A 114,541-nucleotide genomic window follows, 5' to 3' on the forward strand; every position below is an offset into this window, starting at 1 on the left:
GTGAAATATGATTCCTTCTTTCACAACAGGTTATATATTTCTTGGTATATGGATTAAAATTAGGATATTATTCTTTATAAGGAAGTGGATTTCAATATGTTATTGAGGAAAAATATTGATGTAAAATAGTCCGTACATAAAGACCTTTAGAAAACCGACACTCTATGGATGACATTTCAACAATTTTTCCTTCTTTATTTGAATTCTGCATTGTTTTAATTTCTTACAATAAATATGCAATGTTTTACAAAAACAACAAATTATTTCAATAGGTGAAATAGCAAATCATCTGGACTGTCAAAATTTGATGCCTAAATATCTATCTTGATTGTGAATGTGTCCAAGTGGGAAAACACACTGCAACATTACCCATCCTGCAACACATAAACCCATGTAACCAGGATATTATTTGAATTTTTAAATATTTATTTTGAAAAGGTTTAGTTGTAATCAGTTGATACCCAAATATTTTCTAGTTTGCTGGTATAAGTATTTTTATTTTTGTCTGCAACCTTAGAACTATCAGATAATAACAGCCAAGACACCCTTGCTGCAAAACCTTCCATTTTGCTAGAAAATCTTTAGCCTACACCAAAAAAACCACACAGTGTATTTTCTCAACAACTATTTCCTGAGAATCCACCTTGTGCATTGGGCCTGAGACTCGGTACCCACATATTTTCAGACTGCCCTGGGGCAGATGGGCATAGACCAGGCAAGCACAGCAGGGACTGGCCATTTCTGTGGGAGGGAAAAGTAGAGTCTGCCCCAGACGGGTGAAGCACCTCATCTGGTCTGCAGGTGGAGGTGAGCGGGTAACAGGCAGCAGCAGCCCCATGCGCACAGCCCAGTGCAGACGGCGTGTCCCCAGATGACATTCTTGGGCCCAGATACAGTCCTGGTGGGGAGCAGAAACAGCGGAGGCAGGAGTGATGGCTGGTGACCAAGGAGTCACCGGCCACGTGGGGAAGGATATGTGGATTTCTTCTGAGGACATTTGTGGTCCACCTGGAGAAGGGCAGGGACACCAGGCATGAGGACACGAGGAAAGAGGCTCATGCCCAGCGAGGACAGGTGGGGGTCTGAGCAGGTGGGGAGGCAGGAGGTAGGGGGACAGGACTCAGGTCCCAGAGTCCAGGTATCCCAGTTGGAGGCTCAAGAGGGAGGGGTGGCTGTTCTCCGGGTAGGCAGTTGACGGAGAGCCCGGCAGAGTTATCCAAAAGCCCACCAAGGTAGAAATTAATTAAAGGCACCAGGAAAGAGAATAAGACAGGAGGAGTAAAAATGATAAATTCACTGATTTATACACTAACTTACTCCAAGACGATAGCAACTTTGCCGCGTTGGTCCACAGCTAGAGGAGGAAGTTATCTAACCCAATTACTCTCACATGCTGTGACCTTGACCACAGGGAAAGTGACAAGAATTCTGGCTTGCGGACTGACTTGAACAGAGGAAGTGGCTCCTCAGCTGCCTTGGAAGCATGCAGGGACCTCTGGCTGCCCTAAGCCTGGACACGGAGAATGCTGCTGCTGTGGGCAGAGAGCTGGTCTCACCTTGCTGGCTGGGACCATCGTGACTGGTTGAAGGCCTTTGCAGTAGGACTTGTCACCCGGTGGGGGGCAAAGGAATCCAGTGTCTCCAGACCCATAAGGCAAGAGAAGAGCCAAGGACATGCACACCAACTGCAGCCCCCTGCCCACTGGGGCCTGCGAGAGGAGAGGCAACAGGGGCCACTTGCTCCTGGCAGAATCCTCCCACCGCACAGGTGCTCTGTGTCTTGAGAAGAACTGGACACTCTGCCTTCCTTCATTGTGATAGTGTTGCTGCAAAGTCCACAGGACTAAAGCATGTGCTTGTGGCTTAGGGGTTCCACAGTCTAAACAAGGTCCTTGTCTTTTTGACCTGGAATCAAAAATTTACTGACAGAACACATCACACAGACCTCCTTTTGAAGAGCTGTGGTATATTAGTTTCCTATTGCTGTAAGACATATTACTACAAATTTAGCTGCTTAAAACAACCCACATTTATTATCTCACAGGTTCCATGGGTCAAGAGTCTGGGCAAGACTTCGCTGAGTCCTCTGCTCAGGGTCTCACTGGCTGCATCAAGGTGTCAGCTGGGGCTGTGATCCCATCTGAGGTTCTTTCCCAGGCTCACTGGTTGTTGGCAGAATTTATTTCCTGGCAGATGATACAGGAACAAGGTCAAAATAGTGTCCCAGCCTAATCTGTAGTCTCACAAAATCAGATTTATTTGATTCATTGCAACGAGGATTCCACCCACTGGCAAAACAAAGGAAAAGATTTAGTAATTATTGGACTCTGGGGAAGGGGGACATTTAGGTAGAATTTAAATATAGCAGGTGTTTGATGGGCTCCAAGTAAAACAGAGCTATGAGTAAAAGGTCACTACTGGATCTGGACTGGAAAGTAGACACAGAGTCCTATATTCTTGGAAACTACAGAGTTAAGATAGATGTAAAAAGCTATGTCTATAAACTTCTATTCTGAAGATCTGCAGCAGGGTTGAAAATTGAGGCTGCTTTTCTGTGTCAAAATCACTTAGATCCCTGGGGCAAAAGTGGGATATTTCATTCATACTGATTTAATTTCAAACAGCAAAGCTCCTGGCAGTCTGTAATTTTAGAGAACAGAGTTCATCAGTGAGTATGAAAACAGTGGTCACTCAAAGAGCCGGTTGTTATGACTTGTTACGGTAGTGGCTTGTCCATGGGAGAATATTATTTCCAGCTAAATTTGCTGCTTGCTTTGTCTGTGCCAGTTATCCCTGCTTGACAAATGTCCAGACCATTTTTACTTTCTTTCTTTTTTTTAAAGATGACCAGTAATGGGATCTTAACCCTTGACTTGGTGTTGTCAGCACCACACTCTCCCAAGAGAGCAAACCAGCCGTCCCTCTGTAGGGATCCGAACCTGTGGCCTTGGTGTTATCAGCATCACACTCTCCCAAGTGAGCCATGGGCCGGCCCCGTTTTTACTTTCTCTGGCTGAGTTAATTTTTACTTTCTCAGCAATTATAAAACTCTAGAAAAATGTTAGCACAAAAAACGTTTTCAGAAAGAAGCCAGATGAGAAAATATATTCTAAACTCGATAGTTTTCCTGTAGACCTGCAATATCCTAGCAGAAAATATCATTATTAAGGGAGATGCTATTTAAAACAAAAAGAAACATTAAGAACCTAACAATTAACTGAAGAAAGAAAGAAAGAAAGAAAGAAAGAAAGAAAGAAAGAAAGAAGAAAGGAAGGAAGGAAGGAAGGAAGGAAGGAAGGAAGGAAGGAAGGAAGGAAGGAAGGAAGGAAGGAAGGAAGGAAGGAAGGAAGGAAGGAAGGAAGGAAGAAAGAAAGAAAGAAAGAAAGATTTACAGGAAGAAAATTAAATTTTTACTATCAAAGAAGTCAAGAATAAATGAAAGGATTACAATGGTTTTCGATGAAGTGACCTCAGTTCTCCTACAAATATATATCTAAATTCCATGATATTCCAAAAATCCAAAAAAGAATTTTAAGAGTTGTCATAGACTGATTCTAGTTTGTGGGGAAGAGAAAATCTTCCATGAATAGTAAAAAATCTTTTGAAACAGGACAATACAAGTGACTCTAAATATATTTTCAGAATATTTTACAATAATTAAGCCAGGCCTTTGTAGATAGGAGGATTTAGTGTATGCTGTAGGTGATTTTTCAACCAGTGTGGAAAAGATGAATAATTCAAAAACTGTTGTGGCACAAGGGATAATTGCCTACTTGGGAAAAGATAAAATTCAGTCTCTCTACCATTTAGAAAAATAAATTCCAAATAAGCTAAAAGCTAAATAAAGTGGATAAGTATTTATATATTAGAAGAAAATATAAGGAGAAAATGTTTTAATTTTGCAGTAGTTAAGACCTTCTTCAGCAAGTCAAAAATCTCAGAAGTCCTAAAAGAAAATACTAACAGATTTGACAAAATAAACCTATAAGTCATTTAGTAGACAATAGACAATATACACAAAGAAAAGGCAAATACGACAAAATAATCTGCAAATTTTATAACAGAGGATTATTATCCAGGATATGTAATCTGGCATTATGATAATGAAAAATAAATTATCCAATAGAAGAATGGGCAAAGCACATGGATGGGCAATTCATGAATGTACCCACCACACTTACCCTAGGAAGAAATGCTTGTCCCAGCTAGAAATCAGGAACAGGCTAAATAAATAAATAGCAATGTCACGTGTTCAATTTGCTGGACTGGGGAGGTGTGGAAAAAGGCTTTACCACATGCTCTTGTGGGACTGTCAACTCTCCTTTTTGAAAGAATTTTTGGCAACACCTTTCAAAACTCAAATTATGCATACTCTTCTGTCCAGTAATTTTTTTTTTTTTTTAAATAAGGCTGCATTCTAAACAACTGAGCTAACTGGCCAGCCCCCTTAAATCCAGTAATTTTACTTTGTATCTGTCTTCACAAAATATTGACACATGACTAGGAATGTTGAATAGCTCTATTAAATTTGTTAAAACAGTGACGGTGTATGTCCATGCTTCGTAATATTTTTAAAAAAATACTTAAAAAGAGGGCCGGCCCGTGGCTCACTTGGGAGAGTGCGGTGCTGACAACACCAAGGCCATGGGCTCAGATCCCTATATAGGGATGGCTGGTTAGCTCACTGGGAAGAGCGTGGTGCTGACAACACCAAGTCAAGGGTTAAGATCCCCTTACCGGTCATCTTTAAAAAACAAAAACCAAAAAACTTAAAAAGGACTAAATTTATTTACAGATAATGGAAAGCTCCCCAAGATGTGTGAGTATAAATAAATAATAATATGTAGGATTCATTTTTTAAGAAAACTATATTTTATACTGATATAAATTGCAAAGAAATAGAAAAGTTTTCAAAGGTTATGCATACAATGTTAACAGTGGTTATCACTAAGGATTTATAGGAGCCACAGGAAAGGGATTTCCCTTTTTTGCATGATTCAAAATGTCCTTCATTTTTGCTATAACAATTTTATTCCAGTATTGTGCATAAAATACTTAAAAATAACTAGCGCATATTTACATTTATGTTTATAATTACAACATTCTATTAAAACTAGGGAATTTATATCCTTACTAATAGAAATACAGCAAGTAAGATTCATGTAGTCTAAGTAAACAAAAAATGTCATTATTTCATTAAGAGTAGGTTCTACTGAAAATGAAAGGGAAAATTTGAGTCAATTAATTTAGGTAAATAGTATCATGCGCTGTGGTCCCTCCCCAAGAGAGACAGGAAGGCCAAGAGAAGGTGTGGACGGGAAGGCAGGGCCCAGGGAGGGCTGCGGGGGGCAGGGGGTTTGGGGTCTGGAAAGGGTTTGGGGAAAGTGGGTGGAAAAAGCAGCTGAGGGGGAGAGGATGAAGGGGATGGGGGAAGAGAGAGGGAAGAGTGAGAGAAGGAACTGGGTTTTACTGGGAGTTAAATAAGAAACTGATGCATTTCAGCGTTCCCGAGGAATGTCCAAGTATTTTGCTTTCCAGAAGCAGGTGCTGATATCCTTAGGGAACTCTGTGAACATAGTTAGCAGGCAAAATCTGTATTCCAGGTTGAATTCCCGTCCTCGGTTCACCCCAGATCTGGGTCTCTTTCAGCAGAGGGACCAGATGCAGCCGTGAGGGGAAGGCAGGGGACAGGAGCGGCCCGGGCGGAAGGGAGCAGCAGCCCAGGCCCACGCTCCTCCTGCATGGCCGGGCTGCACAGCGGCTCTACACTCCCAGGCCCCTCTCCTTTCCCAGAGAGAACACCCTGCAGCGGACAGCGTCTGCAGGTGCATCCAGGAAAACCCAAGGGCTATGTGGCCCTCAGGCTCTGTTTTGGGGGATCTACCTGAGAGAGGAGGCTTGGAGGGCACTTTACCGCACATGCCCTATGTCCCCACAAGGCCACGCCCTTAGAAAATCTCAAAGAAGCTATGTTTGAATTTACTTGAGGAATTAGAAAGCGGATGAGAATCCAAGAGACACTCTTAATTTCTTATTTGGCCAGGAAAAAAGCAAAAACCTGGCTCTGAAGCAGTCAGAAATAGAAGCTGGAAAGTAGGCAAGGTAAGTTCTAGTGGCTCTGCGGAGCAATTGATGACCCTGTGGATTTTCTTCAGGTTGGAGCCTAGGAGCTGAGGCCCTGCACGGGTTATGGGCAGGAACTCTCTCTGGATTACAGATGTGGCAAACCCACCAACCACAGCGAGGCAGGCTTCAAGTGGGCATATCTATGCTCCTAGCATCCAAGTGGGGTGGGACTCAGAATGCAGTGACCTCCAGGTATGTTATTACACAGTTAGGAGGTCCTAGAACTGTGCTGTAGCCACCACCCTCAAGCAGCTAGTGAACACTTAAAATGTGGTGAGTCTGAATTAAGATGTGCTGTAAATGTAAAATACACACCAGACGTCAAAGATTGTGTGAAAAAAGTGTAAACTATATAAAATACTGTATTCATAATTTGAGATTGATTACAAGTTGACAATAATACTTCAGCTATACTGGGATAAATAAGTTAAAATTAATTTCACCTGTTTCTTTGTACTTTTTAAAATGTGGCTACTAGAAAATTTACAATTAGCTTTATATTTCTGTGGGACAACACTGGTCTAGACTCTAGAAGATATTCTGATTCTAGAGGATGTAAAGAACTTCTCGAAATCAATAAGAAAAATATAAGGAACCCAACTGTCCAATAGACACATGGTAAGGAGGGAATGGCAAACTCCAATCCACTGTGGGGACATGGGACAAGGCCATGAAGCACGGCAGCCCCTTCAAGAAGAGCAGCTTGGGAGGGGATGGCAGTAGGTTCAGATCCAGGGAGGACCATTGGCCCACCAACCACTGGACAATCAGCTGATTGTCACCTCCATAGGGCCCAGGCCATTGTCACTAAAAATGGCAGAGCCACTCAGCACCCTGAACCCTGACCACAGGGCGTGAGCTGAGCCAGGCTTGTAGCTCCACCTGCTTCCTGTCATCTCCTCCTTCAGTTCCCCACAGCCTGGACCAGGCACCTGTGCACTCCACGGGGGATAAAGAGATGCACCACTGTGTCCCCCTCCAGGCAGGGCTCGCTGCCTGCTGTAGGGAGTGTAGGCGGTGGACCTCTCCAGCCATCAGCGACTTCAGAGAGCTTCCTGGGGCAGCTTGCTGGTGACTGGTGGAGAGGCGCCACAGAGGCACAGTGGGACTCCGTGACGGGCAAGTCTGGAGCGCCCCACCTGGTGGCTGAGGCTCTGTCGTCCTGCACTGCAGGTGACTTCTCCCTCTGCACCATTCTGCTTCATCCTTTCACACGTTGCTCCCAATAAACCCACAGCCTCTTCCATCCCAAACTCTCTCTGCATCTGCTTCTGGAGAGCCCAGCCTGTGACAAGCTCCATGGTGAAGGATGCCAGCATCTCCTGCATGACACCTGTGACCAGGAGGATGGAGGCGGGAGGCGTGTCCCGGGGGTTCCGGTTTGTCCTGCTGGCCCCCTCTTCACGCACACCTTTGTTTCGGGACTGTGGCCTGCCAAGCCACGATGACTTCAGGCCAGTCAGGCTCACGAGCTCAAACTCTGCAGAGGCTCTAATTCCTTTAATAAATTCCTTATTCCATTTTACTCATAGTGGCTCTGGTCTCCTCAAGTCCTGATGTCATTAGGACTGTCAAGTCCTCAGTGTCATTAGGGAAAAAAAAAAAAAAGAAAGCTTCATGAAGGACAAAGACATAACATGATTTTTGAAACTGGGAAGTCCCTGCCCTAAAACATGTTTTGTTTTAACTTTCCTGAAAACACCCAGTTCAATATTTATGGAATGTTTTATATGACCCTGAAGAATTTTTCAGTGTGTTCTTGCATCTTAAACATTAAGCTACCTTTTCACTTTTTAGTCCCATTTATTAAATAAAATTTGTGGGAGGCCATTAATTTGGACTAGGCTCCTGCACTAAGCCTAACGGACCAAACTAATATGGAGTTAAACGACAGTAATTGAGTTTACAGTAGTTTGGTTAATTGTAGGAGGGTCTGTAACCAATTAAGCTGAAACCGATGAAGTCGTCTCTACTGCACTGCTGTTTCCTGTAAATGCCGTCAGATTACATGACTGGCTGGAGTTCTCTGAACCTGCTCTGATTCCAAGGGCTGCCCGATGCGTGAATTGTTTTTGTTTTGTTTGCTTTGCTCTGTTTGGCTTTTTCTTTGCTCAAATAAAGTCAGTAAAATTTAAACTTGTCCATTTAATATGTTTTAAAGGAGGTTTGATTCTGAAGGAGTGAAATTCAAGAGTGACGCGTGCAGGCTGTGGGCTTTAGAAACAGGAAAGATCCGGAGCATGAGATGTCAAGTGTGTGCTTTAAGGATTTCTGATCTAGACAGCCAGCACTGGGAAGTCCTCTCAGGTACAAAGGACCCTCCAAGAGGAAATGTGGAAACCCCAAGGAACGTTGAAGACACGTTTTCTGCATTCAGGGCATGAAAGTTCCCCCCAAGATCCCCAAGGGGATTGTTTCTGGAACCCATGGTCCATGGAGCCCTCTCTGCTCCCTGAGGTCTGGGGAAAATGGCCTTGAACTCCATACCCTCCCCCGACCCTCTAGTCCAGAGCCTGTGAGATGTGGGCTGCAGTGACGTCTGGAGTCCTACGCCCGCCTTCTGAGTGCGGTGGCTGCTGCCTCTCTGCCACCTTCTGAATCTTGTGCTGCTTCACTTGGGGCCAACCCTGAAAGGTAGTCCCAGCTAAGCTAAGTTGTCACAGGGAAAACCACGACAGACACCAAACCAGATCATCACACTCCCCTGCCCCTCTGGACACTGGTCACCCTTTATGCAGACTGCCAAGGGGCTGACTGGGCGGAAGCCAGTGCTGGCACCTGCCCAGCCAACGGGGACTTGTATTCCAGTGCTCTGCCCCAACTGTCCTCCCTATAGACGGTCATCCAATCTGGGGAAATAAAGTGCAGGTAGTTATCAGAGTAACTGCCTCAACAAAGCCTGTTATTTACTGTGCTGAATTAATTACTCTAAGTTAATAAATATTGCTTACACACATTAACAGAAACAATTCAGGGACTTCACAACTGCAGTGTTACCACTCAAAGACTGAAATAATGACCTGAAGAAAGGAATGAGTCAAAATTACACATTCCTGAAAATGGTTTATTCAAAGCTGATTAGTCGATCAAGAAACAAACCATAATAATAGGAATATTGATCAGTTCAACATTAAAAAACTTAAATAAGCTCAATCTTTACATACTAATTTGGAGCCACCTACAAGATGTATTAAGCAAAGATAACATGATGCAGAACAGTGTGTGGTTTGCTAGTGTTTGTGTTAAAAGAGGGAAAGTATATATATATGTTCTATATATTTATATTTTATGTATACCCTGTATGTACATGGACATACATCCTATGTATGTGCTTACCTAATCCTGTGCTACCCCTGGAAAGACACAGTTAACATTGGTGTCACTGGTGCCTCAGAGAAGGGAAGTGGTGGCTGTGAGACAGGGAGGGAGGGACACTTCACTACGTAATATTTTATACCTTCTAGCTTTCAATCATGCACAATTATTATCTACTGAAAAATAAAAATCAAAAGCCAAACTACTCCCCCAAAAGCAGCAATAAACCATTAATAAACACACACTAATTTCATCACAATCAATGGTACACTGAGAGCTGCCTATGTGGTATTAGTGGCTTATAATGTCATATCACTTAAGGAAAAGAAAAGAATCTTATGAGTTCCTCTCAATCTCAATTCCTAACCTCACATATACATTTCAGAAAGAAATGAACAGCCAGCCAGAGCTCTATGGTTTCTTTAAATGAAGCCCCACGGAGGCGCTGGGTCTAGCAATTCTCCAGGCTGAGGTTCCTGGGTTGGGTGAGCTGGTCCTTGAGCCCTGGCCCAAACTTAGCAGCAAAGAGCGAGCAGATGAGATCATCCCCACTTTTCAGAGCCAGGTCATATGCTGTGTGGCCTCTTGTATTCTTCTTTTGGATGCTTGCATTGCATCTGCAAAGGAAATGGAGAGATGGAAGTGTATGGAAGGACTCGAGCACAGGACCCTGAGGGCCTGACTCTTCCCTGCCATGGAGGCCAGTCTGGGCATCTCCTGGTCCCACCTTCCCAAGCCTGTCCCCAAGAGGCCATTGTGACTTCAGCTCTTAAGGGGCTCTGTTATTTCAAAATATTCAACTGCCAATCCTGGGCATTGGTTTCCATTACATCAAAGCCCTATAAACAATTGTGTTTAATGGGGGCAACCTATTCCTTGTGCTTTCAAAAGCCCTTAGTGCCCTGCGAGCCATGGTGGGATGGTGGCCCCATTCACAGGGACAGTGGTTCAGGCACCAGAGCGCCTCTAAAATCATCATAGGTCAGTAGTGGGATCACTGTGGCCCTCAGAAGTGTCCACCAAGGCCAGGGAACCTACCCCAGTAAAGTGGCGATGCTCTCCCTTCCTGGCAGGCCAAGCAGAGTTGCTTCATGAAGAGCTGTATTTCTGAGCCTGTGTGAGGAAAAAAAAATAATGAAAATTCCTGGATAAATTCTTAGCACCGTCAGTAAATTGGAGAGGGCGCATGTGATCAAAGGGGCCTTGCTTTTACTCAGTGACCTATTTAACTAACCTGGGAAAATCTCTTATATCTCTTCTCTGCCCCTTCCCCTGGAGGAATACTGTGAGGGTGGGTAAGCTTTGATATTGGATAGAAGACAAAAAGTCTATAAATGTCCATTTTTTAATGTGAGAGACTGGCAAGAATGTGCTTTGTAGTTGATTTAATAAATGGTCATAAATACTCTTTTAGAAAACTTCCTGTAAGAGTTTATGGAACATATTGGACAGTCTCAACTTTGGCTTGGACCTCTCGGGCATGGTCTGTATGGTAGTAACATTTCAGGGCTGAGGTTCCTATTTTATTGTGGGAAAATGACGTTGGCTTCAGTGAGTTTAGCTGGCGTGATACAAAAAGACACCAGTCTTAGAACCCAGCAGGCAAGCCTGAGAGGTCATAGCAAGCTGCAATGTTATTTATTTTGTGGCAATACCAGGCTGTCTCTCTCTCTCTTCTGGTCAGGTTTGACCTAGTGAGGGAGGAGTCGATGGCTGAAATGGAGGTTGGGGTGGTATCTGAATGCCTGAAAGGCTCCTGACTCAGAGGTGGTAGGAATGGAGAAAGGCGGGAGTCATGATTGTACATAGAAATGAGATAAGCAATTGGAGGTCTGCACGCTCCCAGCCCCTGCTCCTTCCCTTGACAAGACCATCTTCGTTCCCCACGCCTGCAGCCATAGGGTTATCCCAACTGAGAAAAAGTATGTGGCCTCTTCTCTGAAGATAAAGTGAGCCTCTGGTGAGAGGCGGGCCAGTCACGGCTGTGCCCAGACGGAAGCCTTCCACTGTCTGGCATCCAAGGATCCCAGCCTGGGAGCAGCTCCATCTACCCACAAAGCCCCTTGGTTGACAAGCTCCACTTATGCGCAGAGTCCTCATTCATCCAGCCCACCCCCCATTCTCCAATATGGATGGACAACAAAGACACGGTGACATCTGAGAAAAACCTGCAGCATCAAAGAGAAAAACCAAGATACACAGACACAAGAAACTTAAAACAAGACGAAAACCTAACTGGTATCCTCAGCATAATTCAGGACAATATTGCACAAAAATATGAGGCTATGGAAAAGAAACAATCAGAGCAAAAAGCATCCCTCAGAAAGTAAAAATATGACTGTTGAAATAAAAATTATTCAGTAGAAGGGATGGACAATAAAGTTTAGAAAATCTCTTAAAACAGAGAAAAAGATTTTTAAAAAAATGGAAAAAAGAAAAAGACAGACATAGGGGATCAATTCAAAAGGTCCACCATCCCACTAATAGTTCTACAGAAAAAATTAAAAAAAAAAAAAAAAAAACGGGGGTGGGGGGGGGAGAAAATACTAAAGGGATAACAGAAGAAATTTTTCCCGAGCTGGAAAAAGACATGACTTTTTAGACTGAAAGGGCTAATTGGGTGAATGAAAAACAACACATCTAACAATATCCTTGTGAGGTTTCAGAACACTAAGGATTCATGCTTCCAAAAAGAATAAACGAATGGGTCACAAACAAGAATTTGCTATCGTATTTTTACGAGCTATAATGATGATAATACAATAGTGTGGGATAAATGAAGATAACACAGTATGATGGATGTAAACCCTAAGAAAACTTGAGAAAGTAAATTCCAGCCATCAAAGTTTTACACCAACATACCAAACATTCTGCTATAAAATAAAACTAAAAACAGGGTAGTGTCTACTGATAGAGCTGTCCTATTAAGCAGAAACTTATAAAAATGCATATAAAAAAATCAACAAGAATATATTCTGAATAATAACACTAGGGAATATTTTGGAGCAGAGAACAGTAGCAGCAAAGATATTGAGATTTTGGCCCCTGTGGTGGCTTGACACACACAGTAGCATGTGTCACTGGCCCGGGCCTCAATCTTGTCTCAGTAGTTCAGGAGGTGGTAGAGTTAGATACCACTGATTTCCCCAGAAACGTCTATTTCAACAACTTGGTCAGCAGGACGTAAGCAGTTATTTAACTTAAACCTGAATGACTCATACTCAAGAACTTTCCACCCCACATTTCCAAAGTAATTTACATGAGAAGAACAGAATCCTAAGGCTGGGAGAGAAGGTCATGGGGCAGGACTGGACCAAGCCTGGGACAGTGAGTAACGTGGCTGGTACCTTTCTGGCCTGTTTCACAGGTGGGGAAACCAAGGCACCAGGAGATCATGCGGTGAGCTCAGAGGCACCAGCCTCCTGCCCAGTGGTGCCAGCACCAGGAGACAACCGTGTAACATTTTCCTTCTGCATCCACTTCAGGGGTATATTTCCACAGAGAATACACTGGGGCCTCCGTTCCTGCAGTGTTCATCTTAACATTGAGATCACGATGAAAACGTGGCTCAAACACTCCAAGGGCTAAAGACTTGCGGGCCCACACAGTCTACATTTGTGAGTTAACAACATAAATCATCATTTATAAAAGCTACTAAGCTAGGCAGCCCAACAGTCCATTTAAAAAATTTGTTTTACCAGCTTTGGAAAACAGAAGTCGTTAGCCTCTTTTTAAGGCTGAAATAGGTAAAGTGGCTGTTAAAGGTTCGGAGCGCACGGGGCGCTGCAGACGGGGCAGCCGCACGAGCTGCTGGGCTCCGCTTACGCTCCGGGCTGCCGGTCCACGTCTGCTCCTCTCTGCACGAGAACCGGAATCGCCTCGTGGCGCTTATTCACCACAGCCACGGTGAGAACGGGGCGGCCTTCGCTGTCACTGCAGTTGGGGTCTGCTCCCTGCAGCACACGGAAAAGGACAAACTCGCCACAAAACCCTGCACCCGACAGCGTCCGGCTGCCTTCCTGTCAAGTGGAACAAATGTCCTGTTAAAGACATGATGGGACTAAGCGCTTTTAGGTCACAGGAGAGGAGAATTGGGAACTTCAGGACCCAACCCGTAATGCACAGAGCTGCCGAGTCACCCAGGGGACAGAATCTGTTCCCCACATCTGGAGGGGCAGGCACCCTGACCACCTGGCTTCTTCAGGAAACCCAAGCTCAAGTTCGCACGGGGGCACGGACCAGGGATTCTGCCAGCGTCATGCGAGTTACCTGGGCTTAGTTGTGCTTGTCTGCCTATTTTCTTTGCTATAAAAACTGGCAACAGGTAACAATTAATGTAAAGCTTTCGACTAGCCACCTACTCCATCCCCAAACACTTTTTAATTAGCGGGCAGTATAATTTTCACAGTAGTGAACAGAACTTGCATCTGAAAGGGACAGAGGTGGAACGCCAGCCCGAGCTTCTCAGCAAACTTCTTCCTCCGGCCACACTTACTTCATCCAGCAATTGTTCAATCACAGAGATTCTTCCTGCCCCCGTCGGACCGACTTCCTTCAGCAGGAGTCTGTCTTCAGGCTGCAGGATTACAGAACGCCGACCGTCATTCCTGCTGCCTCAACACTCCAGGCAAACGCTTCCTCTCCTAGGTTAGAGGTCATGTTCTCGGTTGAATTCTAAGCTACAGGGACAGGTGAGTGTGAGTGTGTGCACAGGTGAGGCTGTGTGCGTGCGTGGACTTCAACAGCCAGCAGCACAAACATCCACATCTGATGTCACCCTTGCTGGTCTCTGGTACCCTGCCTTGGGCAAGGATAGCCCAAGTTGTTTTATATTATTAAGGACAGGGATGTAATGAGAAACCTCACAAAACCCCAGAAGTTCCACACTAGTTTTATTATGAATATTTCTAGGAAAATCAACCAGGTGAATCCTAAAATATACTTTGCGAGCTTTATAAAGTATTCAAGATCAGCCTAAGTATGACAGTTCAGAAAGTGAACCAAGAAAGTCGACCCCTTGTTTAGGAAAAAAGCTCTCATTTATCATCAGAGATCTGAAAACTTATCTTTCATATTTTAAAATGCTGTGAAATTTATCTTTATATGTAATATTTATATATAACGGGTTTCAAATGCTGGGAGACTGAAGGAAGCAGTTTAGAAAGCAGGAGACGTTACATCTTGTATGTTTCTGCCACTGCAGCCCAGGAATGACTATGGGGTGGTCACGGGACCACCATTTCTCTGTTTGTAAAGTGGAAATAACAGCCCCTCCGTGGCTCCCCAGAAGCCATGAGGATGAGGACATTGATTAAGACTTCTGAGCCTTTCAGAAGAAAATGGCTGGTCAAGGCTGTGTCCCCCAGCCCTTGCTGCCCCCATCTCTCTGGTAAGTAGTTTGGAACAAGGTACTCTAATCAGTTAACCTCCAGGAGGGGTCTTGCGGGGCACTTGTTTACACTGAATTCCATTCCTTATGGAAAGATGTATTAGAATGCACTAGAATGTCAGCTTCATGAAGTTTGAGACCTTTATGTCTTTTGTTCATGTCTTATTTTCAACACCTATAACCATGCCAGGCACATGTGTGCTCAAAAATAATCACTGAATGAATGAACGAATGTTATAACTTCTGACACTTATCCCCTAAATGTAAATGAGAAAATAAAAGCATATAGCAATGGGAGATTCAGGACACATGCACAGTAAGTAGAGATTCCAAAATCATAAATTATCAAGCTTATGGAACTTCTTTTTATACTCATTAACAATATTTCAAACTGGGAGGTGGAGAGTAAAAGAAATCATAAGGAATAAACATTAAAACAATTCTAAGGTCTTCTTTCCAAATTGATTGGTGTTTATTGCATGCGAAGCATGTGGTGGGAAAAACACAGTCCCTGCCTGCAGAGGAATCACGATGCAAGCTGGGCGGCTGGTTGCCTGCACCACTGAGGAAGCCTCGGGAGCCTGGCAGAGCTGAAGGTGGAAGGAAGGCACCGACATCGTGCCGTCCCTATCGTGGGGACTGGAGCCCAGGCTGGGGGCTTGCTGCTGATCACATCCGTTCTTCCTACTGCAGCCAAAGAGGACCCATTAAAAGCCAAGGTGGGGAACAAGGGCATTTGCCATCCCTTTCTCCAAAGCTCCTTTTGGAATTCTTCATGGTATATATTTTTGCAAAACAAAACTCTAACAGGTGTGGGAAACTGAAAGTGTACCTGCCATCAGCGGACCCAGTTATTTTGAGGGATTCCAAGAAGACTGAAAGTAGATGAAATCTGACTGACAGGGAAATCAAAGCAAAGAACAACCAGCTGAAGACTCCGGAAGTGTGAGTGTTTTCTCTCAGGGGAGCCCTGCAGAGCTCACAGTGAGTAACTGAGGAGGGAGGTGTTGGGTGCAGGCTGCATGCATGGGTGTTATTAAAGGCCTCTGCTGTGAGCAGCTGCGACAGCTGGGGCCCTTCCCCTTCTCTCCCAAGGATGAAGGGCAGGAGGCTTGTGCTCTCTGCTTAAACCCTGGTAACTATTTTCCAGAAAGTACATGGCTTGCCCAACAAAGGCTTCTACTGGGAGAACTAGGGCCCAAGAAGGGAGAAGGGCAGAGCCCAGACCTCCACGACAGACAGGGGAGGGTTAGGAGGGCAAGGAGGGCAAGACAGTTCCCTCCAGGACTGAAACATGCTGGAGCACTTCACACCCCCAGCACCCACACCACCAGAGGGAAGACCTACACTGCAATGCATAAAGGCGTCCCCTGCACCCTGCACACACACACTCTGGAAGTCTGCCCCACAACATGCCCATCCACCCACACAGGGACTTTGGGCCCACATGCCCGTGCTGGGCACCCATGCCAGGTGCCTGTGCTAATCCTTCATTTGTCAAATGACCAGACAATGGAGAATCATCACATATTTGAAGCCAAGCAAAAACAAGAGCGAGAGGTGAGAAGATAGACCCGAGAGGAAACAGAGATGATTCAGAAAACTGATGAGAACTTTTAAGTAATTCTAACTCATAATCTTGAGATATTTTAAAGGATTCTGCTTCCATAAAATAAAAATATGCTGTTATTTAAAAAAGGAATAGAAAATGAGAAATTATTCTTCCATTTTAAAAATGTCAAAATAAAACATTAAAATGACAGGCTGAAGAAGACAGCTGCAAGGACCAAGGGGTACACATACTGTAAGCTGCTCCTTTTCCTGAAATCTTTTGGTTTTGAAATTCCTGATCCTCTTGGCTTTTTCATTGGTATCTGTGGTACTCTGGCTGCAGTCACTCACTGCAATGACAAAGAGAACAAAGAGTTGAAGAGCACAGTGCTGTCCCCTGCCCCACTCCCCACAGGCAAAGAGCTGCTTCTACTGCTATGCCCAAGAAATCAGAGGGACAGAACGGCTTTATAGAAATTCCTATTTGATTAAACCTGGCAGGAGGGACTCCTGGAGCCACTCCCCTGTCCAGGAGCCAGAGGATGGGCGGAAAGGAGGGGGATGGAAGGGACTTCAGTTTTGGGGTCCAAAAGAGCACCTTCCAAATGAATCTGACCAAACCCTGGAGAGGACTTCAAAAGTCTCATGCCTCATGTCAGAGAAGCCAGAGAAATAAAATGGCTAGAACACCAAACTAAGGTGTGTGATTGGGCTGTCAAATTTTAAGTGATTCTCTGCCATCCTTGCCAAGTCAGTGTGTTTCTGGTCAATTGTTTTAAAATCCCCAGAAGGGTACAACTCACCCAAGCTGGACCTGCTGCTGAACAGGCCATTACCACCCTCGGTGACGCCGCTCAGAAAGTGCTTGCTGAAATCCACCGCCTTGTTGAGGTAAAGGTTCTGGCCAGTGAAAGAGTCAAGCACCGCGCACAGTGAGGCTGCTGTGTCCCCACGGAGAGAATGATCCCTGCTAACCTTCCCCTCCTCGTAAATGACAGCTCTGCCCACCCAGACAGTCGAGCCTGAGTCTCCCTCAGCTCCCCAGCATGCTCAGTCCATCACGCCTCCTCCTCAGCTCCCCAGTCTGGCCCTCCTCTCTGTCACTACAGCCACGGCCCCCTCGCACACTGCGACCATCTCAACAGCTTCCCAACGGGTTTCTGCCAGCCCACCTTCCATGTGGCTACCCCAGTAATCGTGTCCTTCCCTGGCTTAAATCAATTCTGTGTCTTGGAATTAGGGTGACATGCTGGAGAGGCTTCAGGCTGCAAAGGTTGAATCCTGGTTCTGTCACTTACTAGCTTAGTGGCCTTAGAAGAAGGAGGTTCCTTAACTGAGCCTCAGTTTTCTCACCTATAAAGTGCAAATATGACCTACTGCAAAGGGGTGTTGTGGAAGTAAAATAAGGTTAAAAAAAAAAAAAGGTGTCTATAAAGTGAGGGGAGAAACATAGGCCACACATGGACCTCCGTGCCCACCTGGACCAATTGCACAGCGCAGCACCCCGCCCCACGCCCTGGGCCGCCCGCTCCTGAGCACTACAGCACACGTGCTAAGAAAAAAGACATGGGAAACCTGGGGATGATTACTCCACTTCTACCTGACAGACAGCTCGTTGTAGATGATGCTGGCGGCCTGCCCAGCTCCCGCTAAACAGCCAGACTACCTATCCCAGCTGCTGGGTCGGCTGCTGACAGCTCACAGCTGACCGTCTTCGGTAGAGAGAACTGCCCTCAGTAGACACGCACTGCCTTGACCTAGAGGTTATGCCGCTCCTTCCCTGCCCCCACTGGGGACAACTCTGTGGTGGGATTCATGCCCCAGAGCTCCCCATGGGTCATGCTAAAGCTAGACTTTACCTCTGCCTACCTGCTCACTCCGCCCCTTCCCCTGCCTTGATCTGCTCCCTGCCTCCCCTTCTCCTGAAGTACCTCCCTGACCAAGCTTGCTCCAGCCACACAACCACAAGCATATAGCCCTTCGTGTTTACCTGGTTTCAAAGCGCTTCCGTGTGCATTAGCCCATTTGATACTCCCAGCCTCCCCTTGAGTTAGGCAGGGCCCATGTATCTATCCTAGTTTTAATGACACCGTGAGCACCTTGCCGGGCAGATAGCCAGTGTCTAAGAAATGTTAGTTGCCTTCTTTTTCCTGGCCTTCTTTATCCATTTCTTAATCCACTAATTATCCTTTTATATATTCTGACTTGTCCAATAAAACTAAAGCCACTAATATTGATCAATTAATGTTTGTCATACACTTACAGGCTCTGTGGCAACACCCCAGTCACCATGTACGAGGGAAGATATGGTGAGTCATGGCCACAAAGTTTGGTTTATTTTATACATGAAAATAGGTCAAAGTGCATATCAGTAAACATTTTTGTCAGTCTTTCCCCAAATCAGGTGTATCACAGACATACCGTCAGACTTCAGTGAGAAAGAAAGCAATACTGAGAACTACAGGGCTGAAGGTGGGTAATCATTTCGGTACTTTTTATAGCTTTATGTGCCTGAAAGCTAGCTTCTCTGAGGTTTAGTTCAATTATTTACCTAATTCTATGAAAGTGCTTGCCTACAGTTAAGTTGCTTCATATTTCAAACTTTTCCTTTCTATGGATTACACAGAAGCATTTCTATAAACTATAAGCTGCAATTTACTAGAGTTCAGTCAATTCTCAAGTGAATAACTTCTGAAGGTTTGCTTACCTTGTTTGAGACTTGAATATAATTCAGTCTGATGCTAACTTCACAGCCATCTTCCTGGACAGTAGCTGAGATAAGCTTTTAAAAGAGTTTGAGAGAAATCACAACTATGGGTGTGGGACTCACTACCTTGAGCAACAGCCTAGAAACTCTGAGGTGCTGAACTCTAAATTTAATCAAATATTTAACACAAAAGAAGGCAGGAAAAGAAAAAGTAACAGTTAGATAGGGAGAATAAGTTCTGGTGCCTTAGGGTGACGATAGCTGATAATATTGTATTGTGTATTTCAAGACAGCCAGAAAAGAGGATCTTTAATGTTAGAACCACAAAGAAATGATAAACGTTTAGGTGACAGAGATGCTAACTATTCTGATTAGATCGTTATACTATATATGCATGTACTGAAACAACAAACTGTACCCCGTAAACATGTACAATAAAAAATGTTTTTAAAAAAAGAAAAACAGAGGAACAAAAATGAGATGAGAAATATAAAACAAAGAGCAACATGGCAGACCCAAATCCAGCCATATCTATAATTCCACTAATTATAAAAAAATATTTAGTCAAAAGACAGAGACTGCCACACTGAATCAGAAAGCAAGATCCAAATTTGTACTTTGTTCAAGAGACCCACTTTAATTAAACCACATGACTATCCAGTCATCACCCTGGAAAAGGTATCCTAATTGTGGGGCGGGGGCAGGGAGGGGGAGGCCTTGGCAATTAAGGGACAAATTTCACAGTTGAGCAGCTTTCTCTGTAAGTAGCAGGAGGAATTTGGATTCAACCAGCAAGCAGCAAATGTTTTCAGGAAGTGTGTCAGATAGTAAATATTTTAGGTCTTGTGGGGGCCATATGATATCTATCACAAATAACTTAACATTGCTGTTGCAGCACAAAGCGGCCAGACAGCAAGTAAATGAATGGGTGTAGCTGTGATCCAATAAAACTTTACTTATACAACTGGACAGCAGGCCATATTTGTCCACAGGCCATAGTTTGCAGACCTTCAGATTAGGCCAAAGAATTTCTAAACTACCAACATAGTTTGTCAATGGAAATTGAGCAATACTTGAAAATGAGACAGTTTCAGTGTTGGTCTATTTGGTGGCAGAAGAGCGGATGGTCTAATTTGAAAAGGTTCCTTCTAGTCTTGCAATAAACAGAGGAAAGGGCCTCTCACAGAGCTGTCTCTTTATAATGGCGGTACAGTGCCAAAGAAAGGGCATGGGGCTTGGGCTCTGACAGACCTGCTTCAAATTCTGAATCCTCCAAGACCAAGCAGTGTAGTCTTGGGCAGGTTACCAGACATCTCTGAGCCTGTTTTTCTGGATGTCAAATAAGGCTTGTTCTGACTATCTATTGCAGTGTAAAAAACCACCCCAATCAAAGCACCACTAAACAAGCACCACTGTGCTATGTTCATGGATTCAGACAGGGGACAGCAGAGACAGCTTGTCTTTGCTCCACAGGTCTGAGGCCTCAGCTGAGAAGACTCAAATGCCTAGAGGTGGCTGGAATCATCCAGAGTGTGGTCATTCATCCACCTGGCTCCTGAGCTGGGATGACTCGAGGACCAGGTCCAGTGGGGGCTTAGATGGGTGCACCTACATGTGTCTTGGGCTTGTCATAGCAGGGTGGCTGGCTCCACGAAGGAGTGTTGGAGACGAGTGTGCCAAGCAAGAGGAAGCTGTGTGGCCTTGTGTGAGCAAGCCTTGGAAGTCCCATAGCATCACTTCCACCATACTCTTATTAGTCAGAATGTCACAGACCCACCCAGATTCAAAGGGAGGGGACATAGATTCTACCACTGGAGAAGACTATCAAGGAATTTCTGGCCATTTTTAAAAACTGCCACAAAGGTGATACTCCTCCGTTGCAGGTTTGTTATGAGGACTAGAATGAGGAACGTGATGCTGATACTGAGTGCACTGTAAAACGGCAACTCTTAGGATTCCTACTGCAGTCACAGATTAACAGTGTATGATTTAAGTGCACAATTTAGGTGCACTAAACTCGTCCTAGGTCTTTAGCTCTGACCATCTGAGTTTCCACAGTGTGTGGCATCTAAGCATGAGATGTTCAGAACCTTCTTTCTTTGTCTTTTTTAATAGGGAAGTATGTTTATTTATTTTATTTTTGGCCACAAAACAAGTCTTTTTTTTTTTTTTCCTTTTAAGAATAAAATCACTTTAGTGTGCAACTTTTCATTTGGAAAGGTCATTACAGTATCACTGGCAAAATTCAACAAGGAGAGATGCCGCTGTCTGGCTGTATCCTGGAAGTCACTGAGGAACACCAATCTTGTATGCAGGAAAGGGGGTGGGTGAAGGGCAGGGTCCATAAGCCGGCCTTTCTTCCTGCTGTCACCAACCTGATCTGCAGCTGAGACAAGCCCGAGTAGTTGGGGGGAGGTTTGGAGGGAACCGGTCTTGTCATTGATGACCCCTGGCTGGGCTGGGAGGTGGGTGGTGCAGAGAATACCTGGCCCCAGTTTCAGGTCAGCGAGCACCCAGAGGAGGGTTGATGGGTCCCTGCATTTCCACATACTTAAAAGTGACATGTGAACTGTTTCCTTGAAAAGCTTTCTTCCACCATGCCCTGGAAGAGTCCCATGAGCTTCCTTCCAGTTTCATGCAGACCGTGGGAGGGAGGAGTGAGGGACACAGCCCAACTGCGGCTGCTCCCACTCCCTCAAGTGCAAGTCTGGGTGAGGGCCTGGGGGAAATGCTAACCATAAAGTGCGGCTCCTTTTCCTGTCCCTACCCAGGCTCCCATCCAATCCCTAAGAAACTAGGGGTGCATAACGCCCCTGGGAGGCCAGCCAGGTCCAACAAGGAGAAGGTCCTTTTGGCGAAGTTAGTTTCTCTATCCCTGAGTTCAGAACTGGCATGCTGCGGGACTGCTTTCCCAGGGCCAACTCACCACTGCAGTTGTTGGTTCCTACTTCTTTCTGTCTCGATGCTTCCAGAAAAGCAACCAGGTTATTCAAAGTGTAGTGAATACAGAGCTGACCCCAAGTTCCAGGCCAGCTGAGGTGCAAGCTCCTTGGGGTCAGTTGTCCCTTGGCCAGCCATCTGTCCAGGAAGCTGCGTTGGTAAACACAGAGCCCCTCCGGGCCTTCAGCTGCAGGCTCACAGCAAAGCCTCCATTGCTGGGGAGGGAGCCTCATTTCAGGAAGTGGTCTTAAACTTCCGTCCTGGGCTGGGTCAGTGCAGATGTCTTATCCTTTCTCTCTTTCTCATCACCAAATCTACCTTTTTGGTGTCAATGGAGGGGCTCAAACATTAACCCGTTACATTTTCACAAGCCCTGTAAAGCAGAAGGGTTCAGGCACATGTGATCTTTCTGCATCCCTCTAGACTGATGGGGAAGTCCCCAAACCATGTGTACTGTGACTGCACACATCTGGTTGGTCTTGGCCTGGGGGTGGGGTGGGGAATAAAGCCATTCTTGACAAGTCTTTTCTTCTCCCTTCTGACTGCTGCTGGCAGTGGAGATGCAGGCATCTTGGGTTGGGGTAGAAGGTGGGTGCCCTGCCAAGCGAGGCTGCAGAGGTCCAGAAGGGCCATGATTGGCACAGCTGGAGAATAGGCCTGGGGGCTGGAGGCGAGTTGCACGGGAGAGAGGGCGCTCAGCTCGGGCTTATTGGCCAGGACCCCTCCAAGTCAGGAGAAGAGCTCTTCACAGAGCCTGCACGTATCCTTGGGCACTGCCACAGTGTAGCCCACGGTTCTTGGGTCTGTGAAGATCTCATGGTCATTGCCACCTGGCATGGTTTTGTCTCAAAATAAATAAATGGTCTTATAACAGTCATTTTGCATGTGTTGCAGGCAATAACTTTTGTCTCATCCATCAGGAAAGACATCAAAGCTGATCTGACCTCTTGTGGAAAACATGAGGCCTTTTCCTGCAAACTCTACAGATCTGCTACAAATTTTTGACTTATGTTTTCTTTCTTATCAAGTTCGTAGAACTCAATGTGTTCTTCTTGGCTGCAGCTTCTTCCAGTAAGGGACACATTTAACATCCCATTTCGGAATTCAATGAAAATACCCCTCTTCTTTGGGAGTTTTATTTTCGAAGTGTAGCTCAGACAGTAGTTGATTAAATCTTGGATTAGGGCCTCACTCAGGTGACCCTGAATATTCTATTTATACAAGAGTTTCCCATCTTTGTATGCTAACAAGCCATTTTCTGGAAAAACATAATTGTACTTTCAACCACATCATTTCCCAGTTGTTCCCGCACTTTCTCAAAGCCTGACCTGCCTACCACTCAAATTTTGATGTTCTGTCTCAATTTTTGTAGAAAGCCATCCATTTCTTTGGTAATTTTCTGCCGCAGGGCCATCAGGGTCCCATCCACGTCAAAGAGGCAGAGCACTGGGCCAGGCACCGCCATGTCCCCAGGGTCCATCCACAACTCCAAATCAAGTCTTAATAAAATTTTAAAAACTAAGATCATAGAATATATGTTCTCTGACCAAAATAACAGGAGGAAATCTAGAAAATTTACAAATGTGTGGAAATTAAACAACACTTGCCTAAATAAACAATGAGTAAATAGAAAAATCACAGGGAAATTAGAGAGTACTTTGAGATTAAGATCAAAGCACAACATATCAAAATTTATAGGATGCAGGGCTCATGCAGTGCTTAGAGGAAAATTTATTTTTGTAAGCACCTATATTAAAAATAAGAAAAACCCCATATCAGTAATGTAAAAAACTTCTACCTTAAGAAGAAAGAAAAAGAACAGCAAACTAAACCAAGAGCAAATATAAGTAGGAAATAACAAAGATTACAACAGAAATACATGAAACAGGGAATTAAAAAACAATAGAGAACATCAACAAAACCAAAAGTTGATTCTTTAAAAAGATCAACAAAATTTGCAAACCTTTATCTAAACTGACCAAGAAAAAAGCGAGAAGACCAAAATTACTAAAATCAGAAAGAAAGCAGGGGCATGGTAGAGCAGTTGCTTCTTCTATTACTCTGGAGTGGGCTTCGAGGAGAGAGACGTCTTTTCTTTTTCCGGTCACTACTGGTAATTCTCCTTGTGTCACTGCAGTCGAGTGTCTGGTGGACCGCCTGCACGGTGGCTGTGGCTACGGCTGTGGCACTGAGCCACTTGTGCAGCAGCCATGGCTGAGGTGGTGGCTGTGGTGGGCCACCAGTGTGGAAGGGGTGTTTTCGGCATGCTTCTTGCCTGCTTCCAGGCAGGGGATGCTGCCTTTGGCTCCCGCCTAGGACCCCAGGCGAGCTCTGCTCAATGTTCAGAACCTCACTGTCTTTGGTCGGGTGCCCCAGAAGCAGACCCTGGGACAATCCTCATGTGCAAGTGATTTATTATGACAGAGCTCACAAGGGAGAGGTGTGGAAAGCAGAGCAGAAAAGGGAAAGGAGCCAAACGAGGGGCGACTTCAGGCAAAGTGCATGCAGGGTACCCTCAGCCTAATCCCCTGGATGCTCTGGAGTGGAAATTTCACCTCACCCACCTTTCCCATCCTGGGCTCTGCAATCAAGGCCCGGAATTCAGGGTTGTTCTGAGCATAAGACCTGAGGTGAGCAGAGATGTGATCCAATTGTTTTCTCCAATATCCTAAAAAAGAAGAGAAACCCAACCATATGGATAATTCTCCTGAGGTGAAGAAAAATGCTAGTGTGGGACACATGTTCTCAGAGAGGTTATTTTCCTTTGCCAAACTTTGTGATGGTTTTTCCTTATTGGACCTTAACTAGACACTGGAATAAGTTCCATTTTTTTCCCCTAGCTTCTTGTTACACATGCTAAATCATAGAATATTATAGAATCTCAAAATAACACAGTTTGATTGCTATGCATAGGTTCATTTCTTTTTTCTATTATTCTATCCCACGTGTAACTTATATAATATTTTAAATAGACAAGTTTGAGTTTTGGCAAATTTATACATCCCAACCAATATACAGAAGATTTCCATTATTCCAAAAAGTTCCCTTACGTCCCTTCCCACACATTTGAATTAATTAAACACACTTAACACACATGAAACATTTGAATTAGCTGCCACCATTTAAAACCTGGGAGGTTTCACAGGAGTCTGGATGTCTGGTTTCTCCCGTGCAGGTAAAAGACGCAGCAGCACTGGGCCTGCCTTCCAGCACAGGCTCAGTGCCTGGGGCGGAGGAATGGCCGACGGCTTTTGTCAGGGCATGGGCCCTCCAGCCAGCCACAGCCCCTGCAGCATCACCTGCCTTTACTTCCCTGCTCTGCCCTGTGGCCACAAACCCACATCACATTCCACTTCATCTTTTTACCAGTGAGGACACTGAAGCTGAGGGCAATCAGTGGTTTTTTCCAAGGTCACCCAGCATGGTTTAGTGGAAAGAACACATGATTTGGAGTTCAGACAAGCCTGCATTCAAATCCTAAATCTATCATTTACTAGCTTATTAGTGAACTTGAGCCTGACACTTAAATCTTGCTTAGCTTTACTTTCCTTATTTGTAAAATGGGACCAATACCTCCTACCTCATACATTATTATGACATTAAATAAGAGAACTTAAGTGTCTTGGTTTGGGTCCTCCTGAAAGCAGAGCCTGAGACAAAGACTTAGGACAGGTATTTTCCTAGGAAGGTATCCTGGGAAGCACAAATGATGGAGTAGAAACAGCAAGACAGGGAAGGGAGGGAAGAAAGAATGTGTTAAAAACTGGTTAATACTATGGGCGGCTGGGGTGGATCCTACTGCGTACCTATGAGGAACCATGAAGAACATACCTCAGAGTTGTCCATTAAAGGACAGAGAAACTGGGGCATTTGCTGTCCAGCTCCCTCCCCTACATGGAGAGTAACATTAACTACTAGTAGTGTTAACTCCCTAGGACTTCTGGGTTGCACCTGCCCATGGATAAGCAGCCCTCTGCTGTTCTGGAGAAAGTCAGAGGAAGCCAAGCCAAGAGAATATGTGGGACATTTGATGACATATGGCTAGCAACGATGCATGGAACTGTCCACTGCACTGAAATCACGTGGGCTGAGGAGATCTGGTGTGGGACATCACAAGGGTCCACTACGAGTAACTGGGATAACACTAAAGATCACACTGAGCCTAGCACAGTGTGTAGCACAAAGGAGTCATTCATTCCACAAACATTTGAGCATCTACTATGTGTCATGCACTTTCCTAGGGCTGGAATATAGGAGTGAACCGAGTAACATACATTCTAGGGATCACAGGTAATATGCAAATAAATCTATATAAATGTAGGAGCATGTTGGGAAAATAGAATAATTTAATCAAGCTCCTCTTGCCTCAGGGCCGGTTTGGGGTGGTCAGTAAGCAATTGTGTGTGTAGGTGGAGTTGATGCGCATGCGTGTCGCCCCGGCTTTGGCTGACACCAACTGCCTCGGGCGGATGCCCCTCTGTGCAGCCATGCTTTCCAACCGACGGCTTCCAAGGACCTGTTTGCTGGTTGCCTAGCTCATAGACCTGCGTGTGAGGGGTCTGGCGACGCAGCCTGGTGTGTGAGGGGTCTGAAGACCCAGCCTGGCATGTGAAGGGTTTGTGACCCAGTCTGTGAACGGGCTTGAGGGGTCTGTGAGCTCCAGACCCAGCCCTAGCTCAACAATTGGTGCTGTGAGCAGGATTCCGACATTAGCCTTAGTGCTACAAAGTATGTTAAAAATTTCTGCCTGATAATCTACAATATAATAGACATACTATTCCAAGATAAAATCTCAGTTCTCAAAAAGCATTGAGAGGACTTTGTGAGGGGGTCCTTCGGAAAGGGTCATTGTGAGACTGTGAGTCCTCCTTTGAGAGGTGAGGTCTGCTCCCTTCCAGCTCAGGCTGAAGAGGGGATTGCCTGCCACTATAGGAAACTGAAGACCTGTTTCTATTATCTATTGCTGCCAAACAAAACACCCAGAACTTAGTGGTTTAAAGCATCAACCACTTTATCATTCACACTTCTGCGGGTCGAGAACGTGGTCAGTGCTCTGTAGGGATGGCTCATCTGCTCCACATGGTGTCAGCTGAGCCATCTCAGCTGGGGCTGGGGGACCTAAGATGGTCATATCCATAAGGCTGAGGCACAAGCTGCTGGCATCGGACTGGGATGGCTGGGCCTCTCTCTTCTCATGGTTGCTGTCTGCACTCATTCTAATGCCTGGAGTCTTTGTGTTGGCTTTTGGCTGGGGTGCCTCTGTTCTCCTCCATGTGGCACCTCTCCTCATTTAGGAATCTATACTGAACTTCTTTACATAGTGTTGGCTTCCTAGAGAGTAAGTAGAAGCTTTCAGTCCTCTTCAGGCCAAGAACTAGAACTGTCATGGTGTCTCTTCTACCATTTTCTATTGGTCAAAGTAAGTCATAAAGCCAGTCCAGATGAAACTGGTGATTTTAATTAAGAAATTAAAATTTTATTTTTTATTTAGCTTGCTCTTTGTCTTGCCAATAAAATTCACTGACAAACTTTCTGTGAGACTACTGACATATGCATAACTAAAATAGATGAGCCAAGACCATAAGATTTTTCTTCTTGCTTTCTGTTTTTTAAGACAACATCTCTGATGCAAAAGTCACACACTGTTTGGCTAAGATGTTTTTCAGGACCCTCAGAGTCAGCTTCATCCAGCACAAACCTGTCTGAACTGGATGTGCCCACAGACCTCCCTTCTGAGCCTGTATGAGTGTCCTCTGGGTGATCTTTTGACATCTGAGGGCCCAAAACTCCACCTCCAGTCATGCTAACGCTGCCATTTTTTGAACATGCGATGTATGAAGCAGCATGCAGACAGCCTGAGCTTGTGTAGATTGCTGGAGAACTTCCTCAAACCCTTTATCCAATCACTGTCCTATAGGACCCTCACTACTCCCAATTCATTCCCCATAAATGTTCCTAACTCCCCGCCATGGAGAAGGTGGATCTGAGACTCCTCCATTTCTTTGCTTGGCTGTCTTGCAAGTAAACATTTTTTTCTGCTGCAAAGATCGGTGTCTCAGTGTTGGACTTGCTGCACATCAGGTAATGAACTTTTATTCAGTTACACAGGCTCCAAAGGAAGAAAAACAGACTCTTCCTCTTGTGGACCAGAAGGATGTGAGGAATCATTCTAGCCATCTGCTGTAGAAGGGATGCCCACCCTCCCAATCTCACTGAGGCTTAATCCCCACTGTAAACTGTTGAGGGTGGGAAACCCTATTCTGGTAACTGAAAGGTGGGACATGGAAGAGGTGATTAGATTGTAGGACCATGCTGTAATGAATGGATTAATAATGGTGGTCAAGGGTGTGGTTTGGAGGGCTTTAAAAGGAGAGTGAATGAGGTTACTCTCTCTGCTTTCTTTGTTCCACCTTTTTCACAATGTGATACTCTGCCGTCATGGTCGCAACCATGAAGGCTCTCATCAGATGTGTTCTCTGGGCTTCAGCCTCAGAAACTGTAAGCAGTAAATTCCATTTTTTTAATAAATCACTCAGTTCCAAGTATTTAGTTATAAGCAACAGAAATGCTCAAAAACACCATCTCTACAGATAATCTATCATAGGACTGATACCACACTCATGCCCAGAAGTTGCCAACCAGACTGTGGACTGGGTTCTGACTCCAAGTAGGGAAATCCAGAGGGCAAGAGAGGAGCTGGGAATGATCAGCTTCTGGCATGGCAGACTGGGGAGTTTAGTGAACCCAATACCCAGTGAAACTGTATAAAACAACAACCACCACAATAACTACTTAAAGACACAGCTAACAACACAGGACTCCCTCCCCTCCCAGCTCCCAGTTGGAGAGCTGAAGTATCTTCTCAGGAGTGACAGGACTTCAGTATTTCTCATCCTGCCTAACTGCCTGTTGCACACGCTAAGTTCTGGGCAAGTGTAATTCAGAGGTGGAGGCTCCCATTTTCTTCCCTGTCACCTCTCATGGGATGGAGGTTCTACCTTGGGTCTGGTGCACTGAAAATGCTGGGTTCAGATAACCTATTCATGGCTCATTCAGCACAAGTACCATGTTGAGAGGCAAGTCAAGAAAACCAGAGGCTACAGCTACGACCCCCTCTGCTGGGTGCCCAGCCCCTAAGGTAAGGGCATCCCTCTGAGAGGGATAAGCCATTGTCTCCACCCCCTGATCCAGAGCACAGGCTCAGAGAGTTTGCCCAGGGGAAGAGGCAGGCCATCAAACGGCAGAGTTCAAATCTCTCCCTAAAGGAACTGACTTCACTTGCAACAAAGCGTGGGAAAGTTGAAGCCTAAGACTACTCTCAAAACGATGGAGGGTATGGTAAAAAGCAATTAAAAGAAGACTGGTAGATTCATTAGAAATATGGGCTAAATCATTAGCTGGTCAATTTATCAGGAGAACCAGGGAAATAAACAGCTAAGACATCAGAAAAACATTCAAACACTGACCTAAAAAAACTCTCCCTGTAAAGGATTCCAAATTTAATTAGATCAGTCTGTGGAGCAATTTATACCCCAGAGACAGTTGAAAACAATAGAGCAATCAGGCAGCAATAAGTGGAGCTTAATGGCTGGGTGTGGTCAGGGAAAGAGATAGTCAAGAAAGCCTTGCTAAAACCAGCCTCATCCCAGGGTGACAGGGTACATGCCAAGACTACATACACTTTTCAAGAGCAACACCAGAAGCTTCACACCATGGGGGTGAAATAGAGTTCACTAAAATGACCAGCTGGTCACTAAACAAAGAGACAAGCAAATAACAATAACAAACCTGGAGGGGAGGTCAGCACCCAGAGCTGATACAATATATTATCTAAAATGTCCACAGTTTCAAACAAAAATTCACCAGATAGGCAAAGAAACAAGGAAACTCTGACCCAAACACAGGGGCAAAAAGGAGGCATCAGAGATTGCCTGTGACAGCAACCAGATGTTGGAGATTTAACAAAGACTTCAAAGTAGCTATTATAAATATGTCCAAGCAACTAAAGGCAATCATTTTTAAACAAAAATTATAGAAGGCCATTGTTTTGGACTAAGCTCCTGCAATAGGCCCCAAAAGACCAGACTAAAAATCAAAATGGAGTCACTCATACTACAGTTCCAAGTAACCAATGCAAAACTAAGTTGTTATCTCACCTTCTGAGAAATCAGAAGAAGGAGATGATATTCATGTTTCCCAAATAGGCCAGTTGCAGTCTGCATGACAATAAAGTTCCCTCTGATTTTAATCCTTACAATAAAAAGTATCGTGAAGTAACCTAATGTTAATTAATCAGTTATTTATTTCTTGTTGTTTCCCTGTTCCTGACTTACAAGGAAAATAACTTTGAAATGACTAATTTTGTTCTTCATTTCTGCTTTCTTCAGTCTGTCTCAGTCTATAAAACCAACAACCTCTGCTCAGCTCATTGGAACACTCATTCTATTTTATGGAATAAAGTGTTGCCCAATTCTAGAATCACAAATAAAGCCAATTAAGATCTTTAGACTAAGTCTTGTAATTTTATCTTTTGATACCATGCTTTAAAAAGTAAAAGAAGGTATGAAGACAATGCTTCATGAAATAGAGAATATAAACAAACAGAAATTACATAAAAGGAGAACCAAACAGAAATTGTGTAGCAGAAAGGTACAACAACAAATACAAAATTCACCAGAGGAACTCAACAGTAGATTTGAACTGGCATACAATATAATTAGCAAACTAAAAGATTGATAGATATTCTGCAATGGAAAGAACAGAGAGAAAAAAGAATGAAGAAAATAAGCAGAGCCTAATACACCTGTGGGAAACTATCAAGCATACCAACATATGCATAATGAGAATCCCAAAAGGAGAGGAGACAGAGCTAGGGGCAGAAAACATATTTGAAAAGATAATGGGCAAACACCTTCCAAATTTGATTAAAGACATGAATTTACACATCTAAGAAGCACAACAAACTCCAAGTAGAATAAACTCAAAGAGATCCACAGTAAGACACATAATCAAATTGTTGAAAGACAAAGAGAGAATCTTGAAAGCAGTGAGAGAAGTGACTCATCACATACAAGGGATCCTCAATGTACCAGTAGCAGACCTCTTATGAGAAATAATGGAGGCCAGAAGACAGTGGGATAACATATTCAAAGTGCTCAAAGAAAAAACTGTCAACCAAGCTTCCTATACCCAGAAAAAATATCTTTCAAAAATGAAGGCAAAATCAAGACATTCCCAGATAAACAAAAATAGAGAATTCATTGCTAGCAGACCCACCTTATAAGAAATACAAAATGAAATACTTCAGGCTGAAAGCAAATGACCCCAGACAGTAATGTGAATCCACACAAAAAACATAAAGAGTACTGATAAAGGTAATTATGTAACTATAAAAGACATTATAAACGCATATTTCCTTTTTTTTTTTGCTTGACAGAATCCGAGTGGTTCTTCCCTCTCAAGCCAGCTGTAAATGCATATTTCTTTTCTTCTCTTAACACATTTTAAAAACAATTATATAAAACAGTATGTATACAATCATTGGCCTATGACAAATAGAAATGTAACATATATTGACCAGTAACAACCTAAAGGAGGTGGGTGAGAACAAAGCTTTATTGGACTAAGGAAATGGCTCCAGATGGTAACCTGAATCCAAAGGAAAAAACAAGTGAAATAGAAATGAGAAAAACAAAATGCTAATGTAACAAAAGCCATAAATTTATAATAGTTCTTTCTTCTTTCATCATCTTTAAGAGATAGAAGCTAATAAATTAATGGTTATAACAGTGCTTTGGAGATTTCTAGCATATATATAAACATAACACTATATAAAACATACCACAAAAACTGGAAAGAGGGAATTGAGCTACAGGAGTAGCATTTCTATATCTCACTGGAATTAAGTTGGTATAGTCATGTGTTGCTTAACAAAGGGGATACGTTCTCGGAAATGCATTGTGAAGCAATTTCATCACTGTGTGAACATCATAGAGTAAACTTCTAAAAACTTAGAAGTTATAGACTACTACACACTTAGGTTATATGGTATAGCTATTATAATCTAATGGGACCACCATCGTATATGGGGTCCATTGTTGACTGAAATGTCATTATGTGGAGCATCACTGTATAAACCCAGAGCATATTCTGATAAGATGTATAAAGTAAGCCTAGAGCAACTACTAAGGAAATAATTCAAAATATATTGAGAAAAAATCATCAAAGAAATAAAAATGTTATATTAGAAAATATGCAATGCAAAAGAAAACTGTAAAGGAGAAATAGAGGAACAAAAAAAGGCATTTAGAAAACAAAAAGTAAAATGAAAGGCATGAATCCAACTTTATCAATATTAACATTAAAATGAATGGATTAAACAATCCAATGAAAAAATAGAGATTGTCAAACAATAAAAATACAAGCCAACTATATACTGTCTATAGAAGATACATTTTACATTCAAAGACACACATAGATTGAAAGGTAAAAGATAGAAAAAGATATATAATGGAAACAGCAAGCATAAGAAAGCTGAAGTGGCTATATTAGTACCAGACAAAATAGAGTTTGAAACAAAAAAATTACTAGATAAAAATGAGACATTTTTAGTGATAAAAAGGGTTATCAGGAAGGTATAACAATTATAAATATATATGCATGCACCTAACAACAGAGAACCAAAACTGACAGAAATGATGGGAAAAATAGACCGTTTAATAACAATAGTTGGATACTTTAATACCCCATTTTCAATAATATATAGGACAATTAGGTAGAAATCAACAAGAAACAGAATACTCAAACAACACTAAAAAAAAATGAGACCTAACAGACATTTATAGAACACTTCACCCCAAAATGGCAGAACATATATTCTTCTGAAGTACACTTGGAACACTCTCCAGGATAGACCATATATTAGACCATATTAAGTCTCAATTGATTTAAAAAGATACCATACTTAGCATTTTCTTCTACCACAACAATATGAAGTTAGAAACCAATCACAGAAGGAAAACTGAAAAATTCACAATTAGTTGGAAATTAAATAGCACGCTCTTAAACAATCATTGGGTAAAAAAATAAATCACAAGGGAAACTGGAAGTACTTTGTTGAAAGAAAATGAAGATACACAAAATTTACGGGACGCAGTGAAAGCAATGCGCAAAGAAATGTATAGCTGTAAATGCCCACATTAAGAAGACAGATCTCAAAAATAACACCCTAACCTTTGACCTTAAGAAACTAGAAAAAGAAAAGTAAACCCAACCTAAAGCAAGAATAAAGAAGATTAGAAATAATGAAGATTAGAGTGGAACTTAATGAAATACAGAATAGAAAAACAATAGAAAATTGAAAAAACCAAAAGTTGATTCTTGGAAAATATCAACAAAATTGACAAACCTTTAGCTAGAGTGACCAAGAAAAAGAGAGATATCTTAAATTACTGGAGAGTAGAATTACTAGAGGCAAAGAAAGGCAGGGGAAAGAGGAGATAGGAAGAAGTTGGTTAAAGGATACAGAATTACATCTAGATAGAAAGAATAAGTTCTAGTATTTGATAGTAGTGCTAGGTATCTATAATTAGCAATTATTGTATATTTTCAAGTGGATAGATGAGAGAAGTTCAAATGTTCTCATCACAAAGAAATAATAAATGTTTGCAGTGATGAGTTTGCTAATTAGCCTTATCTGATCATCGTACAGTATAAACATGCATAAAAATATTCCTCTGTACCCCACAAATATGTACAATTATTACGTTAATTAAAAAATTAAAAAGTAAATATGTATATAAAATAGGAACTAAAATCTCAAAAGAAAAAAAAAAAAGAAATGAAATAGAGAAAATCACTACCAACTAAAATAAAAAGGATTATAAAGGAATATTACAAATAATTGTATGCTAACAAATAAATCAAATCAAATGGATAAATATCTAAAAATACACAAACTATCAAAACTGATTCAACAAAAAACAGAAAATTTCTATAAGAAATAGATTCGTTACCAAAATTATCCATTAGACAAAGCTCAGGCCCAAATGGTTTCACAGATGAATTTTACTATACATTGAAAGAAGAGTTAATACCAATTCTTCATAAACACTTCCAAAAAAAGAAGAGGAGAGAAGAGTTCCTAACTCATTCTTTAAGGTCAGTATTAGCCTGATACCAAAATCAAAGACATCGCAAGGAAAGGAAACTGCAGACAAATATTTCTTATAGACACAAAAATCTTCAATAAAATACTAGCAAACTGTTTTAGTGTATTTGAGACTGGGTAATTTATAAAAAACAAATTATTTCTCACAGTTCTGGAGGCTGGAAGTCCAAGATCAAGGTGCCAGCAGTTCAGTGTCTGATGACGGTCTGATCTCTCTGCTTCCATAGTGGTGCTTTGCTGTTGTGTCCTCCAGAGTAGAAAAACCCTGTGTCCTCACATGGTGGAACAGTGGACGGGCAAAAAAGGGCCTAAACTAGTTCCCTCCAGCCCTTTTGTAAGGGACTAATCCATTTATAAGGGCTCTGCCCTCATGACTTAATCACCCTCCAAAAGGCCCCACCTCTTAATACCACCACAATGGGGTTTAAGCTTCAACATGAATTTTAAAGGGGACATATTCAAACCATACCACAAACTATATACAGATCTCCCCCTTATCCACAGCTTCACTTTCTGTGGCTTTAGTTACCCGGCTGTCAACCATGGCCCAGATATATTAAACGGAAAATTCCAGAAATAATTCATAAGTTTTCAATTGTGTGCTTTTCTGAGTAATGTGATGAAACCTTTTGCCATCCAGCTCCATCCCATCTGGGATATGAATCATCCCTTTGTCCTGTGTGTCCATGCCATATATGCTACCCACAGGGTAATCGCTTAGCAGCTATCTTGGTAATTAGATTGACTGTCACAGTATTATAGTTCTTGTGTTCGAGTAACCCTTATTTTACTTAATTGTTATGTTTTATTATTAGTTATTGTTGTTAATATCTTACTGTGCCCAATTTATAAATTGAACTTTATCATAGGTACGGATGTACACAGAAAAAGAATATATATATAATCGGTACTATTAGGTTTCAGGCATCCAGTGGGGATCTTGGAACATAAACCCCTTGGATAAGGGGGCCTTACTGTACAAAAACTATGAAAAGAATTACATATCACAATAAAGCGGGATTTATCTTAGGAATGAAAGGTTGGTTTAACATCTGAAAATCAATTAATGTAAAACACCGTATCAATGGAATAAGAAACAATAACCACATGATCATCTAAATAGATGCAGAGAAAGCATTTGACAATATCTAATACCCTTTCATGATAAAAACACACAACAAATTAGGGATAGGAAGTGAAATCCTCAATCTGACAAAGGGCATCTATGAAAAACCCACAACTAACATCATATTTAATGGTTAAAAACTGTATGCTTTCACCTAAAATCAAGAACAAGACAAAGATTCCTGCTCTCACCACTTCTATTCAACATTATACTGGAGGTTCTAACCAGGCCAATTAGGTAAGACAATGAAATAAAAGGCATTGAGATTGGAAAGTAAGAAAACAGTACCTATCTGCAGATGGCATGATGTTGTACATAGAAAATCCTAGGAAATCCACTAAAAAACTATTAGAACTAATAAAAAAGTTCAGCAAGGTTGTAGATACAAACAAGATCAATATACGAAAATCGATGGTATTTCTATTCACTTGCACAACAAACAATCCAAAAATGAAATTAAGAAAATTCCATTTACAATAGCATCAAAATCAATGAAATTCTTAGGAATAAAGTTAACAAAAGAGGTACAAAACTTTTACTCTGAAACCTACAAAACACAACTGAAGAAAATTAAAGAACATCTTAAAGGGAAAGACGCCCCACGTTCATGAATCAGAAGACATAATACTGTAGAAATGGCAATAGTCCCCAGACTAATCTACAGATTCAGTGTAATCCCTGTCAGAATCTCCGCTGGCTTCTTTGTAGAAACTGGCAGGCTGATTCTAAAATTCGTACAGAAACTCAAGGACCCAGAACAGCCAAAACAATCTTAAAGAAGAAAGAGCAAAGTTGGAGAACTCACACTTCCTGATTTCAAAACTTATTATGGAGCAAAGTAGTCAACAGTGTGGTTTTGGTATAAGGACAGACACATAGATCAATGCAAAAGAAATGAAGGCCAGAAATAAAACCATGTTATCTACGGTCAACTGATTTTTCACTAGGGTGCCAAGACCATTCAATGGGGGAAAATCATCTCTTCAACAAATAGTGCTGGGGCAACTGCAAAAGAACAAATTTGGGTCCTTACTTCACACTATAACAAAAACTAAATAAAAATGAATCAAAGACCTAAATGTAAGAGCTAAAACTATGAAAAGAAAAGATGGGGGTAAATATTTGTGACCTGGATTTGGTAATGGATTCTTAGATAAAACACTAAAAATAGGAGGAACAAAATAAAAAACAAATTGGACTTAATCAAAATTTAAAAATTTTTTGCTTCATAGGACATATCAAGAAACTTAAAAGACAATTCACAGAATACTAGAAAATAGTTGCAAATCATATATCTGATAAGAGTCTAGCGTCCAGAATATATAAAGCACCCTTACATCTCAATAACAAAAAGACAACCAGCCAAATTAAAAAATGGGCAAAGCATCTGAACAGACATTTCTCCAAAGAAAATATACAAATGGCCACTAAGTCCGTAAAAAGATGCTCAACATCATTAGTCATCAGGGAAATGCTAACCAAAATTATTAATGAGATACAGCTATACACCCACTAGGATGGCTATAATGAAAGAATCATATAATAACAACTGTTGGCAAAGATGTGGAGAAATAGAACCCTCAAACACTGTTGGTCAGAGGATAAAATAGTGTAGCCACACTGGAAAGCAGCCTGGCAACTAATAAAAAAGTTAAACAGATGTTACCATGGGACCCAGCAATTGCACTTCTATGTATAAACCCAAGAGAGCTGGCTGCTTAGCTCAGGTGGTTAGAGTGTAGTGTTATAACACCAAGGTCAAGGGTTCAGATTCCCATAACTGCCAGCCACAAAAAAAAAAAAAAGAAAGAAAGAAAACACCCATCCACAGAAAAACAAATGTTCACAGCAACAATATTCATAATAGCCAAAAGGTGGACAACAACTCAAATGGCCATCAACTGATGAATGGATAAAGAAAACGTCATATAACCATACGACATAATATTATTCAGCCGTAAAAAAAAGAATGAAGTACTGAAACATGCTATGTCACAAATGAACCTTGAAAACATTTTACTAAGTGAAAGAAGCCAGTCACAAAAGACCATATACACATATCATATGCTTCCATTTATATGAAATACCCAGAACAGGCAAATCCATAAGGTCAGATGGTTGATTAGTGGTTACCAGGCATTTGGGAGAGGGGATGTGAGGAGTGATTGCAAAGAGTACAGGGTTTACTTCTGGCGTGATAAAAATGTTCTGGAAATAGACAAGGGTAATGGCTGTATAACATCGTTAATGTACTAAATGTCACTGATTTGTATGCTTTAAAATGGTTGATAGGCTGGCCAGTTGCTCAGTTGGTTAGAGTATGGTGCTGATAACACCAAGGTCCAGGGTTGCATTCCTGTACTGGACAGCCTCAAAAAAAAAAAAAAGATAAAATGGTTAAAATATGTGACTTTTACCACAATAAAAAAAAAAGACAATGGCAGGTGGCAAGGATGATGCAGACTAACAACATGTCTACCGGAACAGAAGAAATCCACATGTGCTGATTGACAAACTTGACAATAGGGCCATGAGTTAAAATATCAGAGTACTAAAGGTTTAAGGAAGAGCTATTATTCATAAAAATAAAATTATTTGAAAAAAGAAAAGGAACTACTTCTTATACATAAAAATAAATCTAAAAGGAAAAAAAGTGAAATGTTCTTTCAGAGAAAGAGTGAGTTTCCTCCCGACCAGAAGAAAGTGTGTCTTCCCCCTCACCTCTTCCTGGGCTGATGGCTGTGAGGAGAGGTTTGTGGTCACTCATTTTCTCCTGCCTCTGCTCTTGAGAAGCCATTTCCAGTTTCTTTTTTGCTAGCAGCTTGCCGGATGGGAAGAACAGGCCAACGGTCTGTGTGCCTATGTCCTTCTTAGTCCCAGCATCAGATTTGGGCAAAGAAGCACTTAAGGACTGCCAGGCAGATCGGCACTACGAGCAAGGTGAAATCATGAAAAATTAGAATATAGTTTACTTAACCCTCCATTTTACGCATAGAAAACAATTCTAGTCAGAATGAAAAGTATCTCCAAAAAACTGTACTTGGAGCTAAAAGAGGGTTTCTAGCCCTTGCTTCTGTCTTTCCCAGCAACTCCCAGCCTGATCCATAAGGTCTGCCAAATACCCTTGGCCATTTATTGTCTCAAATTCAACAGATATTTCCTGTTCTGCCCAAAGTCTGGAAGATATCTATCCCCTCAGCTCTGCAATCACATAGATTTCACTACTAATCTATACTCAACTACTGGTACCAACATTTTCTCTGACACACTCTCCTGCATGTAGACATGGGAACCTGAGAAGACTACCATGTAAGGTTGTATAGGTTGTATACTACACAATGTCACTGCATCTAAGGCAGCACCATTCACATGGTGCACATTGTATATTTGCATATTTATTAGGATAATTTTTCTGGTAGAGGGAAGAAAATGTCTTACAAAATTAGTATATTATAATCAATTTCCAACAGATGGCAGTCAAGTATCCTGAGAAAAGAACAGCTTTGTTTCATTGTACAAAGATATCATATGGGCTAGTGGCAGTCCCAGGATCTATAATCTTTTAATCTGGGCTAAGAAGGCCATGAGCTCCCTAAAACTGTAGGCAAACTGCTGGGGACATGTGCCTTCTCTCTAATAATTATCAATTTATAATGAAGAGATAAGAAGAAACCTGGAAAGTCTTTATCTAGCTTAGGAAAATTCATAAAAAGCTAACATGAAGCTGTTAGAGCTTAAATGCTTCTGAAAATAACTGCAAGATTTTCCTCAAACTATGCCCAGATGTTATAAATGACCAAAGCAATCTTATATACCTGATATAAGTTTTCTAAAATATAAAAGAGACCAGCCCAAATGTCCATCATCAGATGAGTGGATAAGGGAACTGTGGTATATCTACACAATGGAATACTACTCTGCTATAAAAAAGAATAAATACTACCATTTGCAACAACATGGATGGACTTAGAGAAAATTATATTAAGCGAAACAAGTCAGGCACAGAAAGAGAAATACCACATGTTCTCACTTATTTGTGGGAGCTAAAAATAAATAAATAAATAAATAAATAAATAAACATACAAACAAATAAAGGGTAGTGGGGGGAAGAAGACACAACAATCACAACAATTCCTTGAACTTGTTAAGAGAAGTGAACAGATATGATGTAGTGGGGGGTGGAGGCGGGGGAAAGAGGAACAGGTAAAGGGACACGAAAATCAACTACAATGTATATTGAGATGTTAAAATAAAAAAAATAAAAGAGTAGTAGGAAAAGTTCAAGGAATGCCACATAAAAAATTCAAGACAACAGAAGTACATTCTATCTTGTGTATTTTAAATTCACTTCTCCCCAGTGGCACTGTGTCCATTGCCTTGCAAATGCAATTAGACCTCAATCTACTATAGAAAATGCACATTTAGATCTTTGATTTCTGAATAAATCATTCAAGTGCTTAACACGTAAACTGAATTTCTCTGAAAGTCCATGTGAAAGGTCTAAATGTTCTGGTTCTCTTTCCCTATGTTTTACTCATAGGGTAGAGTACACAAATTCAGAGTTACATCCTCTTCCCAGGCACCAGTTCTTACTAGAGTGGAGGCCTCACCTCAGAAAAAGGGCGAGGATCCCCAGCAAAAGCAGCCAGGGTGCTGTCCAAGCTAAGTCTTGCCAAGGACTTCACATAAATACCACAGGAGCCACAGAATCGGGCAGATAGGTGATTGCTTGCCCCACATTTAGGGCAAACAGAGTAGCCAGCAGGAATGCCAAGCTGGAGGATAGAAAATATTTTTATGAATATTAGAGTTACAATTTTCCCATATAAATTATCCTCACATCGTACAACATCTAGTCATCAAAACAACATATGCCCAACCCTCTGACTCAGCAATTCTACCTCCCAGAATTTATCCTACGGGTGGACAAGTACATAAAGAAGTATATTCCAGGCCACTCCCTGCAGCACTGTGGTTTTAGTGGAAATAACTGGAAACGACCTAAGTGTCCAGCAATAGGGGATACCATAAATATATCATAGTACATACATAGAGACAACAGACTATTATGAAGCCACTGAAAAGAATGAGGAGGTTACTAACAAGATATATTGCTAGGGGAAAAGAACAGGATCAAGGTTTACAGTAAGCACCAGTTTACTTACAAAGGCATTGAACAGCTGAAAGAACACCTCAGAAATGGGCAATGGTGATTGCTTCTGGGGAGGACTGTGGGACTGAGATGAGAAGGGAGACCACCCTGCACTCTAAACCTTTTTTATTATTTACATTCAATAGTGACTTAGAGAAATAAAATACATGAGTGACTTTGAATGTTTTATTAAAAAGGTAGGCAAACACAATTCATAAAAGAAGAAATGACGATAGTTAATAAATGAGTGAAAAGATTTAACCTTAAGGAAATGCAAATCAAAACAGCAATGAGAGATGGTTCTCAGTGTTAGAGAATGAATTATCTCTATCTCCAGATTCTTGGGTAAACAGAAATCACAAGAAGTAATTTCTGCAAGGCCATGGAAGAGCTTGGCTCTCTCTAGGCTAGTAGTGAGATGCTCAGGACAGAGAAGTTCAGTTTTAAAATACCCACCGTGGCTCCACACCAGTCGCAGAAGGACATCTCCCCGAGATTCTGGCGACCACACTGACAGCAGGAAATGTTCTCCCCTTTCTGAATGGGCAGGGGAGGGGCTTTATCTCCACCATGCATTGACTGGTAAACAGAACACCATTTATAGGCAGGATCACAACTATACTCTCCAGCCCCCTCCCAATCCAAAAGAGATTTTTTAAAAAGCCCCCAAACAATGCAATCCCTGGAAATACAGTATTTTTTGCCCCTCAAAATAATACTATGATGGGCTTTACCAATTCATAAATTAGTACGAAGAGCACAGATTCCTTCACAGAGATCACAGAAAGTCGATGAAACTGGTGCCTCAGACATCTTGATGTTCCTCTTTATCTTTTTTTAAATTAATTTATTAATATTCTTATTTTTTACATTCTAAGATGTTGTGGAGCAGTTGTGGGGGAGGGGGTGAGCAAATGGGGAAGGAAATAGGTGGGAGGAGGAAGGAGGGGGTCATGGTTGAGGCATGTGGCACCCCCTCATTCCTGCAGGGGAGACTAGGGGGCTTCCAGCGGTGGCTTAGTCATTGCCTCATTATCTTTAATATCGACAGTAGCAAGCCCACTGTTGATTTAATAAAACAATATTAATAAATAAAGGATGTAAATAGAGATGAGCTGCCTAAGGTGTCATGACTGAGGTTTATCTTCTATCCTTTGGAATTCTGGTTTCCATATGGAAATGTGAATTTATGTTCTACTCCTGACACATTAAAATAATTATTTTATTTGAGGTAGGGAGATGAAATCGTTTCATGAGAATTCTGGAGACTTTGTTAGGAAGCCCTAGATTAGAATCTTTGCTCAATCCCACCAGTCCACATCATGGACCTGAGAGGTGGGTGTCATCATCATTCCCATTTTACAGACAGGGGAAACTGGGGCACAGAGAGGGTAAGACTCAAGCTTTGAACCCAGGTCTTCTGTCTCCGATGCCTGACTTTTCTCCATGACTCCACACGGCCCTTTCACCACCACAGCTTCTTCAGAGGTCTGCAAATGTGTAGGGACCCGCAGCACAGGGGCAAGCTGCCTTCCCTGCCCATCTGGCTTTCCACTAGATCCTGATTTCTTTAGGGAAAGGACTGTAGTTACACATTTTTTCTCCACTAGCAAAGAACCTGGTACCTTGGCACATGGGAGTTATTCAAATAGTTACTGAATCAATGACTAACTGATTCAATTGATAATCGAATACATGTACTGCCACATATTCCACATATAATACTAAGACTGTGCAAACTAGGGAAAATGTTTTCTAAAGACAATTTTCCCTCAAGGAAAATTCTGCTGTAAATCTTGCCTACCTGGGTTTCTAAATAAAAGCCTTCAGACCTTTCATTGACATACATGTACTGTTTAAGTGGATTTTTAATATAACATTGTTTTAAAGAAAGGAAGTTATCTTACCCCATCATATTCATGTTGCTAAACAAAGAAAAGACATAAGGCTGTCAGAATGAACATGCGTTCTTACTTATGCGGCACTTTGATGATAAATACTCTCATTGTGATATTTAAACTCTGATACACCATTCAGATGGAAATGCAGTTTTTAAAACAAATCCAATTTTGGGATTGTTCCTGAAACAATATTGTTGATAGATAAGATGCAGAAATAATTACCTCACTGACAGTTAATAAAATCAATTTAAATTATTTTACTATTTATATAGGAATTACAGAATTCTTAAGGAAAGGATGTCTGAGAAAATAAATCTCTTTCCTGGCAATTTACTTAAATCTACCAGCAAGATAATTCAAAGAATTCCAGAAATTCCACTGTTTTCTATTTTTTATGCTTTCCCAATCTCACTATTACTCTATCTGGTGCCTTGTTAAATTATACAGTATAATTTCATCATGGGGGAGTGATATAAAGTCCAAAACCATATTACCAGACAGACAAATAACTATCAACAAAAGACTACCCTAAAATTATGTCAGATTTGGTTTGAGAATATACGTTTTCTGACTAAATTTGCCAGCTCATTAGTATGTTTTTAGTCTCAGTTCTGAAAAAGAAACACACATGTAACAGAAATATCTTTTTAAAAAACCACAGATTTCTCCTTCTGGTAATGATGGAGTGAGACCATATCAAATGACTCCCGCACAAAAAAAATCTGCTCATAATACATGAAGGGACTGGTGAATGAACAGAAGCAGGTAGAGTCTTTTAGCAAGTACACACAAGGAGGAGGGAGTTATACAAAGCTAGTTCCCATCTGCATGGCTTTTAGCCTGGGACTAATGAAAGTCCACATAATGCATGTAAAGTGGTGGGCATTAGGCAGTACAGCTGACCCCTGAACAACGTGGAGTTAGGGGAGCTGACCACCTACACAGCTGAAAATCCATGTATAACTTTTGACTCTTCCCCAAAACTTAACTACTAATAGCCTTACTGTTGACTGGAAGCCTTACTGATAACATAGTCAACTAACACATATTTTGTATGTTATATGTATTATATATGAGAGTACTTCAAAAAGTTCATGGAAAAATAGAATTAAAAGATTATATGAATCTTTCCATTAACTTTTTGAAGAACTCCCATACTATATTCTTACGATAAAGCTAGAGAAAAGAAAATGTTATTAAGAAAATCATAAGTAAGACAAAATTTATAGTATTTATTGAAAAATATCTACGTATAAGTGGACCCACACAGTTCAAACCTGTGTTGTTCGAGGGTCAACTGTATTTCTGGTTAGAAGAACCAGAAAACTGAAGGTGGGGAATATTTGACTGCTGAAGAGGTGGGGAGCTCCCAGAAAGAAAAGAGACAGAGACTGTGTACTCACATCTCTTACTGACCCCTGAACAACATATGTACAGAACAAACTCAAAGCCGCTCAGCTAAAGACAAAATATCTGAATGGAGACAAGACTTTCTATTCCAACTCCCCCCCCAATATTTTTCTTGGCTTTTAGTATACTGAGGAATTTTAGATTGTATCTGAGCACTATGAATGTTAGGCTGCAGTGCTTCTGGATTGCTACTATTCTCTGATAAGTGCTGAGTTTTTGTTGTCGTTGTTGTTTGTTTTATCAGGCAATAATATATATATGCCTGATTTGGGGAATGCACCACCTGGAAGGAACTAGAACTTACACCTCTCAAAAAAAAAAAAAAAAAAAAAAAATACTGAATCAGACCACAAGATGAACCAGACGTTGGAACTAGCAAACCAGAATTTTAAAGCATATATTCTGTTCACAATTCATAAAAAGACAGGAAATCTCAGTAGAGAAATAAAAACAATAAAAAGAAAAACAAAAATTCTGGAAACAGAAAAAGATAGTATTTGAAATAAAACATTTCAAAACCAGATGGACTACTTAATAGCTAAAAGGTGATGGTAAAGTAAAAAAGTGAACTTGAAGATAAATCAACAGAAATTATACAAATGTGAAGAGAGAAAAAAAGACTTAAAGAACGAACAGAACCTCAGGGACCTATTAGATAATATCAAATAACTCAACAGATGTATCCATGGACTCACAGAAGGAGAGTAGAAAGTGAGTGGAATAGAAAAATACTTAAAGAAAGCATAGCTAAATTACTCCCAAATTTGATGAAAGACAGAAATTTACAGTTACAAGATTCTCAATGAACACCAACCATAATAACTGCAGACGAACTCACACTGAAGCACATTACAATAAAACTGTTAAAAACAAAAGATAAAGAGCAAATCTTAAAAGTAGCAAGAGAAAAATGACACATCACTTATACAGAAATGTCAATCTGATTTATATCTGACTTCTAAGCAGAAACCATGAAGGACAAAAGAGAATAGAACCTCTTTAAAATTCTGAAAGAAAATAACTGTCAACCAGAATTATACAACTAGACTTCAAAAAGTTCATGGAAAATGCAATGAAAAGATAAAAATAAAAAATATAAACTACTTCTCAACATAAGCTCCATCAAGTTCAAGACACTTTTGTAAGCAACGATACCAGCCATTTAGTTCATCCCTAAAGAACTGAGGATCTTGACAATTTAACCATATCTATACAGTCTTTTTTACATTATTAACTGAAGAAAAATAGATGCCCTTTAAAGATTGTTTAAGATAAGATTAGGAAACAAAAAGTCAGAAGGAGACAAATCAAGACGGTAAAGTGGATGCCTAATGATTCCCCAACAAAACTCACAAAATTGCCCTTATCTGATGAAAGGAATGAACAGAAACATTGTCGTGGTGGAGAAGGACTCTCTGGTAAAGCTTTCCTAGGCATTTTTCTGCTAAAGCTTTGGCTAACTTTCTCAAAACACTCTCATAATAAGCAGAAGTTATTGTTGTCTGGCCCTCCAGCAAGTCAACAAGCAAGATGCCTTGAGCATCCCTCCAAAATTGTTGCCATAACCTTTGATCTTGACCCATCCACTTTTGCTTTGACTGGACCACTTCCACCTCTTAGTAGCCATTGCTTTGATTGTGCTTTGTATTCAGGATTGTACTGGTAAAGCCACGTTTCATCTTGTTACAATTATTCAAAATAGTGCTTCAGAATCTTGATCTCACTTGTTTAAAATTTCCATTGAAAGCTCTGCTCTTGTCTGTAGCTGACCTGGGTGCAAATGTTTTGGCACTCACTGAGTAGAAAGTTTGCTTAGCTTTAATTTTAGGTCAGAATTGTGTAAGCTGAGGCCGGCCCGTGGCTCACTCGGTAGAGTGCGGTGCTGATAACACCAAGGCCACGGGTTCGGATCCTATATAGGGATGGCCGGTTTGCTCACTGGCTGAGCGTGGTGCTGACAACACCAAGCCAAGGGTTGAGATCCCCTTACCGGTCATCTTTTTAATAAAAAAAAAAAAAAAAGAATTGTGTAAGCTGAACTGAGATGTCTATGGTGTTGCCTATTGTTTCTGCTGTCAATCTTCTTCAATTATGGCATGAATAAGATTAAGTTTTTCCTTGCAAACGGATGTAGATGGTCTACCACTATGGGCTTCATCACCAACATCCTCTCATCCCTTCTTAGAAAGGGGAGGGAGAGAGGGGTGGGGAGAGTTTGAGTAAGGGGCATAAAGAATAATTACTATTTGTAATAATGAATGTGCTAATAATATTGATTTGATCAACACATGTTGTACACAGGTGATGGTAGTCAATGTTGTACCCCCAAAATATGTATAATCAATCATGCTTAAATAAAATAACGCCTTTAAAAAAAACCCAAAATGAGTTATCTATTTGTAAATTGCTGATTTCTTCGGGGCACTGTCCCCACAAACTTTTCATCAAGCATCAATAATTTCACCATTCTTCTACCCAAGCTTTACCATAAATCTGATGTTTGTACTTGCTTCAATGTTAGCAGAATTCATTTTGCTCTGACAGGGGCTCTTTTCAAACGGATGTCTTATCCTTCTTAGTGCCTCAAACTAGATCCCCGTTTGGATATGTTATAATAAGTTAGTAATAGTTTATTTTGGTGAAAAAAGAATTACAGTCCATTCATAGTTTTTTCCTAATACACAGTTTCATGAACATTTTGAAGACCCCCTTTATATATCCACCAAAAATACCCTTTGAGAATGAAAGTAAAATAAGGACATTTTCCGATAAAAGAAAACTAAGAGAATTCACTGCCAGCAGACTTGCACTATAAGAAGTGATAAAGGGAGTCCTTCTGTTTAAAAGGAAATAATACTGGAGAAAAACTATGATCCTCAGAAAAGAGTAGAGAACATCAGAAATGGTAAATATCAGTGTAAGTGCAAAAAACTAGTTTCCATCTTTTTACTTTTTTCCCCTCTTGATTTCTTCATAAACCATATAATTGTTCAAAGCAGACATTACAACATTCTCATAGGGCTTATAATGTATGTATAACTATAACATAAAGGATGAGAAGAGAACCAACGTGGTTGCAAGATGTCTGTATTTTACCTGATTTGCTACAGTAATAACCAACTAGACTAAAAAGTTAAAGATGTACATTGTACTTCTTAGGATAACTACTAAATAATGCCAAGAAATACAGTTAAAAGGCTAATAAAAAATAAAATGGAATTCTAATAAGTATTCAAATAACCAAACAAAAAACAAACAAACAAACAAAAAGTCAGGAACGTAGGAACAGAGAACACAAAACAGAAGGGGAAAGTAGAAATCAAATAATAAAACGGTAGCTCAAAATCCAATCATATCAAGAATTACACTAAACTTTGATTAACTAAACATTCATGCAAAAGGCAGATTGTCACAGTGGATTTTAAGAAAGAAAAAAATACCTATAGGCAAGCCACAGACAAGACCCAACTATATAAGCTAAAAGGAGATATATAGAAAGAAATATTCCATGTAAACAGTAAAAACGAAAAGGTTAGAGTGGCTATCTCCATAGAGGATAAAATAGATTTTAAGAAAAAATGTATTGCCAGATAAAGACACATTTCATAACAATAAAAGTTAGATTCATCAGTGTGAAATAACAATCAAGAATGTTTATGTCTCTAACAAAATACACAATGTAAAAGTTGATAGATTAAAGGTAGAAATAAACAGTTCCAGAGTCATAGATGGAAGGTTTTTTCCCCTTCTGTGGGAGCTTTTTAAAATTTTTTATTTTTAATTGAAAAGCAAAAATTACAGCCAGCCACACACAAAAAAGCAAAAATTATATATATTTATGGTGCACAACATGGTATCTTGATATATATATAGTGGAATGGCCAAATCAAGCCAGTTAACATATGCATTACCTCACAAACATATTCTTTTTGTGGTGAGAACACTTAAAATTTATTCTCTTAGTAATTTTCAAATATGCAATATATTGTTATTAACTGTAGTTACCATGATGTGCAATAGACCTCTTGAACTTTTTTCTCCTAACTGAAATTTTTTGTTCTTTGACCAACATCTCCCCAATTTCCCCAACTCCCAGCCTCTGGCAACCATCATTCTACTCTCTACTTCTATGAGTTCAATGTTTTTCTACCCTACATATAAGTGAGATCATGCTGTATATAACGTCTTCCTGTGTCTGGCTTATTTCACTTACATAATGTCCTTCAGGTTCATCCATGTTGTCACAAATGGCAGGATTTCCTTCTTTTTTTAAGGCTGAATAGTATTCCATTGTGTATATATACCACATTTTTCTTCTTTTTTCTTTTATTTTGCTGAACAAATTACCCCAAAATACATTTTCTTTATCCATTCATCTGTTGATGAACACAGGTTGATTCCCTATCTTGGCTTTGTGAATAGTGCTGCAGTGAACATGGCAGTGCTGATATCTCTTTGACATAATGATTGTATTTCCTTTGGGGTATATAACCAGTAGTGGGATTGCTGGATCATATGGCAGTTCTGTTTTTAATATTTTAAGGAACCTCCACACTGTTTTCCATAATAGCTGTACTAATTTCCATTTCTACCAACAGTGTGCAAGGGTTCCCTTTTCTTCATATCCTCACCAACATTTGTTTTTTGTCTAACAGGTGTGAGGTGATATCTCCTTGTGGTTTTAATTTGCACTTTGATAATGATTAGTGATGTGGAGCATTTTTCCATATACCTGTTGGCCATCTTTATGCCTGCTTTTGAGAAATGTCTATTGAGTTCCTTTGACCATTATTTAATCAGGTTATTTATTTTCTTACTATTGAGTTCCTTATATATTTTGAGTATTAAACTTTATCAGACGTATGATTTACAAGTACTTTTTCCCACTCTGTAGATTGTCTCTTCACTCTGCTGATTGTTTCTTTTGCTATGAAGAAGCTTTTTAGTTTAATGTAATCCCATTCGTCTAGTTTTGCTTTGACTGCCTGTGCTTTGGGGGTCATATCCCCAAACAATTATTGCCCAGATTAATGTTATGTAGCTCTTCCCCTACGTTTCCTTCTAGTAGACCACATTTAAATCTTTAATCCATTTTGAGTTGATTTTTTAATATGGTGTAAGATAAGGCTCTAATTTCATTTTTCTACATATGGACATCCAGTTTTCCCAACACTATTTATTGAAGAGATTGTCCCTTCTCCATTGTGTGTTCTTGGCATCTTTGTCAAAAAATCAATTCACAGTAAATGCACAGATTTATCTCTGGGTTCTCTATTCTGTTCCATTGGTCTGTGTGTCTGTTTTTATGAATACCATGCGGCTTTGGTTAGTTACGATAGCTTTATAGTAAGTAGATCAGGAAGTTTGATGCCTCCAGCTTTATTCCTTTTGCTCAAGATTGCTTTGGCTATTTGGGGTCATTTGTGGTTCCATACAAATTTTAGGATTTTCTCTATTTCTGTAAAAAATGTCATTGGAATTTTGATAGGGATTGCGTTGAATCTGTAGATGGCTTTAGGTAGTATAAACATTTAAACAACATTTATTCTTCCGATCCACGAACATGAGCTATCTTTTCATTTATTTGTGTCTTCCTCAATTTCTTTCATCAATATTTTATAGCTTTCAGTGTATAGGTCTTTCACCTCCTATAGTTGGAGGTTTTAATATCCTCTTGTCAGCATTTGCTAGAACAACTAGAAAAAAATCAGCAAAGATATACAAGATCTGTGCAACATCCCACTTTAACTTAATTAATATGAGGGTACTTCAAAAAGTTTGTGGAAAAATAGAATTAAAAAGGTAATATGAATCTTTCCATGAACATTTTGAAGACCTCTTGTATTTACAGAATACTACACCCAATATTCTTTTCAAGGGCACCTGATATGTTTTCCAAGTTAGACCATATGCTGGGCCATAAAATAAATATCATTAATTTAAAATAACTGAAATCAGGGCCGGCCCCGTGGCTCACTCAGGAGAGTGCAGTGCTGCTGGTGCCAAGGCCGCGGGTTCGGATCCTATATAGGGATGGTCGGTGCGCTCACTGGCTGAGCGTGGTGTGGACCACACCGTGCCGAGGGTTGCCACCCCCTTACCGGCCAAAAATAAAATAAAATAAAATAAAATAACTGAAATCATATAGGGTATGTTCTCTGATCATAATGGAGTTAAATTTCAGATCAATTACTGTAAGACAACTAGGGAAAGCTCATATATTTTAGAACTAAACAACCAACTTATAAAGAAGTCATAGGTCAAAGAAGAAATCATAGAAAAATTAGAAAGTGTTTTGAACTAGATTATAATGAAAATACAATATATATAAATTTGTGGGATACTGCTAAAGAAGTTCTTAGAGAGAAATTTATAGTTCGTGTTAGAAAAGAAGAAAAATTTAGGGCCGGCCTGTGGATCACTCAGGAGAGTGCGGTGCTGATAACACCAAGGCCATGGGTTTGGATCCTATATAGGGATGGCTGGTTCGCTCACTGGCTGAGCGTGGTGCTGACAACACCAAGCCAAGGGTTACGATCCCCTTACTGGTCATCTTTAAAAAAAAAAAAAAAAAAGAAAAGAAGAAAAATTTGAACTCCATGATCTGAGTTCTCACCTTAAGAACTTAGAAAAAGAAGATAAAATTAAACCCAAAGCAAAAGCAAAGAGAAGGAAATAAAGAACAAAATAGAAATACAGGACACACACACACACACACACACACACACACACAAATAGAGAAAAATCAATGAAACAGAAACTGGTTCTATGAAAAGATCAAAATTTATCTTTAAATTTAATTTAAATTTCCTTTAGCTGGACAGAGAATGTAAGATAATGAGAGAGAGAGAACACACATGTTACAAGTATCAGGCATGAAAGGGCGGATATCGTTATATATTCTACAGACATTAAAATGGTGAAAAGAGTATCATGAATAAAATGTCTTATAATACCAAGTATTGGTGACACTGCAGAGAAACTGGAACCTTCATGTATTGCTGACAGGAATGCACAACAGTGCAGCCATCTTGGATAACAGTATGGCAGTATCTCATAAAATTAAACATGAACTTAGATAGGTCCCAGAAATCCTACTCCTTGTTATTTACCCAAGAGAAATGAAAATTATGTCCACACAAAGACTTGTATATTAATGCAGCATTATTTATAACATTCCCAAAATGGAAACAGTACAATACCCACAAATAAATCAATCAGTAGTGGTATATCTATACTGAAGAATACTGCTCAACAATCAAAATGAAACAAACAAACAAACAACTTAATGGATGGACCTCAAAAACATTGAATGCAACAACATGAATGGACCTCAAAAACATTCTGCTAAGTGAAGGATATCAAATGCAAAAAAAATTGCACACTTCTACATAAGGCAAAACCATAGTGTCAAAAGAGATCAGTATTTTCCAGGACTAGAAACCAGACCAAAGAGGCAAGAGAAAACTTTTTAGACTAAATGAAACTGTTCAACATCTTTATTGTGGTGGTGGTTAAAATGACTTCATATAATTACCAATATTCATCAAACTGTACAATTAAAATAGGTGAATTTTTATTGCATATAAATTATACCTCAATAAAGCTGCGAACAAAATGGTTCCTTCAAATGGGCAAAAGCCATAAAGAAATATCACGATTTGTAAAAATGAATTGCTAATAATAACACAAATTTAAAATAAAATTAACTAGTCTTAGATAGTCAGTGATTAAGATATCTTGCTCAATTCCCGTTATGAGTTGAATTTCATCTCCCCAGAAAAAGATGTTGTAGTCCTAACCCCCAGTATCTCAGAATGTGACCTTACTTGGAAATAAGGTCTTTACAGAGGTAATCAAGTTAAAATGTGATCATTTGGGTGGGCCCTGCTATGGGTTAAATAAATCCCCCAAAAGTTCATGTAATGGAAACTTGACCCCCATTGTAAGAGTGTTAAGAGGGTGGGAAATCCAATTATGGTATTTGAAACATAGAGCCTTTAGGAGGGATTAGACTGTGAGGACTGTGGCCTCATCAAGAGATTGATCCATTCATGGAGTAATGGGCATGGTTCTGATGGCTTCAAAAGGAGAGCAAGTGAGAATGCTAGCTCTCTTGCTCAGATCATTCTTGCCAAGTGACATGACACCCTGCATCGCTGTAGACGAAGACCCTCACCAGATGTGTTCCCTGGACCTTGGAACTCCCAGCCTCTGAAACTATACGAAATAAATTTCATTTCCTTATAAATTAACCAGTTTCAGGTATTCTGTTATAGGCAACAGAAATGAACAAATACAGGCCCTAATCCAGCATGACTGGTGTCCTTATAAAAAAGGGAAATGTGGACACAGAGGCAGATACACACAGAAGAAGAAAATGTGGAGAGATGCAGGGAGAATATCATGTGACAGCAAAGGCAGAGATTGGAGTGATGCATCTAGAAGCCAAGGGAAGCTTGAGGCTACCAGAAGCTAGGGTAGAGGCATGGAACATTCCTTCCCTAGAGCCTTCAGAGGGAACTCAGCCCTGCCAACACTTTGATTTCTGACTTCTGGCATCCAGAACTATGAGATGATAAATTTTTGTTGTTTTTAGCCACCCAGTTTGTGGTACTTTGTTTCAGCAGCCCCAGGAAACTAATACATTCCCATTTGATACTAACAATGTTGACTACACTAATCACACATTGCCCAGTTTCCTGAGGAATCTCTGGGAGATGAGAACTCCATAGTCAAAAATATATACAATAGCCCAAAGGAAGCAAGTTTTTTCTTCTGAGTTGGCTAGTAAATGACAACTTCTTCTTGGTACTGTTAGACCAGGGTAAGAGTCACCTGGAAGTAATTTTCAATTGCATCAAAAACATTTTATGAACATAAAACAGATCATCTAAACTGAACCATTCACTATATATAAATTGCAAACTCCTATTCCTGCATTTCAACACTCAAAATATGCTGGCAGAAAACCTAAGAAATGGGTGGCTATGATGTTCTCAATTTCAGAAAGCAGCATGGAAACACAGTCAACAAAGACAAAAATGTCTGTAAATAAAATGTGAATGGGTCCACTTCTCTACAGGCTACTGCCAGCCTTCCATGCAAAGGTATTAAACAAAACTGTAAGGAAGCATCGATATGACTGTATCCTCTTAAAGACTTTTTTATTGATGGATATACAAAGTCCTCTCCACATCCAGCAATGCTGCTTCCACAGTTTGCCATGAGAAGCTTTTTTGGTCTCTCTCCCCCCACTGCAGATTATATTTCAATATTATCATTAACACTGAACATTTAACAGCCACTAAATACAGGAGTGGCACATGCAGTCAACCTACCTCTTGTGATGGAGGCAGGACCCCCTCACAGGTGACACAGTATCTCAAGTGAGCAGGATTCCCCGTGCCACAGGCCTGGCAGATTACTTTCTCCTTGACAACAGAGAACAAGAAATACATGTTCCTATGAGCAAACACCTGGGCACAGACATCACCAAGCAGTCTTTTCAGTCAATTGGCCAGCCGTAGACCCCATAACAACACCCAGGCCCTGAATATTGGACCGATTCAGGAATTATTACAATATAAATAGTGTCAGATAAGTGAATGGAGTTTTAAAAGAAACAAACCCCCAAACAAACAAACTGAAAAGAGTATTTATTTGATCTTGGGAAGGCAAATTGAAAATTTTGCACTGATTCTGTATAAGGCTTTTTATCCCAGTGTGGAAAATGTGATAGTCAGTAGGCTGTCCATTTCATGGCTTAAACATTAGACAGAAAGACTGAAGACTAGCAAAAGCTTATCTGTATGTTTACGAGTAATCTGGTTCTCAGACTGGGGTTTAACCTGGGGCTTTACGTTAAATATGAATTTAGGTTTGCTTGGTAGTGTCCCACTTAGAAATGGAAAGACTGCCTTAGAAAGGGCACGGTAAGAACAACTTTCTGAGTCAGGACCCTGAGTTAAGCTGCACACAGAAGAAAACACAAAAAGGAAATGACAGTTAAAGTAACGCAACTAGAGTTCAGCTATCAGAGGTTTGCTAACCTCCATTTAGTCACTGGACCATTGTGTACTCAACTGTCCATGGCCAGTGGTGCTCAGATGTTTCTTTCTACTCCAGGACTGTGGTCCCTATATCAGTGTCCCAAAACTGATATAGTGTGTTCTGAAGCTGGTACACATAAAGAAGATGATCAAGAAAAAGAAAGGCAGGGTTTAATTTCCAACACCACTAGGTAGCTCTGTGAAGTCCTGGCCTTTCAAAGTCTGCTGGACTCCATCTTAGTAGAAGACTCCAAAGTCTTCCTAGGAACCTGAGCCAACTCAGGAAACCGCAGTTCCCAGTCTAGACAACTCCTAAAGGGCAGAGGCTGACTGACGGCTATTCAAAGTGTCAGAGCATCACAGTATTGCTCTCAATGGTTCCTGGCACTCCCTAAGTCTGACATTCTTCAAAGTTACTTGAAGTTGCCATAGCATAATCCATGATTGCCAGCACTTTTCTGTGAGATTTGGGGCTGCAAACTTCCTGAAAGATGTTGCCTCAGAAAAGATCTGGTGAAACCCACTGAGAAGTGAGATGAATTTCCTGTCTTTATATTAAAAATCACTGAGATCAAACAAAAATAATTTCGCTATTTGCTGCAGAAAATACTTCCTGTAGGAAGAGAAGACTGTAGACTAACTAAAATTGCTAACTTATTAGTGCAGCAGCAAGACTTTTGCCTTTCAGGGCCCACCATCCAAAACTTGATGTCATAATTTTACCCAGTCCAAATTCTGCCCAATTCCAGCCCTGCCTTGCAAACCCCCCTATTTTTAATTTTAATTAATAAACTTTATTTTTTAGAGCAGTTTTAGGTTCACAGCAAATTATAGAAGGTTCCCGTATACCTCTGTCCCCACACATACAGAATCTCGCCCACTACTGACATCCCACAACAGAGTGGTACATTTGTTTACAACTGATGAACCTACATTGACACATCATCATCACCCACAATAAACAGATTAGAGTTCACTCTTGCAAAACCCTCTTTAAATCATTCAATCCCTGTGAAATACCTTTCCCTATCTTCTCCCTTTTGAGATCCTACTAGGAACCTGTCAAAGTGTCTACCTTACTGCATGAGGTCTACTAAACACAGTTAACTTGGTCAATAGATCTTTCTGTGGTGTTTGTGGTGGCTTTTGACACCAAGCCATTGCTCATTTCTTCTAGAGTAGTGACCATGACCCACAGTTAAAAATCATTTTATATCACAACCTCACCTCACCCATAGATTCATAGTAATTTGCAGGGATGATGGGGGACTTAGGCCACCATCAGATGGTCTTAACAAGGATGCTAAACATCTATGATGAAAAATATTTTTTAAAAAATCAATACCCTTATCTGCCATCTCATCTACAACATTTGCAACATATTATTTAGCTGACTGGTTCTAAGCAATTTAGTAGACCCAACTAAGTCACTGAGATAGAACTTCTCCTCATACGGCATTTGGAAGATGAGAACAGTTTTCAGACTCCCAAATGATTGACTCAATAAAATGAGGAAGAATGTTGGAAACAAACTAGTAGGTCACTGCAAACTTAATCTCAAAGTTGATTTTGTAAGATTCCAAGCTAAAGATCTGCTTGACGTGGAGCTGTTCTTATAGTGGCCTTCACCCAGATCACTGTGTGAGAGGCTGGGTCGCAGAGGAGGTAACTGTGTCCCAGTCCTGTGAGTCATCAGATCTTTTCAGAGTAATGACTTCAAGAGGATCCTATCCCTAAGCCTCACAGATTCTAGGAATCCCAAATGTGACTGAAATCCTGGAGGTATACTGCATGTTGCTAGTTAAAGCCCAAAGGAAACAAGTATCTCCTCTTTCTAAAGTAGAGTTAATGTCTTCTGGTGAAAGGGGATGCTAAATTAGTTTTCAACTTTAGAAAATGGTCAATGGATGCACTTGTTAAGTGAAATAATCAAGTTGCAACAAAATGTATTTACCATGATTCTATTTTTGTTTCAAAAAATGAAACCAAATCTAAACGTGTAAATACATATGAGTATGTTCTTGTGCATCTAGAAAAACACACAGAAGAACACTCACTAAGCTGCTAACGTTGGTTATTTCAGGAATAGAAACGGAGGTGGGGTGAGGTAATTAGGCACTTTTTGTATGTCTTTGTATTGTTTCACTTGTTACAAAATGTTAGATGTTAATTTCTTAAGAATTAAATTGTAAAATCCTCTTATTCTGAAATAGGTACATTTGCCAGAGGGCAAAAGGAGAAACTTCTACTACTACATCTTCTAATCCTGGCAGTAAAAAAATATCTGGTAGAGCAAAACTCTTCAGCGTTGACAAAGCCTTTAACTCAACCCAAGATACAAGCGCAGCAGCAGCTGAGTCTGTCTTCATCACGGCAGGAAGAGGACAGATGGCATTCATGCACTACGTGGAGTTAGCTGGAGACCAACACACAAAGGGGAGGGGACTGTCAACAGGGGGAGGTAAGGCTTGTTGGCTTCTGTGAGCAGTTTACACAGGTATTCCCACCAACCTCAGAGGTGGCTGTCTGGGTGAGAATGTTATCTAAAAACCTGTTGCCCTTGTAACATCTGGGAAATCTCTGGGAGGAAGACTGTCAGGCCAGGGTTTACAAATAGGTGTCCTCTGTGAGTAGAAGCAGCAATACTTATTGTCTGGCCATAAAAAAGAGGCATTTTCTTCCAAGATCAGAGGTTATGGTGATAGGAATCTCTCTACAAATAAAATCTGATTAAAATCTGTCCCTGCTTTCAACACTTCAGGGCCCGCAGGGAAAAATCTGAACTACTAAGTATGGTAGAGAATGCACCATCTCCCACAATCCACAGAACCCCCGGCATTGCTGCAGTTCAGCAAAACCAAACTGCTTGCAAAGTTTTGAGGCATACTCTGCAGATTCCAGTCTCTACGTATCTGCCTGTAACAACCTGTCCCCCCAGATCTCCCATAAACATATACACATCAGCCACTTCTTGACCCACCCCTTTTTCAACTGACAAATGCTTTTGCCTCCCTCGGTGTCTGTTCAGATGACACCTCCTCTTTGAAGCCGTCCCTATGAATTCCTCCTCTGTGCACCACCACTGCCACCACCACCAAGGCAAGCAGGGGCCCAGGTCACTGGATCCAGGCGAGGGGCAGTGAGTCCAGGGGTAAGAGCCTGTGGAATGCGGTGCACAGAGCCTTCCAGAGTGGCCCAGGAATCAACATTCTGGGGAAAAGTCAAATCAAAACACATCCCAAGGAAGCCCCTAAGCAACTGAGGGCTTACAGTAGACGTGCAGGGCAGAACCCGGAGAAACTAGGTGAATCTAAGGGAAGATTCATCGCCACACCATGGTGACAGATGTCAGGTGTCTGGGGCAGGGCCCGAGAGCCATGTGACCACTGGACGTCTGGCCTAGAGACCTCACTCCTTCCTCAGATCCCTTCCCCTAATCTTCCCTGTTCAAGGAACCCTAAAGCAGGTGTCCAAGCGACTTCCTCAGGCTCACACCACTTCCTATGCCATCTTGGCATTGCTGGGAGTTTAGACTTCTTCCAAAAATTCTTAAGTGCAGAATATACTGTGTATATGGTTGTTTCCAACCAAAAAAGAGAAGAAGGGGGCATGCCGAGAGTGATTCAAATGTTTTGGTGAAAGAGACACAATTAAGTGCTTTATAAGACATACATTTGTTGAAGGTATGTCTTTTAGTAAATCATAAAAATGCAATGCTAAAACAAACAAAACATTAGGGAAAAACATAGGGCCAATAGAAATAATCATGAGATTCTCACTTCTGGAAAAAATAGTAAAGATGATACCCCCAAATCATTATTTCCTATTATCTTGGGGAAATTAATGCTTAAGAGCCCTTTATGGAAGCTGTACCAAATTCCAGGAATACTTAGCTAATGTGAAGCTTGTTTATAATTACAATAATTTCAAAGTCCATATCTTCCTTTGAAAACAACATCAGCGGTCAAGCAGGGCTTTGGTTAGAGCACAGTGTTGGTAACACCAAGTCAAGGGTTCAGATCTCCATACTGGCCAGCCAGAGGGGGAAAAAAAAGGAAGTCGAGTGGGCTTAATTTTCTAAATTTCATCTTTGAATTCTTAGTTGGTTTCCTCATTATAGGTATTTGGTCTAACCTTGGCCCATCAATGGAGTAGAAATTAGTTGCAAGTGACCATTCTTCTCTCATAAAAATTGCCCTTTGAAAAAGGGGACAGTCCTAGTGTTAAAGCTAATAATCACTACAGAAGTTTATCCTCAATATAGGATTTACAACAGGGCTGTCCAGTTAGCTCAGTTGGTTTGGGCGTGGTGTTGGTAACACCAAGGAAGGTCTAGGGTTCAGTCCCTGTACTGGCCAGCTGCAAATAAATAAATAAATAGATATATATACACTCACACACACACACGTGTGTGTGTGTGTGATAGGTAACAAACTGAAAAGAAAAATTACTTACTTATATCTTTGTATCTCTCTGCCTTCCTACAAAATGGGAAAAACTCTAGGTTTCAAATACAAAAGATGACATGATAGATCTTGAATTTCAGTCATAACTAACACCCCTATTCCTTCTGTTCTGTATAGTCCAAAGAGTTCAAAATGATATTATCTTCAAACACCCAGAGAAAATGTATTAATAATGGGCCGGCCCATGGCTCACTTGGGAGAGTGCGGTGCTGATAACACCAAGGCCACGGGTTCGGATCCCACATAGGGATGGCCGGTTGCTCACTTGGGAGAGCGTGGTGCTGATGACACCAAGTCAAGGGTTAAGATCCCCTTACTGGTCATCTTTAAAAAAAAAGATGTATTAATAAGAATAGGTTCTGTTGTGATTGATGGAACAACCAAAATAACAGTGGCTTAAACAAGAGAGAAGTTGATTTCTCTGTCTCTCAGAATAAGAAGTCTGGAGAGAGGCTTCCAGGGCTGTATGGTGGCTTTCTATGGTAGCTTTTAAAGTTTCTTAAGATTGAAAATAGTCATCTAACAGAAAGATTAGCAAATTTTCATCTACCTGATTTTGGCCCAGCCAGTTCTTCAAAAATCTCATTTCTGAAGGCTTACAACAACCTGGGACACTTTTGAACTTTTCACAGGGAAGGGAGCTTGCAGGTGGAAGAAAAAGTGGAGTTATCTTTTCTCTCAACACATTTTGCCCACATAGAATCCACAAGGCCATTTTAGGAATGTTACAGTTTGAATTGTACATTAAATCCATGCATTTCCCTTATTGCTAAAAATTCTTGCTTTTTTATCCCCAATATTTCCTTTATTAAATTTTTTTTATCCTCTAGTGACCTTTATTTGGGATTAAAGAGGTCAATGGGACTGTAAATTGAAAAATGGAGAAAACATACAGTTAGTTGTATGTTCAATGACTCTACCAAAAATTTCTTCACAGTATGATATCATTTGTCTAGCAAACTTTTTGGAATGTATGCAATGATACATAACTTTTCTTACACGTGTTCTAATCATTCTTTTTCTACATAATAGGGATCCATAATCAAATAAGGCAAACAAAACCATGAAGCCACTTTAACGACAAGATTATAAGTCAGTATTAATTGCAATATTGAAGTTGAAATATATGAAGTAAAAAAAATTGTCTAAGTTAGCTGTAGTGCAATTTATCCTCCAAATCCAAGTTCAGGTAATACATTCCTGCATATTTCTCTTAACTTTACAGATCCTGTTGGCAAGTTAAACTCTTGGGCAGCACGCCGTCCCAAAAAGTAGAATGGATTTTGTTCACAAATGTTAGCTTATCAATTGTTAGCCTCTTCGATCAGCTGAAGAAATACATAGGAAGTAATGTTTGAATAACTATGTGTCTTTCTTTAGTTGGTGGGAAAAAACAGAATGAAGTACATAGGAAGTAATGTTTGAACATTACACATCTTTCATTTATGTTTTTACAGAATCACATCTCATTACCTTCAAGTGGAGGCTGGCCTGCGGCTGCAGCTGTGGAGCGAGAGGAGCCTCACACACCACACAGATGGGAGTGTTCATGGGTACCATGCTTCCACATTCTGCACACAAGCCCATCTGCACAAAGGAAAAGGCCACATCTATCTTAGAACGTGAAAACGGAAGGTATGAGTGGATCTTAGAATATAAGGCTCACTTTGCTTGTGTAAAACAACTTTTAAGATAATTACCTTTATTATCACTTTATTCCTGTTAAGAGTAAAAATATATTTATTGTAGGAAAAAGAGGTGTTAAATAAAGAGAAAACTATCCATAGGAAGTTCACTTACTGCATGATGAAGTGAGGAGGTCAGTAAATCGACTCCCCAAAAAGCAATTATAAAGTCAGATAAAGATGTCAAAAATCAACCTCTTCAGCACTCTGCAAGTCGACCAAAGGCAGACAACAAATGACTGAACTTCAGGGAAGAGCACTAAGAGTCCATGGGGTTCTTGCAGAGGCTGTTCCCCACTCCACCAGCTCTATCTGTGTGGTAGCTCCACCAGGGCCAGGCAGGCTGCGAAAATCAGCAGTTTTGTGGCTGCTGATGGACAGGGCTCACTTGACTTGGAGCACTGTTAAAGTGTTGAACTTAGCAGGAAGCAAACAGGGAGGACTGGTGGCTCAACTAGCCTAAGATTATGCTCTTGTTTGGAGTAATCAATGGACCAGCAAACTGGCCAAAGATTTAACAGGGAGTTCTAGGAGGTAATTCAAATAAAGGAACTTGATAAGCTCATCACATTTGCTTATTGACTGGAAGCTATGTATATGTGCAACATAAACCAGGGTGGGCCCAAGCCACCCACATATCCCTGGTTGATGGAGGCAGCACATGGAGATGCAAGAGAGCTCAGCACAGAGTAAAAGCTGGGGCAGACTTAAAAACAGCCTGCAGTTTAAATGTGCTACCCAGCCCATACATAGATCCACCAGAGAAGTGGAAGCCTTACTGGCTCGAGATGCTGATATGTATAATTTTGGGCCAATTTTCAGTTGAACACTAAGATATGCAGACCCAGGGGTAACTCCAGGCTTAAAAATAAAAGCAAACCGAGGGACAACAATAGCCACAAAACCCTGACATCAGTGCCCACACATGGCAAGGGAAATATACATTAAAGATTTAATCCAAATAAACAAAAAAACCAAAATAACAACCCTGAGGAGAAAAAGTTAGAATCCAGAGTTACAACAACATACAAGTGGTCTTCAAAAAATTCATGGAAAGATTTGCATTATCTTTTAATATTGTTTTTCCACAAACTTTTTGAAGTACTTCATGTTATCTAAAATGCCCAGCATTCGAGAAAAAAATTATGAAACATGCAAAAAAAAAAAAACAAGAAATTGTGACCCAAACGTGGGGGTGGGGGGGGGAAATCAACAGAAATTGTCTCCAAGTGTCTTCATATGTTGAATTTAGCAGACAAAGATTTCAAAAGAGCTCTTATAAAAATGTTCAATGACCTAAAGGAAATAATGTTTTAAAAAATTAAAAAGTATGACAACAGTGAGCTGACAAATAGGGAATCTCAACAAAGAGACAGAAATCATAAAAGAACTAAATAAAAATCTGCAGTTGAAAAGCAAAATAACTGAAATTAAAAGAATCTCCAGAGGGATTCAACAGCCAATCATAGATGACAGAAGAACTGGTGAACTTGAATACAGTTCAATAGAAACTATCCAATCTGAAGAACAGAGAGAAAAAGATTGCAGAAAATAAACAGATCATCAAAGACCTATGGGGCAACATCAAGCATACCAATATCTATGTAGTGGGAGTTCCAGAAGGAGAAAAGAGAAAGAAAGAGGCAGAAAAAGAATCTGAAGAAATAATGACTGAAAACTTCACACACTGGAAGAAAAACATTAACCTACAGATCCAACAAGATCAAACAATCCCAAGAAAGATATACACAAAGAGATGCAGACTTAAACACCTTATAATCAAACTGTCAAATATCTAAGACAAAGAGAAAATCTTGAAAGTAGCGAGAGAAAAAACTACTTATCATGTACATCAAAAAACAATGGAGGCCAGAAGGTGGTAGAATGACATATTTAAAGGGCTAAAAGAAAAAATAATTGCCAAACAAGAATTCTATATCCAGCAAAACTATCTTTCAAAAATGGAGGTAGACTTCCAATCAATATGGTGGAATAGATGGTACCCAGCATCACCCTTTCCCACAATCAACCAATTTACACCTATTAAAAAGCAACGACTGCCAACTTGGGCCACAAGAGCTCAGGGAAAGAGGAGGAGAGACCTACGGAGCTCATGAAGGCAGGAGAAGCCATGATGAGAGAGAGAAAGGACCATTTCCACTGTTTCCAGCCCCAGCCACTTCAAGACTGGATCTGGTGAGCACATGAATCAAAAGCTGGAAAAAGCCACAGCTGTGCCCTTCGTATGAAGTTGCTTGGAGGCAGCAGGGGAGAAAAGGGCCTTGGTGGCCCCCAGGCCAGCAAGGCCACTAACAGGGTTCCCGTGGACCCCTATAGGAGTGAGGGGCCACAGACAACTGAAAAAAGGAGCCACCCAAAGGCCAGTGAGTCATTGCAAAGGACCAGCACATGGCCCATCCCATGGGAAGTGTCTGGAGTATAGGCGATGGGGGAGACAAACCCACTGGGGGAACAATGGAGCACAGCATGGACAGCTGATCTACCCTCCAATCAGCACAGGACCACTCAGTGGAGACTGGTCAGGAGTACAGATCTGCAGGGGGTGCAGTTTGATGAAAAGACTCAAGCCCAGACCAGAGTTTCCACACAATCCAGGTGTACCAGACCTCACAAGACCCAGAAGTGCTCACAAGGTCAATAATTAAAACCTGCGCTGCATAAAAAGCCTTCCCCAGAGAATTGCAGCAAAGCAGCAATTTAGCACAACCTCAGGGCTCAGGTGCTGGTCCCCACAGGAAGTTCCCCCATTTTAGAAGTAAGCAAAGAACAAGAAATTAGTTCCAGTGCAGAGTTCAAGTGGTAGGAATGGCAAATAATCCAACACAGAACTGAAAGAAAAAACAAAAAACCCACAGATCGGAGACAAACTTCTGATATTAACCAATAAAGGCCTAATACCACCAAAGAACACTTATAAAACCTAGAAGGACTGGAAGCCCCCCAGGCTCCGAAGAAGGGGTTAGGAGAGGGCCGACAGCTTCAGCCACACACCCCCAACATCTGCATCCATCCCAGCAATGACTACCAAGAAGCTACCACAAGTGCTCCAGGGTCCCAAGCTGTGTTGGGAGGTGGCCCAGTGCCTCAGCCACGCCCTCCTGACGTCTGCATCCAGCCCAGCGATGACCATCAGGCCACTGCTGGAAGCATCCTGGGCTCCTGAACCGGAGATGGGGATGCTGAGGGCCTTAGCCCTCCCACCCTGACATCCGCATTCAGTCCAGCCATGACTGAGCTGCCACCAGAAGCTCTCCGGACTCCTCTGCCAATATGAGGGGGGTGCCATGGGCCTCAACCACGCTCCCCTCCCCCCTTCCTCGTCCTCCCGCCCTATCCCTCTCCTCCTTTCCCTCTCTGCCTCCACTCCGACTGCTCTACAACATCTTAGAATGTGAAAAAAAAATCATAATAAATAAATAAAATTTGTTCTCTGTAGAGTGCTGCTCTTAAATAGAGTAGCCATTAGGCATATGGGGCTATTTAAATTCAAATTTCAATTAATAAAATAAAAATTTTTAAAAATTCTCAGATATACAAAGACAGAGAAAATGCTAGCAGACACGTCTTATGAAAAATGCTAAAGGAAGTCCTTCAGGCTGAAAGGAAGTAACACTAGATGATAACCTAAGTTCACAGGAATAGATAACAAATATGTGGATAAACATGATTCCACAGACATTTTTTCTCATCTTTTAAAAATGACATAAGATTATATAATGCATTTTTCAGTGTATAACAAACATACATGTATTATATATGGTAATATACATTACATAAAAGTAGTACATATTACATAAAAGATAAAGAAAGGGAGAAGAAAAAGAGATACATTGGAGCAAAATTTCTGTATTTTACTAGAATTAAGTTAAATTATTCTGAAATAGACTATGATAAATGAAGGTCCATACTGTAATCCCTAGAGCACCAGATAACTTTAAGTATAAAAAAATAAACAGAAGAAATAAGATGGCACACTAAAAATAACTCAGCACACACAAAAAAGCAGTAAAGGAGGAACAGAAACAAAAAAGATATGATACAAATAGAAAACAAACAGCAAAATAGCATATGTAAATCTAAACACATCAATAATGACGTTAAATGGGAACAGACTAAACACCACACTCAAAAGGCAAAGATTGTCAGAATGGATAAAAAAACCTAGACCAATCATGCTGCCTACTGCAAACACACCTTAGATTAAAAGACACAAATAGGTTGAAAGTAAAAGTACTGAAAAAGATATACGGTGTAAAGTAACCATAGGGAGCTGAGTGGCTATATAAATAAATATCAGAGAATAAAGGACTTAAGATAAGCAATATTACTAGAGACAAAGAGAGATGTTCTGTGATGATAAAAAGGTCAATATATCAGGAATATATAGCAATTATAAATGCACATAAACTCTTTTTGTCCATTCAGTCTGCTAAAACAAAAATAAACTGGGTAGCTTAGGAACAACAGAAATTTGTTTCTCACAGTTTTAGAGGCTGGGAAGTCCAAGATTAGGGTGCCAGCAAATTTGGTGTCTAGTGAGGGTTCATTCTCTGCACCTTCTTGCAGTGTCCTCCCATGGTGGAAGGGCAAACAAGCTCCCTTGGGCCTCTTTTGTAAGGGCACTAATCCCATTCATAAGGGGTCTACCATCATGACCTAATTACCTCCCAAAAGCCCCACCTCCTAACACTATCAACCTTGGGGGTTATTATTTTAACATATGAATTTTGTGGGGAGAGAAACATTTATACCATAGCATAAACGTAACAAACCTCCCAAAATACATGAAGCAAAAACTAGGAGTCAGACTTGAGGTAAGAAGACTCCACATGAACACCTAAAGTCCCAGCTTTTACTGGGTGACCACAGTGGTGTTTCGGATCTCCAAAAATTAGCATGGATTCAGATCCCTATCTAGCAATCTCCCAAAGGTTTGGGCATTTCCCTTTCTCCAATGCACAGTCACTCTACTGAAAGCAACAGGTCCCTTTGGGAAAGGCTTTGAGGAATATTTATGATAGGTACTTGCAAAGCTAAGGGTCCTTCCCTAAGGAGACCAGTCTCCCCTTCAATCAAGCGACTCGGGATTTGTAAATTGACTTATGTCTGGAAACTGGGTGAGAAACTTGGGTGCTCCAAAATAATGACTCAAGTCAGTTTTTAGTTATAAGATTTAGTGTTTTTTCAGTTACACAAACCAAGCAATACACTAGTAGGCTGCCCATCTATTTCATTCCTAGGAACACCATGATCAGATTCTAATTACTAAAACATCACTGCTGTCCTTGTCTTTGGCAGTTAAGTGCTGCCACTTGACTTCAGCTACTCTGGGATCCCATTAGCCCCACTGAGATCAGGAGCCCATCTAAATGGCAGCATCCCACATGATCATATCTGGCCTACAACAAAGGAAAGCAACCACAGAATATTTTAAGGATGCAGGTGCTCTTCTCACTAACTCATTCCTCAATACCTTACTGAAGGAAGTGTCTTCTCGTCCTTTTTGTGAAACAGGTGAGATTGGGGGGTACAAGACACACATGATAAACCCACTCCAAAATTCATATTTTCCTAAGTCTTTGGATTCCCTCCTCCACATGATGCTGATGTTATGGACTGAACTGTGTCTCCCCCCACCCCCAAATTCCTATGTTGAAGCCCTAACTCCCATAACTCCTAATATAACTAACTCTATTTGGAAATAGAGCCTTTAAAGAAGTAACTAAGTTTAAATGAGGTCTTAAGGGTGGGGCCCTGATCCAATATGCCTGGTGTCCTTATAAGGAGAGGGAGAGACACCAGGGATGTGTGTACACAGAGAAAAGGCTATGTGAGGACACAGTGGGAAGGTGGCTGTCTGCAAGCTAAGGAGAGAGGCCTCAGGAAAAACCAATCATACTGGCAGCTTGATCTTGAACTTGCAGCCTGCAGAACTGTGAGAAAATAAATTTCTGTTAAACCACCTGTGTTACTTTGTTATGGCAGCCCTAGCAAACTAATACCGCAGGGGAAGTTCTGGTATCTCAATGTCATTAAACATAGGCCACTATTGAGTCCAAGTTTTAGTCAGCCAAACAAGCAAGCTGCTAGAGCCACTTCAGCTGCATTAACCAACACATTAGATCCAGAATCTCTAGAAGCTGTACACATGAGTTTGGCCTAATTTAGTGTTATATTGTCATTTAAAATCTACTCCCACACCTACTCCCCAATATTTTGCCAATATATATTAGCAAAATCTTATTCTTTTTGTGTGTATGCTATTTCTTCCCGGATCATAGTGTGCACCTGTCATCCTACAGCATGCTGGGATGGGACCCTAGCACTGGTTGTGATAGGTTTTGAGGAGAATAAACATCCCCTTTAAAGGCAACAGCCCAGGTGAAGTTATAAAGATTTTAAGCAAAGTAAGGCTAGTATCTTCAGACAGGAGGGCAAGATACATCCATTGGCAAGGAGGCTCAAAGTGACAAGTGTTCAAGGTTGTCAGTTTCATCTGGGTCCAACCTGACATCTCCATCCACCTTTCAGGATCCCATTCTTCCCCCAATTAATTCCCTAACTTTCACAAGAGATTTCGTGATAAGGTAAATTCAGCTGATGTTGTAACTCATCAACAAAAAAAATCAAATTTTTTGTTTGATCTTCATCAATATAACCCTGGAGCTACAAGAAATAGATTCTTTTAGGGCCGTCATGGGAGCTCTCCAGTTCCCTGACTATGACTTAAAGGTCCTAAGCTTGTCATTTTCTTTCTGCAAATGCTCCCATGGACCCAGAAGAATACATCCCCCACCACAGTCCTTGTAGTCATCATTACTGCCATAGCAGTCAAGTGCAGAGCTATTTGGCCATCTGGCTACTTGCTTCAGGTGGCACTTCCTCACAAACAGCCACAGGTGATAGCTTGATTAATTGCGATGCCAGTTCAGGCTATGGATTACCAGATTCCCAATTCCCACTAGCCTAGTACCAATTCTGTATCAGTCAGAGTCCAGTCCAGAGACAGAAACCACACAGTAATTTGAATTAAATTAAATTAAATTTGAATTAAATGGAAAGTTTAATGTAATTGTTAACTGGTAACAGGGGATTACCTAACAGGTAAAGCAGACTCTACATAGTGCAGGAATACCAAACGCAGGGAGGAGCCACTACCCCTGTGGCCGAGGCAGAGAACCTAAGGAGGATCAAATTTGGAAGAAGCACTTATTTCGCCCTAACCCCAAGGCTGAAATCAGACTTCTTTGAGTTGGGTGTGGCTGTCACCCAATGGACAGTGGAGAAGTTCACTGAGGTGACACACATTGCAGCTGGCAAGCAAAAAGCTGTCCACTGGGGTCCAGTGAAACTCATTAGGATCTCTCCCTCTGGGAAGCTGGCAGAACATGCTAGGAAGCTACATACAGGCACACTGCTGAAACTTGCTGTGAAGTTGCCCACTAGGCTGCCTGGGTGACTATCTGGGAAGCTGGCTAGGGTACCAGTGGAACTCACTAAGAAGTTGTCCATGGGATACCACTGAAATTCACAGACTTCAGCACAACTGGGTGTCCTGCAGGTTAGCTGAGCAAAAAGGAGCAAAAAGAGAGTAAAGCATATCAGAACCAGGATAAGGGAAGCCCATTCTCTTCAGTGTCCCTCCAACAGCAGTGTCCCTCTGCTAACAAAAATTAACTTCAAGCCAGCTGGCAAAAGAGAAATGCTTAAAGGGAGCAGCTCTGTTACCACAAGGCAGGGCAATGAAGGATGAATTTGGAACTGAGAGGCACACCTCTGCATCTCTCTACTGACACTCTTAGTGTCTTGGGTCTAGAAGTAGGATCCTGCCCCTTTGAACCCAGAAGCCCAGCTGAGAGTAGGACACAGTAAGTATTCAATAAATGGTGGTTAGTTTAAAATACAAAGCTACTTATACCATATAGCCTATTATTGTACTAATATAAATACAATTTGGGAGACAATATAAATGTTTTAAAGTTCATCATTTTAAATATTTATAATCTCTGATAACATTTTCTCCCGGTAAAAACAAAATAAGTTCTGAAAATCTGATTCCAGGTAAGCAGAAAATATTCTGACATTGCATGAACTAACACAAACAGGGAAAATTCAAACCAATGGGACTTGTTCATATTTTACTTTCTGCACTGTATTCTTCAAGGAGTTCAAAATATATCATAGAAGCAAATTAAATTAATTTCTACAACAATCTTGAGTAATAAATATGAAGAAGACTTAAAAAGACATCCATATAGTACCTGACCTCTTGCTTGAGGGCATAACCCAATTCTAAAACTCTGGACTTTGAACGACTATATTTTTAAAGATGGTCATTTTTCACTCAAGAACACAGATCCCTTTATTTCATTTTGTAAACCCTAATCTAAAAAAAATCCAAAATATCAAGTGTTTAAAAGGCAAACACATTTTGGTGAAGTTTTTGATTTTTAGCAAGCGAAGTATGTCTTCTAATTAACTACAAAATTAGTGATAGGACAGTATCAATTAACCAAAGCTTTTAAATTTAAATATACTGATCAATCTATAGCTTCTTTGGACAGAAGGATGTATCTTATGGATATATATAGATATACATATATATAAAGTAATTCGTACTTCTCCATTTATTTCTAGAATATATTTCCTTATTATGCCCAGGTTATGAGCGAAAATATCAAGTAGGTAGGAAACATTTATTTATCCATGCATGCCTCATTAAAACAATAAGAACTCAACCTCTTTCTGATCCTGTGCTTCTGCAAGGCCACTCAAAAGAAACAACACTACAAAGAGTTTTTCCTATTCTTAAGTACAAATCTGGATAATAAGAGACTAATCAGCCAGTTATTCTTTCAACAAGAATTTGTTTGTGGTTCACTGTGTTACTGCTGCAAATAAAGGTCAGATAAACCAAATGAAAGATGTTTTTAAGAGTTCTGCTGCTCACCTGAGCTCCTTCCGGGGGTGGGAGACGACAGCCAAGTATAGGTGGGACAGGAGAGCCACATTCTTGACAGAAGCGAGCAAAGGGATCAGATGGGCGGCGGGCAAGGCAGTGGGCACACCTACAACAAAACAGGTGTCTGGTCGGCTATGTTCTGATAGTCCACATTAAAAAGACTGGTAAAAATCTAAAAGTGTTCCAGTGGTTTTCAAAACAAAACAAAACACAAGCAGACCACTCTCAATGGCTAGTTCAAGATAGGAGCTGCTTCTCTAGGTCATGTGATTACAAAGTGACCTCACAGCTGGAACCTCTGGAGCTCTTTACCTGAAGGCCAGGTCCATCTCACTTCCTGACAGTGGCAGGAAGTTTATCAGTAGCCTTGGCCCCTTTTTAGTGCGGCTCTGGCTTGTCCTATCATACTGGATTTGGCATGTATGAGGGTAAGCCCTGGTAATTCCAGTAATATTTACATTGCACTTTTCTGACTTCCTACCTGACCACTGAGACCAGTCTGAGTGACTGGTCTGCTTGCTTGGCACTTTGGAGGGTCACTGTGAGTCAAGACCTGCCTTTCTCTTTGCCCATCTTATTAGAGTCCTGAGGCCCTGGCCCAGAAATCGCTGACTCCTTTTCTTGGGCAGCTGGATCCCATCTTTCAGTGAAAGGATTCTTGGAATTAGGCTGCCCTGTGAATACACTACTTCTGCTATGTGTTTCCAGGAAGGGTCCCTCATCCTGTCACCTACTGATCTGAACTGCTCCTCAGCAACTATGATGCTTGGATACCGTGCAGAGGGATTGCCTGGTTGCCTGCACCAGTCTCCACCATGGCGTCCCAACAATTACCAGCCATTACAGTTGAGTTCACTTCCCACATTCTTTATCCTATTCAGTCCTTTCTCATTGGTCCATGCTACCAAGGTTTCACCATGTCTCCTGTCTGGGCCCACCCCCAGAGCAACTGGTTTCCTCCTTTCTAGTCCCAAAGCTCATGAAGTTTGCTCAACAGTCCACGGAGTAACCTGTCTCACTGCTCTTATCTGAACTGAAAGTATAGAGCTGGGAGTCTGAGAAGGTCTAGGCAACTAGAGTTTTTAGGAGAGAATACTGGAGAAGAGCTATAGAGAGAGCTTAAGAACTTTGAAGAGGGTCATCCTCAAGTCTTCAAACATATACTACTGATCAGTGCATGTAATGGAAGAAACTACTCAAGGTCAAAGGGGATCAGAAGAAACAATCCTCAGGACTCACACAGGGCTTGGAAGTTCATGCTCACACCAGCCAAGGTGGAAACATTCATATGTAATGTAGGATCATTTAGAATGCTCTTTATATACTCTAACTACTGCAGTTAAAATGCAGAGATTATCAGATATAATTTTTTAAAAAGCAAGACCTAACTCTATGCTGCTTTAAAAAAAACTTAAGTTTAATAGAGACAAAAATAAATTAAAAGTAAAGGGATGTAAAATAAATAAATAAATAATATATATGTATGTGTGTGTATATATACACACACCTCATACAAACACTAATCAATAGAGAAGACTTAAACAATACTATCAACTAACTTAACCTAATTGAGATTCTCATCCTAGCAGAATGAAAATGAAAACACTACATATAAAAAATTTTGGGCTGCAAGTAAAGCATTATTCAGGGGGAAAGGAAATAGTTCTAAATGCCTATATTAGAAAAAAAGAAAGGTTTCAAATCAATGACTTCATCTTTCACATTAAAGAAACTAAAAGAAGAAGAGCAAATGAAACCCAGAATTTACTCCCAAAGATATAGATAAATCTGAAATAACATATCTATTCAAGAAATTGAATGTGTAGTTAAAAATCTTCCTGAAAGAAAACTCCAGATTCCAATGATTTCACTGGTGAATTCTACCAAAACATGTAAGGAAGAAATAATACCAATTTTATAAAAATTCTTTCAGAAAATTGAAGGAGAGAGAATACTTTCCAACTGATTCTGTGAAGCCAAAGTTATCCTGATACTAAAGCCAGACAAAGACATTCACAAGGAAAGAAAATCCCCCAATATCCCTGATGTACATGCATGTTAAAAAAAAAAAATCTCAAAAACCTTTTAATAGGGCTGTCTAGTGAGTTCGGTTGGTTAGAGCATGGTGTTTATAACACCAAGGTCAAGGATTCAGATCCCCATACCAGCCAGTTGCCAAAACAAAACCAAAACCAAAAACCTCCTAGCAAACCAAACTTAGAAATGCATAAAATAGATAATACTTCAAGTGGGTATATCTCAGGAATGCAAGGTTGGTTTAACATTTGAAAATCAATCATTGTCATTTACCCCATGAACAGAAAAAGAAAAACTATATGATCCTCTCAATAGATAAGAAAATTTGGGGGCAAAATCCAACATCTATTCCTGATTTTTAAAAAGAAAACTCTCAGCTAATGAGGAATAGGAGAAAATTTCTTCAACCTGATAAAGATCATTGAGAAAAAACCTACAAAGACAAACGCTCTCCCTCTAGGTTCAAGAATAAGACAACTCATCACCACTCTTACTACTTCTTACCACTTCTGTTCAAAATTATGCTAGAGGTGCAACAAGTTAAGAAAAAAAATGAAAAGGGATCCATATTGGAAAGGAAATAAAACAATTGTCTTTATTTGCAGGCAACCTGATCACCTACGTAGACAATCCTTTGGAATCTATAAAAATGCTAATAGAATAAGTGAATTTAGTAAGGCTGCAGGATATAAAACCACTATACAAAAATCAATTGTATTTTATATTCTAGTAATAAATAATCAGAAATTGAAAATTTTTATTGTGGCAAATATATATATATAACATAAATTTATCCTCTTAGTAATAAGTGTGCATTACAGTATTGTTAACTATATGCACACTGTTGTAGAAAGATCTCTAGAACTTTTTCATCTTGCATGGCTGAAACTCTGTAACCAATGAACAACAACTCCCTGTTTACCCCTCCCCCCAGCACCTGGCAACTAACATTCTACTTTCTGTTTCTGAGTTTGATTACTTTAGACACTTCATATATGTGAAATCATGTATATCTGCCTTTTTTGTGAGAAATTGAAATTTTAGAAGCAATACAATTTACAACAGGATAAATTTGACAAAGGATTTGAAAACTACACAATATTGATGAAATTAAAGAACATGTAAATAAATGGTGAGATATAGCATTTTAATGGATTTTCAGGACCCAATATTGTTAGTACTCCCCTAATTGATATACAAATTAAATGCAATCCCAATCATACCCCATAGACATTTAGCAAAAGTTCACAAGCTGATTTCAAAATTTATTTGAAAATATAAAGGGCCTAGAATAGCCAAAACATCCTTAATAAGAAGAATAAAGCTGAAGAGTTTACAGTACTTGGTTTTAAAACATATTATAAAGCTACAGTAATCAAGCCAGTGTGGTAGTGAATAAACAGAGAAACATCAGTGGAGTAGAATAGAGTCCAGGGTTAGACCCACGCAAATATCATCAGTTGATTTTCAAATATTCCAATACTAATCAACAATGAAAGATGTTTTCAAGAAATTTCATGGAGTTTGGATGTATTATCCCCTCCAAAACTCACGTGGAAATTTCATCTCCAATGTGGCAGTGTTGGAAACTGATTGAGTCATGGGGGCGGATCCCTCATGAATGGATTAATGCTCTTCCTGGGGGAGGGGGGATTAATGAGTGAGTTCTCACTCTATTAGTTCCCATGAGAGCTCGTTGCTTAAAAAGACCCTGGCACCTTCTCTCTCTCTCTTGCTTCCTCTCTCTTGCTTTCCTCTCGCCATGTGATCTGCTTGTACCCGCTGGCTGCCTGCCACTTTCCACTATGAGTAGAAGCAGTCTGAGGCTCGTGCCAGAAGCAGCTGTCCCAGAATCATAAGCCAAATAAACCTCTTTTCCTTATAAATTACCCAGTCTCAGGTGTTTCTGTTATAGCAACACAAAACAGACTAAAACAAAATTGCACTGGAATAACTGACTATCCATAGGCAAAAATATGACCCTCAACCCTTACTTCACACCATATACAAAAGTTAACTAAAAACAGATCATAGACCTAAATATGAGAGATAACTTCTAGAAGAGAACATAGGACAAAATCTTAGTGAGTGGAATATATCTTGGGTTTGGGGAAGATTTCTTAAATATGACAAACTAAGAATGAAATTTGAAAGAGAAATAAATCGGACTTCATCAAAAATAAAAAACTTTAGCTGGTTAGCTCAGTTGGTTAGAGTGCAATGTTATAACACCAAGGTCACGGGTTCACATCACTCCACTGGCCAGCCACCAAAAAAACCCAAACAAACAAACAAACAAAAAAACAAGAATAAAAAACTTCAGCACTTCAAAAATTACTGTTAAGAAAATAAAAAGTCAAAGACTGGAAGAAAATATTTGCAGAACATATATTTGACAAAGGAGGACATCTTCTATAAGGAGATACATAACTCAATTTCTTTAAAAGGGCAAAAAGTTTGAACAGACACTTTACCAAAGAAGATGCAACATCATTAGTCACTAGGGAAATGCAAATTAAAACCACAATGAGATATCACTACAATCTCACTAGAATGAGCAAAAATAAAAGTAAAAGCATGGGTGAGGATGTAGAGAAATTGGAATTCTCATACACTGCTGGTGAGAATATAAAATGGCACAATCTCTTTGGAAAACAGTTTGAAAGTTTCTTAAAAAGCTATACATCTACCTGTCATATGACCCAGTCATTCCACTTCAAGGTATTTTTACCCCAAGGGAAATGAAAGCATATATGCGTACAACGACTTATGTACAAATGTTCATAGCAACTTTACCTTTAATAGCCCAAAACTGGAAATAACACCAATGCCCAATAATGAATGGATAGACAAAACTGTGGTGTATCCATACAATGGAATGCTACTCAGCAATAAAAAGAAATAGATGTTTAATACAAGCAGCAACATGGATGAATCTCAAAATAATTATGCTGAGTGAAAGAAGCTTGACAAAAAGAATACATGCTGAATTATTCCATTTACATGTGCAGTCGAATGCAAACTAAGCTATTGTGACAAGAAACAGGTCACCAGTTCCCTGGGGATGGGAAGGAGTGAAAGGGAAGGGTTACAAGAGGGTACAATGTAGGAAACGTCCGGAGGGAATACATTTGTTCATTTTTGTGACCGTGGTGATAATTTCATGGTTATATACACATATCAGCTGAATTCTTCAAATATATGCAGTTTATTGTACATTACTTATACATTTTAAAAAGCTGTCAAAATTTAATTTAAAAAGTTGGGAAGGGCAAAACCATTGTTATGTCCCACCTTTAAATTCTCTTTGACCACAATGTATCTTGGTAGGATTTAAGACAGAGTAAAGAGAATGTGACACTTACTTGAGGAAGTCTGTCTCCCTTTGAATTCTCGTGATCTCTGTGCTTGTTAAACTCTTTTGGCCAGTTATACGTGCAAAACCAGGGGACTAAAATTAAGAATATAGATATATAGAGACATACACAGTCAATATAACATGGTAAAGGCTATGATATAGTAAAATTCTATGAAAAATTAATTTTAATGTTTGTTGTATAATATCCAGCATTCGTCTTTTTAAAACCATGATGGGGAAGGTCATAAGTAATTATTACTCTAGTATCCAACATTAAAAAATTACATAAGTGCTATTCATAATCATTAAAAACAAGAGTTTGCTATAAAAGATATCTGAACTCACTATCCTACAGACCAGATTTTTAGAATTTAAAAATGTAATTTAGCATCTATTTTTCTCAAATTTTTTATCTCTAGGAAACTTAAAAGGATCCACCCGTAAGAACATGTGTAGCAACTCCCTGCTATTATATTATCCAGAAACATTTAACTCACTTCAATACATTTTTATTTGAGCTTCCACTTTGTACCAGACACTGTGCTTGATGCAGGGAAGAGGACAAAGATAAATATTACATGGTCCCTGCCCTCAAGGTGCTGAACTAGTGTACATACAAAACAACTGAAACAGTGTTATATCATCAAGGTCAAGGATTCAGATCCCCATACCAGCCAGCCACCAAAAAATAAATAAATAAATAAAACACTATGGGTTCAGTATGGTAACACATTTGTGTTGAGTTCTGATAGAGTTTGGATGTGGTGTTCTCCAAAACTCATGTCAAAATCTGATCCCCAACTTGACAATGTTGGGAGAGGTTTGGGTTACGGGGGTGGATCTCTCTTGAATAGATTAATGCCCTAAGGAAGAGGGGTAGTGAGTGAGTTCTCACTCTATTCCTGCAAGAGCTGGTTGTTTAAAGGACCCTAGTACCTCCCCTCTCTCTTTCTCTTGCTTCCTCTCTCCATGTGATCTGCTTGTACCCCTGCGCTGGACTGCCGTTTTCTGCCTTGAGTACAAGCAGCCTGAGGTCGATGCCAGATGCAGCTGTCCCAGAATCGTAAGCCAAATAAACCTCTGTTCTTATAAATTACCCAGGTGCAGGTATTCTGTTATAAGCAACAAAAAATGAACTAATACAAGTCCCATGGGAATCTAGAGGAGGGAATAATCACATTCACTAGTTCCAGGGGAGAAGGGTTTCTCAGAGGTGGTAACATCTGAGATGGGCCTGGGACAGAAGGACAAAGGGAATTCCAAGTAGAGGAAACCCACTGGCAAAGGCACAGTGGCGGGGCAGTGCATGGCCTATCCTGGGACCCAGGGGGCTTGATGTTGTCTACAGGTCCAAGGGGCAGGAGAATGGATAGAAAGAAAGGCTGGAGAGGGAATGTGAAGGGGAGAAAATAATGCTTACGGGCAGGTCTGACAGCAGTAAAATTGCCTGGCATTTCGTAGCCAATATCTCCTTGACATTTTACAACGACCCTATGAGGTGGGTTATATTATCTCCATTTTACTTTATTTTTGTAACACTTTATTTTGACATAATTTCAAATGTACAGAAAAGTTGCAAAGATAGTACAAATAACTCCTGTACATCCAGCTTGACCAACTGTTTATGTTAACATTCAGTCTCATTTGCCTTCATTCTCTCTCTCTGAATCAAGTGAGAGAATAAGCTGCATTCACGATACCCCTTTGCCCCTGAATAATTGAGTGTGCATGTCCTAAGAACAAGGATGTCCTCTTATTCAACAGTGTATCAAAATCAGAAAAGATAAAAGTGATCCAATATTATTATCTAACCCACAGATCTTTATTTAGACTTCGTCAGCTGTGCCAACAATGTCCTTTACAGCTATAATTTTTTTCCCAGTCTAGGATCCAGTCCGTATCATACTTTGCATTTAATTGTCATGTCCCTTTTGTTACCTCTAATCTGGAGTAGTTCTTCAGTCTTTATTTTTCATGATCTTGACATTTTTGAAGAGTAACAGGCCAGTTAATTCATAAAATCTCCTTCAATTTGGTTTTATCCTATGTTTCCTCATGATTGGATTGAGTTGTGCATTTTGGTACAAATTCCAGAGAAATAATATTGTGTCCATCTCAGTGTATCACATCAAGATGCATATATAATCCCCATGTTTGAGATGAGGATGCTAAGGCTCAGAAAAGTTTGAGTCACTTGCCTGACTTCACGTTAAAAGCACATGACCTGAACTCAGGCCTACCTGACCCTGTAGATTCTTCGTCTACCACAATGCCTGTGTGCTGAGCTTAGGATTTAGGACTTCACTCTGTAGGAAATGGAGAGCACCCAGAGGTTTTTCATCACTTTTGTGTCACATCTAACGTGGCCTAGACCAGAAGTTGCAAAGTGGAAGTCTATTGGCCAAATCTGGCCTGCCATTGAGCTTCATTTGGCCCATATATGCTGTTCTTCCTCCATAGCCATTCTCTATCCCACGGGCTCTCAAACTTGAGTATACATCAGAAGGAAAGCTAATTAACATGCTGATTACTGGACCCACGACCAGAGTCTCTGATTCAACAGGTGTAGTGTGGGGCCCGAGAACGTGCATTTCCAATAAGCTTCTATGTGATGCTGATGCTATGGGTCTAGGAACGACATGTTGAGAGCCTCTGTTCTATCTCACTATCCAGTTTATCTTTTTCATGACACTTAAATGGCTTTTAAATTTTTATTTGATTATTTACTTATTATCTGTATACCCCCAACTCCAATGAAATGTAAGTCCCCTGAATACAGGGACTTTGCTTGTCCAACACAGTATGCCCAGCACTGGAACTGTGCCTGGCACATGGTCAAAAGACTGGGAGACGTTGCCTTAAAGTATTTCATGGAAAGCATTAAAAATATGGGAAGTATTTTGGCGCCCTAAAGATTTTCCTTAGAAGTTACCTGAGACTGGCGGGTAGGTGGTCTAGAACTTGTTCCTTCACGGTAAGCTGGAATTTCCAGTGGACTCTCTGAGAAGCGAAGGTCTTTCAAAGTTTTAGGGTCAGTTCTTTCACCTACATCAAGGTCTACAATATTAAAAACATTGTTCTGTGAGCATCTGTAATTATATATAATCATGCAAAGATGTCTTGATAGTTGGAAACCTTTTAACAAGGGGCCACTGTCATCACATTTTTTCCCTAGAAGTAACAATTATATAAAGAGACCCCCACTTGTTCAATTAGAACTGAGAAAAAAAATAAGCCTAGACTGAACAAATAATTTTCTCTGCTACATTCTAGAACATTCCACATCAGCCTGGGAAAACAGATAGATCAATCCAATGGCAAGGTTAAATTAGCAGGAAACATATTTCTCCCAATGACACACTGCAGGGGTCAAATGTCATAATAGCCCCCCCCCTCTTTGAGTGACTACTGCTTTTTACTCACTGGGAAACCATGTTCTCTAAAACCATAGATTATCAGAAACTTTGCTGTTTGATATTAGGTTAGTAAGAATGGAACATCTAACTATTGCCTAGAGGATCTAAGTCATTTTGACATAGAGAAGAAGCCTCAATTTCCAACCCTGGGGCAGAGCTTCAGATATGGGTTTCTGAACACAACATCTCACATGTATCTTTGTAGTTGTTTATGTAACAGAACTCTGGGTCCCCTCCGCAGTGCACACCTGATGTTGACCCCTTCAAACACAGCCCAGCTTTGCTTTGGGCCTATCGAAACTCTGCTTTCATTTAAATTCCACCCAAACTCCACCCTTCCTCTAAACCCTACAATTCCATATTTTCCTTTGTTTATTGAGACACCCCATGGCTCCCCAGTGTGTGGTCTCAACTTGTCACAATGAGTCAATAAATCTGACTTTGCTGGACCACTTGGTAATCCCTCATGGTCTTAAGCTATTAATTAGGACAACATTAAAATTCAAATTACCGCCTAGTTTCCTGTTCCAGGATTTCTTATTCCAACACTTTTGCAGATAAGAAAATATGTAGTGAACCTGTTTTGTAGGTTTAGAATACTAAACCCTATGTTTGATAACATCTTACCTGGAAACTTTCTAAGGTTAACATTCCAACTAGGTTTATTTTCAGCTTTTTTATATTTCTTCCTTAGTTTCAATCCAACAAGTCCATTTTTTAATTCCTAGGAATAAAGAGATTGCATATCAATCATTTGATTGTGCCCATTTGGAATGTGAAAATTAAGTTACATAACAGAGATGGCATGCATGTCTTACTCAAAAGTGTTTACAGTAGTTTTTACAATGTGATCCCTATTTCACTTTACTTTGGAAACACCTAGCTTTGTATCTGGGCTGCTTGGTTAGCAGCATGTCTGGCTGGTAGGCCCCACCAGATCAAGTAGCCAAGACAGGAGGCAGCACATGTAGGCAGGATGTCACAATCAGAGGAGTCTCAGTAATAACAGAGGGGCCACCAGATCCAGGGGACAAAGAGAGGGTGGGGTCAGACCAAGATAGAAGTTATGTACATGACTTGCCCACATACAGTTCTTAAATACTCTTCTCTCTGGACTTTCTTCTCCGTGGACTTCATCTCTTACACCTGAGTAAAGCCTGAGCACCTGCTGACACTCACAGCCTCAGCCTCTGCTAGCTGCCTCAGCCCAGTACAGATCCTTGCACTGATCACACTTGAGCCCCACCCCATGCCTGCATCCAGTGCTTTGGTCCCCCAGCTTCCTCTCTGGCCTCAGGGCCACGGCTGGGCTTAAAGGACACCCCCACAAATTTCCTCTGTTGCTCCCAACAAGACCCGCATGACTGAGACCTCTTGGTTGGTTACCTTACCACAGGCTTAGCCCATCCTCTGGCCCTCCTCCGTGAATCTATCTCACTGATGCCCACAAACCAGCGAATGAAGATCCTAACATCTTTCTTAGATAGGACTAGTTGAGTCTCCAAAGAGGTGAGACTTGGCAGATATTTTGGGATGATGACTTCAAATAATAGAAGTCTATGCCCTCTAAGGGCTTTTACTAGCCTAATGCATCTATTCAACATACATACACTCACCACCTTTTCCTGCCTGCCTCTGTGAAGGCAATGTGTATGGCAGCCATGCCCTCTGCCACCTTGGAGCTTACAGCAAGACAGACAAGGAACAATGCAATCACACATTCAAAGCATTTTATACAAGGGCCTGGGAGCTAGGGCAGCAGTGATAGAGCACAGCACACACAGTTTAGTTTGGCTGGAGTATATGTAACGGGGGTCACAGACAAAGCAAGAGAGGCTGACCAAGGACAGAAACTGATTACTTGGATGGCAAGCTGAAGGTTTCTGCATTCTGCAGTAGGTAAGAGAGAATCACTAAAGACATTAGAGCATGGGCGCGCATGCTGAATAGGAATTCCAATCTTCAGCACAGAGGAGGGACTGACAAAGGCTTGGAAATCAGGGAAGATGCTTTGCAGGGGTTGATAATGACTTCAATTATAAGGACCTGACTGTGAGTAGAGGTGATGTAATGAAAGGGAACACGTGTCCACTGAGAAGGAGTCAAGAACACAGTGACATTCTGAAGGTATTACAGTTTCATTACTTGCCTGCTTTGAAGAAACTTTGAGAACATTTTCAACATTGTCTTCAGAAGAGACTGTATTTGGTGGTTCATAGTCTACCTGAAACACCTTTGTTACAATCCCACTCTGTCTACTGTCTCTGAAAATTATTTAAAAAAAGAAATAGTCTGTTACACAAAGAATAAAAGGTGATTAGCAGTTAAGATGACTCTATTGAAGTCCCTTAGTCTAGGTACAAAATTTGTTATATTTTAAATTGGAGAAATCAAAATATAATTTCTATAGTCTTTCCTTATCTCATTCACATTTGGGTTATCTATTGCCACGCACCAAACCACCCCAAAATGTAATGCCTTAAAACACAAATGTGTAGCTTAACTGTGCTCAACTGGGCAGCTCTCCTGTGAGCTCTTTCATGTGGTTGCAGTCAAATGTCAGCAGGGGCTGGAATCAACTGTGGGCTCAACTAGGCTGATGTCCAAAATGGCTTCTTCCCTCATATATGCAGAACCTGGGGTGGGATAACTGGAACAGCTGGGGGCTCGCCAGTCATCTCTGTCACTCTTTCAGGCTCTGTCTCTCTCTCTGTCCCTCCCTGCACTGAGTGGAAGGAACCTGGTTCTCATCCACTGGTTCTACCCCTTTAAGGTACAGGTTATCTACCCCTGGCCATTTCCTTGGGCACTCAGCCAGGGCATTCACCCACAGACTCTGTCCCAGCCAAGATCAGCCCAACACTCACTTAAACTGCCTGCTAAATAGAAGAATTTAACCCCTATTATAATCCCAAAAAAGGATAAGTTTTGGGATTGGAATTATAAATCCTACTCAGAGCCCAAATCACAATTGAAACACATATAAACTTTTGTTAAGGCTGGAGTTAGAGACCTTAAATATGTATCTTTAGGAACACCAATATAAAGTACAGCTGACATTTAAAAAATTATGTGTAGGCCAGGCCCACATGCCCCAAGATAGCCATGCTAGAACAGGCAGGTGCCGCAGGAAGCCCAGCCCAGGCCTGCGCCCGCCACCCAGAAAGACCTGAGAGCGGCCAGGCCCACACGCCCCAAGTCAGCCACGCCAGAACATGCAGGTGCTGTGGGACCCCCGGCCCAGGCTAGTCCCCACTGCCCAGAATTGGCAGTCCCTTCAGGATCCAGGCCAGACATCAAGGTGGAACGAGTGGACCATGATACCTCCTGCCACAATGACTAAACACCAAAGGAAAGATGCAAGAAATATGAAAAATCAGGAAAGTACATCACCACTAAAGGAAAATAATAACTCACAAGCTCTAGATCCTACAGATCAGGAAGTCCTTGAAATGACTGACATGGAATTTTGAGCAACAATTCTAAGGAAACTAAATGAGATACAAGAAAACTCAGAATACACAGTGAAATGAGAAAAAATATACAGGACCTAAAAGAAGAAATGTATAAAGAAATCAATGCCCTGAAAAAGAAGAGCTTGTGAGCTGAAGGATTCATTCAACGAAATAAAAAACACAAGACAGTCTAACCAGCAGACTAGAACAAGCAGAAGAGAGAATTTCTGACCGTGAATACAGGCTGTTTCAATTAACCCAGACAGGCCAGAAAAAAGAAAAAAGAATTTAAAAAACTGAAGAAAATCTAAGAGAGATAAAAGACAACCTTAAAGGCTCAAATACCCAAATCATGGGTATTCCAGAAAGGGAAGAAAAAGGAAATGACATTGAAAACATATTCAATGAAATAATAGCAGAAAACTTCCCAGGTATAGGGAAAGTAACAGATCTTCAGACTCAAGAAACCCAAAGATCCCCAAACATATTCAACCCAAAAAGGTCCTCTACAAGACATGTTATAGTCAAACTGGCAAAACTCAAAGACAAAGAGAGAATCTTAAAAGCTGCAAGAGAGAAGCAGCAAGTCACCTATAAGGGAGCCCCAGTCAGACTAACATCAGACTTGATGGAAACCCTAAAAGCCAGAAAAGAATGGGATGATATATTCAAAATATTAAAGGACAAAAATTGCCAGCCAAGAATACTTTACCCAGCAAGGCTATCCTTCTGAAATGAAGGACAAATAGTATATTTCTCAAACAAAAACTGTAGGAGTTCACTCCCGCATGACCAGCCTTACAAGAAATTCTCAAGGGAGTACTGGGTTTGATACCTGAAAAACAACCATCACTGCCATGAATACTCAAGAAAGAACAAAACCTACCAGTAAAACAAAAATGCTAACAATAAAGAGAAAAAATAGTTTATCTACCACCCCAAGAAACCAACAGACACAGAAGACAAACAGAAAATCAGAAAGAAAGGAACAAAAGATACTTAAGACATCTAAACAAAAATCAATAAAATGCTAGGAGTAAATCAACACCTTTCAATAATAACCCTAAATGTAAAAGGATTAAATTCCCCACTCAAAAGACACAGACTGACTGACTGGATTAAAAAGACAGACCCAACAATATGCTGCCTTCAAGAGACTCACCTCACCTGTAAAGTCACACATAAACTAAGAGTGAAAGGATGGAAAAAGATATACCATGCAAACAGAAATGAAAAACAAGCTGGAGTAGCTATTCTTATATAAGATAAAATAGACTTTAAACCAAAAACCATAAAAAGAGATAAAGAAGGCCACTATATAATGATAAAAGGATCTATCCATCAAGAAGACATAACAAGCATAAATATATACGCACCCAATGTCGGAGCAGCCAGATTTATAAAGAAAACACTATTAGATCTAAAGCATGAGATGAACACCCCACTCTCAACATTGGACAGATCATCTAGACAAAAAATCAATAGAGAAACACAAGATCAAAACAACACTTTAAACCAATTGGACTTGGCAGATATCTACAGAACATTCCATCCAACAACCTCAGAATATTCATTCTTCTCATCAGCACATGCAACATTCTCCAGGATAGACCACATGTTCAGTCACAAAGAAAGTCTCAACAAATTCAAAAAAATTGGAATTATTCCATGTAGTTTTTCAGATCACAATGGATTAAAATTAGAAATCAATAACAAATGAAACTCTGGAAACTATACAAACACATGGAAGTTAAACAACATTCTACTTAATGAAATATGGGTCCAAGAAGAAATTAAACAGGAAATCAAAAAACTTATTGAAGCTAATGAAAGTAATGAAACATCATAACAAAACCTCTGGGATACTGCAAAAGCAGTACTAAAAGGGAAATTTATTTCATTAAATGCTTACTTCAGAAGAATGGAAAGATGTCAAATAAACAACCTAACACTTCACCTTAAAGAACTAGAAAAACAAGAACAATCCAAACCCAAAATTAGTAGACAGAAAGAAATAATTAAGATCAGAGCAGAACTAAATGAAATAGAAACCTGAAAAATGACACAAAAGATCAATGAAACAAAAAGTTGGTATTTTGAAAAGATAAATAAAATTGAAAAACCTTTAGCAAGGCTAACTAAGAAGAGAGAAGACCCAAATAACAGAAATTAGAAATGAAAAAGGTGATATTACAACTGACACCTCAGAAATACAAGGAATCATTAGAGACTACTCTACACAACTATATGCCAACAAATTTGAAAATCTGGAGGAAATGGATAAATTTCTGGACACATACAAACTACCAAAACTAAGCCAAGAAGAAATAGAAAATCTGAAAAGACCAATAACAATAAAAGAGATTGAAGCTGTTATCAGAAAGCTCCCAGCAAAGAAAAGACCAGGACCAGACAGGTTCACTGCACAGTTCTACCAAACCTTCAAAGAGGAATTGATACCAATTCTCTACAAGCTATTCCAAAAGATTGAAACAGAGGCCATTCTCCCAAACTTATTCTATGAGGCAAACATCACCCTGATAACAAAACCAGACAAAGTTACATCAAAAATAGAAAACTACAGGCCAATATCCTTGATGAATATAGACACAAAAATCCTCAATAAAACACTATCTAACTGCATACAGAAACACACACAAAATTATACACCATGATCAAGTGGGAGTCATCCCAGGGATGCAAGGTTTGTTCAACATATGCAAATCAATTAATGTGATACACCACATCAATAAAAGCAAAGACGAAAACTATATGATCATCTCTATAGACACTGAAAAAGCATTTGACAAAATTCAACATTCATTCATGATAAAGACTCTCTACAGGGGCTGGCCATGGCGCACTTGGCAGAGTGTGTTGCTGATAACACCAAGGCTGCGGGTTTGGATCCCTATATAGGGATGGCCAGTTTGCTCACTTGGGAGAGTGTGGTGCTGACAACACCAAGTCAAGGGTTAAGATCCCCTTACCAGTCATCTTTAAAAAAAAATTAAAAAAAAAAAAAAAAAAAAGACTCTCTACAATTTAGGTATAGATGGAAAGTATCTCAACACAATTAAAGCCATGTATGATAAGCCCACTGCCAATATCATCCTTAAGAACAGGAACTAGACAAGGATGCCCACTCTCACCATTCCTATTCAAAATAGTGTTGGAAGTATTAGCCAGAGCAATCAGAGAAGAGAAGGAAATAAAGGGCATCCAGATTGGAAAAGATGAAGTCAAACTGTGCCTGTGTGCGGATGATATAATCCTATATACTGAACAGCCTAAAACCTCTACAAAAAAACTCTTGGAGTTGATAAACGATTTCAGCAAAGTTGCAGGATACAAAATCAACACACAAAAATCAGTAGCATTTTTATACTCCAACAGTGAACATGCAGAAAAAGAAATCAAGAAAACTAGCACATTTATAATAGCCACCAAAAAATAAAATACTTAGGAATAAAGTTAACCAAGGATGTGAAAAATCTCTACAATGAGAACTACAAACCACCGTTGAGAGAAATTAAAGAGGACACAAGAAGATGGAAAGACATCCCATGCTCTTGGATCAGAAGAATTAACATTGTGAAAATGTCCATATTACCCAAAGTGATCTACAGATTCAATGCAATCCCCACCAAAATTTCAATGACATTTATCTCAGAAATAGAATAAACTATCCAGACATTTATATGTAATAACAAAAGACCACGCATAGCCAAAGCAATCCTGATAAAAAAAAAATGAAGCTGGAGGCATAACACTTCCTGATTTCAAAGTATACTACAAAGCTATAATAACCAAAGCAGCATGGTACTGGCATTAAATCAGACCCATGGATCAAAGGAATAGAATAGAGAACCCAGAAATCAACCATACACCTACAGCATCTGATCTTTGACAAAGGCACCAAGTCTACACACTGGGGAAGAGACTGCCTCTTCAGCAAATAGTGCTGGGAAAACTGGATATTCTTATGTAGGAGAATGGAACTAGACCCATACCTCTCACTATATAACAAAATCAACTCAAAATGGATTAAAGAATTAAATATACATCCTGAAACAATAAAACTCCTTCAAGAAAACATAGGGGATACACTCCAGGAAGTAGGAGTGGGTACAGACTTCATGAATAAGATCCCCAAAGCACAGGCAACCAAAGGAAAAATAAACAAATGTGATTATATCAAATTAAAGAGCTTCTGCACAGCAAAAGCAACAATCAACAGAGTGAAAAGACAACCAACAGAGTGGGAGAAAATATTCGCAAAACATATATCTGACAAAGGATTAATATCCAGAATATACAAGGAACTCAAACAACTTTACAGCAAAAAACCAAATAACCCAATTAAGAAATGGGCAAAGGAGCTGAATAGGCATTTCTCAAAGGAAGATATACAAATGGCCAACAGACACATGAAAAAAATGCAAATCAAAACTACTTTGAGATACCATCTCACTCCAGTTAGGATGGCTAATATCCAAAAGACTGAAAATGATAAATGCTGGCGAGGTTGCAGAGAAAAAGGAACTTTCATACACTGTTGGTGGGACTGCAAAATGGTTCAGCCTTTATGGAAAATGGTATGGAGTTTCCTCAAACAATTTCAGATAGATCTACCATATGACCCAGCTATTCCACTGCTAGGAGTATACCCAGAGGAATGGAAATCATCATGCTGAAGGGATACCTGTACTCCCATGTTTATTGCAGCACTGTTTACAATAGTCAAGAGTTGGAACCAGCCCAAATGTCCATCATCAGATGAGTAGATAAGGAAACTGTGGTATATCTACACAATTGAATACTACTCTGCTATAAAAAAGAATGAAATACCACCATTCATAACAACATGGATGGACTTAGAGAAAATCATATTAAGTGAAACAAGTCAGGCACAGAAAGAGAAATACCATGTTCTCACTTATTTGTGGGAGCTATAAATAAATAAATATACAGACAAATAAAGGATGCAGGGGGGAAGAAGACACAACAATCACAACAATTCCTTGAACTTGTTAAGACAAGTGAACAGATATGATGTAGTGGCGGGGAGGGGAGAGAGGGAAGAGGGAAAGAGGAACGGGTAAAGGGACATGAAAATCAACTACAATGTATATTGAGGAGTTAAAATAAAAAATAAATAAATAAGGGGCTGGCCCATGGCTCACTTGGGAGAGTGTGGTGTTGATAGCACCAAGGCCACGGGTTTGGATCCATATATAGGGATGGCTGGTTGGCTCACTTGGAGGGCATGGTGCTGACAATACCAAGTCAAGGGTTAAGGTCCCTTACCGGTCATCTTTAAAAATAAATAAATAAATAAATAAATAAAATAAATAAACACATAAATAATTAAATACATACATAAATAAATAATTTTAGCTCTATTCCCACAAAGATGACTATCTCCTCAATAAAATATCAGAATTATTTGAATGACTGCAAGGGAATAATGAAGCTGGATCTGTACGAATTCTGCAACCTGGTCTAGGTCAGGCTTTTTTTTTTTTTGGGCAGCTGTACCATAAGGGGATCTGAACCCTTGACCCTGATGTTATCAGCACTGTGCTCTAACTGAGTGAGCTAACTGCCTAGTCCTAGGTCAGGTTTTCTCAACCTATTGAAAGCTACAGATATTTAGGGATATATAATTATTTGTCTTGGGGCCTTTCTTGTGCATTATAAAATTTTTAGCAGCATTCCTAGCCTCTATCCCCTAGATGCTGATAGTACACTACCACTTCCAGTTATGAAAACCAAAAATGTTTCCACACATTACCAAATGTGCTCTGGGAGGGTGTAAAATTATGCCCAGTTGAGAACCTCTGGTTTAGAAGCATGAAAGGGTTTAGTGAAAACCACTTATTCACCCAGGCGTAAACTTTTCATATGAGCAGACCTTTTGAGTTGAGTCTAACAAAAACAATCTTTTAACCCTTTGTTAAGAATTTGAAGGCTGGCCAGTTAGCTCAATTGGTTAGTGTACGGTGCTGATAACACCAATGTCCAGGGTTTGGTTCCTATACTGGCCAGCCACCAAAATAATAATAATAATAATAATAATAACAACAACAACAACAACAACAACAACAACAACAACAACAACAGCTATCACATGTTTGATGTCAAATCTTGTATTAGGTGTATTATCTCTGATCTTCAGCTTGGCTGTCAAGTAAGTTCTATTAACCTCATTTAACAAACAAGGAAACAGAATCAAAAGGCCTCCTAATTTAATCAAGGTCATACAAAGAGTAAGCAATGAAACTGGGATTAAAATCCAGATCTGCAGGTCTCTAAGCCCTGTCCTCTTTCCACACTCCAAGCTACCTCTCTCAAATCAGTTTTCTTGCCTTTGTTGCTGCCTATGAAGATGACATCTGGATTTTCTCCTCGACACAAACAGAATGTACTGCACCTCCTCTTGAAATTTAAGCTGTACAACAAGCTTGAATAAAAATAACCTCCTTCAGTCGATTAGAGCGCAGTCTTATAACACCAAGGTCACAGGTTTGGATCTCTGTATTGGCCAGCGGCCAAAAATTAAAAAATAACCTCCAGAAAGTTAATATTTTAGGGCACATTACACATTCCAAGGTGCCGCAAAAGGATGCCTGTGATATGCCCTTGTAACCCACTAATAAGTTAGCTTTATCAACCATTGTTGCAAAACTGGAGAGTCTCTCATGGTTCTGCTGAAGAAGACATTTGTTCTCAGAGAACTGAGTCCTCCTCAGGTCAAGGCAGCTTTGCCCCTCTGCCCAGCTTTAGTTTCTTGTGATGCTAAATAAGGTCAGTGATAGAGAAGGGAGAACCACTCAAGTCCATTGCCAAAACACTACAAAATATTATCCTGAGACAGGAAGTTCCTGATCATAAGGAAGCTTTTAAAGAAACAAGGCAGATTTCAGAAAATTTATAGACCCTAGACTGGATCATCAACATGGACCATCAACATCTAGCAACCCACTCCCTCTCCTAAGATGTTCCCGAGTTCCTGGCCCCTCCTGTCCACCTGTGTTTTTTACTGACCATTCTCTGATGTGACGTGCAGCAATAGCTGACTAATTCAGCAGCCAAGGTTGAGAAACACTGGTTATATGATAATTTCAGAGATCCTTTACTTATTATCACAAAAGTAATGCTCACTGTTAAATTCTGGAAGCTGCAAAAATTATCAAGAAGAAACAGTTCAGATCCCCATAACAGCCAGCCACCAAAAAAAAAACCCCCAGAAAAAACAAAGAATGTGCAGTCAGTGTGGAAGGGGATTCTACAAGGGCATGAATACAGGGAGGCATGGTGCATCAAGGCCTGTTACCCACAGGTGCACATTAGAATCACCCAGGGAGCTTTGCAGAAGCCCCATGCCCAGCCCACACCCCAGACTAATTAAATAACAATCTTTTGGGGTGGGAAAGTGTGACTGATTCCAGGACCCCCCACAAATACCAAATTCTATGGATGTTCAATTCCCTTATATAAAATGGCATATTTGCATATAACTTACACACATCCTCCCATATTCTTTAAATAATCTCTAGATGACTTAATAATACCTAATACAATGTGAATGTTATGTAAATAGTTGCTATACTGTATTTTAAAATTTGTATTACTTTTTATTGTTGTATTGTTATTTTTTATTGGTTTTGCTTCAATTTCTTTCTTTTGGCAGCTGGCCTGTACGGGGATCTGAATCCTTGACCTTGATGGTACCATCACCATGCCCTAACCAACTAAATAGGCCAGCCCTGTTTTCATATATTTTTGATCCACAGTTGGTTGAATCTGTGTATGCAGAACCTGCAGATCCAGAGGGCCAACTGTAGTATAATCTTGTATCCTAATTTTTTCACTTATTATATCATAAGTATTTTCCTATGTTATTCAAAGCTTTATGACCATAATTTTTCCTCTTAATATATTAATGACCTCCAATTGTGAATGGTCTCATTTAGTCATTCATCTCCTTATAAGGAAACTAATTATCTTAAGTACCTAGAAACAGACTTGAATGAAGCACTATAAATTCCATAAAAATTATTTTATCACAAATCTATACAAGCATTCATTTTTTTGAGGTGAAAATTCAAAAGTTCTTTGTATAAATACTTTAAGTTGAGCACAACTGAAATACTAACAGTGCTTTTCAGAATAGACACTTAGAGGGCACACAGCAGGATGGTGAGAAGCATAAAGAATGACCTTATTTTTTAGACTCTTTTGGAAGATTTATTAACTCCTTTGAACCATACAGTTAGTCATTAAATTGCTTCATTCTGCTACTACCTGTAGATTCTGAAGGGGCCTGCTTTACAGCACAGGGCAACAGTATTTAGCTTCTTAATTTTTAATGATAATTGAGATGACTTGTTTGGCAAGTGAGAAAGGCCACAATTCCACTATTTAATAAATAATAATAACATGTATTGAGGGATTGTTTTCTTTTTATTTTATTATTTGTTTTAATTTTCAGATGCCAAAGCCATTGTCTTTGATGAAGAATTTGCAATTTTCCTCAAAAAGTCGTGGAGTAGTTCAGCCAGCAGGGGGAGATTGGAGAGTCTTTAATACCTGAGCCAGCCAGGTATTTGGTTTTGGGATTAAAAGTGTTCCTAAAATGTGGTCAAACCTGTCTTGCTGCACAAAATTATTCCTGTACCATAGCCACACAGACTTACCAAGTATCTGAGTTTTTTTTTTCTCATTTTCAAATATGGAAACACTATTTAGATTGGAAACCTTCGCAACATATTGTAAAGGTTTCTAAGTTAAGTGGTATTTCTATATGTGAAAATGGGAAAAAGTCATTGAGTAAGAAAGAGAGGATAAAGAAAAAAATAAAGTAGTTAATGTCCAGTAAGTTGAAAGGACAGTGCTTTGAAGGCCAATTAAGTCGACACAAAATGAAATAGAGAATGATCGCAGTGGTTATAGGTTGCATCTTGGGAAATAAAAGAACCATCCTCTAAACACAATATTTTCTTCAGAGCCAGATGAAGCTCTTTTGAGGTCCCCAACCCTGGAAAGGCTCTTCCTTCCCAAAACTCCAATGTGGAATTCAAAATAAAAACAGTAGTAATATACTTAACATTTCACTGAGCTATACACTAATGATCTGTGCAGTTTACAGTATACCTCAATAAAAAGCAAATAAAACACAGAAGTTACATATATGTGCTGAAGTTAAAATAACTTTTTTGTTAGTGCCCTTCTAATGCAGCACTGATTCTCATAGAAAGAAAGAAATAAAATTAGAACATAACATTATTATATTATAAATAGTTTCATCACCATGCTCGTAACTTACTTAGAGACTGCAATAGCTTTAACTTGTATTTTTCCATCAGGCAGAGTAATAGGTTTTGTATACTTAAAGGTATTATTTTCACCATAACCAATTCTCTTTAGAAATTCAGGTTTGCTGCCATCCAGAGTATAATATATGTTGACATCTGGGGTATCTGAAAAGTCCAAAACAGGATAACTATAATTACCATTAAAGGAGCAAGTCCCTGAGTAACATGTATCGGTCAGTTACTTATTTAAAAAAATGTTTTGGTGGCTGGCCAGTCCAGAGATCTGAAACCTTGATCCTGGTGTTAACAGCACCACACTCTAACCAAGTGAGCTCTAACCAAGGCCAACCCTGGTCAGTTATTTATAGGGATTGTATATATATTATAGAAATGAATAATAATAATAAACAATAATACAATTCTTTCACTGTGCTTTGCATGAGTAAGCTCATTTCACTGAATAAGCTCATTTCATCTGTACAACCCTAAGAGGTAGGTTCTATTTTATACCCATATTATACATGAGGTAACTGAGTTCCAGAGAGACTGAGAAACTTGCTAAATAATAGAGAAGTCATGGTTTGACTTCTGTTAGGTTGGATCCATAGCCCATGCTTTTGAATCACTGTGGTCTTTTACCTTTCCAGCAGGGCACTGATACAAATAGAACATGGGTCACTTTTAGGATAACAGCACCCATATAGAAAACAGAAGCTAATTTTTAATTTTTTCTTAAGAAATGCTTTATTATATTTTATTTGGACTTGGTAAATGATTCTTACAGTTCTTGGAAAAAATTTAAAGGTAATAAATTCATATGATTCAAGATTCAAAATGTTAAGGGATATACAATGAAAACTCTCCCTCCCATCCCTGACACTGGCTGCCCAGAGGCAACCAATGGTATCTTGAGTCTCTTCCATAGAATATTTTATATCCATACAAGTATATATGTACACCATACCCCTTTCCACACATTTCTTTTTTCATTCAACAATATGTCTTGGATATTGTCCTATATTGGTATATAAAGAGCTTCCTCACTCTATTATGGCTGCATCATATTCTCTTATACAGATGCACAATAATCAATTCACTACAGATGGACACAGGCTGTTTTTTTCCTTTTTTTTTTCTTTTGCAATTATAGACATTGCAATGAATAACCTCATAGAGAATTCTTTTTGTAAGTATATCTGTTAACAAATATGTAGAACTAGTACTGCTGAGTCAAAAGAAATGTGCATTAGTATTTTGATTAATATTGCCAGGCTGCCCTCTGTGAACGGTTTAGCAATTAACACTGCCACCAGCAATGTGTGAAAGCACCTGTTTAACACAATCTCCCCCATATAGTGTGTTACCCATTTTTCTCTTATTTTTGCTAATATCAAAGTAAAAAAAAAACACTCATAGATTTAACTCACCTTTTTTGCATTTTGAGTAAGATTCATTCATTTATTCAACAAACATTTACTGAGTACTTATTGTGTGCCAGACATTGTTCTAGGCACTGGGGATATACCAGTGCCCAAAGTCCCTGCTCTCATGGAGATTACATTTTAGAAAGGACACAGAAACAGCAAACAAACAAGTAAATACATTGTGTCAGGTAGTGATTCAGTGCTGTGGAGTAAGTTATGCAGGGGATAAGGTCTGCTTTGTGAGTAGATGAAAGGCTGGGTAGAAGAATGAGAATCATATTTTCACATGTTTAGAGACACATATTTCTTTTCCTATAAAATGTCTTTTCACATCCTTTGCCCATTTTTCTATTGGGTTATTGTTCTTTTTGTTACCGAATATTATGGAACCTCTTTTATTTATTTGACATTTAAATACAGTATTAGAGAATGTGGATACCATTCATTTCACCCTACTTAATAATCACCCAACTTCTCAATAATCACCCAACTTCTAAAAGTTATGGCCACATATATTAAAATTTTTATTTTGGTTTGAGAATTTCAAAAAAATCATATTAGCTTTTAAGATAAAGGAGGACATAGTATAATGTAACATATTCTTAGAACTCTTAGTCTAGGAACACAGGAGCCATACCACAAACGCAAAGAAGCAGTTTGAATACATTTCACTTATTAAAATATATCAGTAGAACCTCAACATCTTTTTATACAAATACTTGTCCATATGTTTTATCTATACAACTTTCCTATGTTAATTATATATTTATGTGTGTATGTCTGTGTGTGTACACATACACACACATACAAACACATTTAACAGTTTGAAGAATAAATATTACCAGGAAATACATTCACTGCTTTATTTCTGTAATAATAGTTAAGATTTATTTTGGCATTATTACATGTCAGACCTTGCATACCTCACATATACACGAACTCATCTAATCCTCACAGTGCCTCTAAGTGGCAGATATTATTATCCCTATTTTACAATAGGAGACTAAGACTCAGAAAGGCTAAATAATGTACCCAAGGTCACAAGAAGTTGTCAGACCCAGGATTAACTCTCTAACCTGTCTGACTGGGAAGCCTGTGTTAGTAGGTCAAATTTAATATCCCAGCAAAATAATGAGCCTCCTGAGAAAGTTTGGGGAAGCACCAGGACATCTTACCTTGGCTAAGGTGAATCAAGGCATTGCTGCAACTACACACCTACACAAATGAAAGGTTGTTCAAAGCTAATCGTTTTAATTAAATATATACCAGTCTATAAACCATCAAAGTACAACATTATTTCAAATTTTGGAAGTTATTACTAACTTCCCAAAGTCCTGATTGCAGAAAGCATGCAGAATAAATCGGCAACCAGATGAACACAAACATTATTTTAAACAATTTCAAATACATGTGATTCCTACCTGATTTCATTTCTAAAAGTGTATTGTTATCAATTTCATGGTTAGCTTTTCCAGGCTGTGGAACTCGCAGTGGTATAATCTGAGGGACACATATTGAACCAGCAGTCATTTTCTCTCCTTAAATAAAAAAAAAAAAATAGATAAAAATAAATTCCAATGTGCACCTATATCTGAACACAAAAGCTGAAGAGCCAACATCTCATTTAAATGCAGCAAAACTAATAAAAACTGGAAAGAATATTGATACACCACCTACAAATATTATTTAATTTTTAATTGGAATAACTATTATATTTCAGCTGTATTTTTGCTGTTGAGCTCTTGCATGTGGTTTTGATCACCTAAATACCTCATTTCTGAAAAAAGAGCATGAATGAATGAAATGGGGGAATGGAGTTACTTTAAACGGGCAAATTAAACGAATGAGGCAGAACAGAGATCATCACTAATGCTCTGACCTGAGTTCCCTCTGGTTGTTATCACCTTTTCTACCTCTTAGTGTGCCACCTCTCTTGGCTTCAGTGCAAGTCATCACACAAGGGGAATAGAAGTAACTCTGTACATAGCACGAAATGTTAATTTAGAGCCAACTTCTTTGGGAAAGCTCCAGGTCCACGGCTCTACAATCGTCACCACAGTGGTTCTTATATAGGAAAGCTGCAAAGACAATCTAGGACTGTAGAATATCACTTCTCAGCACAAAGGAAGTTGGCACAGTTACCAACAAACACAAGTCTCCCACTCCATCTACTGTACTTATAAATAATTAACTACCAATATGGAGGCCCTACTGGTCTTTTTTGGGGGGGAGAGGTGCCATAATTTTTAATGCATACAAGGTTTCTGGGGAAAAAAAAAAAACCCTCGCTTTAACACAACAACCATTTAAATCTCTGTATTGTCTTTTCAAATTTCAATTATTGTGAGTACGTTTTATTCAGTTATAATCTACACTATCCATTTTTATACTGTACTTTTTGCACCTTCCTTTTATTATTTGCAGTTTTCATGTACTTATGTAATCTTTTTTGTCAATTCGTGGCTGAGCGTTTAGGCTATTTCTAATTTCTTTTTAGTTTTGCAATTCTAATAATGCTGCTTCGAACATCTTTGCAATTTGAGTTTTGTAACAGACAAAAGTGGAATAACTAAATTTAGGGGGTGAATTTAATGCCTTGTTGGATAGTTCCAGATCGAGGGCCAAGAATATAAACTGCAGATACTGATAGCATAGCAAAAGCCCCTACAGGAAGTGGCTGGACTGGCGGGGGACTTGCCCGTACTCACATTTCCATTCAAGCGAAAGGCAGTTAAAATAAAAACAGTTGAAAAATGAGTTCTAAATAAATATAGTTGAGGAGGAAGTAATTTGCGCAGCGGCAACTAGTTCTTGGGAGGCTGGGGAGGCCAGTGGCCCTGGGGAGGCCAGTGGGCCCCACGCACACACCCCTGCCGACTCCCTCCAGCCGGCCAGCCCCTTCGCCGCCCGGATCCGGAACTCCGTCCGGTCTTCCAACCCGCCCATCGGGACAGCCATGGATGCCTGCAACTTTTTAGCTGAAGTGAAGGAGGTCTTCCTCCTCCTCCAATCGCGGGGACCGGGAACAGGACCCCCAAGGTACCTCTTCCGCCCGCAACGCGGTCGCAGGCCTCTCACTGCCTCTTGCCTCCTCCTCCGCAGCCTTCCGGGTTACCACAGACGCTGTGAGCCGCGCCCCGCCCACTAGGAGCTGGGCAGCTGATTGGCGGAAACTCGGCTTCCTAGCAACTAGCCCCGCCCCTGCCGCTTGGCAGGAAGACTGGTACCCGCCTGGAGCTCCTCGCCCAAGGCTTTACTGTAGACATCCAAGAATATGCCTTCACAGAGGTTGGAAAGTGCTAAGAGGTGGCGTCCCACTCAGAATGAGGGAACCAGCCTTGCTCGTACGACAGGCATAGACATTCTGGAAAACAAGAATAAAGGGCTGTAGCAGCGTCGGCGAGCGGGGCGGAGCAGGCACGGCTTGGTCGCCTGAAACCGACAGGCAAGGAAGGGCCGGCTGCGACACGAGGAAGAAGGCCCCTCGCCTCCTGACGGGCACTGTCGTCTGCCGGTTCCTGGCGTTCCCCGGTTCTCTGTCCCGCGACTCTGTGGGTCTCTTCCCTCAGGTTCGGGAACTGCGCCGTCATGGCTGAGGTGAAGGTGAAGGTGCAGCCGCCCGATGCGGGTCCGGTTGAAATAGAAAACAGGTAAACCAGTGAGGCTCCGTTTCCGTTGGGGCGCCCTCTGCCCGCCCCCGCCCCACTCCCCCCACCCCCAACTCCCCGCAGGCGGCGGGTCATTTGGGCAGACGGACCCCTTCTCCGGGAGCCCACAGGAGAGGCCAGAGCAGGTAGGGTGAACACTTGAGAAAGTGATTGCGGAGTTCTGGGCCACCCCAGCCCTCGGAGAGCAGAGCTCTTAAATTCAAGAAGGATTTTACAGCTTGCAGCTTTGTGTAGCTGGCTTTGCCCAGTGCTGGTTAGGAAGTTGTGATGATATGCTTCCTATCTACATTGAGGTGATCAGTGCTCTGGGAGAAGACCCTCGGCTTTTTCCCGTGGTATTTGTGGATACATGTTCTAATCCGGGATTGCTCTTCTCACTAAGGAAGAACTCCCACAACAAATGTTTGGGCGAAGTCAGGGTGCAGTATGTGATTACGAAGCAACATTAAGCCAAGTGGTTTCAGTACAGTATTGAGCTCAAGACTTTTAGGGCACGTAAATCTTCTCCCAATTTTATATTTTCTACCAGTGCACTGATACACTTAGGTTAGTAATAGTTGTAAAAGACTCCAACTTTCTCAAACTGTTATGAATAATACCGTTAGGTTTGGCGAGACGGAGAAAAGGGAGAGAGAGACCTGAGCCATTCGCTGTTTCAGCCAAAAAGCTTTATTCCACTAATGTGGAGGGGAGACTGAGCCAGATCAGTTCCCCTGAACAGAGGAAAGCAGGGGTTTATAAGCCTTTGAGGGTTCTGGCAGAGTAACGGGCAACTTCAAAATCAGTGGTATGTAGGTGTCACAGGACTTGTAGTCTGCTAACATCTGGTCGGTTAGGGCATAGGCTTCTAATTAGTGTCCCTACTATATCAGTGCAAAGTGCTCCAGCCTGAAGCCAGCTACCACAGCCCACAAGACGTTCCTTTGATGATAACAGTCATGTTTACCCCTTCCCAGGAGACGAATTTCACTGCTCAGTTCCCAGAGCAGAAAAGGGAAAAGGGAGAAGTTGCTTAACCTGGCTGTGTTGATGTTAAGTTAGCCGTGAGTCTTAATAAATACGTATATTAATTATATGACAAGGTGAAGATTTAGACTTTTGTTTGGTAGGGATATTATGGTGAATTGGCAAAACAAATTTTGGCTTCCCACCAAAAAGTTGTCTGCATTTGCCTCTTCCTTACAGACTTGTGGCTTAACCTTGTCATACTTATTCCATCTGAGAAAATTGAAGTCACAACTTTAATATTTTTTCTGTTTTCATTAGACTTTTGCTCTACTATAAAATTCGTATTAGCGAGGAAAAGAAATACTCCTCTTAAATAACAATAATAATGTAAACATATATTTAGAAGTCACCTTCCTCAATTTCTAACATACTTTGTTTCAAAACCATTATAAAACCCAGATTAATGTGAAAAAGCACAATTTCAAACTGTTCTGCTTGTATTCTCTCTGCCCCACCCCCCATGGCCTCTTGAAACAGATAAACATGAAGAATAACATTAATGCCTTTGTTTCTAGGATTATAGAATTATGTCACCAGTTCCCTCATGGAATCACAGACCAAGTAATTCAGAATGAAATGCCTCATATAGAAGCCCAGCAACGGGCAGTGGCCATCAATAGATTGTTGTCCATGGTAAGGTGAATCCAGCTAATTCATGTAATTACTTATATGTTGTGACTGTCATTGCATCCTATTCCATAGTTGTGATGGTTAATTTTATGTGTCAGCTTGACTGTGGCAAGGGATTCCCAGATATCCAGTTAAACTATTTCTGGGAGTGTCTATGAGAGTATTTCTGGAAGCGATTAGCATTTGAATTGGTGAACTGAGTAAAGCAGATGGCCCTCCCCAACGTTGGCACTCCTGGTTTTTGGACTTTCAGACTCACACTGGAATCTGTACCATCAGCTCTCTGGCTCTCAGGCCTTTGATCTATACCACCAACTTTCCTGGGTCTCTAGCTTGTAGAGGACAGATTGTGGGACTCCTCAGCCTCCATAATCATGAGTGAATTCCTTATAATCTTTTTCTGGACAGAGAAAGAAAGAGAGACCTATCCTATTGGTTCTGTTTCTCTGGGCCTTTGGGAGGAAGTACAGCTTCTGCCCCCAGTGACATTACAGTGGGGTTTGTTGAAGAAGCCCCATCTCCTCATACCTCTCTTCTTTCCTCAAGAACCTGGGGCCCTAATGCCATTCTCCTCCAACTGTCCAAAGACTCCCCATCTAGTGGTACCCCATGCTCCAAATCTACCTATTTTTCCTTCCTTTCCCCCATCATCAAAACTCACTTTTCCTGAGAGAATTTCAGTGTGGTTTTGGTAGCAATTAGATAAAAGAGTTCAATGCTAAGGCTTCATCTGAAGGACTGATTTACTTTTTAAAATCCACCAGCCTTTTTGGATTTCTAAGGGCTCTGGATTTGAGATTTGGGGACAGGAGAACCTTTTGTTAAATCATTCCCTTCAACATTCCAGCTCAGGAGTTAGCAAACTTTTTCTATAAAGTGCCAGATAGTATATGTTTTAGGCTTTGCGGGCCATATGGTCTCTGTCACAACCACTCAACTCTGTCATTTTAGCAAGAAACAGCCATGGACAGTGATACATAAACAAATGGGCATAGCAGTGTTCCAATAAAATTTTATTTATAAAAATAAGCAGTGGGCCAGATTGCTTACCCCTGTTCTAGCCAAAGGAATGTTGATTTCTATTCATTCACCATAGTCTGCATGGTCTTCAGCTACAGGAAGGATAGAGGAAGGGGTTCTCGGAGATTGTGGCAGTGGAAAATTTCCTTTTTGTCCTTTGACCTCCCTCTCAACGCTTTCCTTTCTGACTGAAAATCATCCTCAGCACCACCTCTGTAACCGACTGCCTGCTGTCAGTCCTAGTAGCTATGGGCTGTAGGCAGTGGCAAAGCTAGTGAAGGTTTTTAAGCAAGGGGGTGATTATAGGTTAAGTATCTCTTATCCGAAATGCTTGAGATCAGAAGTGTTTCGAATTTTAGATTTTTTTTTAGATTTTGGAATATTTACATCATACTTACTGGTTGAACATCTCTAATCCAAAAACCTGAAATCCGAAATGTTCCAATGAGCATTTTCTTTGAGTGTGAAGTCATCACTCAAAAAGTTTCAAATTTTGGAGCATTTCAGATTTCTGACTTTCAGACTAGGGATGCTCAACCTAGATTAATAAATCATGATGTGTTACTGGTTTTCGCTCTTAAACAGTTCTCAAATTTGTCCCCCCCCCCAATTCCATTCCTACTACTCCTGCATGTGTTCAGGCTCTTGGCTTTTACCTGGATTATTGCAGTAGTATCCTAACTGGCATCCCTAACTCCATCTGCCACAGAGAAGCCAGCCTGATCTGCCATAAATGCAGGTATGACCAAGTCACTCTCCCACCTTAAATCTGTCAATACTAGAGATTCAAGTTCAAACTCCTTGGTTTACCACACTGAGCCACTGCCTTCCTCACCAACCTTATCTCCCCACCTTATCTCCATGCTGCCTCAATAATTAGGCCTCAGAGGGAACAGATCATTTTTGGTTTACTACCACATCGTGCTTTTTCATGTCTCAAGGGCCTTTGCTCATGCTGTACTCCCTGCTTGGAAGGCTTCTTTCCCTTTCTTCACAGACTAACTCCTTGTTACGCTATAGGACTCAGCTCTGCCATTGTCTCCAGGAAGACACCCTGCACCCCCAGATTGGGCCACAGCCTTTTCTCTGAGGGCCCATCATCCTTTTCTCACCCCTATCTTAATGCCAACCAGACAGTATTGAAGTAAGCTGTGTTTCCCTTTTAGAATTCATGTTTGTCACCCCAAACACTTATAACAACTGGCACAAGACAGGTGTTCGGTAAATGTTCATAGGTCGAATAAATAACTGAATGGAGCCTCCAAACTGTGTTTTATGGTCCCACTTTGCCACTTAGTGGGTTCGGGGAAGGAAAGGAGGGTGCTGTTGTTCATCCAATATGTAAATCCATCTTCAAATCAAGAGTCTATCCAGTCTTAACACATGGGAATGGGGCCAGAAGCCTAATGGTACAGCCATCAGGGTTCTCCTAAGTTCAGACCCGAAGAAATTCAGAAGCAGGACAGAACATGCCTTAATTTATTTTTGATTTGTTATGTAAAAACAATATTACTACAGGCCTTTTATTCATTGGTTGACCTTTTTGCCTAATTTTCGTGTAAATTGTATTTAGTCGTGCTATAGAATATTTATGCATGTTTAGCATTTATTTGAACTTTTTACTTATACAGATATTATTTTATTCTTAAATTTATTTATATTTTATATATATAACTTGGACTTATTTGGATTAGAGTATAGATATTTACTTAATATTTTAAAGCTGATTTTTTAAAATTCCTTATGCAGTGATCATATAACCAAGCCAGGATGTGGACATAGGAAATTATTAGTATTGATATTTTGAAAAATTTTGAGATAAAGAGCTAAATTTTGAAAAATACATTGTATGTGATGTGTAGGCAAAAATTTAAGTCTCTTGTGATGGGGGGTAGCTGGCAGGTACAGGGATCAAACCCTGGGCCTTGTTGTTATCAGCACCACGCTCTAACCAACCGAGCTGACCAGCCAGCCCAACTTAAATCTCATTTGAGGAACTGACAAATAACTGTGGGAGGTAGAATATTTTAGTCTGTAAAATAAAATATTAGACTGTCATTAAATTTAATGTATCTCTAAAATAATTGACTCCTATTATCTATTTTAAAAACTTTAGGGTCAGTTGGATCTCTTAAGGAGTAATACAGGCCTTTTATACAGAATAAAGGACTCTCAGAATGCTGGGTAAGCACCTATGTTTTTAATTTTAAGAAAATTTTAATTATTACAAAAGTAACACGTGTTGGAAAAAAACTAATACAAAATTGCATAATATAAGCCTATCCTACATATATCATTCCCACCTCCTACCATAGGTTTCACTTCCCAGAGATAACCACTTTTAATAATTTGGCATATATCCTTTCTTCTAGATATATATAAATACACATAGATGATTATATATTTATATACTATGTATTTATATATAATCTCTTTTCTTTTCTTTTTTTTTTTTTTTAAACAAAAATGGGATCATGCTATCCATACTGTTTTGCAACTTGTTTTTTTCACTTACTGTATCTTGGACATCTTTTCATGTTGGTACATACAGCTCTGTCTCATTCTTTTTAAGGTAAGCCCTTCATTTTGGTAAATAAGTCACAGTGATGACCTTGTTTGCTAATTCATTTAAGTAGTTTTGTAGATTAGATTATCCTGTACCTTTTGCCTTTTAAATTTTACTTTATTCCCCTGCAGTAAAATGAAGGGATCGGATAACCAAGAAAAACTAGTGTATCAAATCATAGAGGATGCAGGAAATAAAGGTAAGCATGAGAAGAATGAAGCAGAAAAAACATTGTCTTTGGGACTAAATATAGGGCCTTGGATCGTGGCTTCCCAGGGTATACCTCAGTGTGTAGAGTATGCTGCCACTTGTATAAAAAGGGGAGGAAGTGAATAGAACATACATGTGCTTGAAGCACACCCAAGAGTGGTGCCACTGTTGCTTTGAGGGAGACAGGAATTAGACGGCCGTGGCCAGGGATGGAAAAAGACTTCTGAATTCTGATCCACATGAATGTATTATCTATTCAAAATAAATAAATTAAAATTTAAGCTTTTTTTGTTTTTTAATCTTCATTGTCTAGGTATATGACTTTTGACAAGTTACTTAAACTTTGTGATCCTCAGTTTCTTCATCTTACTTGCAAATTGTGGATAATAGTACCTTTGGTTTTGCAAGGGCCACACAGATGCCTAGTGAGGTGTGGTAGTGTCTTGAGGGGAATTTCAAGTGAAAATATCAGAAAACAGAGATTAGGGTGCAGGAGGAGATGGAAGAGATGATATAAGTTAATTCACTAATATTCATGATTTTTTCTTCCATTATGAAAATGTCCTTTTTAAAAATGTTTTTCAAAAGGTGCTGCATTGGGATTCCAAGAAATTTCCAGTTACAATATAAAACATATGACTTATTTATTGTTTTGCATACTTTTGTTAATTTATCCAAGGTTCTTACCTCTTAGTCACTTAATTTTTCCTACAAATAATTACATGTAATCTTTTGTTAAAACTTTATTTTGCTAGTTTTGGAATGAGATGTAAGCTGTAAGAATAGAAACAAAAATCCATGAACGCCATAGTTCAACTTATTTTACTTTACCGTCTTATAGGAATATGGAGCAGAGATATCCGATATAAAAGTAACTTGCCATTGACAGAAATCAACAAAATTTTAAAGAATTTGGAAAGTAAAAAGCTTATCAAAGCTGTTAAATCAGTAGCAGTGAGTAGTTTTGTCTTTTCTTCCCCTAAATATTCACTTACATATATTGCTCCAACTATATTTCAAGTTTTTATTCTTTAAGCTATGTCATGATTTTAAAAAGACTTAAAAATTTAGTTTTTTTTTTTTTTTTTTTTTTTTTTAAAAAGATGACCGGTAAGGGGATCTTAACCCTTGACTTGGTGTTGTGAGCACCACGCTCAGCCAGTGAGCGAACCGGCCATCCATATATGGGATCCAAACCCGGGGCCTTGGTGTTATCAGCACCGTACTCTCCCGAGTGAGCCACGGGCCAGCCCCCCCAAAAGAAATTTAGGTCTTAATGGATTGGTTTGGAGATGCTGCTTAGATTTGTCACTACCTAATTAACTCTTGGTGTCTTACCTACTTGAAAATCTGAAACTTAACTATCTTCAGTGAAGAATTTTGGAATCATGAACATTTTTCCTAGATTTTGTGGTATGTAAGATAATTTACTTTATCCTGGCATATTAGTGTATTCATTCAACAAATATCTATTGTTTGATATGTACCAGGCACTGTTCCAGGTGCTTGGGATAAACTAATGAACAAGTAAGACAATGATTCCTGCCTTAGTGAAGTGTCTCTCACAGTACACTGGTGAGTTTCCTCCTCCTTATGCCTTCTCATGCCTGCTACATTCTGGAGCTTCATGCTCTAGAGCCAGTTCATCAGGGATATCTGCTGCTGATCTCACTGATTGAGAAAAGAAACTGAGATTCCCCTGGAGTAAAGCTTGCTTGAATAAAGATTTCAGCATATAAGAATTTGATGTTCATTAGTGGTTTTGTTTATCAAATGATATTTGTCATACCACTTCCCTATCACATTTTTAGTGGATAATTCCAAATATATACAAAAGCAAAGAAAATAATATAATGAATCTCCATGTATCATAACCTAGTCTCATGTTGCCAATTTTCCTCCTACTTCTTTATTTTTAATAACAACATTATTGAGATATAATTCACATACCACAAAATTTAGGGATTTTAGTTAATAATAATGTATCAATATTGGTTCATTAATTGTGACAAGTGTACCACACTTATACAAGATGTTTATAATAGGGGAAACTGGGTGTAGAGTATACAGGAACTCTCTATACCATTTTTGCAATAATTCTGTATATATGAAACTGTTCTAAACTATAAATTTTTTTTGTTTTGTTTTTGGAAACTGTTATAAATACTTGAACTGTGTGCATTCTTTCCTAGGCCTCCAAAAAGAAGGTGTATATGCTCTATAACCTGCAGCCGGACCGGTCTGTGACTGGTGGAGCTTGGTATAGTGACCAGGATTTTGAATCTGAATTTGTAGAGGTGCTTAACCAGCAGTGTTTTAAATTCCTGCAAACCAAGGTGAGGCATAATTGAGGAAAATCACTGCAAATCTTTAAAAAAGTTTCTTCATAAAGGATTTTAATTTTGTATATAATATTTTAGGGGAATTGAAAATCTGAGATTGGTAGTTTTCACTAAACAAAATATGTTCTGTTGTTAGTTTGACTCAGTATAAGTTGTATTTAGAGAACACTCACCAATATTCTTGCTTACATCTCTTTATGTTTCAACGCTTATAGGCAGAAACAGCACGAGAAAGCAAACAGAATCCGATGATACAAAGAAATAGTTCATTTGCTTCATCACATGAAGTGTGGAAATATATCTGTGAATTGGGAATCAGTAAGGTCAGAACTCAGTTTCAAACCTTTTCATATAATTTATATCTTATTTTTAAAAACTTCTTTATCATAAGGATACAGTTTACAATGTATCTCAAACATTTGACGCAGACCCTTTTCTCAGATGATAGCTATGAACAGTCTGCAGAGCCCACTTTGGGAAAGTACTGTCCTAAGCCTTAGGCAAAGGCTGTCATTGTCATTGTCTTAACTGTTCTTGAGCTTAGGACATAGAGCAGGCTTGTTAGCAAATTTCACTACCCAAATTCAGAAGTCTGTTTGACAAGTTCTTGACTTTCTCAAGGATATTTCAGCATATATGTAAAATATCAGTCATGACATCAGTTGTCATTTATTGGTATTTTCTTACTTATGAGATATAAGTGTTTTCTTACTTTATGAGGTGTCTTCAGCAAATTCTTTTGAAGACCAATACTTAAGGACTGATGCTTTTTCACAATCAGCGAAGCAGTTGAAGTGGCCAGTTGGACAAACCATTTTCATTTCCTGGGCCCCAGATTTCTCATTTATAAAGAACTAAGAACTTGGACTATTTGATGTCTAAAGTACCTTTTTGCTCAAGCATTTTATAAATCTCCATCAAACTCTTGCCAAAGAAATGTTATTTTATAAGACTTCTATATTTTACTTAAGAGGGAAAGATGTCAGAAAGTGTCAAACTCACCATGAGTTGAGTTCTGTCCCTAGCATTTCAGTGGTTTGTATGCTAACTTGACTGTCGTTCCCCCTCTTTGTGCTTTTGATTACCCCTCTCCAGCATAATGCTTCCCCATTTCACTGAAGAATTGCGACCCTTTATAACACTCTCCAAACGGATGTCTCCTTGACCTTTTTGTGTCCATTCTAACGTATCCCTTTTTTAGGTAGAGTTGTCCATGGAGGACATTGAAACCATCTTGAATACACTTATTTATGATGGGAAAGTGGAGATGACTATCATTGCTGCAAAAGAAGGCACAGTTGGCAGTGTGGATGGACACATGAAGTTGTATAGGGCAGTCAATCCAATCATTCCCCCCACGGGTTTGGTCCGGGCACCCTGTGGACTCTGCCCAGTAAGTTAAAGTGACTTCACTTTACCCTTAACTGCCACCAGATACAAATAGCACATAAAAAAGCAGAGCAGAGCAAGCACACCCCAGTTTTCTCAGACTCTTGGGTTGACTAAGACCTACTCAAACCTCTACATTACGTTGATGAACAGACTCTTAATGAACAAATCATTGCCTTATGTTCTTTTTTGGAATAACCAGGTTAAGGACATATGCATTTTCTGCTCTTGGCCCTGAAATGGACATTTTTTGATGAGGGCTAATCATTTAACCTAAGTAGGAGAGGAAGTGAGATTTGTTGAGAACCTGTCATGGGTCAGGTGTGTTCTTAATGATTCTCATATGTGGTCTCATTAAATTCTCCTTATGTCCTTGGAACTAGCAGTGGTATTTCCCCGTTAAAAGTGAGGGAACTTAGGCTTTGGAAGACTAAGAGCATAAGGCTTAGAAGTAATAACCAGGATTTGAACCCAGAAATAATGTCTTTCCTCTAAAGCCTGCCCCAGCACTCTTCTTTCATTCTTTCCCAGATAGTATATGGGTGCCATCTGTGTGCTGTAGGCACTGAGAATAAAACAGAGAGCAAAACACTGTCCCAGTCTTCATGGCATTTATATTCTTGAGCTGCTAGTCAGTGCTTTATTTCATTATACTGGCCCTGCCTATATGCCTAAGCTCTCTCTGCTCTGGTTTCAGCTCCTAGACAAAAGGCTAATATATTGGGGATTCTACTTAATACCCTTGGGCTATCTGGTTAGGCCAGTTGGTTAGAGCACAGACTTGTAACACCAAGGCCAAGGGTTTGGATCCCTGTACCCACCCGCCGTCCAAAAAAAAAATCAACACCCTTCACAGAAAGGAAGATAACTAAACATGAAACATTCTGTAAGTCAAAATTAAGTTGTTCATATATGTATATGTGTCTCCCTTCTGTATTCCTGTGTTACCTGCTGATAGTCTTTTGTCCAGTGGGCAGGTGAACATGGTAATTTTAATGCTACAGTAAAAAGCCTCATTAACTAATGTAATGATCACAAACTGTAGTATGTTCTTAGGTACAGATCTAATTCCTTTCACTTTGAAAGTTTTGTTTTTAAAATAGCTTTAATGATTGGGTCCTGGATATTTTTAAATTTCAATTTTAATATAAACCGTTTTTTTTTTTTTTAAGGTTTTTGATGACTGCCATGAAGGTGGTGAGATTTCACCATCTAACTGTATTTACATGACAGAGTGGCTCGAATTTTAAGAGGGCTGTGGACTTTACTGACATTTTGCAAGTGAAGTTATTTTGGGAGCAAATAACTTAATTCATGATGGAACATCAAATTTCCTTAAAAGCAAACTTCACAATAATGGATACAGACTTGCTGCTATGAAAACATTTTTTTTATTTATGAAGACTAAATTTATATTGGTAGAGTAGCCAACAGAAAATGAAACAGGTAAGGTTAGCAGTGAAATCCATTCTTCAGTAAATAAAATTCCTTGATGCTTTGGAGAACCATGTCTTTTGAAGCTTTTAAGAGTTTTGATGGTTCAAGGAAAAAGAAGCCAACAAACTCATATTTACCAAGTATTATGATAATGGCTAGAGTGTAAAAATGCTCATTTCAAAGTTATTTATTAAGGTTGTGGGAACTTTTTACATCTGGTTCATTATCACCATTTCTGTTTTCTATTTTTTCAGTGGTTTCATTGAGAAGAAATTAAAATGGCAAAGGCAGGAATAGTAGGGGAGTGTATACAACTAGGGGCATGAGTTGAGGAGAGAGTGGACCATCCCTTTTGTACACACTATTAATTGCTTTTTACTTCAGAAATATTCTTTCAGAGGATTATGCTACCATACTTACCTCAAACCAAAATGATTACTGTTGTCAAGGATATGTTTTCAGTGCATAAATATTAACATTTTCATCCTAAAGAGAATATTTTCACTGTTTCTTCCTTGATTTTCTTCCTCTTTCTTCCTTGAGCCACTATGTGGCTCAACTGTATTATTTGCTAGAATTTTCCCTAGAGTTTTATTTAATATCTGCAACAGACTGAATGTGTCTTCCCAAAATTCAAATGTTGAAATCTAATCCCAAAGTGATAGTGTTTAGAGGTGAGGCCTTTGGGAAGTGACAGGTCATGAGGGTGGAGGCCTCATGAATAGGATTAGTGCCCTTGTAAAAGAAACCCAGAGACTCCCTCACCCCCTCTGCCATGTGAGAACACAGGGAAAAGATAGCCATCTGTGAACCAGGAAGTGGGCCTCAGCAGATACCAAATCCATCAGCTCCTTGATCTTGGACTTTTCAGCCTCTAGAATTGTGAGAAATTAATTTCTGTTGCTGATAAATGACCACTCTATAGTATTTTATTATAGCAGACAGAATGGACTAAGATGATGTATAATCATTTAACTAAAATTAAAACTAAAAATAGTACGTTGCCCTCCATTCACACTTTATTTGGGGGGTGGAGAGGGGAGATACCATTCTTTCCTTATTCTGTTTTAGATTTGATTCCTTATTCTGTTCTAGATTTGTTTCCTTATTCTGTTTTAAAATTCATGGTGTGATATGTCTAAGCAGAAAGCCATTATAATTGTCCTCAACTGTAATAGCACTTTTCAGTTCCAATTGTCAGCCACATAGAAAATACTAGGTTATTGGATGTATTGTTGCACAGATATTAAGTATAGGGCTTTTTAGGATCTCAGCTGTTGTACTTTCACTTTGTAGCTCCACTTTAAAGTTTCTGTATCCTGGGATGACCCATGGCTCACTCGGGAGAGTGTGGTGCTGATAACACCAAGGCTATGAGTTTGGATCCCATATAGGGATGGCCAGTTAGCTCACTGGGTGAACATGGTGCTGACAACACCAAGTCAAGGGTTAAGATCCCCTTACTGGTCATCTTTAAAAAAGAAAAAAAAAAAAAACTTCCACATCCAGGCCAAAAACATAAAGCCAACCAAAGGGAATTCAAGCTCAGCTACTACTGAGGCCTGAGTTCTAACACAAGTCTGGAAATGCTCTGAGTGGACAGCATCAGAAGTTATTTTGAGATAAACGGGATCAGTAAAATAAAATTCAGCTCAGTAACCAATTTTTATCAGATAAATTCTGTGGCCAGCTCTATAAGCATTTGATGACACTAGCTCTTTGTAAGAAAGATCATTTCAAGTATTGGACATATATGTGTTGGAAAAATATAGCAAAATGGTCAGGGCCCCTCAGATGTTCAGAATCTTGCTGAACATTTGATGTAAGTAGGCACATGTGCTCAGGTGTTCCTTGGTTATTGTTTAGTGTAATTGCGCATGTGCACCCAGGTGTCCTGGGTTATGGACTTAAGTATAAGGATGAGTGGCTCTGATCCACAGTGCCTCCCACCCCCAGGATGCCGGGGGGGTGGGGGTGGGGGGGGGTGGGCACAGGGAGGCCACTACTGCTGCTGGAGGCTGCTGCTGCTGCTAGTGCCCCCGGGACCTGGAAGCTGCTGCCACTGAAGAAGCTAAAGACTGAGCTCATGTCCCCTGCCAACAGCTCCCAGAATCTTTCCCAATTACCTAGCATGGACCTTCATCTGAGGGGCCTGGGGACACAGCCTGTACAATGAGTTTGAAGGGTCTGAGCCCTAGCTCTGACAACATAATTAGAAACTTAGTATAACTAAAATACTAAGTTAATGAAACATTTTGGCTTTAGTTATGATTTGCCTTACTTTGCAATAAGATACAGGAGGATCTGGGGGCCTGAAACTATAGGTTTCTCTTGCACCCCCATGAGAGCTGGAATATAAGAACTAAGAACAATGTCTGTCCTTCCTGGTACCTGGTCTAGGCTTATTTAATAAGAAAACTGAACTTGGAAGAAAGGTAGAAATGGGGAAAGGAACCAGTTTGTGTTTTAAATACAGACTTTACATTATGTCTTGGTGGCCAGAGATTGATTTTTAAAGCTTATAATCAACTAAAATAAAAGTATTCCTTGTCTCACCAGAATGAAGACTCTAAGTTTTTTTTTTTCCATAGCACATTTTTCATTCTGAATATTAACTGAAGGAAAAAAAGACAATAATTTAAAAATATATCACCTCGGGGGAGGTGCTGTGGAGCTGAGGCCGTGGCCAGCTCGATGCCGGGACTGTCCAGCGAGCGCAGCGCGGCGGGAGCCAGCAGCCACAGCAACCCCGGACCAGAAGCAGCAGCAGCAGCAGCAGCAGCAGCAGCAGCCGCCGCTGCCGCCGCCGCCGCCGCCATCCACGGAGCACAGCCGAGCCGGCCATGGTGTTGTTGATGCCGCTGAATGGACTGAAGGAGGAGGACAAAGAGCCCCTCATCGAGCTCTTCATCAAGGCATTCATTTTAAGTTTTGTGTAGAGCTCGGACGCCCGGCGGCTGCGCTTGTGGCGGCCTCAGAAACTAGGCGAGTATCGCGGCCGCACCTGGTGCAGCAACAGCAATAGCAGCCGCCGCAGCAGCCGCCCCAGCAGCCGCCCCAGCAGCGGCCGCTACCGCCACCACCGCCGCCTCTGCCACTGTCTCAGGAGCGGAACAATGCCGGCAAGCGGGATGACCAGCAGGCCATCTGAAGGAAGCGAGCTTTTTCAATAGTGTCAAACCTGTGGACTGTGAAACCCCCTGCCACAATGAATAAACATCCAAGAAAAGATATCAGAAATATGAAAAATCAAGAAAGTACACCACCAAAAGATAAATCTCAAGCTCTAGATCCTATAGAACAAGAAGCCCTTGAAATGACTGACAAGGAATTTCGAGTGATAATTCTAAGGAAACTGAATGAGATACAATAAAACTCAGCTAGACATCATGATGAAATAAGGAAAAGTATACAGGACCTGAAAGAGGAAATGTACAAGGAAATCAATGCCCTGAAAAAAAATGTAGCAGAACTTGCTGAACTGAAGAAGTTATTCAGCAAAATACGAAACAACGGAGAGTTTAACCAGCAGGCTTGTGGAAGTTGAAGAGAGAACCTCTGAACTTGAAGATGGGCTGTTTGAAATAACACAAGCAGACAAAAAAAAAGAAAAAAGAATCAAAGGCATTGAAGAAAATCTGAGAGAGATATCAGACAACTTTAAGCACTCAAATATCCGAGTCATGGGTATTCCAGAAGGGGAGGAAAATGGAGATTCCATTGAAAACATATTCAACAAAATAGTGGCAGAAAACTTCCCAGGTATAGGAAAAATCACAGATCTTCAGATCCAGGAAGCTCAACGATCTCCAAACGTATTCAACCCAAAAAGACCTTCTCCAAGACACGTTATAGTCAAACTGGCAAAACTCAAAGACAAAGAGAGAATCTTAAAAGCTGCAAGAGAGAAGCGTCAAATCACCTATAAGGGAGCCCCAATCAGACTAACATCAGACTTTTCATCACAAACCCTAAAAGCCAGAAAGGAATGGGATGATATTTTCAAAATACTAAAAGACAGAGATTGTCAGACAAGAATACTCTACCCTGCAAGGCTGTCCTTCTGAAATGAAGGGCAAATAGTATATTTCTTGGACAAACAAAAACTGCGGGAGTTCACCACCACACGACCACCCTTACAAGAAATCCTCAAGGGAGTACTGGGTTTGGTTCCTGAAAAATAACTACCACTGCCATAAAAACCCAAGAAAAATCTAAAACCACTAGTATAATAAAAATGGCATTCATGAAGAGAAAACAAACAAACAAAAAGGCTATCTACAACCTAAGGAACCAACAAACACAGAAAACAAACAGTAAATCAGAAAGCAAGGAACAAAAGACACCTAAGACAACCAAACAACAATCAATAAAATGCTAGGAATAAATCAACACTTTTCAATAACAACTCTTAATGTAAAAGGCTTAAATTCCCCACTCATAAGACACAGACTAGCTGACTGGATTAAAAAGGAGGACCCAACTATATGCTGCCTTCAAGAGACCCACCTCACCCATAAAGACTCACATAGACTAAGAGTGAAAGGATGGAAAAAGATTTACCATGCAAACAGAAAAGAAAAACGAGCTGGAGTAGCTATTCTTATATATGACAAAGTAGACTTTAAACTAAAAACCATAAAAAGAGCCCACGAGGGACACTACATAATGATAAAAGGACTGATCCATCAAGAAGAAATAACAGTCATAAATTATGTATGTACCCAATGTTGGAGCAGCCAGATTTATAAAACAAACTCTATTAGACCTAAAGAAGGAAATAGACACTAATACCATAATAGCAGGGGACCTGAACACCCCACTGTCAATATTGGACAGATCATCTAGGCAAAGAATCAGTAGAGAAACACAAGATCTAAACAAGACTCTAAACAAATTGGATTTGGCAGATATTGACAGAACATTCCATCCAACAACCTCAGAATATTCATTCTTCTCATCAGCACATGGATCATTCTCCAGGATAGATCACTTATTAGGTCACAAATCAAGTCTCAACAAAGTCAAAAAAATTGGAATTATCCCATATATTTTCTCAGACCATAATGGATTAAAACTAGAAATCAATAACAAACAAACTTCTGGAAACTATACAAACACATGGAAATTAAACAGCATTCTACTTAATGACATATGTGTCAAAGAAGAAATCAAGCAGGAAATCAAAAACTTTATTGAAACTAATGAAAATAATGATACATCATACCAAAACCTGTGGGATACTGCAAAAGCAGTATTAAGGGGGAAATTTATTGCATTAAATGCTTACCTCAGAAGAATGGAAAGATGGCAAGTGAACAACCTAACACTTCACTTAAAGATCTAGAAAAACAAGAACAATCCAAACCTAAAGTTAGCAGACGGAAAGAAATCATTAAGATCAGAGCAGAACTTAATGAAATTGAAACCCAAAAATCAATACAAAAGATCAATGAATCAAAAAGTTGGTTTTTTGAAAAGATAAATAAAATTGACAAACCATTAGCATGGCTAACAAAAAAAAGAAGAGAGAAGATTCAAATAACAAAAATTAGAAATGAGAAAGGTGATATTACAACTGATTCATCTGAAATACAAGGAATCATTCGAGACTACTATAAACAACTATACGCCAACAAGTTTGAAAATCTGGAGGAAATGGATAAATTTCTGGACACACACAAGCTCCCAAAACTGAGCCATCAAGATGTAGAAAATCTGAACAGACCAATAACAATAAAGGAGATTGAAGCTGTTATCAGAAAGTTCCCAACAAAGAAAAGCCCAGGACCAGATGGATTCACAGCAGAATTTTACCAAACATTCAAAGAGGTTCTTTACAAACTATTCCAAAAGACTGAAACAGACGCAAATCTCCCAAACTCATTCTGTGAAGCAAACATCATCCTGATACCAAAACCAGGTAAAAATATAACCAAAAAAGAAAACTACAGGCCGATATCCTTGATGAATATAGATGCAAAAATCCTCACTAAAATACTAGCAAACAGAATACAGCAACACATACGTAAAATTATTCACCACGATCAAGTGGGATTCATTCCAGGGATGCAAGGTTGGTTCAACATACGCAAATCAATAAATGTGATACACCATATTAATGAAATCAAACACAAGGACCATATGATCATCTCTATAGATGCTGAAAAAGCATTTGATAAAATTCAACACTCATTCATGACAAAGACCCTTTATAAGTTAGGTATAGAGGGAAAGTATCTCAACATAATCAAAGCCATATATGACAAACCCACTGCCAATATCATCCTGAATGGGGAAAAGCTGAAAGCTTTTCCTTTAAGAACAGGAAGTAGACAAGGATGCCCACTCTCACCACTCCTATTCAACATAGTGTTGGAAGTACTAGCCAGAGCAATCAGAGAAGAGAAGGAAATAAAGGGCATCCAGATTGGAAAAGATGAAGTCAAAGTGTCCCTGTTTGCAGATGACACGATCCTATATATCGAACAGCCTAAAGCCTCTACAAAAAAACTCTTGGAGGTGATAAATGATTTCAGCACAATAGCAGGATACAAAATCAACACAAAAATCAGTAGCATTTCTATTCTCCAATAGTGAACATGCAGAACGAGAAATCAAGAAAGCATGCCCGTTTACAATAGCCACCAAAAAAATAAAATACTTAGGAATTGAGTTAACCAAAGATGTGAAAAATCTCTATAATGAGAACTACAAACCACCGCTGAGAGAAATTAGAACTACAAAAAGATGGAAAGATATCCCATGCTCTTGGATTGGAAGAATCAACATAGTGAAAATGTCCATACTACCCAAAGTGATATACAAATTCAATGCAATCCCCATCAAAATTCCAAAGACATTTTTCTCAGAAATGGAAAGAACTATCCAGACATTTATATGGAACAATAAAAGACCACGCATAGCCAAAGCAATGCTGAGCAAAAAAATAATAAAGCTGGAGGCATAACACTACCTGACTTTAAACTATACTACAAAGCTATAATAACCAAAACAATATGGTATTGGCATAAAAACAGACACACCGATCAATGGAATAGAATAGAGAATCCAGAAGTCAACCCACAAACCTACAGCCATCTGATCTTTGACAAAGGCAACAAGCCTATACACTGGGGAAGAGACTGCCTCTTTAGCAAATGGTGCTGGGAGAACTGGATATCAATATGCAGGAGAATGAAACTAGACGCATACCTTTCACCATACACTAAACTCAACTCAAAATGGATTAAAGAATTAAATATATACCCTGAAACAATAAAACTTCTTAAAACACAGGAGAGACACTTCAGGAAATAGGACTGGGAACAGACTTCATGAATACGACTCCAAAAGCACGGGCAACCAAAGGAAAAATAAACAAATGGGATTATATCAAACTAAAGAGCTTCTGCACAGCAAAAGAAACAATTAACAGAGTTAAACGACAACCAACAGAGTGGGAGAAAATATTTGCAAAATATACATCTGACAAAGGATTAATATCCAGAATATACAAGGAACTCAAACAACTTTACAAGAAAAAAACAAGCAACCCAATTAAAAAATGGGCAAAAGAGCTAAGTAGGCATTTCTCTAAGGAAGATATACAAATGGCCAACAGACATATGAAAAAATGCTCAACATCACTCAGCATCCGGGAAATGTAAACCAAAACTACACTGAGATACCATCTCACCCCAGTTAGGATGGCTAAAATCCAAAAGACTCTGAACGATAAATGCTGGCGAGGTTGCGGAGAAAAAGGAACTCTCATACATTGTTGGTGGGACTGCAAAATGGTGCAGCCTCTATGGAAAATGGTATGGAGGTTCCTCAAACAATTGTTGATAGATCTGCCATATGACCCAGCTATCCCACTGTTGGGAATATACCCAGAGGAATGGAAATCATCAAGTCGAAGGTATACCTGTTCCCCAGTGTTCATCGCAGAACTCTTTACAATAGCCAAGAGTTGGCAACCAGCCCCAATGTCCATCATCGGATGAGTGGATACAGAAAATGTGGTATACTACACAATGGAATACTACTCAGCTATAAAAACGAATGAAATACTGCCATTTGCAACAACATGGCTGGACCTAGAGAGAATTATATTAAGTGAAACAAGTCAGGCACAGAAAGAGAAATACCACATGTTCTCACTTATTGGTGGGAGCTAAAAATAAATAAATAAATTCACACACACACACACACACACACACACACAAAAAAAAAAAAAAAACCGGGGGTGGGGGGGGGACGGGAGAAGACACAACAACTACAATT

At 39.9% G+C, this 114,541-nt stretch overlaps 2 protein-coding genes and 1 pseudogene across 8 annotated transcripts; 1 reads left to right on the forward strand and 2 right to left on the reverse strand.

Moving 5' to 3' along the window:
• Positions 1-9,268: 9,268 nt before the first annotated feature.
• DZANK1 (double zinc ribbon and ankyrin repeat domains 1) lies at positions 9,269-95,092 on the reverse strand. Of its 7 annotated transcripts, none has more exons than XM_063098956.1 (21): positions 95,026-95,092; positions 93,404-93,520; positions 90,570-90,723; positions 79,933-80,047; positions 78,411-78,507; positions 77,300-77,424; positions 74,375-74,460; positions 68,961-69,078; positions 59,778-59,891; positions 53,128-53,220; positions 40,932-41,054; positions 39,934-40,098; positions 38,045-38,252; positions 24,593-24,696; positions 19,089-19,163; positions 17,185-17,281; positions 16,634-16,731; positions 13,937-14,017; positions 13,267-13,394; positions 10,480-10,554; positions 9,269-10,058 (listed from the first exon to the last, which is right to left on the reverse strand). In XM_063098956.1, the coding sequence occupies exons 2-21, from the start codon at positions 93,510-93,512 to the stop codon at positions 9,893-9,895; spliced, it is 2,331 nt and encodes a 776-aa protein (XP_062955026.1). In that variant the 5' UTR covers positions 93,513-93,520; positions 95,026-95,092; the 3' UTR covers positions 9,269-9,892. The 7 variants fall into 7 exon arrangements, with proteins under 7 accessions (XP_062955026.1, XP_062954999.1, XP_062955017.1 ...); XM_063098929.1 differs by having other exon boundaries at positions 13,267-13,460; XM_063098947.1 differs by lacking the exon at positions 59,778-59,891 and adding an exon at positions 67,508-67,576 and having other exon boundaries at positions 13,267-13,460.
• LOC134364404 (phosphomannomutase 2-like) lies at positions 22,758-23,493 on the reverse strand (annotated as a pseudogene).
• A 392-nt stretch (positions 95,093-95,484) lies between the features above and the next one.
• Positions 95,485-106,320, forward strand: POLR3F (RNA polymerase III subunit F). Its single transcript, XM_063093629.1, has 10 exons — positions 95,485-95,632; positions 97,174-97,291; positions 100,425-100,492; positions 100,860-100,880; positions 101,006-101,073; positions 101,926-102,038; positions 103,277-103,420; positions 103,642-103,749; positions 104,628-104,819; positions 105,988-106,320. The coding sequence occupies exons 1-10, from the start codon at positions 95,571-95,573 to the stop codon at positions 106,063-106,065; spliced, it is 972 nt and encodes a 323-aa protein (XP_062949699.1). The 5' UTR covers positions 95,485-95,570; the 3' UTR covers positions 106,066-106,320.
• Positions 106,321-114,541: the final 8,221 nt, after the last annotated feature.

Source organism: Cynocephalus volans, chromosome 1 (genome assembly GCF_027409185.1).
Source record: "Cynocephalus volans isolate mCynVol1 chromosome 1, mCynVol1.pri, whole genome shotgun sequence".
Lineage (NCBI taxonomy): Eukaryota > Metazoa > Chordata > Mammalia > Dermoptera > Cynocephalidae > Cynocephalus > Cynocephalus volans.

What these genes read in the sequence shown, in the direction of transcription:
- DZANK1 (XM_063098929.1), bottom strand. Translation starts at nt 93,512, where the DNA reads ATGACTGCTGGTTCAATATGTGTCCCTCAGATTATACCACTGCGAGTT. An exon ending in ATATTCAAGTCTCAAACAAG is followed by an intron (nt 17,282 to 19,088) that starts GTAAGCAAACCT and finishes TTCACTGGCCAG; the next exon opens with AACCTTTACCTCAACAAGGC. An exon ending in TTGAACAATTGCTGGATGAA is followed by an intron (nt 13,461 to 13,936) that starts GTAAGTGTGGCC and finishes TCCACTTGACAG; the next exon opens with GAAGGCAGCCGGACGCTGTC.
- POLR3F (XM_063093629.1), top strand. Translation starts at nt 95,571, where the DNA reads ATGGCTGAGGTGAAGGTGAAGGTGCAGCCGCCCGATGCGGGTCCGGTT. An exon ending in AAGGACTCTCAGAATGCTGG is followed by an intron (nt 100,493 to 100,859) that starts GTAAGCACCTAT and finishes TGGTACATACAG; the next exon opens with CTCTGTCTCATTCTTTTTAA. An exon ending in AAGCTGTTAAATCAGTAGCA is followed by an intron (nt 102,039 to 103,276) that starts GTGAGTAGTTTT and finishes ATTCTTTCCTAG; the next exon opens with GCCTCCAAAAAGAAGGTGTA.